The 144,179-nt window shown below is 41.7% G+C and overlaps 3 protein-coding genes across 4 annotated transcripts in view; 1 reads left to right on the plus strand and 2 right to left on the minus strand.

Moving 5' to 3' along the window:
* Window positions 1-5,864, minus strand: part of PDCL3 (phosducin like 3) — a 15,694-nt gene extending 9,830 nt beyond the window's left edge. Inside the window, exons 1-5 of the mRNA XM_047068428.1 lie at window positions 5,779-5,864; window positions 4,305-4,434; window positions 2,104-2,194; window positions 1,695-1,838; window positions 703-911 (exon numbers count right to left, since the gene is read on the minus strand). Of these exons, the coding sequence (XP_046924384.1) occupies window positions 703-911; window positions 1,695-1,838; window positions 2,104-2,194; window positions 4,305-4,434; window positions 5,779-5,784 (580 nt within the window). The 5' untranslated portion in view covers window positions 5,785-5,864. The remainder of the gene's footprint in view (window positions 1-702; window positions 912-1,694; window positions 1,839-2,103; window positions 2,195-4,304; window positions 4,435-5,778) is intronic.
* Window positions 5,865-40,111: 34,247 nt separating this feature from the next.
* On the minus strand, window positions 40,112-86,071 carry NMS (neuromedin S). The gene is made up of 9 exons (XM_047069375.1): window positions 85,942-86,071; window positions 67,659-67,763; window positions 51,193-51,539; window positions 49,302-49,357; window positions 48,934-48,972; window positions 45,692-45,715; window positions 42,879-42,918; window positions 42,276-42,317; window positions 40,112-40,262 (listed from the first exon to the last, which is right to left on the minus strand). Exons 3-9 carry the CDS (start codon window positions 51,524-51,526, stop codon window positions 40,183-40,185), a joined length of 615 nt encoding a protein of 204 aa, XP_046925331.1. The 5' UTR covers window positions 51,527-51,539; window positions 67,659-67,763; window positions 85,942-86,071; the 3' UTR covers window positions 40,112-40,182.
* Window positions 86,072-86,294: 223 nt separating this feature from the next.
* On the plus strand, window positions 86,295-116,329 carry CHST10 (carbohydrate sulfotransferase 10). Of its 2 annotated transcripts, XM_047068969.1 has the most exons (9): window positions 86,295-86,443; window positions 87,688-87,709; window positions 88,394-88,457; window positions 96,956-97,065; window positions 97,619-97,750; window positions 104,762-104,853; window positions 110,285-110,519; window positions 112,677-112,782; window positions 114,478-116,329. In XM_047068969.1, the coding sequence occupies exons 4-9, from the start codon at window positions 97,023-97,025 to the stop codon at window positions 115,013-115,015; spliced, it is 1,146 nt and encodes a 381-aa protein (XP_046924925.1). In that variant the 5' UTR covers window positions 86,295-86,443; window positions 87,688-87,709; window positions 88,394-88,457; window positions 96,956-97,022; the 3' UTR covers window positions 115,016-116,329. The 2 variants fall into 2 exon arrangements, with proteins under 2 accessions (XP_046924925.1, XP_046924924.1); XM_047068968.1 differs by lacking the exon at window positions 87,688-87,709.
* Window positions 116,330-144,179: the final 27,850 nt, after the last annotated feature.

The following is a 144,179-nucleotide window of genomic DNA, read 5'->3' on the forward strand; positions in this document are numbered from 1 at the left end:
CGCTACAGCCAGATGCTTAACCCAATTTGCCACCCAGGCACCCCTAATGTTTTTTTTTTAAAGCACAGGTGGACACATTATTTCAATGAGTGACTTAGGTGGAAACCCTTGGGCCTCAGGTTCTCTATTTCATGCTATGAGTATGTACATAGTTCAACACCTCGTGTAACAGGTAGAAAGGAATAAAAGACACGTCCTTCAGGAATAAAAGGATATATCCTTCCGGAGTTAAGAGGCAGAATTCAATAAACTTCTAATTTAACTTAAAAGCCACTAAGACATTCAACTGAGAAAATATTCTTAAACATTTTTATGCATGTCAGTACAAAAAAGTATAAATACCAGTAATATGTTCATGTGAATTAAACAAAAAATGAATGCTGAGATCTTTAGTTGTAACTTAAAACATACCCAACTACAGGGGCAAATAAAACCTATTAGACATAAGTATTAAGTATACATATTTTAAAGTCCATTGTGTCCTCTTTTAATAGAATTATTAGAGCCCAGTTGTAACTGCCCCCAGTGACTCATCTAATGAGAGATTAAATGTGCTTCTTTCCTTTTGACAACACACAGGGGCAAAGATGACTTTGACGTATCATCTAACACATGTCTGTTCAACAGAAACATCCCCTCATCATCTCTAACATGCACTGGTCATCGCTCACATGCCCTAGACCACCTCAAAGAAGCCCTTACCATCTATTGTCAGGTTCATGCCACCAAACACCAGAGGTCCAATAAATTGAGCCTTGATATCTCCTTCAAGGTAAACAAATATCGTAGGCAGATTCCTATCAGGATAATTAGGTATGCAGGTTGTTGAAATGGCTTTGATAAATTTGACATCAGGAAACTTCCTGGCAAGTCCACTGAAGTGCTGATTTATGAGGGCACAGAGGGGAATCCTGTAAAGTAGAAATGGGAAACAACAGTGAGTGAGAAAACCTATAAAACAGAAATTGAAGCAACTGTGATTCTGCATTTATATTGGGCAAAGCTCAACTACCCTTCTACCCTATGTAAACCCTAATAGCTTCACAAATGATTCTGCTACTCCAGTCAAGATGATTAAACATTTTTTAAAAAACCTTTCTGATAAGTTCAGGGAAAATAAAGAACTCAAAATCTAAAATGCAATTTAATTTGACTCAGTAGTAACTCAAAAAAACAGCTTCAATGTAAAAGATAAGTATTATGCCCACCTATATGAGAGAACATTCAAGATTCAGAAGGAGTGAAAAAGGTCAGAAAGTATTTCCTGCTTTTCAAAAAATTTCTACACAAGTACACAGTAGGAGAATGAAGCCTGAAGTGAGGCACAGCGGAGCACCACTGCGTCACTTGCCTGGAACAATTATTATAAAGGTCACCCCCGACATCTACGAGAATGATTCACTACATGCAATTTTGAAATGCCAGAGTTTCTCTAGAAGGATAAATAAGGAATTCTTTTTCAATAAAAACAATCTTCATTGCTATGATGTAATAAAAAGCATTCTTATTAGTCACAAATATTAATTTGAAAGTCTAAAGACAAAAATTAGGCATTAGGTTTGGGCAATCAGCAACAAAAACAAAATACTAGTTTAAAAAACAAACAAACAAAACCTCCAATGTGGATTAAGCCTGGGATATCCAAGGCATAAATTCAAATTAACATTTAAGGACAGTGCGTAAGGTCAGCTCACCCTTGTTTGTAAAGGTGCAAGATTACCCACAAGCCCTCACCGGCTTTAGTAACTTCTTGAACATAATCCTTTCCTGAGATCTCCAAAACTTCTCCAAATTTATTCTTTAGTTGAGTTGCTTTCCACTCAGCCAGTCTTTGCTGCCTGTACCGCAGAAGGAGGAGAAAGACATCTTACACATCCAGCCCACACGTCCCACACACCTTTCACACAGCAACCTTTATAAAGATCCATGTTTATTTATTTGCCACATGGCAGAAGTCCAAGACTAGTTCACTGAAATCTGCAAATTACTATTTAATTATATAATCCTTTCCAAATGTTATCTCGGTCAGAAAGTTAACTTTTCAAAAGACACACATTTTAGTGCCACACAAAAAAACAAACAGTCCCTCTGGGTGGCACTAACCTGTACATTTCAATAGCACGTTCATCTTCCTCATTAAACTCGTCTTCATTTTCTTCCAGCTCTTCCAAAGTCATATCTTCATATGTTTTCACTGAATGTAGTTAAGTTAGCAAAAACCAAAATATTTAAAAGATGAACAAACTTGCATTTTGTTTTTCCTCCTTTTCTTTTCTCCTAAAGATGTGCATGCAACACCAATAAAACTCACTCGGCAAAACCAAAATAAAAAATACTGAAGGTATTACACTAGTAAATAAGAACTTAAGTGTGTTTTAAAAAAGATAGGCCTATGTTGACATATGCAGCAGAACTGACTCTCCTACCTCCATGCAATTGTAGGGATATGAATGAGAAGTTTCCCAAGTTTATAAAACAAGAGAGTTGTATTTGCCTAAACTCACCTGGTCTGCTCTTCAAGCACACACACCCATGACCTGGAGTATTAACAATTCTGTCTCTGAGGACAGGGGGGATACCAGTGGGTGTCCTCCCTGGCACACCTTCCCTAGAGTTAAAGGGATTATTACAGGACTTCTGGTTCTTCTCTTGTGAGTGGTAGGTAGGCAGCTCTCTTTCCTTTTAACCAACTGCTACAAAATCTCTATTTCGTTTTTACTGCCATATTCTTGCTTCTTGACATCAAATCAGATTTTTATCCTCCAACCCCAACTCCAATACTAAACAAATTGCTCTTATCAAGATCAACAATGACCTCCACTTCCTGATGGATGAGCAGCATTAATCCAACCCCCCACGGCCTTCTCTTTGAAAGATGGTCCTCCTCTGGCTTGCAGGATGCCTTCCCTCGTCCTCCTTCTTTCTATGACCGCCCTTCCTTTGAACCTCTGCTGATTTGACTCCTTTTTTTATCTATACCCACTCCCTTGGTGACTGCAACTCATGACTTTATGCCTCCAGCCCACACTTCTCTGATTTGGAGAAAAACATGGCCAACAGCCTACCTATCATCCCTACTGGACTAATAAAAATCTCAATGTTACTGTGTTCCAAAGAGAGCTCCTGATCCTAGCTCCAAACTGCTACTCACCAAGCCTTCCTCATCTCAGTTGGTGGTCCCTCCATCCCTCAGGCTGCTCAAGCCCAACACCCTGCAGTCATCTTTCGCTTACTTTTCCTCACGCCCCTCACAGGATCCACCAGAAAAGCCTATTGGCCCTACCTTCAAATTATTTCCAGATCCAACCTCTTCTCACCACTTCCACCAACACCATGCAGGCTGGTCCAAGCCAATCGTACCTCCTGCCTGAATTAGTGCAGTAGTTTCTATACTAAACTGTCTACTTCCTGACTTTCTGCCCATCTTGCATGCTCAGTAAGGCAGCAGCAGGAGGGTGCTGTCAACATGTCAATCCTCTGTTCAAACCTCTAGTGATTCCCACCCCACTAGATATAAAAGCCAAGGCCTTTATTAAAAGATACAAGGTCCTCAATGGTTGGACCCCTAGTTGCCTCTCTGAACTTACTACTCTTTCCCAGTCATATTGGCTTCCCAGTTGATTCTCTAACATGCTCTTCACTTACTTAAGTAGCTTGATTCAACTCTTAGGTCTACTCAAAGTCACTCCTACTGAGGCTCTTTCTGACCCTATCTAGAATTACACTCACCCCTCCTCCCACCCTTTTGAGGCCTTTCCCTGCTTTATTTTCCTGTATTTACTTATGTATTGCTTATTGTCTATCTCTCCCAATAGAATGTAAGTGCCATGAGGACAGGGATTTTTGTCTGGCCTGCACACAACTAAAGCCCCAATGCTTAGAATTACACCTGGCAGATGATCATTTAATAAACATTCACTGGATAAACGCTTTCTAATGAATCCATCTCTAAATTAGCTCCAATGTATAAACAGAAGACAAAAGTACTAGCCCCTGTGATCAATGGGACAAAAAGTACAACTCAAGTATTTTCTTCAGGTTTATCATGTGCCCATCTGACACAGACAAGAAATTATGGAAATGAAGGAGGCCTCTGAAGTCCCATTTCTAAAGCCCAGGAAGTTGAAGGTTAGAGAAAGCCTGTGACTCGCCTGAAATCCCAGAGTTAGTGCCCATTCCAGCACTCCAATCTCTGGCTCCCAATTCCTGCTCAGAGCATCCTTCCACCAAACCACGTAGAGACCTAGAAAGTTGTTTCTTACCCCAGAGAGAGACAGAACAAAAATGAATGTAAGCAAGCTCACCAACTGACTGCTGAAGGACTCGCTGTTCCTCCTCTTCTGCCTCCTTTTCCAGGTCTTTCAAACTTTCCTTTGAGGGCAAGATGCCCTTTTTGCGTAAGATGTCATTCCACTCAGTGTCTGCATTGGGGTCCTAGTGCAAGTGGACCAAGGATACCATGAGTACAAAGTCCACCATGGAGAGTGTCATACTGGGGAAAGGGTCGAATGCGAAAGGTGGAGGAAAGAGGAATTCAAACCAAATTATACTGTGACCTATTTCTGAGAAAGTGCCACATGACCCACAGCCCCTGTTCTTTTTCCTGTCCTTCACTGCACCTTCACTCTGCACCCCCTTAAACATACACACCCAGGAATTAGTCTTGGGTAAATATCAGGATATGATGCACAGATCAGTATCAATGCTGTACCAAGGCTGAGATGATTTTTCAGTAATTTAATTACTGACTTGGAGTGATTCATTCAACAGATATTAAGTACCCACTATATGTAAATTATTGTAATACATAGTAGGGAAGGATGGTGTCACCTATTTTACAGTTGAGAGAAAGAGGCAGGCAATAAACAAATATACACATATATATATTACACATTGTGGCAAGTGCAATGATCAACAGGCTGCTGACCTAGAGGGTTGCAAGAGGTCTGCATTCCACAGGATAGGCAAGTAAGAAATTACTTTCCAGGCAGAGGGACCAACATGTGCAAACGGCCCAAGAGCAGAGATACGGAGTATCTCAAAGTTCTGAGTGACTGCAATACAATCAGGAGTAGAATCAGGAGAGCCTGATGTTAGGCGGCTTCATTTTCTTTCACTTTAAGTTTTAGGCCAATTTCATTAGAAAATTCCAGATACGGGGGGAAAGGAGGCCAATTTGACTCTATTTTAAGACTGAAGAGAGAGACCCCAGGGCTGAGCTCTGAAAGCCAGGGAATCTGAAAGGGAGCACACTTCAACCTAAACACCAACGTTAGGGAGAAAGAGGATGTAACTATCCACTCAACCAGCTCTAAGTGGTTTCAGGAACACAGGTTCCGCCACTGTTTCAAGTTACCGGACCTCCAGGTCGGCCCCTTCCCTTCTCCGAGCCTCAGCTTCCACATCCACACAAGGAGCCTATAACACCCCCACTCAGGTGCTACGGAAATTAACAAATAGGAAGTAACCCTGCCAGGTGGGATGCGACGAGTCCTTCACAGGCTTTGCAGGATCTGACCTCAAGAAGAGAGAGCCCCCTAAGGCTGAGATTTGGAGGGGTTACAACTGCGGGAGTGTGGAGGCCCAGCCCGCAGTTCCTCGAAGGGACCACGCCCGCCCTCTCGCACTGCGCCTGCGCCGGGCCTAGACTCGTGTGACCTCCCCGGCGTCGGTGGCGCCCAAGCGCTTCCCACAGTCCCAGCCCGGACGGTCCGCCGATGACACGCGGGGCAAACGAACTGCGGCAGTCGCCAGGACTCGGCCCCCCAGGTTCTTTACCTGCATCTTGTCTCAAATCGCTTAAGCCAGGCCCGCCACGGTGCGCCTGCCCCTCAGCTCTTTTCGGCGCACGCGCACAGCCACCGCCCAGCCTCTTCCCCCACCGCCGCCCTTCGTCCCGCCCCCTAGGAGTGAGCTGGGCGGAGCCAGGGTGTAAGCGAGGCCTCTGAGCCTGCGTACGCTCCTCAAGAAACCGGCGCAGAAGCTGTGCGCAGAAGCGAGGGAAGGTCTGCCTTCTGTCTGCCGGTGCCACTCGCTTCACGTGACCCGGAACCAGGTTTCGGTGCTACCTTATTAGGGCAGGTTTTCATCTTTGGAGAGTTGGGGGTGGATGGAGGAGGTTAATTCGAGGTATGCGCTATATATTGCCGCAGACCCAGTCATTATAAAAGAGGTCATGGCTTTTTCAGTCAGAAATAGAAATGTGTTCAGTGATCCGATGTTAGAATTAAAAATGATGCAGGGTCGTCCGGTATTCACTGGCTGTCATTTCAGCGCGGGACTATGCAATTAATTCATATGGCACGTATTTATCGAGAGCCTGCTATGTACCAGGAACTATTCTAGGCTCTGTGAACAGAGCAGTGATCACAAGAGACAAAAACAGAAAGGTGAAAGTCATTTCACCTGGTTAAGCGTGGTACAAATTTGCAAAAGTGCTTAACCCGGTATCAGCAGAATCTTATTGTAAAATGCAGGTGCTGGGCTCCAGAGCTCTGCCTACACAGCACTCACAATTTGAGTTAAGAAAGCAATAGCCCTTTTGGGACACCTGGACTAACTTGCTGCCTCTCGGCAACCAAACAGACACAAATAATGTGTATCCACATACCTGTGGACTAGGCGTATGACTCCCAACTTTGGCTGTTCATTAGAACCACCTGGGAGTCTTCAAACATTGCAGCTATTCGGGGGTCCATCCCCAGTCAAATTAAATTCCTGGAGAAGAAACCAGGAACTGGTATGTTCTTCAAGATACTCAGGTGTTGCTAATATGCAAAACCATTGCTATACAGAGATGTCCATTTTCTCCAAGTTCATGTGTAAAATTTAACACAATCTTAATTTTAAAAACCAATTATTTTCTGAGGCTAGACAGGTTGATTCTCAAAAGTTTTTATGATGAAATAAACAGCAAGAATGGTAGACTGAGGGGACAGCTAGCCCCTATCAGATATTAAAATAATGTGCTATTGGTGCATGAATAGGCAAGTAGGTCAATGGAGCAGCAAGTTCAGAATTTATCTACAAATAGAGCCAAGTACATACAAACGTTAGTGTATGCTTAAGATGGCATCTCAATCACTGGGGGAAGGGGTGGACTTTTTAATAAATGGTGTTAGGACAATCGGACAGCCACTTGAAAATAGATAAAATTGGATATGTACATTATGGTTTATATCAGATTAAAAATTGAAAACTAAAAGTACTAGAAGAAAATATTGACAATTTCTTTATAACCCAAAAATGGAAAAAGTCTTTGATGACTATTACTAAAAATCCAGAAAATCAAGTGAAAATGATATACTTGACAACTTAAAGAATTTTTGTTTGCATAAGAATAATGAACACAAGCATGCCGCCTTTGGTGTAAAATAAAAGGTTAAATAAGAATACATATATGTGTATATTCATATTTGCTTAATTTTGCAAAAATCACAGAGGAAATCAGAAATTAATGAAATGGCTAACTAGCAGTGAGGCAGGGTGCGGTGGAGATGAGGTGGTAGAGACAGAAAATTAGGAGTGAGAATCCTCTGATAAACTTTTATTTGGGAGCAGGTATGTTTTATGGGGCCTGAAACACTCAATCTTGGAGGTTCTCTTTAAGAATATGTCACTTAGGGGCACCTGGGTGGCTCAGTCGGTTAAGTCAGCTCAGGTCATGTTCTCGCGGTTCATGAGTTCAAGCCCACGTAAGGCTCTGTGCTGGCAGCTCAGAGCCTGGAGCCTGCTTCAGATTCTGTGTCTCCCTTGCTCTCTGCCCCTCCCCCGCTCATGCCTTGTCTCTCTCAAAAATAAATAAACATTAAAAAAAATTTTTTTAAACAATGTCACTTATATGTGGAATTTAAAAAATAAGCCAAAAAATTAATAGCAAAAGATATATGATCTTTCTTACCTTAAGGAGAATTTTTTTTCTTTTTTCTTTTCTTCTTTCTTTTTGTTGTATTTATGAGAAGATGGATGTTAGCTGAACCTATTATGGTAATCATTTCACAGCATATGTAAATCAAACCATTGTATGCCTTAAACTTATACAGTAATGTATGTCAATTATTTTTCAATAAAACTAGAAAAAAATAGGGAAAAAAAGAGTGTGAAGTGGTCCTAAGACCCCATTTGAGAGACTGCAAATTTTTGTTTAGGGATTAAATGAGATATCTCCTAGAATAATGCCTACACAGAATCGGCATTCAACAAATGTTTTTTAAAATGTCATTGACTATGATATGGCAGGAAGAGTAAGTTTATTATACTATCTTTCCTGTCCTCATAATTTGCTATGTAATACAATATAAACCTACAAAAAAGGAAGAAATAAAGTATAATTTCTGTGTTGAGTAGAGATTGGCCTGTATAAATATTATGATGACATTTTGACCAAATATAAATAGAAAGTTTAAAAAATACAAAATTATTAATATAAAAGTGGGCATGAAAGTAGACATTTAATTAGAATGGACAAGTAGTAACAAATTATGAATTTTATATTTTATCTATCTTTAATTTTTTGCAAATTACCAATTTTAAAAAGCTGACAACTACCACAAGCATCACAAAATCCAGAAAAATAACATAATATTTCTATTAATTAACACTCTGACATGTCTATATGATATCATAGACTAACTTCTGGCTTGTATGTATTGTTGAGGAGGGAGAAATTTCCTTCTTTATCCCACTTCTGAGCATTATTCTCCCTGGTTTAGGAATTAAACTGACACGAGACAAATTAACAGGAAAGAAATCCAAAGTTGTACTAAGTGTCCATGGAGGCCCAATACTGAAATTGAAGCCTAAGGAAATGACCAAGGCAGGCAGATTTTATACACTGTAGACCAAAAGACAATACATTTATAAGAAATTGACAGGATAAAGAAAATAGATGTTTGGGAGCTTTTAGTAAGAAATTCTAAATGGAATTCCGGCTAAGGTAGAAATTTAGAATAAAAAGTAACAAGGTTTATTTCCACAGCTTTATCAGTTTTAAAGTCTTCATCTCTAGTGATAAGGATGCCGTTTTACTTGTTAGCATAGGGAGGGTATTTTTCTTTCTTTCTTTCTTTCTTTCTTTCTTTCTTTCTTTCTTTCTTTCTTTCTTTTTTGATTTTGGAAAGAACAGTCTTTATTATCTCTGAATCTGATTGTCTCTGTTTGATTTAAAAAAAATTTTTTTTAATTTACATCCAAATTAGCATATAGTGCAACAATGATTTCAGGAGCAGATTCCTTAATGCCTCTTACCCATTTAGCCCATCCCCCCTCCGACACCCCCTCCAGTAACCTTCTGTTTGTTCTCCATATTTAAGAGTCTCTTATGTTTTGTCCCCCTCCCTGTTTTTATATTATTTTTGTTTTCCTTCCCTTATGTTCATTTGTTTTGTCTCTTAAAGTCCTCATATGAGTGAAGTCATATGATATTTGTCTTTCTCTAATTTCACTTAGCATAATACCCTCCAGTTCCATCCACATAGTTGCAAATGGCAAGATTTCATTCTTTTTGATTGTTGAGTAATACTCCATTGTATATATATACCATCTCTTCTTTGTCCATTCATCCCTCGATGGACATTTGGGCCCTTTCCATACTTTGGTTATTATTGATAGTGCTGCTATAAACATGGGGGTGCGTGTGTCCCTTCGAAACAGCACACCTGTATCCTTGGTTAATACCTAGTAGTGCAATTGCTGGATCATAGGGTAGTTCTATTTTTAGTTTTTTGAGGGACCTCCATACTGTTTTCCAGAGTGGCTGCACAAGCTTGCATTCCCAGGGAGGGTATTTTTCACATGAGAGATTTATTTCCTGCTTTCAGGGGGACAGAGGAGGTTTGAATGTCTTTATACTGGCTGTTTTCTAAGTAACTTTTACTTCAAATAATCAATATGCCAAAGGGGCATAATTTGGGGCAGGCTGCCCTTGGCCCCTACAATATTAAGTTCTGTTTCTTCAAGAACTACTTAAATACCTCATTCAAGGATAGACTCCATATGTAACATTCATATCATATTATGTTCTCTGGCCCTGCAACTTCACATCACATCACTGGGCGAGAGGCCAGTATTCACACAGGTCCTCTGTCTCCTGGATAGACAACCATAACTGTGGATGGAAATAACTGCAGGTATATAAATGTATACCAGTAAATATATCCCCAATTCAACTTTCCCTTAGCCAGATTCCAAAAATATGTGAGACTTCTCTAATAACATCTGACAAAGAGGTGTCACGGTGAATACAACTGGTACATAGTATACTAATACTGTATGTTGCCTTGGTAACTGAAATACTACAGGCAGAGTGAGGATTTTCTAAAATAGTGAACAACTTGGTAAAATTCCAATCAAAACAAAGTACAATATTCCCTCAGTTTAAAAAAGAATTGCTCTCCTAGTAAATTTGGTGTATTACTAGAAAACTTCAGCTAAAACTGGACAAAAGTGTATGCTTAAATTTAAGTAGGTTTCACAGCTACATGAAAGTCCTCTGCCTTGTAGAATATCTAGCTTTCCTGAATCCCATGGATGCCAGCAGTATTCCTCTCCCTATTTAGTCATTGAGGTAACCAAAAAATTCTCAGTAATTTCTGAGATGTCCTATAGGGTCTGTCCCTGCCCTCCTTGGAAATCATTGCCGTAACCCAACCTTGTCAAGCTGATCTATTCTAAATCAAGTTCACAAATCCTAAGGTGAACAAAGAGGACATTTCTTAAAACATAAGCAAAAGCTAAGAAGAATGTGTTTCCCAAAGCCCAGGATCCTTATCTCATTGGTATAATATTCCCCAAAATGAACAGCCCACTCTTTCCATAAGTCCCTTTCTACTACACACAAGGAGATAGTTTTGTGAAGTATCAACACCATACAACTACTTCCAACAAACAATGATCGTGGCTTGTATATTAGAGTTCACACATTGAAAAGGCCAGTTAATCTCTTTTTCCAGTCTTCTTAACTGCAAAATGAGGACAACAATCGCATGAGGCTCTTGTAAAGATTCATTGATTTAGTACTCAAAACAAGGCTGTTCCATGAAAAGGATGTGCAAAATGACCTCCAAAGGCCAAAGTATCCATAAGACTGAAGGAAAAGGCCAAGTCCAGTTTGATGAGAAATGGTTTTTAAGGAGACCAGTGAACAGAAGCATGTCTTGGGAGGCTATGGGACCAGTAGATCTCTACAGTGTCCCCTCTTGTAAAACCTGCTTTTATGTAGTCGTGCAAGAGTCATGGAAGATCGGCGGGGAGGGAATATTTGAGAATCATAGACATATCTCCAGAGCAGATCAAGGACTTATTTTCCCAGGGTGTACTTGATGGTGTGGTTAAACAAAAAGAGAGAATGGGGGGATGCTGTGCTCAAGAACGCTTCAGGTCATGGAGCAGTCATCATGGCAGATTTGTCCAAGATGGCATCAGTCAGGTTCACTTAAATGCCTAGCACGTGGTAGGTGCTCAGTGTTAAATGTTTTTATTATGCTTTATTACAAGGCTTTCATTACTATAAGTTTAGTACTTCTTAAACATGAAGTGGAACATCTCATGGAATGCTCTTGGCTTCACATTGTCTGACAGGATTGAAGAGCACCGCTTTACCTACTCATTGTAAAATGGACCCCCTCACCCACACCTCACCCTAAATTCAAGTAGGATCTAAGTTGGCCCACAGAGCTCTACTCCCTGAACACCAACTCTTATTTTTCCCTTTTGTTAAATAGCAAATATTCAGCCAAGTAAATTCGAAGATATAATTGGCTTTATTAAAACAACTCATGAATCAGTGGCATCCCATCTAGCAAGTAGAGGAGAACTCTGAGGTGTCTAAAATGGAAGGTCTTTCTAGAAGGATAGGACAAGAAGTTATTAGCAGAAGAAAAGAATAATTCCAGACAAAGTCACTTTCCCTCATGATAAGAGCAGAGGGTCTTATCATGCCGACTACCTTATTTTTGTTTGGGGGATGGAGAGGACCCATGTGGCAGATTCATTGGTGCCTATCAGAAAATTCCTGACTGGCCTATTAAAACTACATTTATGGGGGAGGTTGAAACTGCAACTGGATTATGTATTAAGCCCCAATTTGGGAGTTTGGACTAAGTGATGCCATTTTGGGCTTGTGGTTTCCTTTTTAATACTCTGATATCTGCTCACCAACCATTTGGGGCTCATTGACCTTTTCACTGTTTCTCAGGCCATTTAAGCTGCAAGGAGGGAAGTGAGGATTCATGTTTCATGACCCTCCATTCTGATCACTCTAGACTCCCTTCGCTTTTTTATCAAACTTGCACACCATACCCCAGGACTAGTTACATTCCATCCCTTGCCCACTTGGGGCCCAAACACCACCAATCTGACTCACTTTGCTTTACAGTTATAACCACACACTCCCAGTGGGCTTCCAGGACTTCATCTACTGGTCTATCCACTCTTCCCTTTATTAAAAAGGAAACCATAGGCTCAAAATGGCATCAGTTAGGTTCAGGCCCCAACTCAGCAAACCAAGACAGTACTGAACCTAACTACAGTTTCCACCTCCTGTGAATGTAACCTTTAGCCAGTCAATGTAGAATTTCCAGGTCAATACTAGGAAAATTTACTGATAGACCCCTTCTGCTCCCCTTTGAAGGACAAACCTTGCCTAAACAATGCATTCCTTGCTAATAAATTACTTTCTTTTTTTTTTTTATGCCCTCTCTCTGCCTTTAAAAATCTTCATTTTGTTTTGCTCAGAGGGGCTCCCCTCTACTTGCTAGATGGGATGCTGCTGATTCATGAGTTGCTTTAATAAAGCCAATTCGATCTTCAAATTCACTTAGTTGAATTTTGGTTTTAACACCCTATCCTAGAGAACTATTTCATACTTTCTCTTTTCTCAAAATCCAATTGCCTTGTTCCTCTCCTGATTCTCAGAAGATGATCTTGAATCTATTATACCTAAATAAGAAAAGCAATCAGAAAAGACTCTCCCATGCTCCTGCTGGGAGCTCTACCCATCCACATGCACTTGAACCCATTGACTCTACTGTCCTTCCTTCTGATTGTCCTGTCTGTGCTACTGAGAAAGGAGAGCATTGCCACAACCCTATGTGCAGCGGAGCCCCTAGCCATCTTTTATCCACAGTTGGACTTTGTTCCAGCAAGCAGACTCCTCCCACTCCCCTACCTACTGTGTGTTTTATCCTCTCTAGTGGCTCATTACATCAACACATAAACATGCTGAAATATTTCCAGTGTTAAAGACAAAAAACCCTCTTTGACCCCACATTACCCTCCAGCTACAGAGCTTTCCAGCAAAGCTCCTGGAAGACTGTGTTCATTGTGTCCACCCCCCACCCCCTTCTATTCAACTCACTTCTGTCAGGCATTTGTTCACCCATTAAATAGGCTTTTGTTGAGGTCACCCTTGACCCCCATGTTGGGAAATCCAATAGCTCATTCTCTATGGACTTCTTCCTCTGATCTCAGTAGACTTGACTCCGTTGCTCACTCTCTCCTTCATGAATCCCATTCTTTGCTTGGCTACTCCTACTCTCCTTGATTCTACTATCTGCTGCTCCCCTCGCTGGGTCCTCTTTTCTTCCTAAGCTCAAGGCTGGGATTTCACAAAGACTCTGTCCTCAGCTCTCTTCTCTATCTATAGAGATGGGGGATCTCAACTGATGCATGGTTATAAGTATAAATGCCATCTATATGCTGAAGTCTTCAGAAATGAACTCCCCCTTGGTCCTCCCCTGAACTCCAGGCTCATAGATCCATGGTGTACCTGGATGTCTGTTGGGTGTCTCAAATTTAACAAGTCAGCCCCAGAACTTGGGGTACCCCACCCCCAGTCTTCTCTGGTAGCATTAGGCTCAGCCCCGATGCCTGTTTCTCTTGTATCCCACATGTAATCCAGCCTTAAATTCTACCACCCCCTCTCCCTTCCTTCACCCCCTCACTCCTATGAAGCAACCTTCATGCTCTCCTGGACACTGCAATGTCCCAGTGGATCTTCCTCCTGCCTTCACTCTACTTCCCACTCCATGGTCAAGTCTCCTCAGAGAAGAAAGGGACCTGCCCAGTTATGAGGTCAGATCATATAATTTTGGCAACCTTCCTTTGGCTCCATATCATAATTAGAGTAAAGTCCAGAGTCTCTATATGCTCAGGCCCCTGGCCCTCCCTGAGTTCCCTGCCATTTTCCTCATCTTCATGCTCCAGCAACACTGGCCTCTTGCTGGTCTGTGTCCATACCAAGCATGATTCTGTCTGGACTTTTGCATTTGCTGTTTCCTCTTCCTGAAAAACCTGGCCCCAGATCTCTGTGGGGGTCACTTTTTCACTTCTTTCAGTTCTGTGCTCAGATATTAACCTACAGAAGACTTCTCTGTGACTCTTTCTACAATTGCATTCTCCCCACTCCCTGTCACTCCTAACCCTTTTTTTACTTGTCTTCATAGAACTTATTTGCCACAAGGTTTTAGAGCAATTGATTTAATGATTATCTGTGTCTCACATCTGTCTTTTTTTTACTATGTCTCTGAAGCCTAAAACAGTACTTGTCACATCACAGTCTGTTGGTAGATGGGGATTCAAAGTGATAGTGGCTTCCAAGCTGGGTTCTAACAACGAAATCCTTTCTCTTTCACATCAAGGCTGTATTTTGTGGTGATTAGGGGATGGGGTGAGGGTTCCAGTAAGCAGACTAGGGTTTGTGTGGTTTGAACTGCCTGCTGGTACCAAAGGAGAGAGCACTTACCCTTCCTTATCAGCTTACAAAGTTGAAAGGCAGAAGGGGGAGAGGATGTAGCTTAAGTTAGCATAACATGATTTTCTTCTCCAATCATACTGCTTGGGAAGACTCATGCCAGAAGGCACAGGAACCTACTTCTGGGATGCTGGCCTTCTTTCAGGTCGATCAGCAACTGATGAACAAAGTATAAAGGAAGATATATTATTGTCATGTGAAATAAAAACCAAAAAAGGTGTTTTCATTTTGGTGTGTTATTGCAGTCATTTGTGATTCAGCAATTGCTTATGCATACCTGGATGTGCAGTGTGATGGAAAGCAGGCAGAGCTGGAAGGCAAGAGACCTTTCCCACCTTCTGGATTCAAGCTGCTTCATAGTAAAAGTTACATGATAATTTAAGCACTCTGCAAATGTCAGAGGGCCATGCATGTCTGGGTCGTTGACCATTGTCTGGTATAACATGTGTGACCATTTTTCAATTTTATACAGAATTTGCTTTTAAAGCCTTTTCAATATATAGTAAATATGATATGATCTATTAGCGCAGAAACCATGTGAAATAGCAGGCATTTCATTTTATTGGGTTACTGGTCAATGTCTCACAGCTGAGGACAGAGGATGGGGAGTGGGGAAGAATATAACATCAAGGTCTTTGAAACTAAATCCAGGGCTTTTCTCACCGTGTGATTCTGTCACTAAAGTTCCCAGTGAAATTTTTACTGACTCGAATTCATACAGGAACAGGGTCAGGACTTGTCTGGGGTGTTTGTTTGTTTGTTTGTTTGTTTTTTGAGAATCTAGAATCCATCTCGTAATAATAAAGCTCCTTTGTTGTGTCAAATCATTCTCAAAGCCTCACAAGTGCTTAAGATTCCATCACCAAGGCTTGGGAATTGAGTGCAAAGTCTTTGTTATAACTTAAAATATCAAGATGAGTCATGGTAGGATAGAAGGAAGGAAGGTAGAGATTCAGAGATTGTTACTGTAAGTCACTCTCAAAATATAGTTCGGACCTTACCATATTGAACTCATCCCCAGTACTGATCGCTTGTTAACTCACTTCTCTAGACTCCCAAGGAGACTTCCTCACAGCAAGGATAAGCCATGCTAGATTCTGACTGCTCCCCTGGCAGTGATGGTTCCAGTGCAAGGATAAGCAGAGTAGGGCCTTTCTTGGTGCATAGAGATTGGTGCTGAAAGCCCAGACAAAGGCCAGAGGGAAATAAACTCCTCTTATTTTAATGAGCAATCAGTTGGGGCTAGACACCTCCCTTGGACCTTCTAAGATGTGGGTTACCTGCCTTTGCATTTTATTAACTAGTGAGCTATCTGCTGACACTATGGACAAACACGTTTACCCCTGTGCCACTCTGAACAGGGAACTGGAGAAGCCTGCATGGCCATCATGGGTCGCCAAGGAAACACAGTTTCTAGGAGCTTGGAGATGACCAGGCTCAAATCCCTGTGCTGGATGGAGTCAAGGAAGGCTGCATGTATGGTGAGGCATCTCTGGCACTTAAGAGGTGTTGAGGCTTCTGGGAGGTGTAGAGACCAGTGAGGATAGAAGTTGAGCCAGCTCTCGGGGAGCTGTTCGGAAAGGCTGCTCACCATAGACCTCTGAAGAGCTCTTGTGGATGCCAGGGAGTACTGGCAGGAAAAGCAGCAGAGGACACCAACTGCTGGCTGTTAGATAAAAAGATGCTTACCCGTCCCCCATTATTATTCCCAAACCCAAATGCCAGAGGAGTTAGGTGCCATTAAAGAGCAAGTGGTGGTATCCAGACCCAGGCCACCTTCTCCTCTTTCCCAAGGCACCTACTCATGCATGCACTTGGAAAAGAAAGAATGGTATTATAGGCCGCACTGTGTCCCCCCCCCCCAAATTCATATGTTGAAGTCATAAACCCCGGTACCTCAGAATGTAACTGGATGTGGGCACAGGGTCTTTCAAGAGGTAATTAAAGTTAAATAAGGTCATGAGAGGGAGCCCTAATACTGTATGACTGTAAGCCTTATAACAAGAGGAGATTAGGACACAGACACACAGAAGGAAGACCATGTGAAGACTCAAGGATAAGATGGCCATCTACAAGCCAATGAGAGCAGCACCACAAGAAACCAATCCTGCCAGCACCTTGAGCTTAGACTCCCAGCTTCCATGATCGTGGGAGAGCAAAGTTCTGTTGTTTAAGTCTTTCAGTCTGTACTTTGTTACAGCAGCCCCAGCAAACTCATACAGAGGGTGTGAGATCTAAATTAGAAGGGCAAGAGTTTAATCCAGGCTGGACTTAAATAACTTGGTATATTTAGGAAACGTATATCTGCCCAAGAGATAGGGAAGGGGAATTTGAAAGAGCACAGATAAAATCGGGTAACTGACATGTAGCAGTTTGAGTCTTTTCAACCCCCCATGCGTTTGGACTATTCACTCCCCACCCCACGTCTGCCATCCTCCTGTGAATTGAAGCAAACACTGCTTTCTTTAAGGCTGGAGGGGAAACTGGGTCTCTGTTCTCTGCTAGTTCCCTTGTGAGAGGGCCCCGATGTCCAACCTGGGCTGGTTTGGGTGTCGGAGGTGCAAGGCAAGAGGGCCAGCAGTACAATGTCTCGAGCTCTTGGGTGATCCCCTGCTTTTTCTCTTGTCTGCTTTGAGAGCTGACCCTGGCCACTAAGGCACTTGAGTCTTTGGACCAGCAGCCTCTAGGTAGGTAAGGAAGCAGCTGTCACCTGCCCTGTCATTAGCTTACATAGCTGCATAACAGACAGAAAGGGCTCTGCACCCTGAAATAAACTACCCACATTACCATGCAAGCACCAGTCCCCTAAACAGATTAAACATCGAATGTTATCTTGTAAGTTACCGGCTTCTTCCTTGACTTTCTTTATGCTGACGACTACAGATATGTGATGGCTTTTGCAGAGATGTTCATTTTTTTGGGGAAACCACAGTTTTATTAGTTTATTTTTTATTGAAGTACAGTTGACACACAGTATTACATTAGTTTCAGGTCACAATCTGGTGACTTGACAAATCTATTCACTAAGCTAGAGAAAACCACAGTTTTTGCAACATAAGCAGAACGTGGTGTGGTGTGTGCGTGCATGCGTGTGTGTGTGTGTGTGTGTGTGTGTGTGTGTGTGTGTGTGTGTATAAAACCTGCATACTGCTCTCTGGGCTTCCCAGATCTGTCATTAATTCTGGAAAATCCTAGTCTCTTTTTTTCTCTTTCATTCTGGGTAGTTTCTCTCACTGTGTCTTTCGATTTACTAATCTTTTATTCTGCAGCATTGATCTATTAATCTCATCCAGTGCAATTTTCTTCTTAGATATTATAGTTTTTTATCTCTAAAATTTGACTTCAGTCTTTTTATCCCTTCTGGGTCACTCCACTTCTCTGCATATGATGCTCAATCTCTCCCCTTTCCTCATGGTTTATCCTCATTTATTAGTCCTTTACAGTCCTTAGAGGAAGTGGCACTAAATTATACATCTTCAAATTGCCATGTTTGCCAAGAGCCCAGACCTTCTGATTTTGAATTAGGAGACAACTGATTGATTTGCTGATTTCTTGGCCAATGATAGAACGAAGAAGGGAGGTTGCTGACATTGCCACAAAAGTGACCCAGTGAGTAGAAGGGATTGTTTCCTCCTTCATGCAACTATGAATGATGCAGTCAAGACTGGCCTCCTGCTCCAAATCCTGCCACTTCTACAGTAAAATCACTTGGTCTTTAGTTGCATGGTGTCATTGCCACTTTTATAAAGTCATCACCCAGGTGGCCCAGTCTTGGAGAAGTGTCAAAATCCAAGAAGCACAGTCAATATATCTACAAGGAAATCCAAAATGACTTTGCCCTGTCTTGTATTTCTTAAAAAACAGACAGAAACTTGTTGACCACAGGGACACTTATGAAAAACCCACTTTCTAGCCCATTAATTGCTATACTTTTGTAGCTACACCCACAATTCTCTTTTCAAAGTAGTACGGAAAACACACCACCTGGTACCACTTTTAGACTTTTTGTCTTTTTTATACCCATTTCTTTCCAATTATGTACACCACCACCACCCCCCCCCAAAAAAAAAAACCAAGAGAATAAGTTGAGCAAGGCAGGATCCTCCTCAGGCTGGTTAACTCAGAACCCTCTTCATGGTAAGGGCTGGGTGGAAGACCAGGGAATCAGAATCAGAACACAATTACATTTTCCCAGCCACATAAATATTCACAGTGGCGTGGTCAACTTCCTCTAATTCTGGTCCTTTGGAAGTTTCCTTCAGTCCTTTCATGATGATCTTTCTCCTGGGGCCTTCATGTTTTCATATTTTGTGCCCCATCCCAAATAAAATCCCTTTTAGTAAGTTAAATGTGAAGGGTAAGGCTAATTATCTTCCAGAGGTATTTGCATTTTTAGGGGCAAACCTTTAATTCAAGGTCCTCTATGCCCCAGCAAGCCTAGGAATGGGGCTGAGATATTATCCATCTCTAGAAGAAATTAGGCCATGGAAATAACCATCCACCAAGAGGCATATGGAGAACTCTGGCTGAGGTGCCCCAGGGATACATAAACTGGAATTAGAAAATTGTGTTAAAGGAGCAATGGTTGAGTTCCTTCTTCTTCTTCTTCTCCAGAGAAATACAGCTCCTGAACTCAAAAAAGCATGACATAACTTGGAAAGGGCCGCTCAGCATTATGCTTGGAGAGACAGCTTCTGCAAGTTGCTAACTGGTCAAATTTATGCACCATTTATTTTCATTTTCCTCTCATCCTACAGCCCTAGTGAGGTCATTTGATTCTCTAAAATAAATGAGGGATGAAGATTCATTTTGTCTTAATGTACAGAGAACCTGGATAAAAAACCTCCTAGGAATTAATATAAGGCAACCTGTTTATTGTTGAAGACACCATAGGGAATTAGATGCAACTAAGGGTAAAATGAAAGTTCAGAACTCATATCTTCAAGACAGCAATGAGCGGGAGACATAGCTATTTCACAAGTCAATTTAAAAGTAATTACATACATTAGATGCTTAGGGATGGAATCCTAACTGAGGCATGAGCTGCTCCTTATTTAAGAATGAGTATCTGCCAAGTATTATTCTGTGTTTTACAAGTATCTTTAACCATCAAAGTTATTGTACAAAAACAGGTGATCTTATCCTTCCTTTATCTATGAAGAACCTGAGGCACAGAGAGGTCAAATGACACCCCTAGGTCATATTATGGCTAAGTAGATCTCTGTTCCAATCCATGTTTTCTGATGTTAAAACATGGGTTCATTTGTCCCACTTCATTAATCCCACGTAACGAAATAACTGTTTTGAAGAGATAGTTATACTCTCATATTCAATGCGGCATTATTCACAATAGCCAAAACATGGAAACAACCTAAGTGGCCATCAAAAAATGAATGGCTAAAGGAAATGTGGTATATATAATGGAACATTATTCAGCCATAAAATATCCTGCCATTTGCAGCAATATGGATGGGCCTTGAGGGCACTATGCTAAGTGAAATAAATCTGACAAGGAAAGACAAATACTGTATGATCTCACTTATATGTGGAATCTAAAGGCATAGAACTCATAGAAGCAGAGTAGAATGGTTGCCAGGGGCTTAGGGGTGGAGGAAGTAGGGAGATGTTGGTCAAAGGGTATAAACTTTCAGCTATACAATGATTAAGTTCCAGGGACCTAATGCACAGCATGGTGACTATAGTTGATAATACTGTATTGTGTATTTGAAAGTTGCTATGAGAATGTTGCTTTCACCTTCTCACTATAATGACAACAAAATAGCAATTATGCCAGGCGAAGGATGTTACCTAACCTTATTATGGTAAACATTTCAGATATATACAGGTATCAAATCATCACACTGAACATCTTAAACTTACACAGTGTTATATATTGAGTATATCTCAATAAAGTTAAGAAAACAGAAAACAAAATCTATGGGCTTTTGCCATTTTACCATCCCACCTTTTCTCTGGCACCTAAAGGTGGTATATTAATTTGATTCATGTTTTCATAATTTAGATGAAATATATATATATTTCATTAATTTGAATCAAATATATTAATTTGATTCATGTTTATCAGAAAGGACTTCTCATTTCCTGTACCACCATTTAAAATTGTAGATTGCAGGATTTGGGGCTACGATTGATTATCCATGTTTTATTTCTGTTTTTGCAGCACATAGACTCAGATCTATGCTGTGTCCAACAATTTCTCAGGATTATGATAAGAATTACAATTCTATTAGCATCACCCAAAAAGAATATGATTCTTAAGAAGAAACTTGACCTCTCAGGGGGAGAGTTGTTCTTTCTTAAGAATACTGGTGAAAACACAGGGCCAGTGCTTACCACTTAATATCTGAAAAGATGAAGTGTATTAACTCTGCTTCGACTACTGTGGCAGGAATATTTCATTGCACAGTATTTCCTGAATTTGTAGAAGCATTTTTCAGGCTTCTGGACTCACTTTAGTAATGGAGGCACCTTGATTCATCTCAAGCATATGGCCCTGAAAAATGACACTGTTTTCCTAACTGCTGAAATGAGACTTTCTCCTGAGTGTTAACCATGGAAGAGGTCTGAACTCGTTTCTGAGGCTTCATTAATCGGTAAGTGGAATAGGAAAAAAATCTATCACAAGACCTGAGATCTTGCACAACTGCAAGATTGTGATTATTTCTTGATAGTTAAGATCCAGAAAAGAGATATGCGCAACAGAAGATAATGCAATGCTGGGGGACCATCTCTCTACTTCCAGCCTTTCCTTAAAAGTGTGTAGATGTGTGGGAGCTGGTAAATGGTTTACTAACGCTGAATGATTCTATATATACTCTGTTTTATTTTTCACCTCTGCACTGGGCTCATTTTGACCCTTCTACCAGGAATCCCTTCCTCAGCTCCCACACCCCCTACACTCACCTTCCCCACCTTTGCTTGGCCAACTATTATCCAACTGGCCCACTCTTCCAGAAGCCTCCACCCATGTTGAGATGGTGCTTCCTTCTGTTTGAGTGCCCATCTTATCTGTGCACCATTGCAATATAGTATGTATCTGTTTCCCACACTGAAATGGGAACTAATTTGGGGCAAAGTCTGGGCTTCTGCTTGTTCTTTAAACACAAAGCATAGAGCTTAGCATGAAATAGGTGGTCAGTAAATATTATGAATAAATGACTAAATATATGAGTAAATCCATTACAAAGCTAAACACCAAAGGTCATTCAAAAATGTCAATCAAGAAAAAAACAACACAGTTTTATTTATGGATGGGAAACTGCCTGACCTGCAGGACACATGAGGCAGGGGCAATCTAAGGCTCTGAAGATGTGTCTTCTCAGGGACTGAGACCCAGGGAAACAGTTAGGGGCCAGTGCTCCAGCTGTTCTTCTAGGAAAAACTGAGACTAAGTGAGTGAACATGAAATCATCCAATGAGTTTCAACTGGGACAAGAATAACTTAATAGATTTAGAATAAGCTAAATGTTGAGTGTGCCCTTAAAGCTTTTCTGGTTTCCTTCCCCAGCAATTTGTTCACCTCATCTCACTGCTCGCCACAGGCAGACTGACCTGCTGTCTGCCTTCTGCTGCTCTACAACACGCACTCTGTCCCTTGGCACATCCTGGACCCCACCTCGTCTAGATGCATCGCACTCTGGGGACAAATGAGTCAGGGCACCAGGGATGATGGAGAGTTGTAGCTGGAGATTCATGTTGCCCGATGACCTTGATCCCAAGTGTGCAACTTCCCCCAAAAGGTCAATAGTTAACACCATGTCCATCACCCAGAAAGATATTAAAAATCAGAGATAATTGTCATCCTAGCTTTGTCATAAACCTTAATAACAGAAATGCCTAATGGGGCTCGGGGTACTCCCCTTCAGAGAAAAAACATGGAAATGAAGTGAATCCAGAAAAGGGGGGAAAAAAAAACAACTGACAATATAAGTATGCTGTCAAGCCACGTTTCTAAAACACATTCCAGAATGCACTGGTCCTTTGAGAGGTTGTATGAAAAATAATCCCTAATCAAATACATTTGGAACCCTGTGGATCATGTTCCTTTTTTGACTATTTATAATGTATTTCAGTTCGTTAAAGGTGTCAAGCTCTTTAATAAAAATTACTCTTGTTCTATGCAGTGTTTGCCAAACTGATTTAGCCATGGAATCTTGATTTCACATAAAAATCTAGTAGGACCCCAAAAATTACACTTTGAGAAATGATGCATCACCGAGACTAGTTTCTTCACACTGTAATAATGACTGCAAATAACACCTTGCAGTTAAAATCATGGACTTTGGGGCAAGTATATCTGGGTTCAGGTCAGTTTCTGCTGCTTAATAGCAGTGTGTCCTCAGGAATAAATACACAAATAAATGATAGTAGCTTTCATTAAAACTGTATGATGTTAAGGGGTACCTGGCTGGCTCAGTAGGTTAAGCAGCCAACTCTTGATTTCAGCTCAGGCCATGATCTCACAGTTGATGAATTCAAGCCCCACGTTGGGCTCTGCACTGACTGTGGAGCCTGCTTGGGATTCTCTGTCTCCCTTTCTCTTTGCTCCTCCTCTGCTCATGTTCTCTCCCTCTCTCTCCCTCTCTCTCCTCTCTCTCTGTCAAAAATAAATAAAACCTTAAAAAAAACCTCTAGGATGTATAGACAAATATTTACACATCAGTAAGCAAAGGAATAGGGAGAGTATAGGTGTGTTCATCAAATCCACATCAAATCCTGATCCTGAGTTTGGAGAGACTAGTTTTTAGGTAATTAACAAGCAAGCAATCAGGGATCTCTCAGTCACTCTCCACAATGGGCTTGTGCAATGGGGAATATAGAAATTTCACAAGATGTAGTCTCTATTCTTAGAGATTTACTGGGGGAGAAAAGAACAGTGAGTGATAAATGATGGCACAAAGAGGCTAATATGTTTCTCAGAGTAAAAACTTGCCATTTGGGTTTAAAGGAGGAGGAAATCAATGGACTAGAGCTGAATTTGCAGAGACAGGGAAGGTGTGGAAGTTCGAGAAAAGAGGCTGTCCCAGGGAGAAGTGTGAGTGGAACAGGTTTAAAGTGGGGATCAGCTCAGTGAGTGAGAATGAAGAGCAGAGGGGCAAGTGAGCAAGACTCAGGTGTGGGTTAAGACAGATGACAGAGAGCTTTGAAGGGGCAGGAAGAATTGAGATGTGAAGAACTGAAAAACAGGGAGCCATTGAAGGTTTTTGAGGAGGGGAGTGGTGTTATTGAAACAAGGCTTAGGGCAGATGGGGCTGACAACAGTGTGCAGAGTGGGCAAGAAGAAGAGAGATCAGGGGGTTTGGACTACAGACTAAAATAGAGCAAAACCACCGTTAACGAACTAATGAGAATGATAATCCTAAGAGATGGCCGGAGCACAAAATAACTTTTGAAGGATTTGGTTTTAAAGTTAAAATGTCAGATCCATAGTGTGTTGTTTCAGAAATCAGTCCCTTGGGTTCACACCTTCAACATCCCCATCTGAACACAGAATTGTAAATGCTAAGTGTGTGTTCAAGATGATTATTTTGACCTCCATCTTCCTAAGTTCTGTGTCTCTCTCTCAACTGGTTCAGAACTTACAAGGGAAATAACAGGTTGTATATGTTAACCCAATTCTCCCCAGACCTCATCAGGAAGCATCATGCCCTTGACCATTTTGAGGGCCTGGGTCTGAAGCATCACTGGAAGCCCAATGTGGTCCCCAATCTTGGGGGCCTTTGTCATGATGATGCCTCAAGGGCAGACAGGAGGGATGTCACATTGAAAGACTCTACAGACCTTCCATTTCATAGCTTCAAGCTATTAGCGGCAGTTACCTCAGTGCCTCAGCAGTAGATAGTACTATTATAATGTACTATAATGGCTATGCTGGGTACTAGGATCATGAAGGAAGGAAAGGAATTTGGTTAAGTGAAAATAACCAGCACCCATCACATTCTGCTCGAGAAAAACGGGTTGTGAAATAGGGTTTCCAGATAAAAATATAGGATACTCATTTAAATTGGAATTTCAGATAAATAATATATAAATGTTCGGAATGTCTCTCAAATATTTCATGTGACATACTTATACTAAAAAATATTCATCGAAATTAGAATTTAACTGGGTTTCCTGTATTTTATCTGGAAATCCTGGTTTGTGGTCAAAAGTCCTGGTTCTCAGAGCCAAACTTAGCACACACTGAGATGTATGGACTTGTACAACCAGGTAACTTCTTTAAGCCTGTTTTTGCAAGGACCATGTAGAAATAAAATCATCTTGTAGGTTTAAAGTTCTGTAAATGTACTTATTGTTGTCATGTTTTTGTTATTTGGCCCTTCTACTTTGCAAGCTTGGCAAGAAAGTCCATGCATTATTCAATTTTGACTCCTCAAAGCACCCCAGAAGGGCCTTGACCTATTGAAGGAAGTGTCACATATTTATCAAGACCGTAACAAAGTATTCTCACCTGAAGTTTATCACCTGGTGGAGTCTCACCCTAGATGCTCTAAAGAGTCAGTCAGTCTATCTGGCAAAGCGAGATGGGGTGCTGTATGTTCCCAGGTAGCAAGACATTGGAAGTCATGATTACATGAACCCAGGGAAAAGCTGGGGGTAAGACTAGAAACAGTTGGAGACGGAGCTGCAGGTTTCAGACAGGGAGATCATGCAGAGGTGTCTTTTACACCAGCACTTCTCACACTTACCTGGTCATCAGACTCACCTGGGGATCGTGTTAAAATGCAGACTATGAGGGGCGCCTGGGTGGCTCGGTCGGTTAAGCGTCCGACTTCGGCTCAGGGCATGATCTCGCGGTCCGTGAGTTCGAGCCCCGTGTCGGGCTCTGTGCTGACAGCTCAGAGCCTGGAGCCTGTTTCAGATTCTGTGTCTCCCTCTCTCTGACCATCCCCCGTTCATGCTCTGTCTCTCTCTGTCTCAAAAATAAATAAACGTTAAAAAAAAATTAAAAAAAAATGCAGACTATGATTGCAAAGCCAATCACCACTCCTTCGGAAATGGAGGGTCTAACACAAAGAGACTGTGGCAACCAGTATGGGCTATTCACGGCAGTTTCTCTCGTTAAATGGATGACGACATTATTCACAGGAGAGCCAAAGCCAGTGATTCTCAGGAATGACTGCACGTTGGGAGTTATCTTGAAGCTTTGAAAATCCACCTGTGCTCAGGTGATTTACTCAATCTCTGGGAGTGGGATCTGGGCACCCTTTTTTTTTTTTTTTTTGCATTTGTTTTTATTTTTAAAACTCTCCCTTTTCTAAGCTGTTTATGGCAATGTTATCCCTTCTGAGGCATTGATTTGGACATAAGGTATGATTCCATTCTGGCCCATGAGACACAAAGAGCTGGGTGGTTTGGGGTAGTATTTTGGTGTTGACAACACAGGGGAGGAAAGACTGTTCTTCAGCTCAACATTGTCCCATCTGCTTTTGAGGCCATCTTGTAAACCCAAAAGGTAAGTCTCAATACAGTGGATGCAAAAGCCCAAAGATCCTGTGTCCTTGAGATTAACCTTTAGGACCACTCTTTTGTGAGACAATAAATGTCCTTGTGTTGGGTTTTCTGTTACTTGATAGCCAAAAACGGTTATCTGTCAAGCACTGGACTGGACACTTTGTACACATCATATAATTTAATCTTCACACTAGTCCTTCAAGATAAGTACTATTATCTCCATTTCACAGCAAGGAAATGGAGACCCAGAGAGGACTGAGCTGTAAGCATATCTCAGAATTTAACTGGAATCATGGTCATGGAGAAGGCTTGGTGTTTTAGCAAGGATGCACCTTGGATATGTAGAGGAGCTGTTGGGTACGTGGAGCATTTTCCCTGCACCCCAAACTCTTCTCTCATCAGCCCGAGGAACCAGCACAAGCTGACCTGAAATCCTTTACCTGTGGCTTTGAACCCTGGGTGCACATTGACTCCCCTGGGATGTTTTTAAAAATCTCAGTTCCCAGGCTAGAATGTTTTTTCACTAATTCTATAAGTGCATCAATGACAATGATTTGTTTTAAAGAACCCGCTTTTTGTCTCATTAATTTTCTCTGTTTTTCTGTTTTCAATTCCATGATAACCTATTCTTATCTTTATAATTTTCTTTCTGCTTGATTTGAGCTTATTGTTCTCTTCTTTTGCTATTTTTCTGTTTTCTTGAAGTAGAAACTTAAATTATTGATTTGAGGCCTTTTCTCTCTTCTAATCTGAATGTTCAGTGCTATAAATTTTCCTTTTAGCTTTGCTTAATTGCATCTCAGAAATTTTGATATGTTTTCATTGTCATTCAGTTCTATTTACTTTTTTTAAATCTCTTTTGAGACTTCCTCTTTGACCCATGATAATTTTTTTTTTTAAGTAGGCTCCATGCCCAACATGGGGCCTGAGCTCACAACCCTGAGATTGAGAGTTGCATGCTCCACTATCCAAGCCCCACACATTGATGATTAAGAAGTGTTGAGGCTGGATGCTTGGTTCATGGACCTGTTTTGAAAGCATGAACAGAACTATGGTTTTATTAGTTTGATTGTTAACTTAGCTCCATGTTCTGTTTAGCTCCCTACTTAATTATGCTCTTTGCACCTCTTAACATCATGCTTGACCAATCATTACCCCTATTCCTTACTTACCCAGTGATTGTAGAAACCTAATGGGGACAGGATGGTAAAATTTGTCTTGACATATCTGATTGTACCAGGTCCTAAATAGTGTCCCATTTTTCAAAAGAATGCTTACCTCCAGACTGTTTCAAGCCTCCCCATCCCTGGTTTCAAGAAACCCCTTACCTTCCTCTTATGTGGATAAGCTATCTGTAGGCTCAACAGAGCAAGGCTGCTTTTGGGAATGATTCTCTGCCTTCTCATTGGACTGCTCTTCTGATAATAAACTTTCTTTGCTTCAAAACCAATATTTCAGACATTGGCTTACTATGCATCAGGTGCACAGACAAGTTTGAATTTTGTAATCACGTGCTGCTAATTTTTCAAATGTTTGAAGATTTTTAAGTGTCGTTTTATTATTTATTTTTAGTTTGATTCCACTATGGACAGAATATACTCTATATGGTTTCACACTTTTAAAATTTGTTAAGATTTGTTTTATGATTCAGGATATGGTCAATATTGGTGAATATTCTATGGGGACTTTAAAAAGGTGTTTCAGGTTCTGCTACTAAGGAGCTCACTCTTGACTGATTGCTCCACCTGGGTCCTCCTTATGGAGTAGGAGCTGTGCGTACTGATAGTGGGGAGTGGGTGCTGGAAGGTGGTCCCATGCCAGGCTGCTGCCACTCCCAAGTTTGTCCCCAGTATGGATCTTCTGCAACACAGACCCAAAGAAGATGAGATCTGAAATTTCCTGGTTGCCAGAATAGGTCTTCATCCCTGGGGAAGAAGGGAACTGCCATTCATCTGCTGAGCCCACCACAGCATCTCTTCTGCAACACAGAGCTGTATTAGAGAGGCGGGTTCTATTCTTCAGTGGCTTCCTAATGAAGGATCTTCTCTATGTAGTAGAAGTTGTGAGTAAGGAAACGAATGCCACCTAACTGCTCCCACTTACTTGTTATAGGTCTTCTACAGCATAGAGATATGGAAAATGGAATCTGCTCATGTTCGCTGTCTGACAAAACCAGCAGGAATACCTGTTCCACCCCCAGAGATCTGGGAGAGACGTGAACTGCCACTTGGTTGCCAAGTTCACTGAAACAGTTCTTCCAGAAGGCAGAGCTGTGGGAAGATGGCTACAATCCCTGGCTTGAATATCATGGATTTCTACTCTTCTTGTTACGTGTCCACACATTTTGCAGGATTAAGGTTTCTCAATTTGTTGTAAACCCCTCAATCAATCTCCAGAGATTTTGAACAATTGACTTTATTAATTTTGACCAGTTTAATAAGGGTCTTTGTTGGGGAATGGTTTCCCTGAACACCTCAAACCACCATTCTGGGGGTCCTCCCTGGGGTCCTTCGTCATGAAGCAGTAACTAGCTAATACAATTGCCACAAAGGAGGCATACCAAATTAAGACAAGCCATCAGTTAGATGGAGAGCAGGGAAGGCATTTCAAGCAGGAAGAACAGAAAGTGCAAACGTGTAGAAGGTGGCAGTACTAAGAGTTACAGAAGTGGCTCTCAAATGTGGTCCCTGCACCAGCACCATCAGTATCTCCTGGGAACTTGTTAACGATGTGAATTCTTGGAGCCTACTGAAGCAGAATCTCCACAGTCTGGTGTTCAGCAAGACCTACAGGTGTTTCTGCAGCACATTAAAGTCTGAGGACCACTAGAGTATAGGAATTATTTTTCATTAGCCACGATAGCTTGGCTCCTCATGTGTCCAAACTCTAAGTGGTTTTCCTTTTTTTTCTCTTTTTTTAAGAAGTGAGAGATAAGGAACTAATAAGCACTTTCTCTTAGTGAATGCTTTGGGCCTCATTAGAGATAAAGGTTCTCTGATACCAGTCACAAGAAGTTGGTCATGCTACAGCAAGCAGAGGCTGGCTCCACTTTTGCCAGGAAGAAGTCACTTCTGAGTTTTATTTGACTCCAATTGTTTTAATGAGGCATCCTGCAGTTGCCCTGCATATGGCCCCATTGAACTTGGCGGGGCCTCTGATCCCATGTGTGGTGGGTGGTCACGTTACCGTAGCAGAGGAAATGTAGACATATGACATTAGCATGATTTTTTTTTTCAACGTTTATTTATTTTTGGGACAGAGAGAGACAGAGCATGAACGGGGGAGGGGCAGAGAGAGAGGGAGACACAGAATCGGAAACAGGCTCCAGGCTCTGAGCCATCAGCCCAGAGCCTGACGCGGGGCTCGAACTCCCGGACCGCAAGATCGTGACCTGGCTGAAGTCGGACGCTTAACCGACTGTGCCACCCAGATGCCCCTTTTTTGTTTTTAAATTTTTTTTTTTTGACATTAGCATGATTTAAAAGAGAGTGTTTAAATGGGCAAAATCCAGTTATTTGAAAGAGTTAAAACTTATCCAGGCCTGAAAGAATGAAAGTAAGCTCAGATTGAAAGGGAGTAAAAGCAGCCCTGCTGTTCCCCAGGCTGGCAGAACAGACCCAGGTAAAGCAAGAGCAAAGTCACAGAAAATCACATTTCTTCCAAAGTCTAGCTTGTGGTTATAAAATGCCAGAACAACCCCTGCTTTGAATGGCCACTGCTTTCTTACCAGTGATTCCCCTAGATCTGCTTTACTACACCCATCTTTTACTAGGAATATCCACAGGCAGAATCATCCCTGCTCCCAATGGTATGCAACCCCCGATTCATTGTAGTTTCTCCTCATTCTGCCTCAGAAACTTCAACCAGCCCAGACATGACCCCCACTTCAGTTTTTTCCTATTTATTAAAAATTTTTTTTTAATATTTATTTTTGAGAGAGACAGAGACAGAATGCAAGCAGGGGATGGGCAGAGAGAGAGACACAGAATCTGAAACAGGCTGTGGGCTCTGAGTTGTCAGCACAGAGCCTGGTGGGGGCTCGAACTCACAGACCACGAGATCACGCCCTGAGCCAAAGTCAGATGCTCAATGGATTGAGCCACCCAGGTGCCCCTGTTTATTTTTTTCTTTGAAGTTAACTCATTTTCAGAGAGAGGGAGAGAGAAAGAAAGAGAATGGGGGAGGGGCAGACAGAGAGAGATACAGAAAGCAGGCTCCAGGCTCTGAGCTGTCAGCACAGAGCCAGAAGGGGGGGGGGCTCAAGCCTGCAAACCGTGGGATCGTGACCTGAGCTGAAGTCAGACACTTAACTGACTGAGCCACCCAGGTGCTTCGATCCCCACTTCCTTTAGACTCTCCTCAGATCATTCTGCTGGAGCCCTGACTTTACAAACTTCCTCCCTCCTACTGAGCAGCACTTCACAGCTGCTTTGATGTCACTAAGCTCACATCAATAAATCTGATTTTGTTGGACTACAGTCTCGTCCCTGGAGGTCCTTGTCTGATGAAGCTTTAATAGGAGGAAAATGGTCCCTTGGCCCTGTATTTGGGTGAAGGGGTAGTAGTGATTTTTGTTTGTTGTTTGTTTTTATTTGACTTCATTACCAGTTTTACATCCCAGAAAGGAAGCCAGAGGACTGAAATTTTCAATGATGACTTATCACATTTCAGATCAGACCCTATTTCTGCCTCCCCATATCATTAGGTATTTTCTTATAATAGCCCTACACAAAGATCTGAAATTATCAGTCATGAATCAAGTATGGCAATCTTTCATTTAATCAAATCACTAAAGTTATTAATAATACGAGCATTCTCCACCTAAGGAACTTGCACTGATAATTACAACAAACCAAAGCTAAGAGCTTTGTGACTTGATTAATGCAGTGTCTCTGAATTATAAATCTAGTATATTACTTCTGTATCTCAAATATGGGCTAGGCACTTATCTTTGACATGTTCATTCTTCCATTCATGCAAACATCTTTTGAGAACCTTCTGTAAGCTGAATACTGTCCTAGGTCTCAGATCTTAAAAGGAATTAAACAGAGCCTCTGCTCTTAGGAAGCTTGCTAAGCTAAGGTTGGGGAGAGAACCAGAGGGCAGCTGAAGTGAAAAGATGAAAAGTTCTGTGGATGAGGTCAAGAAATCCAAGTCCTGATGTCCACAGGGGCTGTGAGGCCAATCCAGATGACACAGGACATGAGATACAGATGGAGATCATGAACAAATTACTATATCCCTCAAGGGAAGAGAAAAGTACAGTCAGGATGTCTGTAGATGACAGAACTGAAGCGGGGATAGGATGGCTTAGCTGGAAGAAATGAGCTGCCCAGAAGTGCAGAGCTTTAGGGAAGGGTAGAGTACAATTGGTCTGGAATTCTTAAGGTGGTGGGAGGACCCCTCCCCTGAAGGCATTCTGGAATACCTGGTACTGGACACTGAGCATCTTCTCCCACCCCACCCCCTTCCCAGAAAGAGAAAGGAAATGGAGGTACAGATTTCAGGAAGAGACTGTGGATAAAGAAGGCTTTTCATCCTGGTGCAAAGGTTCAGAGAGCCCAGATAGAGGAGTGGCCCTGGAGGACAGGGAGGCAATGGGAGGATGGCTGGGAGATAATTCTGGGGCAGAGTGATGCTTATCTCTTCTTTTGTGGGGGCTGTAGCAGCCAGCAGCATATGCTGTGACCATGGGTGTGGGGAGTAAATGGGTCCATTGGGTTGGGCTGCTTTGAGGAATCCTGAGGCACTGGGCTGAGCAGTCATGAGCAGCTATCAGGGACTGGCCTGTGTGGGTGCTCATGCACCCCGTCTAAGGTCCTAAGGTTGATGCAAGCAGATGCCAGAGGTGGCTCTGAATCCCTGGGAGGGATCCCAACTGCATTAGATTGCAGTCCCTCCATTTGCATTGTCACAAGCCTTTCCCCTGTTTGGCAGCAAGCCATAGGGCCTGGAAGAAATTCAATTCAGTTATTAATTGAGCACCTACTATGTGCTGAGCATGTGTTAGAAACTGTATGTATAGCATATACCTAGACAGCTGGGGTCCATGCCCTCAGGCCCTCGTGCCCTTTTGGTGTTTTAATATCTGGGCAGGAAGACATATTAAATCAGAAATTATGAGTAAGGAGTGGTTCAGGGGTGAAGCACAGCTCCCTAGAGGAGAATGTCAAGGAAAATCTTCCATGTGTGGGCCAACAGAGTCCCTGTGGAGAACCTTCTCACTAAGTTAGACCAGAGAAGCACTATGCTCCTCGCACCCCTGCCACAGTAGAAGAGAGTGGAACAGTCCATTCCTAAACAAGTCACTCATGATCCAGAAGGATTTCATACAGTGTTTTTACTTCAGGTTCCAGTCACGCCTTCTCATCCTTTGAGAGAATATTCACAGGAATGTTCAGGAACAGAGTCTCCTTACTATTCAATTTACCTTCTCTCACCCAGTAACTCTTCAAAAGACACAGCCTTCACTTCACTTCTGGGGCAGCTCCTCCTAGCCAGCCCTTCTTGCAGCCACTGGGTCACCAACCCCTCCCTCGCTCTTTCCTCTTCTGGGTAGCCTGGTCCACAGAATCCTACCTCCTCTCAGCCTTCAATTTCAGTAGATGGCCATTAAGTTCATCAAAGTCCACTCAGATGAGGAGGACAAGGGGGCACATTGGGTCCCACTGGTAGAGCATCTACTAGCCCCTGACAGGCTCTTGCACTGTTGATATCCTCTTCCCCCTCACATTTCATAGCATTAGTACTTTGCTAAAAGAATCCCTTCCCTGAAAACTTCCGGACTCATTCTATGAAGCCAGCATTACTTTGATTCCCAAACCAGACAGACACCCCATAAAAAAGGAGAACTACAGGCCAATATCCCTGACGAACATGGATGAAAAAATTCTCAACAAGATACTAGCAAATCGAATTCAACAGCATATAAAAAGAATTATTCACCATGATCAAGTGGGATTCATTCCTGAGCTGCAGGGCTGGTTCAGTATTCACAAATCAATCAATGTGATACATCACATTAATAAAAGAAAGGATAAGAACCATACGATCCTGTCAATAGATACAGAAAAAGCATTTGACAAAATACAACATCCTTTCTTAATAAAAACCCTCAAGAAAGTCGGGATAGAAGGAAACATACTTAAACATCATAAAAGCCATATATGAAAAGCCCACAGCTAATATCATCCTCAATGAGGAAAAACTGAGAGATTTCCCCCTGAGATCAGGAACATGACAGGGATGTCCACTCTCACCACTTTTTTTTTTTTTAATTTTTAATGTTTATTTTTGAGAGAGAGAGAGAGCAGCACCAGAGCATGAGCGGGGGAGGGGCAGAGAGAGAGAGGGAGACACAGGATCTGAAGCAGGCTCCAGGCTCTGAGCTGTCAGGACACAGCCCAATGTAGGGCTCAAACCCACAAACCGTGAGAACACGACCTGAGCCAAAGTCGAATGCTTAACCAACTGAGCCACCTAGGTGCCCCTCACCACTGTGGTTTAACATACTGGAAGTCCTAGCATCAGCAATCAGACAACAAAATGAAATAAAAGGCATCAAAATAGGCAAAGAAGAAGTCAAACTTTAACTTCTCGCAGACGACATGATACTCTACATAGAAAATCCAAGAGATTCCACCAAAAGATTCCTAGAACTGATACATGAATCCAGCAAAGTCACAGGGTACAAAATCAATGTACAGAAATCAGTTGCATTTTTATACACCAATAATGAAGCAACAGAAAGAGGAATAAAGAAACGGATCCCATTTACAATTACAACAAGAACCATAAAATACCTAGGAATAAACCTAACCAAAGATATAAAAAGATCTGTATGCTGAAAACTATAGAAAGCTTATGAAGGAAATTGAAAAAGACACAAAGAAATGGAAAAACATTCCTTGCTCACGGATTGGAAGAATAAATATTGTTAAAATGTCAATACTACCCAAAGCAATCTACACATTCAATGCAATCCCAATCAAAATTGCACTGGCATTCTTCCTAAGCTAGAACAAACAATCCTAAAATTTTTATGGAACCACAAAAGACCCCGAATAGCCAAAGCAATCTTGGAAAAGAAAACCAAAGTGGGAGGCATCACAATCCCAGACTTTAGCCTCTACTACAAAGCTGTAATCATCAAGATAGTCTGGTATTGGCACAAAAACAGACACATAGACCAATGGAATAGAGAACCCAGAATTGGACCCACAAATGTAGGGCCAACTAATCTTTGACAAAGCAGGAAAGAGTATCCAATGGAAAAAAGACAGTCTCTTTAACAAATGGTGCTGGGAGAACTGGACAGCAACACGCAGAAGAATGAAACTAGATCATTTTCTTACACCATTCACAAAAATAAACTCAAAATGGATGAAAGACCTAAATGTGAGACAGGAAACCATCAAAATCCGAGACGAGAAAGCAGGAAAAAACCTCTCTGACCTCAGCTGCAGCAATTTCTTACTTGACACATCTCCAAAGGCAAGAGAATTAAAAGCCAAAATGAACTATTGGGACCTCATCAAGATAAAAAGCTTCTGCACTGCAAAGGAAACAATCAACAAAACTAAAAGGTAACGGACAGAATGGGAAAAGATATTTGCAAATGACATATTGGATAAAGGGCTAGTATCCAAAATCTATAAAGAATTTTCCAAATCCCACACCCGAAAAACAAATAATTCAGTGAAGAAATGGCAGAAGACATGAATAGACACTTTTCCAAAGAAGACATCCAGATGGCCAACAGACACATGAAAAGATGCTTAATGTTACTCATCATCAGGGAAATACAAATCAAAGCCATGCTGAGATAACATCCCACCCCAGTCAGAGTGGCTAAAATGAACAAATCAGGAAACTACAGATGATGGCAAGGATGTGGAGAAATGGGAACCCTCTTGCATTGCTGGTAGGAATGCAAACTGGTGCAGTCGCTCTGGAAAACAGTGTGGAGGTTCCTCAAAAAATTAAAAATAGATCTACCCTATGACCCAGCAATAGCACTGCTAAGAATTTACCCAAGGGATACAGGAGTGCTGATGCATGGGGGCACTTGTACCCCAATGTTTACAGCAGCACTTTCAACAATAGCCAAATTATGGAAAGAGCCTAAATGTCCATCAACTGATGAATGGATAAAGAAGAGGTGGTTTATATATACAATGGAATACTACTTGGCAGTGGGAAAGAATGAAATATGGCCTTCTGTACCAACACAGATGGAAGTGGAGAGTGTTATGCTAAGTGAAATAAGTCAGTCAGAGGAGGACAGATATCATATGTTTTCACTCATATGTGGATCTTGAGAAACTTAACATAAGCCCATAGGGGAAGGGAAGGGGGGAAAATAGTTACCAACAGAGAGGGAGGGAAGCAAACCACAAGAGACTCTTAAATACAGAGAACAAACTGAGGGTGGATGGGGGGTGAGGGAGAGGGGAAAATGGGTGATGGGCATTGAGGAGGGCAGTCATTGGAATGAGCACTGAGTGTTGTACGTAAGTCAATCTGACAATAAATTATATTAATAATAATAAAAAAAAAGAATCCCTTCCCTTCCTTGACATTGAATCCTGTGTTGCCCACTAGGCACCCTTCTCTTCTTCTAAATCTAAGGCAGCAGGGTTTAGTGGTACATGGCCACCCCAGGTACAGACTACATCCCCTGAGTGTGGCCTTGTTGCTGATTTCTCTCCAAGGGAGGGAAGCAATGTTTGCCATTTCCAAGCCCAGGCCTTAACACACAGTGTGTGCACCTCACCAAGCTGGAGCATAGACTGGTGGAAACTCAGCATTGACAGCGCAGGGTATAGTGGGGCAGCGATTTTCAGGGTCCTGTATCTCTGAACGGCTCAAGGAACAGAGCTGCTCCATTGATCTGGGTCATCCACATTGGAACTGTAAGCTAGAGAGAAAAACTTACTTGTTCTTCAAATCACAATATTGTTGGGTCTCTCACTCTAAGTAAAACAAGTCTCATTACCCAGAGGTCTCTTTGTTTTCTAGTTCAGTGGGAGTAGATCCTATCCCCTGATAAAAAGGTACATTTTACAGTGCTGTCCATCACTCAAGTGCCAATCAAGCATAAAATAACTCTCCCGCAAATGTTCCTCATGCTTCTTCCACTGTTTGAGGTCAGGATGAGTTTTCCCTGGGAAATGGTGACAAGTGGTAACTCTTCCCTTGGCCACCTCTCTTTCTGAGTGTGCAGCCACATAGTCTACTGCCCACTGCCGGGTGCTCCAGTGTCCCTATAGCTGCTATGCGGTGAAAGCCTCTTGTCCTGGGCTCTGCTTTATTACAGCAATTTCCTAAGTTCCATTTCACCAATGTCTGGAAGACAAAGACTGAGAGTATAAATAATGTAAGTCCTATTATCTTCTCCTTCAGGGTTTCTATTGATCGTGACTTAATCTCTTGAGGCAAATTGATGGTTTTAATATTAAACTGAAATGCTAGGAGTCAGCAAAGAGATCAGACAATCGAACAAAAAATAAAATTGTCCAGAGGTGGAACTTTTCCAACCCTCTGAAGGGGTTTGTTTGGGCCAGGCACATCTATTTCTTTCAGAGATTGAGACATATAGGAAAAATATCTTTATAAATACTAAGAAAGCCAAAGTGTCTAAACATGTTGAATTGGAAAAGAATTTGAGAGCCCGAGCAGAGGTGGGGGAGGTCCCTACTCAACCTCCCCTAATTTACCCAGAACCCTCTCTTGACCCCTAAATAAGAAGTGGTCCTGGCATTACTCGGCTGCAGCAAATTCTTGCTTCACTCTGTTCTTGTACTAGGTACATCATCTCTACCTAGCCAAGTCCAGGACTGAGGTGGCAGGCATTATAGCTTCGTAACTTCCTGTAGAACTCAACCCTCCACCCTCATCCCATCCCACTCCTGCACACAGCCAAGGGCTAATTCTGTGTCCCTGAGAGACAGCTGGCAATGGTGAGTTATCAGCTATAGATATTAGAGCCAGTTACACCTGGGTTTGAATTCTGACTCTGCCATTTACTGAAAGATCTTGGACAAGAATTTAATACCTATGAGTGTCAGTTTTCTCATGGCCTAGAGATAATACTTTTACTACAGTAGAAACTAACCAGCTGTTCACCAAATCTGCCTCTCCTTCTTCTAGGCTCTCACAAATAGTGAGAGGCAGAGGTGGAATTTGAACCCCTGGCAGTCTGGCTGCCAAGTCATACACACTGTCCATATATCTCAACTATGGGTGGTCATAGCACCTCAACATGGGCCATAGCTTCATCTCCAAGTTACTTGAATCTAGCCTCACCCCAGTTTCAACAAGTGTTATCTAGCCCAGCAGGAAGGTTGTGCATGTGTGCGGGGGCTGGGGTGGGAAAGCAGGAGGAAACCACCCTGCAACGCACCCTGCCCTCTGGTCAGACTAGGCTACTTGTAGTCAGTCTTTTGAACATGCCCTGAATCTTCCCACTTTCCCGCCTTTGTTATTCTGTCAGGGATGCTCTTTTCCATTGCCATCTATAGAAATCTTACAGATACTTCAAGAATCAATTCAAGGGGTGCCTGGGTAGTTCAGTCTGTTAAGCATCTGACTTCAGCTCAGGTCATGATTTCATGGTTCACGGGTTCAAGCTCTGCATCGGGCTCTGTGCCAACAGCTCAGAACCTGGAGCCTGCTTCAGATTCTGTGTCTCCCTCTCTCTCTGCCCCTCCCCTGCTCACATGCTGTCTCTCAAAAATAAATAAACATTAAAAAAAAAGAATCAATTCAAGAACCACCTCTCTCTTTGATCTTCCTGGACACAATCTCTGTGCTTCCACATAAATTCATTTGTAAATTATTATTTTTTTACACAATTAACACCCACTGTAAAAATTACCAATATAGTTGAAGCCCTGCTGTGGCTCCCTGGTTTGTGTCAATTTTCCTACCTCAGAATCACTGCTCTCCTAAATTTGGTATTTGTTCTCACAATAGTATTCAACTTATATCTTTCCATAAAAATCATCTTGCTTGTTTCACTCAACATCATGATTTTAAGACTCTTCTAACATCATGCAAATGTTCATTTATATGAATATTATATTTATTTCTTCTCTTCTCATGGACATCTTGGTTCTTTCCAACTCTTTTGCTCTAAGAAACTATGTGAACACTCTTGTACCTGTGTTCTCATGGATTTGCAAGAATTTCCTCTGGTAAATTGGTATCATGAAGGATGACTTGGCAGTTAAGACTTATAAGGCCATAATATGATTAAGATGTAAACCCAGAAAGGTAAAATAAACCTTTGGGGCTAGTATATTTCTTATAGGAATATCTGAAGGTCTCAGGAAGGCAGCTGTGAGACTGAAAAACTGGGCAGCAATCTTTGTCACCCTCTAGGACCAGGGGGCAAGAACTGGAGTGTAGGGTGTGCAATGGAGGAACCCATGAAAAACTCTCAACTATTTCATTAAGGCCCCCAAAGAACTATACTGTAAGAATAAGGGTAAGTAATAAAAAACCAAGATAAATAGCAATCGTGAAACATACATAAAGGGAAGCTAGATTATTTACTTATCAGAAAGACTCTAAAAATATCTATTCTTAATAGGTTAAAGGAGAAAAATGACAAGATTGAGAATCTCACCAGAGAGCTAGAAAATATGAAATTAGCAACTAGAAATTCTGGCACTGAAAAATATAATAACCCTAATTAAGAACTCAACAGGTGGCTTTTTAAAAGTTTTTTAAGGTTTTTTTTTTTTGAGATAGAATGCATGGGAGGGGCAGAGAGAGAGGGGGGGAAGGGAACCCCAAGCAGGCTCCACACAGTCATAGTGTGGAGCCCAATGTGGGGCTCAAACTCACTAACCATGAGATCTTGACCTGAGCTAAAATCAAGAGTCAGAAGCTTAGCTGACTGAGCCACCCTGGCACCCCTCAGCAGGTGGCTTTAATAACATAAGAGACACAGCTGAAAAGAGATTTAGTGAACTGGAAGACAGACTAAAAGATAATATCCATAATGAATATCAGAGAGACAAAACAATATGGGAGATATATAGATTGCAGTCAAAAGAACTAATATGGGGCCCCTGGGTGGCCATCAGTTAAGTATTTGACTCTCGATTTCGGGTCAGGTCATGATCTCATGGTTTGTGAGCTTGAGCCCTGCATTGGGCTCCATGTGCACTCTTTCTCTCTTTCAAAATACATAAACAATTAAAAAAAGAACTAATATAAATGTGATTGGAGAAAAAAGAGTGAGAAAGTATGTGTCACTATTATTTAAAGAGTAAGAGAAGATCTTCTGCATCACCTACTCCTTCAAATGATCTTGGGAGGCCTGGAAGTCACATCCTGTTTACAGAGGAGGTGCCTAAGAAGGTAAGGGGCCCAAGACTCATGGAATTGTTAGACATTAACTTAGTGCTATAACCTCAAGGCCCTGGTCAGCCATAGAGAAGCAGCTCTCATAAGGGCAAGTTGCTCTGGTACCATTTGTGTCATGAAAATCATCTTTGATTTCATCTTTGAAGTGTAATTAGAGCCAATGCTTACTGAACACTATGTACCACTATGCTAAGCCCCTTACTAAAACAGGTGGTCTCCCCAGTCATCACAAAAATTATGTGAAGGTACTATCATTACCAACTACACTTTACCATGGAGGAGAATGAGGCATAGAGAAGTGACCAGCCCATAGTCCTCCAGCTTAAAGGGGGAAGGGTCAGAATATGAAGCCAGACAGTCCTCTCAATTCTCAGTAATAACAAGATACCTGAGGCACGTGAAAACAATACCAAAACCAACACATTTAAAAAATATATATCCTGTTATTTTAAAAATACATCTTATCCCTCCCCCAAGACTTCCCAACAAGAAATGAAAATGTTATGCCTATGCTACTTTATTTTTTACACAACTGAATATTCTGGAGAATACAGAGCAAGAGAATTATCTTTAAGTATTGTTCACAGAAAGAAATTTGACATTTGTTCAAAATAATTGCTCGATTTCCTTATCTGATCCAGTTTCTCTTTGCCACTGAATTCTGCAAAAGAAGAGAAAAATGTACCACTTGCAACAAATCATTATCAGAATCAAGACGAGACCGGTGGGTATGTTATTATATAACATATTTTAAAATTATGCCTCATTGGACAAGTCATAAATGCCCCAAAACGGTACTTATTTATCTTTGCTGTATCTAATTAGGCCATTCGGTCTGTGTGAGTGCTATAGCCTCTGTGAACATCTTCCCCCACCTTCACCTGGAGAGCTCTGATTCCCAGCATCTGGACAGCTTTCTCAGGCACCTAGGCCTGCCCAGGCTTTAGCTGCTGCCAGCAGGTCAGGATCAGGCTCTAGGAAGGAAACTGTGACACCTCCGAAGGACAGCCACCTGATGCCCCTGGGACCACACAAGAGACAGAGGAGGCCCAGAGTTGCCCTCATACGTGGACTTCACTTCCACAGGCTTGGAGGCCAACGAATCTTCCCAGATTTAAACTGGGTCTCAGAACACTGCTGAATGGACAGAGTAGCCTTGCCTGGCTGTACTCAGAGATGTGCCCACTATAAGGTACCCCCCCTCCCCTGCCAAGCCTTCCAGGGTGGCTTTTCCCTCATCAGAAGAGTCAGGTGAGAAGTCCTGGGGATCAGCTGGGCCATGTGGGGTTCTCTCTCCCTCACAGCTACTGCTGGAGCCAACACACCTGCAAAGAGCTGGCAGGCAGCAAAGCCTGCATTGTGTGCTTGGGACAGCCTATCAGGCTGCAGTGGAGGTCTCTGCAGTGTGGAGAGCAGGGAAGGGAGGGGGTGGGGGGCCCTCAGAGCCTCCATGTGGCCCGCCTCTTCTTGAACTACCACCGCTCTGGTTGCCTCTCACTCCCCTTCAGTCAGACACAACATTTGCTAGGAGGAGAAGACTGCAATGGGGCTGACCTTGGACTATCCTACTGGGTGTTCGCTTCAGTATTTCTTCCTTTCCTTGGCTGGAAAAAAAAAAAATGGAGCAGCTTACAGATACTGAGACAAAACTGCCTAGAACCTGTTTCTGGGCTTCAGGTCCTCAACTGGGCCTTATGGCCTTGTTCTCCTAACTGGGATGTCAGCAGCCCCCTTGGGAGCTCACCTGGTAATCCCTAGCCCAGGGCTGGTAGTAGGTCACCTGTGGCAGTGCTCCAGGACCTTTGCTGATCCTATAGCCCACTGTCCCCGCCCCACCATTCCACCACCCCCAGCCTCTATTTATGTGGTGGGATGGTCTTCAAACCACTTATCACAGGACTTCTCACCCTAAAGACATCATAGAGACCCACTGTTTCTCAAAGCACTTTCTGGAGAATAACCACTAATAGGTCATGCAGGCAGCATGGAGGTGGAAGAACTTCCTTGATCAAACAAGTTGGGAACTACAGGTTGTTGCCTGAAGGACACGCCTGTGTACACCGTAAACCTTTGAGAGTGTTGGGTGCCATGTTTTCCAATCTTGTCTGATCTTTGCAGAGTTACCTCTTGGTGAACCTCTTAGTGACCCACAGAAGGCAGTTTGAGGGCCATGGGTCTAGTCTGATTCATAGTCTGATTTTTTTGATGCAAACAATTGAGGATCTAAGGGATGAAGCATAGCTAGCCAGTGGAGGATCACAAACACAGTTTCTGACTCTGTGACCTTTGCAAGAGGCTCAGAGATCCCAGGGCAGGAGGAGAGGATGGAGATTATACTACTTCCAGTGCATTTGGGGGCCACGTATCCTGACCTTCGTGCTCAGGGTCACAGACTCCAATTCTGGTTGCCCCCATGTCTGTCCATCAGCAGTACTCTCGCCTCCCACCCACGGTCCCAGAGCCCTGGTTTCTCAGCCTGGGTCCTTCTGGACTCTTTCCTCTATAAACATAAAGCATCTAGGAGGAGACTTTGAGAGTTACCCCTAAGTAAAGGATGAGATAGTCCCCATAATTATTCACCAGCTTGCTGGGCTATGCTTATTCTGCAGGAACTCATAATTGGGTGACAGGGGGGAACTGGGGTTAAAAACAGAGAAAAAGAAATGTGTTATACCCTGAAAAGGAAAAATGGTCGTCCTAAGGTGGCAGTGTGATCCTGCAACATAAAAACACAAACCATTATGTAACCACTTTGTGCCAAAGGTCTTCTGAAGATGTCTATGACAGCAGTTTTCAAAGTGTGGTCCCCAGACCAGAAGCATCAACAACACCTGAGAATTCTTTAGAAATGTCTATTCTCAGGTCCCTACTGAATTTTAACAAAGTCCCAAGGTATCTACGATTCATGGTCAACCTCGAGAAGCGCTGGTTTGTGCCGTCTGCAATACCTCTCCCCCAGTTTATACAACTGGTATGTGAGCCCCTGAGCCACATAAAGCAAATCCTCAGGAACAGATGGCTCTAGGTGACTCATCTGCAAGAATGGAGATGAAATATAAACAGCCAGAAGCATTGCCCCATGATTCCTATCTGCCTCAGGACAAGCTCAGGAAAACCTGAAATTAAATGCTCAGCCTCAGAGATGATTTTCAGGGGCATACTGTGAGACCAGTTCTTTCAGAAGAGATCTGAAGGGGCTATAAGACTGCCTAGCTCCAAGCACTTCCTGTCCTTCCCTTGTAGGTCTTTGGGAGTTTTGTTCTCCATGGGGGCTTACCTTCCTTCTTGGTGAAATCTCCTGCATCAGTCCTCGAATCCTGTGAAGGAGGGAGGCACAGGTTACTTTAACAGGAACCACATCTCCCAGGCTTGCCGTTGTTCTGCTGTGACCCTGCACCTCCCTGGCTCCATCCTCACTAATGTTTAGGTAGCCAGAAATCAGGTGCAAAAAAGCAGTTCAGGGGAAGGGCTTACCATGGGTAGCCAATTGTAACTTCCTGTTCAGGAAGGCAAGCATGTTTTCTTGAGGTAACATTTGTGTCCAGGACACAATGTTAAGTTGGCTTGCTCTTCCCAATAGCCTCAACTTGAAACTGACCCTCGGTTTGGGCAAATTTTCAAGGTTAAGCCATGGCAGCTTTGTCAGCTGTCTCTACTTGTGGGTCTGGCATAACAAGGATCAGGCTCAGTCTGGAAGGTTGCAGTCAGCAGTGGATCAGACAAGACAAACTGTTGCCTGTGCATAAGATGACCAACCAATTTTCCAGGACCTGAGCAGCTTCCTGGGGATCTTGGGATTTTCAAAGCTAATACCAGGAAGGTCCTGGGCAAACTGGGATGAGTTTCAGCATTCAAAAGAAATGTTCTCGGGGAACCTGGCTGGCTCAGTCTGGCCAGTATGCGACCCTTGATGTTGGATCTCTGAGTTTGAGCCCCACCTTGGGGGTAGAGATTGCTTAAAAAAAAATATTTTTAAAAAAGAAATTTTCTTCCTTTCTTTTCTTTTTTTTGCAGGGTGGGCTACCACGCAACAAAATCTTGATTAGCATTTTGAACAATTATAGCTATTACTGAAACTGGTAATTTCTAAATTATAAAAAACGATTTTTAAAGAAACAAAATTCTGAGATACGGATAAAAGGGCAGGTGGGGGCAACAACGGAAAGCAAGGGGATCACCAAGGCAAACTGTTCCCGTCAAGAGAAGAGGAAAGGTCAGGGAAAGTAAAAACAACATGGAAACTAAAAGGAAACATAGGGATGGCGAGAGCAGAAGAGAACTTTGTACTAGCCCCCCACCGACCCACCCCCAGGGGGCTCTGCAGCCACTGGGTCGGGTTCCAGGGTTGGGGACTGAGGCACAAGGTGGGCCAGCTCTCCTTCCCAAGGTGGAGGCTTAGATCCAAAGACAGCATGCAAGCGCGTGCCTCCCCACCCCCACTCCCCCAGCGACCACATGCATTTGCCATTGTTAAGTGAACTTTGGGTGGCCTAAAAGAGAAAAACACCTACGCGCTGCTGCTGAAATCTTTTCATCCTTCGGTTGGCGAGCTGCGCCGCTAGGCGCATTAACGGGCGCACCGGCGGAAACTGCAACAGAGGGCGCAGGGAGGGTGGGACACGGCCCTCTCCATTGCCCGCCTTACAGATAGTTTAATTTCCAGAATAAAGTCCATGTCAGAGCCTAATCTTAAATTTTATGTTTTCAATAAAGAACTGCTTGCCTTTATAGCAGTCCACAATTCCAACACATCACTTACAAATATTCCCTGAGGGTAAATCAGACTTGTATCTGCCTTAACGCCAAGCGTTCTGCCCTAGTATGGCGTGCAGTGTACCAAAGAAGCAACCCAGTGCCAATGTCTTTTCGCTCCAGGTGTGCGCTCCTAGTCTACGGAAGGAGGAGGAAGGGCAGCGTCCATAACCCTCTCCCTAATGCCTTTGATTTTCCTGCACTTCTTGTCTATGACCTTTCGGCACACACTCAGACATACATACCCGTGTCTTATATCTAGTTGTTGGGAATCCTCCCTGAACACTTTGGCTCAGAGTCAAGGTTCATTTGTCTCACAGAGTTTTCTTCTTCCGGTGTCCTTTCTCCCTTTGCAGTGCTCATGGCCCTTACTGAGAATATCCCCATCCTCACCTGATCCTCATTCCTAACCTATACTACAGCTGAGTCTTCGCCTCTTGGGGAAACAACACTTTGCTGTTTTGTTTGTTGTTGTTTTTTAAGGGTGTTCTTGAAGAATTGGAAAGCCTTGACTATATAAATAAGTGACTTTCTAATGGTAGAATTTCAGTTACTATGACAGAGCACCTGAATTAAGAATTTTATTCTATGACCTTCCTAATATTCCTCAAATCATACCCTGCAGAAATTCACTTACACAGCCTGCCTTTCAGGGTAACTCAAGTTTATAATAACAAAGTGAGAGGTAGTGCATGTTATTCCCATAGCACATACACATCGTGATGGTTATAGAAAGTGCAGCTCCATGGATCACTACTGGGGATATGGCACTTTACACTTCTCAAAGCATTTTTTTTTAATTAAAAAAATAAGGCAGTATGATAAATGCAAATAGAGGTTAAGTATTTATGGGGCCTTTTAAAAACATTTATTGTAAGTGCATAATAAAAAGTTATTCCTCACTTATTTTTCCTTTTTGGTAATATATTCTCTAACTTTTCTGATGTGTCAGCCTCACATCACTTCCAGCCCAGACAGGGAGAGAGATAATATGCCGGAAGCCCCAGGAAAAAGCTCTTTGAGAGCTATTATACAGACAGTGTCTGTAAGCCCCCTGCTTTTCTACTTATCTGCACATATTAGGTAGGGATAAAAGGCAAGCAGAGGAGAGTGACTTTTATAGAAAGAGGAGTATGGTAAAATACTGACCCCACTTTTAACTGCATGTGTTGGCTCCTGAGTTCTGGAGTAGTGAAATTAAAAAAAAAAAACTGAATAAGACAGGTTTTAGTCTTATTTTAGTAAGTTGATTTTAGTACGAGTTGATTTTAGTACAAGTGTCACTTGCTATCAATGTGAAAGTTACATGCCTGTGTTGCCAGGCTGGGCAGTACTCACCCTTTTGTATATGTCTTGATTATCCTAGAAAGAGAATTGTGAGGGTAAGTTACATGGCATTTTACGGGGGCAGGCAATTGACAAGGTTTTCAGTATAAGTTACACCAGGGACCTTATTGAATTTATCTGAATATTACAAAATAAATTGGCAATCTAAAAGGAAATCAATTAGACAAACTCAGTAAGACTAGAGTTGATGCAGGGCCTACAAAAAAGCAAGTTGTCAGCAATACATCATTATTTTAAAACTAAATCTTATTTCACCTTTCTTTGGGAGAAAAACATGGTCTGTAGTACACACAAGCAATCCCCTAATCATGTGCCAGATAACCATCGAAGAGTTGAAATAAAATTAATGATTGCAATTTTTAATTTGTTGCTGGGTGTACCCTGGAATTCAGCTTTTTTAGGGTTGGTTCAAATCAACCAAACTCTTCCTCACCCCCACCTCCCCAAATGCTTTCTACATGAACTTCCAATCTCTTGGCAGAAAGCCCAACTTTTCATTTCTAAGTCCTTGTTAGAGCACCACCTTGCCCTTGTTGGCGTGGATGACAGACAGGGATGGTTGCACAGGCAGCACACGCTACTCCAGGATACTGCTGTGAAGAAGACATCTTACAAAACAATAAATCAGGTTTCCATGCCCGCATTTTGTAAAATTGATTGAGGATTACTGTCAATGATATTGCAAATATGCTGCTCTGCATAATATTGATCATTCACATCTCAATCACACTGAAATCTTCTTGAATCAACTCAAACTTCAATCCAGACAGAAATGAAAGTTGTTACTAATACTTCTAACTTGTTGCTGTTGATAAAATTACATCTTTCTGCAAACTGTGGGGAGTTTCTACATGGGAAGCAGCTGATACTTATGTATTCTACACACACACACACACACACACACACACACACACATACACACACACCCATCATGTATGTGTGAGTGTATGTGTGTTTTCTGGACACTTATTGGGCAAACAATCGTTTTTTGTGCCATATTCATCAGCTTTATACTGTTATGTTTCAGGCCAAAAAATAACAAGGAACATGAAGATGCTTTTCCAGGTGCTAGAACTCCACTCTCAACATTTCATATGCACCTTCCTTGTTTTAATTTTGTCTTTTTACATAAAAAAAATTTCAAAATGTACTTACCTAATTTATGATTTTTTCCTTAACTAGAACTTGTTTTTTTCTTTTAATTTTTTTTAACGTTTATTTATTTTTGAGACAGAGAGAGACAGAGCATGAACAGGAGAGGGGCAGAGAGAGAGGGAGACACAGAATCGGAAGCCATCTGGGGTGAGCCATCACCCCAGAGCCCGACGCGGGGCTTGAACTCACAGACCGTGAGATCGTGACCTGAGCTGAAGTCGGACGTTTAACCAACTGAGCCACACAGGTGCCCCTAGAACTTAAGTTTCATGAGAGCAGGTAGTTTTGTTTATTTTGGCCACTACTGCACCTTTAGCACCTAACATATGGCATGCTTCCAATGAATGTATTTTTCTGAATGGATGAACAGTAGAGCTGTGTTCATAAGAATCTATTGCCACCCTCCCATCTAATCTTCTGATCCCACCAGAAACACAAAACAGGAAGACTTTCCACAGGTGTCATTATTTGCAGAACATAACTCTGCTTTCTGAATTGCTTAAAGATAGAAGTCCCCTAGAGACACACACCTGGCTTTTTTGGAGAGCAGGACTGGAAGTGGACTTAGAGCCCAGGTAGCTCATCCAGACATGGGATAGTTGAGGGAACCAGAGCCCCAGGAAAGGAAGTGACATGCCACAGGTCATATTTTAATGCAGGAGCAAGACCAGGAAGAGCCACAATCTCTCTATCCATAGATTTAAAAATATTGATAGTTCTGTTCACTGAACAAGCCCTTGCTCTTCTACAACTGGTGATGACGAACAGGATCAGCTTTGGGAAGATGGAGAAAGTGGAAGGAAATTCATTCCATGTGGCACCTTGCACTTGGGGAAACCTATAACCCAATTTAATACTGTAACTAGCACATGTGACTGCCACACTTCCACTTTTTCTGCTTATGTAGGGGACATCCTTGCAGCCTTCATTTGAGGGGTAGGGAAGCCCATTTGGTGTGAAGTGAACAGGCAGTGGCAAGGAGATGGAAAACTGAGTTTTCACCCTAAATTTTTGCTCTGGATATCAAGGCTATAAGATTAGTTTTGAAGATAAGAGAGGACAGTTGTCTTCAAACATATGCATAGGGATAAACTGAAAATAAGAAGAAATAGGCATGATATACTTATGAAGTGTAAGCGAGAAAGTGATGTTTGAATCTTGAAGGATGGCCATTAGTGGCATCAGAGATAATGGTAACAGCTGGCACTGAAGTGCTGTCATTTACTGTGTTACTGCTATAAACACTTCACAAATATTAAAGCCCTCAATCTTCACAATAACATGAGGTTTATTCCCATATTACAGATGGGAAAACTGAGACACAGAGAGATTAACAAATTTGCCAAAGTTAAGTAGATCTGGGTGTTAAACCCAGGTACTTTGGTTTTAGAGTCTGAGCTGCGAACACAGCCTGCAAAGGCATTTTGGCTAAGGAAAAGCCTGTGCAAACAAACATATAAAGGCCTGGTGCACTTGGGGAATAGTGAGCAGCTCAATGTGGCCAGGATATGGTATGCTGTGGCTTGGGGGAAGTGAGGAAGAAAAGATGTGCCTCAAGGTGAAAATATTCAGTGTATGCTAAGAGTCACGGACTCCACCCTAATACCACCCTCTTGTACTTTCCACTGAATCAAAAGTGGTTCTGTTGTGGTTCCTATCGCTGTTAGGTTCTTTACATGAGATCTATTTACTTTGTATCCACTGAAACATTACTGTTGTGGTTCCTATCACTGTTAGGTCATTTACATGAGATGATTGTTTTGAAGAACTATTATATCATAGTATATCAATTTGTAACATATACCATGATATGTCACAATATACATAATATAATTATATATGTATGTATTATAATAATTATAAGAATATACATGAACTACCAATATTTTATGGTATTTTATATATGACAGATTCACTTGTTATTTCCTAAAACTACATTCTTACACATGTATTTAGACATACACACAGATTTCTCCTGAAGGTACCAAAAAACTGTGCTTCTTACAGATATCAATTATGATATAAACATGTGAATTGTTATAACTTAAAGAATAATTATATGCATATAACTGTTTTACCTTAGTTTGCCAAGAAAGAGTTGCCCCATATGCCAGCCACTAAAGAAAAATATGAAAAATGCATCAAAGATAAGTCTAAATTCGAATCAAAGATAAGTCTAAATTCCTTAGTCAATAGAAATCTATTACAGCACATATAAAACTCTAAAACTGTCCCATTTATGAACCTTGCATTACCTTCTCGCACAGTGGCAGTGAATTTCAACACAACTCTCAGGATGCCTTAAATGAGGCTATGAAAATGGCAATATGAGTTCCTGCTGCAGCCAAGAATCTGATCTTAAAATAGTTTTAAGTGAACATTATCCACATGATATTTTCAAGGCCAAGATGAAATAAAAATCGCACATTACTGAATAGCAGCATACCTCAAGCTGCATGATATCCAAGTCATCTGGAGGATCAGCTAGAGGTCGAGGAAATCCTATTATGAGAAATCACAAAAATATTAATTAGAGAAAAAAGTTCATAGCATTAACTTTTAAATCTTTACGTTGAAAAACATACAGAGATTCTAGAAATACAATATTTTAAAAAGGATTTACAAAGAAAACACATTTCTACCTACAACAGTAAATGTGAGATTTGTACTAAAATTAATTAAACACAATTCCTTTTTTAATTTACCAGGAGTTACCAACATAAGAGTTAGTAACTCAAGAGGGAAAAACTTAATTTGTATTTTTATGGAATTTATGGTGATAGCATATTAGGAGATGGTGTCAAGAAAGTGTGTGCATCAGAGTCAGTCTAGGGACTTTTAAGAAGTACAGATACTTGTTCTTCTGCTTCACCAGACTTTTCAGGGGTAGGTCTGGGCAAGGGTGTTACCAGCACACAGCTGCACCCTATGCCAGTCAGCCTTTACCTGGCCTAAATGAAGTCTCCATCTCATTTGTACACGATGCAATACTTGGGGGAATAGCTAATACAGAAATTGGAGGAATCAGTTGGAGAGGTGAAATTAATGGGATAAATGTAAAACCCTGAACTTAGATTTTTTTAAAATGTGGGACAGGGAATTATTTGGTTCAAGAGTATATACATAATAACTCAGGCTAATGGTTACAAGTTACACGTGATCAGATTTCAGTTTAGTGTAAAGAAATTTTTGATGGTTGGAGCCATTCAAAAATGCAAAGTAATTTGAACCAATCCTATAAGGATTTATTAACAGGTTCTGTGTTAACAGTACAAATGATAAAGACCATAGGAACCTTATCCTCGGGAAACAAAAAAATTTAAATAGGAAAAAGGGGGAGGTGGATATAAATATATAGATAGATAAATAAAAGGTAATAACAAATTCCCCAAAGTGTAATATAAACAAGATTCTATTGGACCCAAGAAGAGGCAGTTACTGGCTCTCTTAGGCTGGTAGTGAGTTGGGTGTCACTGAAAGTAATCAAACAGGGAAATCATAGATCCCTGCTTGCCATGAAAGGTTAAATTAGATGACCTCCAAGGTTCCTTGCAATGTCTAGGTTTTGTGATTATACTGTAAGACACAGCAAAACAAACATACTGTTTGAAATATATTTTCTGTTTGAATATATTTTCAAAACTTTTCTACACCCCTAAATCAAAATTCTAATGGAAAAGTCTGAAATTTTGAAATAGTCCACATTTCCAATTGGAGCTGCCACCACATGCCTCCCTGTATCATTTGGTGAATTACCTTGAAATTAGTAATGCATTCCGACTACTGATCCCATATCCCACCCTTGGTTCCCTGTAAAGGTACTGGTTTCTCAGAAGCTGGTGAAGCAATAGCCTTGTCCAGTCAGATCCTCGGACAGCGCCCAAGCCCACTAAGACTTGGGGCCTCCGCAGCTCTGTCTGGGATCCTGCCTCCAGGGAGCCCACAGAAAGGCCATGAAAATATTCCTTTTTCCTGTTTGCATTCCTTTCCCGCCCCTCTCCAACTGTCCCTCAATCCCCAGTCCTCATGTCTGTAAACTCAATTTTACTGTATTCTCTCTTCAGAATTCCAGGAACACAGATGGCTAAGACATCGGGGTCTCCAACTCATATCCCTCACAGTTTTAGCAGCTCATCTTTGGGACAGCCCTAAGTCAGGAGCTGTTTAACGACAGTTCCACAAGGGAGTCATGTCCTTCGGTAAAAGGCTGCAGCATCTAGTTCTGTCCACCCTCTCTTAAAGGTTAGGGACAAATGGGAAGCCATTTCAGAACCACCCTGAAGGATCAAGGGTTAGAGCTCAGCCCAGCTGGGGGTCTGATGAAGGGATCTCCTTACCTGAGGAGGGAATCTGTAGCATGCAGAAGCAATAGATGGCCAAGATGGAAACGAATTGAGGAGGAAGTTGTTTCATTTTCAAAGCCAGGTTCCTCTTTGCTGGCCATAGATGTGTGCTGCCCAGATAGGAGTTGAGCATTTCCTGAAGTTCCAAAGGCAGAGGCAATACTCTGCCCTGCATCTGATAGGTCCCAGTGGAGAAGGTGCCTTTGTTTGCAACGCCCGGGAGCCCATTGGCTGAGAACCAATCAATTTTGCACAGGAGGACCCTGGCTTTCTCATAAATGTCACGCTGGGCCCTTATTTGTGGAATAATTCCTCCTGGGGTAGGCATTGTAGAGAATCATCTTTTTCAATCCATCAATAAAAATAAAAAGTGGAGAGTCATAATTGTTATTCTATACTGGTTTGAGAAACATTTCTGACTCTAGAAAGGCGTTTTCTCTTTTTTTAATCAAAGAACTGGATATAAATCTATACACTCTTGTGTGACGAAGTCTTATTTCCTAAGAAGCTGTTTATTTTCCACCATTAACAAAGGATGTTTTATAGTCTTTGGTGCATCTGAGAACAAAATTTGGAGTCCTGGATATAATATTACAAGAAACTCAAAAGTTCAAGTAGATATTTTAAAAAGCATAGTTAGAAATTAGACTCCTTAAGGTTTGTCCAGACTCCTTTCTACAAATAAGTTAAATATTTCAAATAAAACCAGCATATAAGAAAACATAAGTGTTTAATTACAATAATAATAACAACAATAATAACATGTCACCTACTGAGCTTCTATTTAGGATTTCACTTAGGTTATTTTATGTAGTTCTCACAGAAGATCCGTAAGGAGTGTATGATTACCCTAATTTTATGAATGGGAAAATTGAGGCTGAGAGAGAATAAGGAACTTGCCAAGGTTACCAAACCATAATGAATGCAGAGCAGGGATTTGGACTCAAGGATATCTGAATCCAGTCATGTCTGTAAAAGTGTGGGATTTTAGTCAATGTGTTCACTTTTTTCTAAAAAGACCTTCCTTGATAGGGAATATATTCAATCTGCAGATTGCTTTGCCTAGTATAGGCATCTTATAATAGGGTATTATGCTAAGTGATATAAGACGAAGACAAATACCATATGATTTCACTTACATGTGAAATCTTAAAAAATAAAACAAACAACCACCACAAAACCTAGAAACAGATAGACTTATAAATACAGAAAACAAACTGGTAGTTGCCAGAAAGGAAGAGGGTAAAAGAGTGGGAGAAATAGGGGAAGGGAATTAAGAGGTACAAACCTCCAGTTACAATATAAATAAGTCATAGGATGAAAAGTATAGCAGAAGGAATATAATGAATAATATTATACTAATGTCATATGGTGACAGACGGTACTGTGGGGAACACTGTGTAAGGTATAGAGTTGTCAAGTCACTACGTTGTACACCTGAAATTAATATAATATTGTGTGTTAACTATATTTCAATAATAAAAAAAATTTAACAGCCTCTTTGAGATTGGATATGGAATAGAAAGGAGAAAGAATGAAGTCTGCAGTCTTGCAAACAGCACAACCTGTATAAGGCATATATCACATAAATATCTTTTTTTCATTATGCATATCTTTAATTTTTGCCCTTTTAAGGATTAGGAGGCAACTAACAATTGTTGAATGTTTACAATGTATTTAAAACATGTTAATACTTTACCTAAGTCATCTTATATCATTTTTTTCAGTTAATGAAAGTTTTAAGAATAATTTTGTGTGGGAGTCACTCAGAATAAACACATAAACTGTTTAATTATGACTTAAAATGTGGTATTTTGCCAAAAAATTCTAATTCATAAGAGAGTGGGAATTATAAACTACTGTATAGCAATAATATTTTGCCTACTTCCTTAAGCCAGCAAGAAAATAGAGATTTCTATTTATTACAGTATTTACCACTTTAGTTCAAGGAGAATAAACTAAGGTCTTCAAACACCAGGAAGAGATGATATCTTTGTATTGAAATACACCCACTTCCCAACTGCAAGTCTTTACTGAACGAATGGGAAAAAAATGAATGATTGCTTTTTGAACATAAACCACTTATCTATATGATATTAAAACACAATTACTTATGGACATTTTAGACACAACACACACATACTAGCAAAGGTTTGTGGCAGTTCTACTATCAATCAATAAGTATTGTTTAAATATTTGGTCTATACCATGAACTAAGTGCTCTATGCACAAACATACATTTTTCAAATAAACCTATGTGATAACTCTGGTTTATATCAAATTAATTTTATTTTGTACATTTTTCACACATTATTTCTCAGATATTTAGAATAAAAAATAGAAATATTTTTTAACTCATTATTTTTAAAAAGATTTTATTTCTAAGTAATCTCTACACCCAACATGGGGCTGGAACTCAAAACCCTGAGATCAAGAGTCACATGCTTCACCAACTGAGCCAGCCAGGTGCCCCTAAAAACATTATTTTTAATGCTAATTCAGAAATTGGATTATGCTGATATCCCAGAAATGGAATATGTTGAAGCCCTGATCCCCAGTGTGGCTATATTTGGAGATCGGGCCTTTAAGGAGATAATTAAGGCCAAATGAAGCATAAAGATAGGGCTCTAATCTGATAGGACTGGTATCTTTATTTTTTATTCAAAAAAAAATTTTTTTTTAATCTTTTATTTTTGAGAGAGAGAGAGATACAGAGTGCGAGTAGGGGAGGGGGAGCCTCCAGGCTCTGAGCTGTCAGCACAGAGCCCAACGTGGGGCTCAAACTCACGAACTGCGAGATCATGACCCAAGCCAAAGTCGAATGTTTAACTGACTGAGCCACCCAGGTGCCCCAGGACTGGTGTCTTTATAAGAGGAGGGAGACACCAGAATCCTTTCTCTGAGAGCACACAAAGAAAGGGCTAGGAGAAGACACAGTGAGAAGGGACTGTCTGCAACCTGAGGAGTGAGGTCTCATCCGAAACATTTTGCTAGCACTTCATCCTGGACTTCCAGACTCCAGACTGTGAGAAAATAAATTTCTGGTGTTTAAGCTACCCAGACTGTAGTCTTCAGAATGGTAGCCTGAGCAGACTAATACAAACACATGGGGGAGTGGGAGGGTTAGTAAGTTCAGGAGCCCTCCAAAAGTAAAATAATGAAATGAAAAGTGTAATGAAAGTTAGAAACTCTCAGTTTCAAATGATACGATTATCTACCCAGAAAATCCAAAAGAATCAACTGGCAAATTAGTAGAATGAAAGAGTTTACCAAAATGGCCTAATTAACAAAACAAAACAAAACAAAACAAAACAAAACAAAACAAAACAAAACTATTTTCAGGAATAATTTTCTTGAACATAAACAAAAATAAATTTTAAAATGTATTAGGTGGGGCGCCAGAGTGGCTCAGTTGGTTAAGTGTCCAATTCTTGATCTCCACTCAGGTCATGATCTCGTGGTTTGTGAGTTCCAGCTCTGCATTGGGCTCCGTACTTACAGTGTGCAGACTGCTTGAGATTCTCCCTCTCTCTCTGCCCCTCCCACGTGCACTCACTCACACGTGCTCTCTGTCTCTCTAAATAAACTTAAAAAAATAAAAACACATTTAAAAATTTATTAGGAAATGTAAATAGCCTTAAAAACTATGGAATTCTGAGGACTAAGCCAAAGAATAAGTATGCAATATAATAAAAAAGAAAACTACAAAACCTTACTGAAGGACGTAAGGAAATATGTGAATAAAGAAAAGACATATCATGATCGTTGAGGACAAGAGTCAATGTTGTTAAAAGTTCAACTGATGGCAAATTAATCTATAAAGTTAGTGTAATCCTTATTAAAATTCCAAAACTCCTTTTTCATGGAATTTTAAAACTGACTCTCAAGTCATTTCCAGAGAGAAAATATTCAAACTATACTTTGCCAAAAAGATACTCTGCCAATGTCAAAATGTACTATAAAGCGGTAGTAATTGTTATATTGTTGTAGTCATTTTGTTATTGATCTGGTAACAGACAATAACATAGATAAATGGACTGGAACAGAGTCTTGAAGCAGATCATTTAAATACAGAGTAAAAGTGGTTATTTCAAATCAGTGCAAAATGACGAACTATGCTAAATGGTGTTTAGAACAACTGGCCATCCACGTGGCACCTGGTGGAGCATGTGATTCTTGATCTCAGGGTTGTAAGTTCGGGCTCTACATTGTATGCAGAGATTACTTAAAAATAAAATCTTTAAAAAAAACAATTAGCAATCTAGTTGGCAAAAAAAAAAATCCCTATTTCACACTATAAATTTAAATAAATTTCAGAGGATTAATGGATTAAGCCTAATATACCCATAAATACACAGGGGCGCTTATATAAAATTCTGTATTAGAAAGAAATAGAGTATATATTTGATTGGAACACTGTTCTTGAGCAAAATTTAGAATAGAGAAGCCATTAAGGAAAAGATTGATAAATTTTATTATATTTTAAAAATATCTATATGAAAAAGATAACTAATATTATCAAAGAAAAGACAGAGTGGGGTAACTATACAACAACTATACAGATATAATACAGAAAAAGAAAGGGGAGGGAGAGAAAGGAGGCAGGCAGGCACAACTTAAATGTCTAACATAGAGAAAATATTAAACTGTAGAATATCCATTATATGGAAATGTATGCAACTCTTAAAAAGAATAAGATGGATCTATCTGTATTGACAAGTCAAACTCTTTGTAACATAGTGAGTAAAGAAAAACAGTTATAGAACTACAATAGAACTATCTAGTATCAGTCTTCCTCAACCAATAACAGCCCAGTCTCCAAACTTAGTTGTTTAAAACAATTTATTTAGCTCAAAATTATGCAGGTCAGTAATTTGGGCTGCATTCAACTGGGCAATTCTTATGGTTTGGGCTGGGTCAACTAATCTCAGCTGGGCTCACTCAGACATTTGCATTCATCTGGTAAAGCAGACTGGGTGTCTGGGACCCCTTTCCATGTGGTCTCTCTATCTCCAGATGGCTAGCCCAGGTTTTTTTTCCCATACTGGTTTCAGAGTTCCAAGGCAGTGAGTGTAGAAGCTACAGTCTTCTAGTTTGGAACCGGCACAACATCACTGGATTCACGGGGTGGGAAAATAAACTCCACTTCTCAATGAAAGGGGCTGAAAAGTATACAGCCAATTTTTTAATCGACTAACCTACACTTACATACAAGTTTTCTCAAAATGGCTCCTGCAGTCCCATGAGTGCGTATGTAGGTAACACAAAGAGAATGGGTAGGATTCCACACAAACACACAAAGAGCAGTGATTCTAGACAAATGGGATTATGAGGGAATCATAAAAGCTGTTCCATTATCTGTACTTTTGAATGATCACATTGGCTATTTATGAATTACTTGTATAACTAAAACTAAATTTTAAAACTTTATTCAACTCCAAACACTATTATGAGTATGTGGGTTCACATTTAAACATCTGAACTTACATACATGAAAACGCAGCTTCTTTCTTTATCTTATTACATTTATTTTTCCGAAGTGTTTCTTTTGTTAGGCATTACTGAAAAGACTGTAACCAGTGGATTTGTCAGTGTCAAGTGAATTTAATGAAATATCATTTTTTTTAAATACATGAACTCACAAGTGGAGCTCCTACACCATTTGAAACAGAAGTGAATGCTGAAAATTACACTAAAAATTCCTCCTCCTTTCCACATTAAATTAGCTCCCACTTTGTAAATGGTTATTATGAAAAAACTCAGCAGGCTTTTAAGGAACTGAACTTTAATCTGTAGGATATAAAAAATGTAATTTCAAAATTGATTATAAGTCCCTGTGTTCAAAGCATAGCTTTCTGAGATCTTCAGTGGCAAAAAAGCTGAGATCTTCAGCCCCCAAAAAGCTGTTTGGTGGTAGAAAAGGCCAGCCTTTCCAATCTGCTAGCACTGTCCCCACTCACCTGAATACACTCTTTCTTTGCCTCCCACCTTCTATGCCTATATCCTGTGCTTTTCTCGTGGCCTTTACATCTGCTCTTATAGTGGGCTATTTAGTGGAGGCAGGGGATGGGAGAGCCATGTAATCTCAGGAGAACCAGGAAGTGCTAAGAGACAAGATCCCCAAAGTAAGAACCATGGCTTTACTCATTTTATATTTTCCTCTGCCAAGAGTAATATATCAGACAGTTGGGTGAGTTACTTGTCCATTGGCCTTCAGCTCCTTAAGTGCCTTTCCTTATTCCCCTCTGATCAGGGAGAGCTAGAAACCTGCAAAATAAACTTTCTTCCCAGCTAGCTTCCCCTTAGTTTCTATCATTGGTAGAAAAGGATGGGAGGAATTTGAAAGACAGAAGGGAGAGCCATTTTTTTTTCTGCTTTAGGTGATGCCTCCTGCAGATGCAACTCTCCTAGACTCCATGAGCACTCCACAAGCAGCAGCATTTATACATAACTTCATACTCCCCAGGTCCTGTGGTGTAATGAGAGTGTGTGCTCCTGGATTCCTGGAGAGAAGTAGAGGTGGTAATTGAAACAGTAGCTCTTGTGGAGACCCCATTAGTCTTAGTGGTCAAGGAACACAGGCTCTGTGAACATCATTTTTCCTTATGATTCTCCAACCCTAGGGGTAGATGGGAGCTTTCTTCAGTTGCTAATCTCTGGGTAATGTCACCATTTACCATTTTTCAATTTTTCAATTTTTCAATTCCAGACTCCTTTCAACTCCTTTACAGTTTTGTTGAGATATACCACATGTATTTATAATCTGATAAATTTTAACATAAGTATATACTGTGATATCATCATCACAATAAAAATAACAAATGTGATTTCTCATGCTACAAAAGTTTGTCATGTTCTTTTGTAATCTCTCCCTCTTCTTCCCTCACCACAGATCTGCTTCTTGTCATCATAGCTTGCATTTTCTAGAATTTTACATAAATGGAATCATACAATATTTTCTTCTTTAAAATCTGAGTTCTTTCACTCAGCACAATTAAAATGACCTATGTTACATATTTTAATCTTTTATTCCTTTTTTGTTGCTACATAGTATTCTATTGTTTATATGTATCACAGTTTGTTTTTCATTCACCTTTTGGCAGACATTTGTTTCTAGTGTTAAGCTATTACAAATAAAGATGCTATGATCATTTGTGTACAAGTTTTTGTATGGGTATCTTCTTTCATTTCTCTTGGGTAAATACTTAAGCTTGGAATGACTGGATTATATGGTAGTTGTATATCTCACTCTTTAAGAAACAGCAAAGTAATTTTCCATAGTTGTATTATTTTACATTCCTACCAGCAGTACATGGGAATTCCAGTTGCTCCACATTCTTATCAACACTTGATATGTAATGTCTTTTAAAAAAAATTTTTTTTAATATTTATTTTTGACAGAGAGAGAGAGAGAGAGAGAGAGAGAGAGAGCATGAGTGGGGGAGGGGCAGAGAGAGAGGGAGACACAGAATCTGAAGCAGGCTCCAGGCTCTGAGCTGTCAGCATGAAGCCCGACGCGGGGCTGGAACTCCCGGACACGAGATCATGACCTGAGCCGAAGTCGGATACTCAACCAATTGAGTCACCCAGGCGCCCCAATACATCATGTTTTTAGCTTTACCCACTCTACTCCTTCCAACACTTTTGTAACCAATTCCCTAAATTAAATTCCTCTGTTTAAGATACCTAGAGTTATTTCTTTTTCTTTTTTCCTAGTTGTATGCTGAGTCAATACAAAAATTAAGTAACTCAATACTCAATCTGTATTAGGCGAATGAATGAATAATTTATTGAAAGGAAAGCTCTCAGGGCTATGAAAGTATGAAAAATCAAGAATCCTGTCTAGGCAGGCAGAGACTATGATGAAATGAGAATATAAAGCCTCTATTGAAGTGTAGGCACAGGAGAGAAGCAAGAAAGAATCTCTAGGAAACACATAGGGGAAAGTTCAGAGATATTAGATAGGAAACATTTAAAAGAGTAAATTGCTAGTGTTTGGAAATAGAGACTATATAATGGGAGAGTATAGATGAGAATCAGTATCTTTCCTAATTACTAAATCAGTAATTTAGTAAATAGGAATGGCAATCAATGGAAAAGATAATGGCTTGCATCCAGTGGATTTCTTTTTTTTTTTAATTAAAAAAATTTTCTTTAATGTTTATTTATTTTTGGAGGAGAGAGAGACGGAACAAGAGGGTGGAGGGGCAGAGAGCAAGAGGGAGACACAGAATCTGAAATGGGCTCCAGGCTCTGAGCTGTCAGCACAGAACCCAATGTGGGACTCTTAACTCATGAGCCATAAGATCATGACCTGAGCCAAAATCGGATGCATCCACTGAGCCACTCAGGCGCCCCTCAGTGGGTTTCTACATAAGGGTAAATTTGAATAAGAAGGAGGGGTTTCATGAAGCCCAATTAGAATAAGAACTTAACTGAGACAAGAAAACATAAACAAGCAACTCACATGCCCCAGGTCAGCCTGTTTGAGATGAGAACAGCCTATGTCTTCTAGACAGGTTACTGGGGTGTGTGGGTGGGATAAGTCAATTTGCTGTGGAGTCTTTCTAGCCTGATGATTCAGAAGCTGGAGAAGGAGGAAAAGAGGAATGGGGATGACTCTTGCTTGGAATGTGAAGCTGTTACGGAACCAGGCTGGAACACTGGCAGAAAAACCAAGCAGCACTCGGAGATCTTGGTGGATTGGAGATTTATGTAACACCGGCGGGCTCAGAGGAGACTGTTTCTCCAAAGATCTGAGCCCCGAATGCGAGTGGGAAGGGTAATTTATAGTTATCAGCCTCCATATTTGTGGGGGGGGGTTCATGCATGCAGCAAACAAAGGAAGAACCCGGAGGAGGGGTCTCTAAGCTAGAGACCAGAGTTTATTTTAGCCCCATTAACCATCTTTGGTGTACTTTATCCACTTCTCCAGCAAAGCAACCTGAAACATTGCCTCCTCCTCTCAACAACACCATTTGCTAGTTGATTCTACTGCCCTGTCTGCCTTAAGGAGTTCCCCACATATTCACTTTGCATCATCTACTATTTTTAACCCTCAGAAGGATGGGGGCTCTGTGTTCCAGTCCTATTGCTCTGCCATGGCACTTGGAACAATGATAGTCTTTCACTCATTCATTCATTTCTTTATACATTTATTGAGCTCCAACTATCTGCCAGGCACCAGGGATAGGAAGATTAATAAGAAATAATCTCTGATCTCAAGGAGGTCATACTGTAACAGGAAAAGCAAACACATCAGTAATTCCTTATGAGGGCATGAGAGCAGTATGTCCTTTATGGGGAAAGCAGGGAAGATTCTACAGTGGAGGTGGCTTCAACAGGGGGTTTGAAGACCAATTGAGTTTGCCCAGCAGAGCAGGCAGAGGAGGGGGAGTAGCCATATGAAAGGTACATAGATGGGAAAACATCAGAGAAAAGTGAAGTTTGGTGCTTCCAGAGGCGGGGGCAGAAGCATGGCTGATAGCTGGAGTAGGAGGAGAGAGAGTTGTGGCATCTTTTGGGAGATTCTTATGACTATGACAAAGATGTTAAGAGAAACAGAATGAAGGGGTAAAATGGAAGCAGGTTGTCAGGTTGCAGACTTTTAGAGACAGTGGGAAATGAGTGGTATCATTTTTATAAGCTTACTCTTGCCATCTGCAGATGGAGTGCTTGCCACCAGCTGGGTACCTCTGATACTCTGATATTAGAACTTGGCCTTACTTCTGATAGAGAAGGGAAGTGAGAGGGAAAGAATCATAGTGGTTAGAGACATGGAATGCTATCCTAAAGAGCCAATATGCCATTTCAGGAGTAGGATGTATTGTGTATTAGGAAGTCATCAAAGGTATTGGGGCCTGCCCACAGCTGTAGCTACAGAGAGCGTATGTGAGAAGTGAGACCTAAAATGGAAATCTATCAGAAAACATCTGCACGTGAAAAACAGTGAGGGCTAGACCCAAGGTAGCGTCAGCAGGAAGGGAAAGTGGGGGTGGACTGAGACATTTTAACCAGAGAATTGGCAAGAACTGGGGATGACTATCGGGAGGCTGAAGGAAAGGAAGGAGCTGGAAAGGACTCCAAGGAGTCAGGCCTGTGATGCAGAGCAGAGAGTGGCCTTCTTCACAGAGACCGGGAATGGAGAGAAAACAGTGGGTTGATGTGTGGTATAAGCGCCCATGGAGGATGCAAATGGAGGTGTCCAGGATGTAGCTGGAGATGAGTGCCTCATGCTTAAGAAAGAGACTGAAGTCATGTGTGTAGACTTAATCATCAGGAGTATGTGTGCGGCAGCTGAAGTCACTAGAGAAATTGAAAATGCTTTGGGAGAATGAAGGGAGTGAAGGAGCATGAGACCCTGGTGAATATCAGTGCTCAAGGGCAGGGGAAGAACAGAAGCCAAGAAGCAATAGTCAGGGAAAATGCCCTGCAGGAGAGGAGTGGATTTAGCAGTTAGGGTCTCACTGGTGAGCAGTATCAGTAGGGTCTGGGGTGAGGGTGTGCAGAAGAGGCAGATACAGCCTTTCAGGAAGGATGGAAGGTGAAGGGCCAGGGAACCAGGGGAGCTTTAAAATAAATGAAGGGTGAGGGAGACGCAAACATGTAGATAGGCAGAAGAGAGGAAACGGGGGAGGCAGAGAAATGAATGGAAATTGAGGAGCCAAAGTCATGGAGTAATCAAAAGGGATATAATCATAAGCCAAGAAGAAGGATAAGTCCTCTATTCCTGAAACAGGAGGGAGGGAGGTAAAGACATACTCAGATCTGGAGGTGGTAGGAAGGAATCTGAGCAAGTCACATGATGGGGAACCTCTACCTTCTATGTAAAGAAGAGGCTGAGTTACCTAGTTGGAGGCTGGTGGGAAGAAGCAGGGAGTTAGAGAGGGCAATCAAGCCACTCCTCACACTCACGCTCCGTACCCAATTTCTTAAATTCTCTTCCTACTTTTTTCCTACTCTAAATTTTAAGATTTTTAAGGATGTTAATACAGAGGTGTGCATTATTTCTCACCGTGCTAAGTCAAGGAAATCAAAATCCTGAAATAACAGACCCTCTACTTAGAGGTGAGAGAAATCTCAGCTAGTTAAGAAAATATATCTTCTTCTAACTGAAACAAAACAAAATGAAAACACAAAGAAATATTCTTCTACATCTTTAACTATGCCTGTCAATGTTATTTCTAACTCAGGAGTAATAAAACATCTGAATTTCAGAGATTGTTGCTATAGCTTGTGGATATAACTATAACTTCCATGAAGGTGGTAATCCTCATTGGTCTTGTTTTAAAACGTGTTACTCTGGTAATATTCCCTACGAGATTTTTTTTTTTTCTGAAAAGCATACATATTGTGAGTCTTCTAAGTCAGAAGAGGGTTATGGACACTTCTCTCATCTCATTTGTGCAAAGGTAATATTAATAATAATAATAAAACTAAATTCTATGACTCTTTTATCTTGCTTAAACAGTTTGAAAAAATAATTCATGGAAATTAACAATAATAAATGCTTGAGAAGTTATGTGGTAAATGAAAAAAATGGCTAAGGGCAAAGTTAAGGTTAGCATGCTCAATGGGGATGCCCTTACACTGTAACTCCAGGCTGTTCTTCAGTTTTACACAGCCTGAGGGACAGGAGAGGAAGGTTCTGGAAGCTCAAGGTGCTGTGGGGGCTCTGGAACTGAAGCCAGAGGACTAGAAAGACCTCCTTCTAATCAGACCTTTGACTCTGAGGGTCCTTTCCCAGGCACTGACTGAGGAGAAGCAGCTCCTGGGGGAGCTCCATGCCCCTCTGGCTATCTTTGGAAGCCGTTAGCAAGGCTTTCTAGTGCACAAAACAGCACTGCTATCTTTGTTTGCAGAGACAAGCTACCTATCCATCTCAGTAGGATGTCCCTTTGTGTTACTTTCCCAATACTGACAACTGAGTCACAGGGACCCAGACATTGTCTCCGACCAGAGCCTTCCTAGGGCCAAGAATGTTCATATTTGTGTGAGATGCTGGATGGATATGGGGCAGTAATCTGGAAGAGAAGTTAAACACCTGTGGCAATAGAGATCCAATCATTCGCTTTGTGGAGATTACATGCTATCATGGTTTGTAACTTCTGAGGGACATGGATCCTTCCAAGTATGTGAGGAAATGTATGGACTTTTTTTCTTTCCTTCTTTTTTGTTAATAAAGTTTGTTTATTTATTTTGATAGAGAGCGCGCGAGCGCACACACACACATGAGGAGGGGCAGAGAGAGGACAGAGAGAATCCCCAAGCAGGCTCCACGCTATCAATACAGAGCTGGACATGTGGATCAATCTCATGACCCTGAAATCATAACCTGAGCCTAAATCAAGAGTTGGCTGCTTAACTGACTGAGCTACCCCGGTGCCCCTAGATTTTTATCTCTGAAAAATGTGATGAGGTTTTTGGGGTGATAGTGGGGTTTGTGAGGCCCAGAGCCAATGGCCAAGAAAGAATTGTTGAAGACGTCTTTGGTGTAAAAAGGTAGATTCTACTGAAGCACGGGGACAAGACCCTTGGGCAGGAAGAGCTTCCCTGGAACCATGAGGAGAGACTGGTTTTATACTATGGAGTTGTGGGGAGGTAAAGTCCAGGGGAAATCTTTAGCAAGATTTTCATAAACTAAAGACTCACAGGATACTGGAGGTCTAGCTATTGTCAAGCTAAGTTTGTTTTTTCCTCTAGCAAAGCATTAGCATTAAGACAGTAGGGAGTTCAGGGAGAAAGATTTCACTCTGTCAGCCTCAAGTATTTGTCAATGGGATGCAGGTGATAAAGAAATTTAATTCTATCTGTCATTTCCTTCTGTCTTTGTTTCCCACATCACTATGGAGGGGTGATGGAGACTTAGGTCCTATAGAACTGTGATCTCTATCAGTTAACCATTTGTTTTCCACTTTCCTTTGTTCTTGGGCAGCCAGGAGTACCTGAGGAGTATCACACATATCCCATCTGGGTGTGGGGGGTATGGAGGGTGTTTGTGGCCTGTCAGCTTGCCTTATGCTCCCTCATCAAATGCACAGGCATGTCTGGATGTGCAATTTGTCATACTATGTTGGGGGTTCAGGTGCATGGTTCCTTTCCATAGTCCTTTTTCATGAACCCCCAACACATACAACTACTCACCAGCAGTAGAGGATTTCCTCTGAATATAGTTCCTAAACCACATACTTCAGAAACACCTCGGATGTGCACATTTGTGGGTCCATTCCAGACTTTGTGAATCTGAATTGGGGGTGAATCTGCATTGTAAACAAACTTCCCAGGGGATTCTGCAGACATCTAAGTTTGAGAACCCTAAGTTCAGACCCTAGGTTGAAAATCTCAGTTCAGCAGACTTAAGCATTTTCTCTTATTTGCTCAACAGCTCACTCTCAGCCCTTTTGGGCTCTTTCTGCCTTCTGTCTCTAGCCAGCATGATCCTGGATTCTCCTCTCTACATCACCTTAGAGATACTCAGGACATGCAAAGGTTATTGGTGTATATTAATTCTGGAAAAACACTCACAAAGATAAATCTTATGCCCCAAATAAATAATAGAGGACTCCCAAGAAGCCACATGGAATGTCTTGGGTGATCCGTGCCACAGTGGGGACCCATCACAGCTGCTGGCGTCTATATGATCCGCGCACAGCCATCTGTAAAAATATCACTTGCATACTAGCCTAAGCAACCCTGGTGAATGGAAAGTTTTGAGAAGGCTTTGATGATTACAGTTTGTCACTTAGAGAAGCAGTGTGCAAACAACACCCGAGTATTGCTGGCTGCTCTGCTCAATGTGCATCCTGGCCTTTTCATTGACCACTATGAATAATTCTCACTATGCTCCATCTCCCTATTAGTCAGATGTCACAAGCTCATTTTTTCATCCCAGAGCCATATTTTAATACCATTTAGCAATGGTCTTCTTCAGGATTCTGTGTTGTTGTTGTTGTTGTTTTTATTTTTTTTTAATGTTTATTTATTTCTGAGACAGAGAGAGACAGAGCATGAGTGGGGGAGGGGCAGAGAGAGAGGGAGACACAGAAGGATTCTGTGTTTTTATTATCCATCATAATACCATAGGAGCATGCTTCCCCAAAGGCACTGAGACACACATATTGACCACTACCAAGGAAGCAATCAGTTCACAGGAAATTAAACTGGACTATAACCACACATTTATTCCTCCACTTCTCACATTAGTAATTTCCTTTGGAGAATTTGCTGACCAATTCACAGACTGACTTAGTTTCCTACTGTGAGAAGGCTACAGAATTATTGCAATTATAATCACCTGCTATGATATCTCACACCACCATATTTATCAGAAGGCACAAATCCAAGTCCTGAGCCCATGTCATACAATTAGGCATCAGTATAAAAAGGCTCTGGATTGTGTTATGAATCTTTAAAAACTAGAATGTGTCATCAAAAGGAAAATAATGATTTAGTTTTCTTTCACTTCAACTCTGAAGCATTTGAACTTTGGACATTTAGAATCCACAAACCAAAATCAAGATGGCCAACATTTGAAGTTGTCTGTTTTTTTTTTAAGCTTTTTTTAATGTTTATTTATTTTTGAGAGAGAGACAGAGACAGAACATGAGAGAGGAAGGGGCAGAGAGAAAGGGAGACACAGAATCCGAAGCAGGCTCCAGGCTCCAAGCTATTAGCACAGAGCCTAATGTAGGACTTGAACCCACAGACCTTGAAATCATGACCTAAGGCAAAGTCATACGGTTAACCAACTGCGCCATGCAGGTGCCCCTGAAATTGTCTGTTTTACATAAATGATTATATTAGCTATTGTATTCATAGACAGACATTGGTTTTTGCAGGTCTCTGGTGTGGGACATGTTACCAATCATGGGGAGAACTGGTCAATAAATGGAGTTGGGACAACTGTGTCACCTCACATCTCACAGCATGAAAAAATCAAGGAGGCCCAATTAGAAATGGAATAGAAAGTATGCATTGTACCAACACCTTTAAGAGATCACAGGGTCATCCTTAAGTGTTGATGTAACACTACACACCAAAACCCTCTTAAACTCCAAGATGATATAAAAGGCGGGTTGTCTTGATTCTGTAGCCTCTGGCACTTTTCTCTCCCAGGCTGCTAAGACCCCCAAGTATTTAGGGGCATTTCCACAGTGACAAAGAAATTTGGGAGAGCTGTTTCCTCGAAAGCATGCTTTTACCCTCCTATGATCCTTTGCCCTGGTTGTTGACTGGGTCACTATTAAACAACCAAGAAAGTAACCCAAGCTAAGTGAGGTCACCATTCTCAACAGACTTCTTACCTATACTAGCACTTGTGGTCTGACCTAGCTCAGCTTTCTATATGAAAAAAAAAAAAATAGATATGTACTTCCTCATATCATATAAAAATAAACTCCAGGTAGATTAAATATCTAAATGTGAAATTCAAAATTTTAAAACTGGAAGAGAGGCGCCTGGGTAGCTCAGTCGGTTAAACATCCGACTTTGGCTCAGGTCATGACCTCACGGTCTGTGAGTTCGAGCCTTGCATCTGGCTCTGTGCTGACAGCTCAGAGCATACAGCCTGCTTCAGATTGTCTCTCTCTCTCTCTGCTCCTCTACCACTCACGCTCTGTCTCTCTCTCTCAAAAATAAACGTTAAAAAGAATTTAAAACAACTGGAAAAAGGTATGTCATAATGTTTTATTGTTTGAGGGAAAGATGAGTTCTTTATAAAGATAGAAATCATTAAAGTACTGATATATTATTATAAAAATGTTAAACTCCTATATGATAAAATATGTTATAAATTAAGTTTAAAGACAAGCCACTGTCAGGGAGAACATATTTATAACAGAGCAAATGGGAATTTATATCCAAATACCAATTAACATATGTGCTATGAATTAATAATAGTTAATATACATGAATACACTTTATCCTAAAAATTACTCTACATTTATACAGTAATCCTTTATATGTATTTCTTTCTACAGATAAGGGAACTTAGATGCAAAGGATTTAAATAACTTGTTCAATTTTATACAGCTGGTAATGGCCTGGGCCAGGACTCAGCAAAGGATATAAATAAGCCATTCAGAGATGAAGTAACCTAACGATCAGTAGACTAGTATTAGAGAAATATAAGTTAAAACAATTAAATACTATTTCACACACATTGGATTGGCAAAAATGCTTATCTTGCACAGTTAGTGAGAAAATTAGATATTATGTATTAAAAGCCATTTGGCCAGGACATGACACATAGCAGCGACTCGACACATGACAATGGGTAGTATTTAGGCTCAGTGGGCAGTATTATTATAAAAGACAGTCTGCTTGCTATATATTTGCAGCTTGATGGAAGAGAGAATAGTGAGTTATTGTTTTAGTACATAATTAAGAGACATACTATCATTGTTTCCCATTGGGGAGAAAACCTCAAAGTATTCATTTGCTTGTTAGGAAGACTGACATACCTTATGGGTTACTGTTGGCTTATATATACGTTTTTCTATCAAATCTTCATATTTAATGTGTTTTGATAGTCGGCTTGACAGAAAGCAGCATTTCCAGAGGAAGGCCTATGTCACAGAACAATAAACATAAAACAACTTAAAATGATGATACAGAACTAATCCTAACATTCACCCAATAATTTTACAAATCTAGTCTTTCTCATCTTTACCCCATACATACAAAACAAAAAGTGGCTAGTGCTGTTTTTTTAATTATCTTGGAGAGGTTTGGGGAGCCATAGAGGATAGGCAACTTGTCCATGGTCCTCCCATGGGTTAGTAGCAAATAAAGGCCATGGTAGCTTGTACTGTATCAACTTAGTCAAGCTGTATGGCTAGAATTCCTTCTCCTGTGTGGCCACAAGACAGTCTTATGTGGGGCTTGAAAGGAAACAGAAGCCATGTTTATTTATACTCAGAAATATACTTCTACTCCATTTGGTTGTACCAGTTGACCCTTGAACAACACGGGTTAGGGACACCAACACCCCCACTCCCCACACAGTCAAAAATCCACATATAATTTTTTTAAGTTTATTTATTGAGAGAGAAAGAGAGAGAGAGAGAGTGAGCAAGTGGGGGAGGGGCAGAGAAAGAGGGAGAGAGAGAATCCCAAGCAGGCTCCGTGCTGTCAGCACAGAGCCTGATCTGGGGCTTGAACTCACAAATTATGAGATCACGACCTGAGCCAAAATCAAGAGCCAGACACTTAACTGACTGAGCCATCCAGCACTCCTATAATTTTTGACTCCCCCCAAACTTAACTACTAATAGCTTACTGTTGACCAGAAGCATTACAGATAATATAAACCGTCGATTAACATGCATTTTGCATGTTATGTGTTATTATATATACTGTATTCTTACAATTAAAGTAAGCTAGAGAAAAGAAAATGCTATTAAGAAAATCATAAGGGAGAGAGAATACATTTACAGTACTTTACTGTAAAATACCCAGGTATAAGTGGCCCCTCTGTTCAAGGGTCAACTGTGTATTTCTACCTGGTTTGTGGAGAGTCAGGTGTGGTTGCAGACCATGACTGATACCACAGATCTGCCTCCCACCTTGGTGTGAGACAGCAGCCAGACCCACAGCTCTTCTAGTTCCTGCTGGATTCCTCCTTGGACTTCTGGGCTTTCTACCTCCTACCAGGTACACATTAGCTTTGTGACAACAGGCACAAGTATCTTCTTCAAGTTATCATTGAAGTCAGAGCAGTGAAGTCGGTGAGAAACTGATGTGGCTTTTAGTTCATCCTTGCAGATTCCAGCTTGTCTCTGCTCTCTCTCATTTCATGCCCTTTCTTTCCTGACTGCCTTCCCTACTGACATCAGGCCCAGCTCTGGATGCGGAGATAACCTCCGTGTATAAGCTATTTAACTAGCTCCCACAATTTTGTAAGGCCAAATCCCTGTAATACATCCCATTCCTACTGGTAGGCTTCTCTGATTGAACTCAAGAAGGAAATACTCAGATTCTTCCATATTCAATAACCATAATCATGGTTAATATTCTGTTGAATACCTTCCTATCTATGCTGCAGATGAGGTGATTCAAAAACAATTAAACAGTTTTTTAAATGTCATCCAAGTCAGATAGCTGGAAATTCTCACAGCAAGGGTCCATATTCACTCATCTTTCAATTGCTCTAATGCAATTTATAAAGCAATAGCTTCTATTTTTCAGTATTACAAACAAAAAGCATAGACTTTTTTTTAAGAAGTTGTTTTAAACTGCAGATAAGCCAAAAAATATAATCACCTATAATCCCCACTCCAAGAGATAACAACCGTCAACATCTGGTATTTATCCCTTCTGGTATTTTATCAAAGCATACAGTATATAATATGCCATGTGCCCTTTAAAAAAATTGAATTACATCACATATAATATTTGTATCTTTAAAATATAGTAGGGGTGCCTGGGTGGCTCAGTTGATTAAGTGTCCGACTTCAGCTCACGTCATGATCTTGCATGAAATCTTTGTGAGTTCGAACCTCATGTTGGGCTCTGTGCTGACAGCTCAGAGCCTGGAGCCTGCTTTGGATTCTGTGTCTTCCTCTCTCTCCCCCTTCCCTGCTCATGCTCTGTCTCTCCCTCTCTCGAAAATAAATAAACATTAAAAAATCAAATTAAAATATAGTAGGAATGTTTTCTATAGAATGAAATATTCATTAGAAGCATCATTTTTGGCCTTATCATATTCCAATATAATAAACTTACATTACCTAATTGAGAATATTTAGGCTTTTTGTAGTTTTTATAGAACTCTAAGCAATATTATGATAGACATCCTTATAATTAAAGCTTCACAAATGTAAATAGTTATTTCCTTAGAGCAAATCCCTAGATATGGAAATGCTGAATCAAAGGACTGCAAAATGATGTCTTCTGAAGCAAATTTTCTGACTTCCAACAACCAAGACCATGTCCTGCTCCTTCCTAAAAATTTGGTACTGCAATTAACTAGGCCAGTTTTTATCCCACTGTGTGCCATGAATCAAGCAATATCTACATCAGGAGGTTAAATTACTCTTTATAGGACATTTCATATGTGATAAAATGACTCAGAATTAGAGAGGCAAAACAACCCAGCTCCACATTCCATTTGTCAATAATTCTATTCTGCCCTCTTTTCATATTATAAATTTTGAGTCTCCAGGGCTTGGCTTTTTTCTTAGTGCTAATGCAATTCTAGTGCTGAGCCTTGAGAATGTAGGCCCTTCTAGCAGTGGGTGAGAGACATCCCATCCCAAAAAGAAAAGAGGAAAGCATCTTTGTTATCTCCATGCCTCTGGGAAAACAGATTATTTGGCATAATAAAGCTATTCTTACAGATGTAACTGGACTGCAGAAACTTTTATTTTTTTTTAATTTTATTTATTTATTTTGAGAGAGAGTCAGTGTGAGTGGGGGAGGGGTGGGGGGGGGGAATCCCAAGCAGGCTCTTTGCTGCCAGCTGTGGAGCCCTATGTGGGGCTCAAACCCATGAACTGTGAGATGATGACCTGAGCTGAAACCAAGAGTCAGAAGCTTAACCAACTGAGCCACCCAGGTGCCCTGAAAGTAAACTTTTATATCAAAAGTACATAATTCTAATTGGTTGTCTTAATGTTTTGCCATGATTATAATAGCATTTCAATTTTCTGGAAAGTTTTAATATATTGAGTTTTATTAAGACAAAAGAGGTTCATTGTCATGTCCTTATTTGCCCACAGACATTATGAATAAGCAACACTTAATAGCTCATATATTACAAGAAGAATTCGAGATGCCATTTCATAGTTCTTATAGAAGCAGGGAAGAATCAAAATGTGCTTCCACAAGGCTGCTTTTAGGCAATAGGCTTGAGCAATGGAAAACCGAGGAAAGTAAAAGGACCCACAAACGACCACCAGGCTGAATGCAAACAGGCTTATTAAGTGATTCACTTCAGTATAGCCATAGGCCCCAGTTGACAAATGGGCTACTTACAACAGGGCATAGTTACCAAAAAAGGAAAATTCCATATGTTCCCATACTTCCCCACTCCCTCCCATAACTACATAACTATAGAAACCACCTCTCCCCCCCCCCCCCAACACTGCCTCCTGGCAGACTTTCCTTTGTTGTCCTGCCCACTACTCCCTTACAATGTATTCAATACATTGCTATCTCCTTTGTTCTGCCTTGGGCAAATTCTTTCACTGCCTGCATGGCCGCCTCCACCTGTTGGGGTCGCACCACAGTCTCCTGGTAAAAGCTATTTCATAAGATAATGCCAAAAGATGTTTTGTTAGATATATTTTAAATAAGAAATGATTTGGGAAATTGTGACTATTGTTCTGATAGTCACAAAATTATGCTGCCATACTCCTCAAGCTGAAAGAAATTAAATAGAACAAATCAAACAGAACCATTGAATTATTGACACCAGCAGGCCAGACCCAGATGGGGTCCTGCAGGAAGAGGGTCCTTGACTTTGTGAAGGATGGAAATCAAATGCAAACCAGCAGGAAGTGAAAGCAGAGTTTATTGAACATACAGAGAGAACAGATACAGATGAAGCATCCGGGAGACATGGAAAGGAGCACATATGTGTCTGATCTTTGTTCAGGGTCTGGGGGTTTTTATTGAGGATTGTGATCCAGTGAATTTGTCCTTTCAGGCATCCAAGAACAAGTTAGAACATAGTCAAGGGCCCAAGTGTTATTCCTTGGAGGCAGGGGGCCATGGTGCTGAGCCCTCTAGTATCTGTGGTCTGGAATATGCATATGACAGCTTCCTCTGATCATTCTCACCTGGCCCTTCCTTAGATGTTATCTATTCCAGAGAAATCATTAACTCCTGTCCCTTACAAGGAGGACATATGCTATTTGCATTACAAGGCATGTGTAAAGTGGGGGTGCAGGTCCTAGTAAGGAATAGAAGCAGGAAAAGGAGCAAAATGTAGGTTTTTATGGAGTCTTAAAACCTTGACAGGTAAGTATTCTGTCAAAATTTATAGAAAGTAGCCAAAGTTGTACTTAAAGGGATATTTACAGCTTTAAATGTAAATATTAGAAAAGCTGAAAATAAATGATTTAAGCTTCTATCTTTAAAAGAACAGCACCTCGGGTGCCTGGGTGGCTTAGTTGGTTAAGCATCCGACTCATGATTTCGGCTCAGGTCATGATCTCACAGTTCATGAGTTCAAGCCCTGAATCAGGCTCTGTGCTGATGGCATGGAGCCTGCCTCAGATTCTCTCTCTCCCTCTCTCTCTGCCCCTCCCGTTTGCTCTCTATCTCTCTCTCAAAATAAATAAAAATAAACTTTAAAAAAAAGAACAGAAAATAATAAAAAGGAAGAAAAAGGATAAAGGCAGAAATCAATAAAATAGAGAGCAGACATGCAACAGAAGAAATAAGATCAACAAATCAAAATTTTTTAAAAATAATAACAATAGGGGCGCCTGGGTGGCGCAGTCGGTTGAGCGTCCGACTTCAGCCAGGTCACGATCTCGCGGTCCGGGAGTTCGAGCCCCGCGTCGGGCTCTGGGCTGATGGCTCAGAGCCTGGAGCCTGTTTCCGATTCTGTGTCTCCCTCTCTCTCTGCCCCTCCCCCGTTCATGCTCTGTCTCTCTCTGTCCCAAAAATAAATAAACGTTGAAAAAAAAAATTAAAAAAAAATAATAACAATAAAGTATAAACATTAGCAAGATTGGGCAGGAAAAAAAGAAAGAAAACACAAATGACCAGTATGAAATGAAAAGGGAGATGTTAATGTAGATTCCACAAATATTAAAAAAAGATAAGATACTATGAATAACTTTATGCAAATAAATTTGAAAAGTCAGATGAAATGGAAAATTCCCCCCCAAAACACAACTAACCAAAAGATAACTAACCAACTTATATAAAAAAAATTAAAATTCTAAATAGCCTTATATCTGTTAAAAAATTGAATCTGTAATTAATCCATTTTAATGCTTCTAGTAATAGTGTTCCAGATCAGTGACTTTAAAACTGTTTTGACCAGGGGTGCCTAAATGGCTCAGTCAGTTAAGTGTCCAACTTCAGCTCAGGTCACGATCTCCAGTTTGTGAGTTTGAGCCCTGTGTTGGGCTCTGTGCTGGCTGCTCAGAGCCTGGAGCCTGCTTCAGATTCTGGGTCTCCCTCTCTCTCTGTCCCTCCCCTGCTTGCACTCTTTCTCTCTCTCTCAAAAATAAAATAAACATTTTTTTAAACCATTTTGACCAAAACAATAGGAAATAAATTTTATATTGTGACCCACTGGACATAGATGTATGAGTATAGGTGTGTATGAAATAAAAGTTTTATGGAACAATTCTTACTGTTGTTGAAAATTTCCTATGCCCTTCAAGGCCCTTCTACCAGGTCTAAGATCAAGTTGACTAGACACAGATTAATAGGAAAAAGTCAAATTTAATAGCACACACACAGGGAATCCACACAGACATGGAAATTCCAAAGACAATGAGGCAACGTGACACTTACATGAGCTAAGGAGACGGGTAGGACTCTGAGGATACAAAAGGGAGAAAGAACATTAGCAGGAAGGTATAAGGAGATGTTTGGAAAACACAGGTACCCTATTATGCAGACAAATTTCTTGGGTAAAGGAGAATCTCTATTAATAGCTCTCTTCCTTGTACTAGCAGACAGTTAATGGAGAGATAAAGAGCCTTTTCCTGAATCTGCTGGGTTTTGATTGTTTTAACTCAAAATAATGTCCATGCCAAAATGGCCTAATCTTAATACGAGGGAACCACTCTGTTACTTCATTTCTCTTCATTTTTCAAATGATGGTTGTGAAGCACTAAATTGATTCTTGTGACCCACTAAAAGGTTGCTGTGTGCAGTATGAAGAACGTTGCTTACATATAGTATTCATTATATAAACGTTTGCTATATATATTACTATTATTATTCATCTATGGATCTCCAGCACTTGCATAACACTTGGCATGTAGTAAGCATTTGATAAATGTCTGTAGAATTAATCTCGTTATCAATGGCCTTTAAGAGAGTGGTCTCAATAGAAAGTTGTGAGTAGTATCCCCTCTTAAAACATTCTTTTCTTTAACTTCTACTAGGAACTAGGGTATCACCTACATCCATGTCTGTCTCTTATAATCAATAGCAAAAGAAATTTGCCAGCCACCAGAATGAAGAGAAGGCTGTCACGTAGTTGTCATTGGCTACACATGTATAAATTCACTCATTCAGGCAAGGCATCTGTTCACTCCACTGTCATCTCAGTTAAGCAAATTACTTTGGTGGCCCCAAACGTGGCTGAATTTTAACTTGAATTTGGATTACCAACTTTCATAAACAAAGAAAAGGCATACCACCACGATGCAGTATTGAAACTGGGTCTTTGGTATACAAAGCAAGTCAATTCAAGGCAGAGGAAGTTATCAAACCTCTCAAATCACAGAATTTCCAAAGGTAGGTAAGGTTTTTGCAACCAGTGCATACATTGGAATAGTCTATTCCAGTGCATTGAACTACTGTCTGTCAAAAACCCCTGGCCAACATTGAAGAAGAGCTTTTGAACAACCAGTCACAAGTGATTCAATTAAGGCAAGGGAAAACAAAACAGATTTTGACCAAATGGAAAATACAAATAAAACACTAGTATTCTTCGGTGTGTTTCAAATCACTCAATCCTAAGACTTTTCAAGTAATCAAGATCAAGAGCATAGGTTAATAATGGCAGCCCATTTGCCAGAGACTCTTGAGACTCTGGAAACAAAGGGGGGTTAGGCCAAAACTTTGAAGGTGGTGCTGAAAAAGAAAGCGTATGTAATCAATCATACGGATGCATGATTACTATTTTCACTTTGTAAAAAGAGTTTTAGTACAATTAATGTAGCATTTCTCTGTCCTGTCCACAAAAGTAAATATAAATTAACATAGTGTAACTGGGGCACAGGGATACAACAGCATCTGGCTCCCAAACAGACCAGGTTCGGCCCACTCATTCCTGCTGACAAAATCCAAAGCCAGAGACATGAGTGGCAGTGAAACAAGAAAGGAATTTATTTCAGTAACACTAACAACGCTGGGAAGACATCAGACTAACATCTCAAAGACCATCTCCAAAGTGCTGAAAATATTTCTAGGTTTACATAAGGGAAATGTGGGACAAAGGTCGGTAGGTTCATGCAGCTTGGCAGTAAAGGTCAGGTCTAATATGTGGGGTCTTGCTGGCATCAGGGGGGTCTCTATTGCTCGAGGGAATAGTGTCAGTTCCCATCACAGGATGCTGTACCCACACAGTCTTTTGCCTGAGTTAAGAGATAAGCTGAAAAGAACTTAATCAATTAGAAGGTACAGACTGAAGTCAGAATGGAGGGGGTTGAAGTCCTCTCTCAATAGCATTTTTCAGTCAGTGGCACTTAAGCACTAAGGCTATCCAGTAATTCAGGGCCTTAATTAGACAAGTATTCCCAAACTTGGCTGCTCACTGGAATCATCTGAGGAGATTTTAAATATTAGGGTCCGGGCTTTACCTAGTGAATGAGAATCTCTAGGGGACAGAGCCACTGATGTGAATTATCTTTACACTGATCCCTGATGATCAGCCAGGTTTGAGAGTCAACAGTAGCTGGGAACCAAATAGTGCTCTCGTGGTTTGAAGAATCAATGCACCTCCCTAACTTATTACTAGCGGAAGATTTGGATGGTAAATAAAATAGAGCATATGCATGGTGAATTTCCAACCTTCCACCTGATGTGAGAGCTTTTCTGATAACGATCCTAAAACAATCTTTAGTATAAGACATCAGGAGTTTGTTAATTCTTGATACTTACAGTCAATTCATGCTTTTTATTAACACATCTTGTCTAACCAAGATACATTTTTCCCATGCTTTATGAACTCAATACCAGAAGTGCAGGCCAATTTTTCAAAGTGCCACTCTAGCACTATGTTGCATTCTGAGTAGCATTGTATGAAAAAAGATAATAGTAACTTTAATTGTCAGTTTCCTTATCATAAGAGATGTAAAAGTAGGTCCCATCTTGCCATGATTGGAAAGAAAATAATAATTGTGTTTTCAACCAACTGGATGGGTAATTACCTAACCGTATGTCACATAGACAAAAAAATTTGTCTTTTTTTTTCTCCTTATGTCTCCATATTATTTTCTTCTTAGATGAATGCTTCTGACATTTTTCCTTCCACACTTTGCTATTTTCATTACAGGACTTAAACCCAGATATAAATGTACATCCCCCACAACAACTCTTTACAGATTCAGACCTAGCTTCCATAGAATAATTGGCTATTAAAGCTGGAAGGGAACACAGCAGTTATTCAAAATAACATATTGGTTTCATGTTAGAAAACTGGGGCTCAGAAGTTGATTTACCAGACTCTACATGAAAGCCAGATTGGAAATCACATCTCCTATTAGCTGAGCATTTTTCCATCTACTATTCTGTTCAACAGATACATACAACGAGGTAAACTGCAATATAAGTGAGGGTATTTTTCTAAATCACTACACATTCACATTTTTAATTAACCTTTTTATTGAGATATAATTCACATACCCTAAAACTCATCCACTTAAAGTTCAATGGCTTTTAGTATGTTCACAGAGTTGTTGAGCAATCACCACAATCTAATTCTAGAATATTTTCATTGCCCCCAAAAAGAAACCCTGTATCTAATAGTCACTCCCAATTCCTGACCTTCACTCCAGCCCCAGGCAACCACTATTCCACTTTCTGTCACTACAGATTTGCCTATTTCAGACATTTCATTTAAATGGAGTCATACAACATGTTGTCCTTTGTATCTGGCTTCTTTCAATTTAACATGTTTTCAAGGTTCATCCATGTCATTCCTTCTTCTTTTTTTTTTTTCCCAAGTCATATTCCACTGTATGGATATACCACATTTTGTTAATTCATTCATCATTTGATGGAGATGTTTCTACTCTTAGGCTATTATAAATAGTGATGTGAACATTTATGTACAAGTTTATCTGTAGGCTTGTTTTCATTTCACTTGGGTACACACTCAGGAGTGAAATTGCTGGGTTATATGGGAACCCTATGTTTAACATTTGAGGAACCGCCAACTGGTTTCTGATGCAACAGCACCATTTTATATTCTTACCAGTAATGTATGAGTGTTGCATTTCTCCACAACTCATCAGCACTTGTTATTGTCTTTTCTGATTGTAGCCATTCCAGTTGGTGTTAAGTGGTATCTCCCTGTGATTTTGATTCTAAGTTCCCTACTGATTAGTGATGTTGAGCATCTTTTCATGCACTTATTGGTCATTTGCATATCTTCTTTGGAGAAATGTCTATTCAGATCCTTTGCGCATTTTTATTGAGTTTTTTTTTTTGTCTTTTTATTATGGAATTGTAGGAGTTCTGTACATATTCCAGACACTAGTCCCTTAACAGGTATATATGACTTGCAACAATTTTCTCCCATTATATGGACTGTCTTTTCATGTTCTTGATAGTGTTCTTTAAAGCACAACATTTTTAAAATTTTAATGAAAAAAATTCTTTTTTTGACCTTGTGCTCTTGGTGTCATATCTAAGAAACTATTGTCTAATTCAAGGTTACAAAGATTTATGCCTATTTTTCTGCTAGCTTTTTTTTTTTAAGTTTTAACTCTTGCAGTTATATCTATGGTCCATTTTGAGTGAAGTTTTGAATACGTTATGACAGAGGTGTTTAAATCCATTCTTCTTCATGTGGATATCCAGTCATCTGACACCATTTGTAGAAAATACAATTCTGTTTCCATTAACTGTCTTAGCAACCTTGTCATAAATCTATTGACTATAAATGTGAGGGTTTACTTCTGGACTCTCAATTCTACTCCATTGATCTATATGTCTATTCTAATGCCTGTACCACATTCTCTTGATTACTACAGCTTTGTAGTAAGTTTTAAGATTGGGAAATGTGATTCCTCTCACTTTGATCTTATTTTTCAAGATTGTTTTGGCTACTCTGAGTTTCTTGAATATCCATGCAAACTTGAGGGTCACATTGGCAATTTTTGCAAAGAAGTCGTCTGAAATTTTGATGAGGACTGCAATGAATCTGCAGGTCATTTGGAGAGTACTACCATCTTAACAATATTAAATTTCCTGATACATGAACATGGGATGTCTCTGCACTTATTTAGGTGTTCTTTAATTCCTTTCAAAAATGTTTATAGTTTTCAGAGTATAAGTATTATACCTCTTTTGTTAAATATATCCCCAAGAATTGTATTCCTTTAGATGCTATTATAAACAGAATTGTTTTCTTAATTTCATTTTTGGATTGTTCATTGCTAGTCTATAAAAATACAGATGATTTTTGTAGGTTGGTCTCATATATTGTAACTTTGTTCAATTCATTTATTAGTTCTAATAGTTTAGTGGAGTCCTTAGGATTTTCTGTATGCAAGATCATGTCATCTAAAACAGAAATAGTTTTATTTATCCCTTTCCAGTATGGATACTATTTTTTTTTTCTTGCCTAACTGTCCTACCTGGAACCTCCAGTAAAATGTTGAGTAGAAATAATAAAAGCAGACATCTTGTCTAGTTTCTGATCTTGGGGGAAAGCTTTCAGTCTTTCACTATTTTAAGTACGATGCTATCTGTGGGGTTTTGTAAATGCCACTTACCAAGTTAAGTAAGTTCCCTTCTATTCCAGTGTGTTGCATGCATTTCTCATAAAAGGGAGTTGCATTTTGTCAAATGCTTTTTCTGCTTCTATTTAGTCATGTGACTTGTCTTTATTCTATTGACATGGTATATTACATTAATTGATTTTCAGATGCTAAAGCAATCTTGTATTCTTGAGATATATCCCACTTGGGCATGGGGTATAATCCTTTATAGATGTTGCTGGATTCAATTTGTATGTTTTTGAGGATTTTTGTGTTTGTAGTCATAAGAATATTGGTCTGTAGTTTTCTTGTGATGCCTATTTCTAGTTTTGGTTTCAGGGTAATACTGGCCTCACAGAATGAGTTGAGGTGTATTCCATCCTCTTCTATTTTTTCGAAGAAGCTGTGAAGGATTGGTATTAATTCTTCTTTAAATGTAGAATTCAACAGTAAAATTACCTGGCTTAGACTTTTCCTTGTTGGAAGTTTTAAAACCATTAATTTAATCTCTTACTTGCTATTGGTCCATTCAGATTTTCTTCTTGAGTCAATTTTAGATAGGTTGTGTCTCTCTAGGAATTTGTCCATTATGTAAGGTTATATAATTGGTTGGCATACAAATGTTCAAGTATTCACTTATAATCCTTTTGATTTCTCCAACAGTTATAGTCTTGGTAGTAATGTCTCCCCTCTCATTCCTGATTTTAGTAATTTTATTCCTCTCTCTTTTTTTTCTTGGTCAGTCTAGAAAAAGGTGTATCAATTCGGTTGATCTTTTCAAAGAACGAATTTTTTGTTATTCTCTCCATTGTTTTTCAATTTTCTCTTTCATTTATTTCCACTTCAATATTTGTTATTTCCTTCCTTTTTCTTGATTTGGGTTTAGCTGGCTATTCTTTTGCTAGTTTCATAAAGTAAAAGGTTAGGTTAAATTTGAGATCTTTTTCTTTTGTAACATTCCCATTTATAGCTATACATTTCTGAGTTCTGCTTTCAGTATATTCCATAAGTTCAGGTATGCTGTGCTTTTGTTTCCATTCATTTGAAAGTATTTTCTAATGTCTTGTGATTTCTTCTTTGACCCATTGGTTATTGTGTTGTTCAATTTAATTTGTATATTTCTCAAATTTCCTCATGTTACTGACTTCTAAATTCCATTATCGTTAGAGAACTTTCTTTGCATAATTTCAACCCTTTTAAATGTATTGAGGCTTGTTTTACAGCTTAGCATATAGGATATATATCCTGAAGAATGTTCCATGTATCCTTGAGACAAATGTGTATTCTGCTGTTAGTGGGTGGAATGTTCCAGAGATGTCTATGAGGTCTGATGTTTATAAATGAGAAAAATGAGATACCTTTGGGATTGGTGGATTACTCAGTGTTGCATATCACTTGGTCACAGAAGTGTAACTATAAGGGTGAATCATGTAAAACTGACATTCTTGAACATCAAAAACTAATGATTATCAGCAATTTCTTATAGTTCAACTTCACAGAACCTAAGTCTCCTGACTTTCAGTCCAGTGTGCTTATCACTTAACTAGAATATTATATTAGGATAGGCTGTGCTTAATAAGGCACATACCATGAACTATTCTTGGCTTACCACAATGAATACTGATTTCATGTTTGTCTTATTCTATGCAGGTACTGTAATATTCCTCCAAATGGTGACTTAGCAATCACAGCTGCTTCTATTCTGTGTGTTGCCTTCTAGGACATGTGTCAGGGGAAGAAAACTTCAGGATCATATGGCATGTTCCCAATGGTGAGCCCTATGGGTGGCTTAGATTACTTTTGTGTATATTCATTGGCTTAGTCATATGGCTCAATCTTACTCTGTGTGGTCACCTTACTTCCAATACAATTTTCTATCCCTAGGCAATTACATTGAGAATATAGTCTAACCTGACAGTAGGATGTGTCTTCCCATCTCAACAGCTCAGCACCTCTTTGGTTTTTCTCATTTTAATAATATTTAAAATGTGTTTTCAACAATTCAAAATGTAGGTCTTAAAGAGGTCTCAGAATTAAAATATGAGGGGCACCTGGGTGGCTCAGTCGGTTAAGTGTCCAACTCTTTTGATTTCAGCTCAGGTCATGATCTAGCAGTTCCCGTGTCTGACTGTGCACTGACAGTGTGGAGCCTGCTTGGAATTTTCTCCCTCTGCTTCTTCTTCTTCTCTCTCTCTCTCTCTCTCTCTCTCAATAAATAAACTTAAAAAAAGAATTAAAATATGAAAAAAATCTTCTGGTGACTTTTTCCTAATGTGAAGCTCTATCATATTTTACCTAGTTTAGGAGAAGCTATTAACAAGAAAAAACAACCCCCCCCATAAAGACCATAATAAACTCATTAGAGGTTTTCTGAGGGCCACAGCATAAAAGACAGGCTATTTCCCTCCACCATCTGCTGGTAAACAAACAAACAAACAAACAAACAACTTTTGAATTACATGGCCCTCTATAAATTGGAAAGGGCCATCAACTTGGCGGGTCTGTATAATCCCTATCTCTACACATCTCCTAAGAGCCCTCTTAGTAACCGAACAATTTCACAGTTCTAGAACTCCTTAGAGATGCCTGGCTGTGGCCACTACAGCTCTCCTAAAGCCTTAACCTGGGAAAAATCTCATTTCAACTCTGTTTAAGTATCTCCTCATACACCCACCAAGGGAGTCAAGTGCAATTTTTCAGTAGGCTCGGGAAAAGGAACTTGGATGTGTGCTCTCTATATGCAATTTTCCATTGCCTTTAAATTCCAGGATGGCTGAGAAATAATTTCCAAACACATTCTTTTAAAGAAAACCCAAGGAGGTCTGTGAGTGGCTGACGTCAACTGTGAACACTGAGATGAGAACACAGGAAGGGGCTAGCCAGTATTGTGGGAACCGTCTCTGGCCAGGGCCCTGCCTTGGAAAAAGCAGGAGCCTCTCTGTGGTTTAGTGAGGAGCTCGGGAAGTCCAAAGAAGGAAAACAATTTCAATTTCTAGGATCTGACACTAACGAACCCCAAGTCCATTTTGTGCTTAACCCAAAATGAAGTATTGACAGAAATTTATGAAATCTTAGTACCACAGAATGGTCAGAGGAACTGGCAAATTTTTACTCTCATAGGAGAATGGCTTTTCATGTAACCCATAACCCCATAAGAGGCATCTAGGTTTCTCTAGATGCATCTATTTGTTTATTCCACTGGTTTGGTTCCAACAGGTGGCAATATTTTGGGCCAGTGGTTAACTTCTGTTATTCCCTAGTCTCACCTCTGGCCTTGACTTTAAAGATATACATTTTACGGTTGTGGAAGGTGAAAGAATCTGGTATATTTTTCTTTTATCATTAAGGACTTGAATTTCTTTTAAACAGCAGTTCTCAAACATTTTGATCTGAGGATTCATTTACACTCTTAAAAATGATCAAGGAACCCCAAAGAGCTTTTGTTAATCTGGATTATGACTATCCAAGTTTACGGTATTAGTAATAAAAACTGAGAAATTTAAAACATTTATTAATTCATTTGAAGATAATAATATTCCCATGTTATAGGGTACCATAAATAACAACCTTAAAGAAAAACAGCTATATTTTCCAAAACAAAAATTTAGCTTTTTTTTTTTGCAAATCTCTTTAATGTCTCAGTTAGAAGATAGTTGGATTCATATACACTGTCCTTTCTACATTCAATCTGCTGCAATGTTATTTTGGTGAAAGAATATAAAGAAAATCCTTCCTCATGCAGAAAAGTAGACAAGGAAGAAGTATTTTCATAATCTTTTCAGATTATTTTGCGTGTTTTTCTTTAACACTAAACCCAAACTCAGCTAGTGGTAGTTTCTTAAAGTTTAATGCAGTGTGGAATCTAAGACCCTATCAATGAACTTCTCATACTCTGTGACATTAAAATTCATCAGCCTGGATGTTCTCCAACATCAAAAATCAATTCTCTGATTCTCCAGACACTAACTGAATATCTTACAATTTAACTTTATTTTGACACTCCCTGGAGTTAGTGGCAAACTCCACAGGATTAAGGGCTCAGTCCTACAAGGACATTCCCACTTTATTTATTTATTTTTAAATGTTTATTTATTTTTGAATGAGAGCGAGAGAGACCACGTGCGAGTTGGGGAGGGGCAGACAGAGGGAGACAGAATCTGAAGCAGGCTCCATGCTCTGAGCTGTCAGCCCACAGCCTGATGCAGGGCTCAATCCTATGAACTGTGAGATCATGACCTGAGCCGGTCAGACCCTTAACCAACTGACTGCGTCACCCAGGCGCCCCAGGACATTCCCACTTTAGATGCCAGTCACAAATATTGGGTCTCCAAGTTACCTGTATCTCTTTCTGACTTGGCTACAAACCGGAGGTTCCCATGACCCCCACTCCCACCCTCAGTTTTGATTATACTATGATGGCTCACAAAACTCAGGGCAACAGTTTACTTATTAGTGATTTATTATAAAGGATACAACTCAGGAACAGCCAAATGGAAGAGATTCCTAGGTCAAGGCTGTCTGTGTGCACAGAGCTTCCATGCCATCTCCACATGGCCACCCTTCCAGCACCTCGATAGCTTACCCACATGGAAGCTCTCCAAACCCTATGATTTAAGTGTTTTTATGGAGGCTTCATCACATAGGCAGGATGATTAAGTCATTCTCCAGCCCCACACCTCCCCCCAGAGGTTGGGGGAGGTGGGGCTGAAAGTCCCAGGTTTCTAATCAAGGTTTGGTCTTTGTGGTGACCAATCCCCATCTGAAGCTAGCTAGAGTTGACTGATTAGAACAAAAAATACTATCACCCAGGAAATTCCAAAAGATTTAGGAGCTTTGTGTCAGGAGCCAGGAACAAAGGCTAAATATTAGAACAAAAGATGTTCCTGTCACCCCTATCTTTGTGGAAATTACAAAGTTTTAGGAGCTCTGTGTCAAGAAATCAGGGAAAAGGCCAAATATATAATATACAGATATTTCTTATTCAGCCACAATCTATCAATATTCAATATACCAAGAAAGAAAAAAGAGAGAAAGAAAGAAAGAAAGAAAGAAAGAAAGAAAGAAAGAAAGAAAAGGTTTTAGCATCACCACTGATTTCATCAGAAAAAAATCTTTAAATATTGGGATACTGTCAAACTCCTAGTGGCAGATACAGGTTTTCCAAAAGCTTGAATTTTCACTTGAAAGCCTGAATTTTATCACTGGCAATAGATAGCATCAGTTGTTTTCCTGAAGTGACAGGCTCATTTCATTCATTTTGGAGAAAATGTCTGCCAAATACCCAAGTCTGTGTAACCACAGTTTGTCTGTCAGTTCTTCTTTCAAGTAAAAATGGTGTTCCATGAAAAAAAAAGTATCACAAACCATCATGAAGAGCTTCGCCTGCAGACAAGCACCAATCTCATTTTATTCCACTGCCAAGGTTCATGCTAAGTGGCATCAATTTTACCCACCATTACTTTTGTGTCATCAGAAAAAATGTCTAAATAGTGAAGACAACTAATGTCTTAGCATTAATGGGAAAACAGTCTTAGGCATTACAGACCCAGGGGTCCAAGAATCACACTTTGAGAACCACTGCATTAGAAACTATCCTTCTGTTATAGAGACTAAATAATGCTTTCCTGAAGTTCATTTATAGAAACAAAAAGAACTAGAATTACTTGCAAATACCCTAAGAAAAATACTCAGTCATTTTTGTCACCAATGTGTAAATCCCTAGAAAGAACTGTATCTTTTAATATTTGAACAGCACACTGGGAATGCAATAAATAATAACAATGAAAGTAGTTTATGTTTATTGTAATATTTACCACTGGGAGAGAATTGTGCTATGTATTTTAAATGCATTATCTCCAATATTGTATAGTACCATATCCTCACTTTATAGATGAGGAACATGGGACACATATGGGAAAAGAACTTGACAGGGTCACAAGCTGTATGTGGTACAGTAAAGATCTGAACACACAAGGCCTAATTCCTAGAGCTTGGTTGGACCCATAAACCCTGGATTATGTTCTATGTCTCATCTAAACTCCAAATTTCTTATTGTGTATCTCCCACGTATGTATGTCCATTTAAGTCTTCAAGGAGAAAGCACATGTCTCATGTCAACCACAGTGCCTAAAGTAAGGGCTTAATAAATACTGGGATGAGTGACCAAAGGACCAAGTAAACCACCTTGCTATCTTTAAGCCACGATGGTTGGTAATCATGTAAAAAGTGAAATTCTGATGTGGTAGGGTCCCCTTCCTAAGGAGAGACAAAAAGAGAGAAAAGGGGAAAAAAAAACCAAAAAACTTCAAGGTAAGCTGGCTATGCACCTAAGTGACAATATCCCTCATGACCTTGTAAACTGAGATTACTTAATCAGACTGCTACCAAAGAAATACAAAGTGTATTCAAAAACTATGCCACTGGACGTTGGGGGGCTCAGTTCTTTGGGTACACACCCAACTGAGCGGTGCCAGCAGGAATAAAGTTGCTTCCTGGAAAGAAATGCCTCGTTGTCACCGCTCTGTGTGAGAATCCTGCTACACTGAAATGGTGAGCTCCATCCATATTCTATTTAACTCATTAGGAAGGGCACCCACCGGGTAGGCCAAAAGAGGCTGGCTCCTTAAAAGCTTGATAAATTTTATGTGTTCATGTGCGTGCCGGTGTGTGCACACATATCTCTATTACCCCATTTGCTAAAAAGATACACATATAGTTAAGACAGTTAACAAACAGGTAAGTTAGACCAAAACAAAACTAGTTTATCTTTTCCAGGGCAATAAAACCCCCAACAGCTTTGGGGTTGACTTCTAGACCAGGCTCTAAACCCTAAAGTCCTATCCATTTCTGCAGATTAGTAAGTCACAGTGCTCTAGGGCTGTACACTGTTCTGGCCTTTATCAGTTGCGTATTAATCAACTACACCTAGACAACAAAATTACATCCCCCAGACTATCAGCAGAGTGAGGTCCGCGAAGAACTAAAGGTCAAGCTTTTACAAAGTAGACTGATCAGAAAATGCTGGGAAGTACCCCAAACTCAAGCAGTTTTGTCTTTTTCCAAGTTTGGCCTTTCTTCGTTTTCCCAGGTTTGGGATTTTTTTCGTTCTCAAACATTATACCTGTTTTCTGGAGGTCGGCCGCACGTTTCTCTGTAATTTCCTGGGATGGAATTTCTTTCCGGGGGAGGACGGGAGGCGCAAGAGCTGGGCGCAGGATCCGGCGGCGGAGATGCGCAGGGGCTGACGGGGTCCCGGGGCCCCTCCGCCGCCCCGTGCCGTCCCGCGTCCCGGCCGGGGACGGAGGCGGGGGCGCGCACAGCGGGCTAGGCGGCGCGCGCGGGCGGGCGCCGCGTGGGGCGGCGGCGAACTCGCCCCCAGGAGAGGGCCTCGGGCTCCCGGCTTCCTCCTTCCGGCGCGCCGCCTCATCCCGGGCCGGGCGGGCCGCGGCACGGAGGCCGCCGGTGGCGGCGCCGAGGCCTCCGGGCGGGGTGGGCCTCCCGCGCTCCCGGGACGCTGGGACCCCCGCGCGCTTCGCCCCCAGGCCCGCGAGGCCCGGGCAGAGCTTCGCCGCCAGCGCCGCGGAAGGGCCCGAGGACCCCGGCGAGCTGCGGCTCCGCGGAGGGTGAGCTCGGGGACCGGCAGGGTGTGGGTGTCGTAGACCCCGGGGCCCCGACCCCCACCCCGTCCCGGGTGGACAGGAAAACGGGGTGAACCGGTCTTTCTTTGTGAGCACCATCCCAGTGTGTTTTGGTGACTTGAAGACCTCTCTAGTTGGTGGGATTAATGAGAGGAACCTTCATCACGGTAATTATGCAATAAGGCGGCGTCCTTGTTGCTGGATGGTGTGACCGGTGGAATGATTGATATTGGTGATCTATAATTTACTTCTTTCATCTTTGGCTGAGAATTTGCATTTGTGATTGGGTGGAAAGAGAAAGAAAATGTTTCACTTGAGTGCAAGGAGCATGCAAAGAGAGTGAGAGAGAGCAGGGAAGAAGGAACATGTGCACCGTAAGTGCACGATTAAGCACGGTTTTGGTGGGTGAGAGGGGAAAGGATGGTTGGAAACGCATCTTTCCTGCCAAATAGGCTCCAGAATGCTCTCAGCCCTGATTTTGACAATGAAGGACTGGTCAGAAGTTGGAGGTTGAGGTATAAATTTCTGCACTTCTGGCTAGGGAGATGAACCAGGTTTTCCAAAAGCTGTCGTTTTTGTTTTCCAAGTCTCTAAAGGCAGGAAAGGGCCGGTCAGTGAATGAATAGAAGGCAGTGCAGCCAGGTTCTGTCTGGTTAGCTAAGCGGGAGGACTGTCATAAAGAGTTTTTTTGTCTGAAGCACCCAGAGGCTGGGGCTTTGGGCCATAAAGAGTTGGGTATTGGTCAGTTTTAACTGCCAGAGTGAGAAATGTCTCAGACATTCTTAAAATTAGACAGCTCAATTTAGCTCGGGCTTGCTGATCTCCAGTACCTACTTATTCACTTTGAAATTTTCAGTGACTGGGTTAAAAAGAAAAGACACAAAGAGAAACTAACCTCCCCCCCACTCCCATTTTGAGCCCATCTTGGCTCAAAATTGGAATTTCCATCTTTGCTCTAGACCCTGAAAGAATAGAATCTCAAAGAAATACCTGAGAGGAAAATTCTTTCCTTACCCAAAGAGAAAACCAGAGTGCTTGCAAAACTGAACAAAGAAAGAAAAGAATCAGGAAATATCCCAGGCAATTTGCAGTTATATTCAGATCATTTTTCAAATGCTTGAGGTTGTACAATAAAAGGGTGGGAGAAAGCTAGAAATAGAAATGGGGGAGAGGTGAATTCAGGACCTTTGAGATTGCAGGAATGAAGAGTCTTTTTTCTTCTGATATAGGTCTGGAAGAATCTGGATGTGAGTACGTAAAGCTTCATCTTTCCATCTGCATAACGTGAAATTGCTTTTAATTTTAACATTGAACTCTTAAGAGTAAAAGGAAACACAGCTAGACTGTGCTACATGCATCCCAGGCAGTTGGGGCTGTATTATATGTTAAATGAGTTGTATGTTTATTTTGTCAGCCAACTCTATTAAATCTGTAATCTCTAATTCCACGCGTTTGGCTTGTTTCCAGTTACTCATTCATGATGTGTCATTTGGCTAGAAATTGCCAGGATGTTAAAGCCTGTAAAGAAATACAAAACCCAGAGAACATCTTGCATTGGAAGATTTCATCATCCCATCATCGTCTACAGGAATTCTTTACCCAAAGAATTCTTTATGACATTCTTTATGTCAAACATAAAATAGATATAACAGGATTTAATTATTTTTTGCAACAGAACTTATTTCATTTTTTGTATGAATTTACATGAGTTTTTTAAACAGGTACTTCTTTTGGTACACTTAGAATATTTATTCATTTGTCAAAAATTCCATATACAACCCACCTCTGTAAGAAACCTGTTGTGCAAACTGTACTTGAATAATCAAAGTGGTTGACTGTTTCCAAAATATAAACCAAGTTGTGTTACATAAGATCTTATCATTTTTAATGGTGCTTATTGTTTGTTTTTTTTTTAATTATCCTATACGGTGACAGGAGGAACCAAGAACCTCAGGCAGAGCAAATACTTCAAGGAAATGTGGACCCCAGGCTTCAGAAGGTGCGTGAAGGAGAATGTGATCTCACTAGTTATTTGAGATTCCTGTCATTTAGTATTCTTACTGCCTCTTTACTTGCTTGTATGGAAATTTTGGGAAATTTAAAAGCCCTAAGTAGGAGTATGTACACTTCTACTTAGAAATGTTTCCTGAAATATAATAATAGAAGCAACCTCTTCAGCCTGGGATTAAGTGAGTTTGGTACTGGCTGAGAGCAGTGCCTCAAGTGTAGATAGCCCCAGGCAGGCGTTTGCTGTTTGTTATTGTTATTCATGAGAATCTGTCTTAATCTCAGACACATTCTTCAGCTGGACAGAGTAAGGGGTATGTTTTCATCCTGGTAACTAAGGCTGATCAGTCGTTCTGAGACTGTAAATTTTAGTAATGATTAATGGCCCAGTAGACAAAGGAAATTTCTGAACTTAGATTGAGAGAAGCCCTATGAATTTAGAAGTCACAGCGACTGTCATGGCACTTTATATATATTATAAATTCATACACAATATTTTATCTTACTACCTTGTCATTTTTAGTGATTTTATTGATTAGGTAATGACATTTTAGGTCCAAATACAAAGATATGGAATAGTTGATTGTTGAATGTCCCCAGTTGCTCCAGCCCTCAGCTACCTAATCTCCCTTCTTCCTATCAATCCCCCAAAGGCTACCAGTTCCTTGTGCATTACCAGGCTTTTTTGTTGAAGTTTCCCTTAGTGCCTGGTTATGTTTTGAATTACTGTTTTAAAAACTCAACACCGGACTCGTGATCCTTTCCCTGGGGTATGTATGTGGTGGGGGTGGGGACTCGAGTTGCCAGCTCAGTAAAGGACCCTTGACAGGATGCTTTATCTGGGCCACTTCCTAGCCCTTTAGCTCACTCAGCATGAGGGACACTGTCTCCTTGCTGCTTTGGGGACACTGGGACACCGACCAAGCTGTTGGCTCAGGTGCTACATGATTTCCCTCACTCTATTCCATCTCTTCTCAACATTCCCCTTACCCTTCTCTCAATCGTGGCACTTAGCACTTGATGTGATTATATATATTAATAGCTCTATTTGTTTATGGCCTATCTGCCTCTGTAGAAGCACCATGAGAGCAGGGAGTATATGTTGTCATATTCCCGAGGCCTAGAACAGCTCCTGGCTCAAAGTGGGCACTTTGTCAATATTGCTGAATGAATAAATGAGATTTGGGAAAAAAGCTATTGTAAATAGAGTTAAATGGGTTTATTTACCACAGGACTTTTTCAGAACCTTCAATAAGCAAGCATGCATAGAAAAAGTAGAACAAGGCAGGTGGGAGTCAAGCTCTTCAGCACAAACCCAGAAAGGTTTTGTGTTTTTGGATGGCAGCTCAAACACAGGGAAAAGCCACTGGCAGGAATATTATTGGCAGCTGACCAAATGGATTTACAAGCATCTTTTTGCAAATGCAGGGGAGAGAGAATTTGCACCAGAAGATGGCAATAGAACCAAACCCATTGTTAGTCATTGCAAACATGTACAATGTGCACTTTTAGTTTAGAGAGAGGGGAAAAAAAAAAAGACTGGGATTTCTGGTAGGTTCAGCTGTGTTCTTGCTTAGCTCACCCTGCTTTCCACATAAGAGGAGAAACCACCTTATCCACTAGTTCTGACTTGTGGGTTTTCCGAGTCCAGCCCTCTGGCTAGGTTTCAGAACCTGATATCTTGAAGTGAAACTCTCATTTAATGACTGGAAATCAGAAAGCTCTGAAGATGGGTATGCTGACTCCTGGGGGCCCAGGGGCCCGTTCGGGGCAGCACACCATGACCACAGGGGGCCTGGGGCACGCTCAGGTTTGCCACCATTAGCTGCAAGAGGCAACTTGGGAGTTGTCTTGGCTCCTTGAACAAAGGAGAGTTAATTACAGAAAACGTCAGGCTTTTTAAAGGCCATTTGTCACCGGGCTGCAGGGAGAGCTGTGGCCCTTGGCAGAGCCATGGAGGAAAGACTGTTCATTTTAAGCCCCAGTCTCTGCACACAGAAATAGTGAGTCTTGAGGGTGTCATCGTTGGACAGGAGGTAAACCCCATGGAGAATTTGTATATTCAGGGGAAGCAGTGCAGGTAGTGGTGTGGGCTTGGAGGAGTTGGGCCTAAGGGAATTTGGAATCCCTTTCTTTTTTGTTTAAACAAATGGGGTGAATTACTGTAATTTTTCCAAGGTCAGACCAAATCCAAATTCTACAGAGGCTAGTTACCTCTAGGCAGGAGGGCTGGAAAAGAAGAACAAATGGGAACAGTGATAGAGGTCTATGATTCTAATTAAACCTTGTTAAGCTGTTTTTTCAGGGTACATGTAATTCAGAGCATCAATAGATGCTAGTTGACAGATAATCTTTTGCTACTAGTTTTCATTCTTACAATGGAAAGAAGTGGTGGGAGAATGGCTATTATGTCAGAATGCCTAGAATCTGCATTTTAAAAGGATCCCCAGGGATTCATGTGGGCATTAGAAGTTGAGGAGGGCTGGGGGCTTGGACCAGCAGTTCTCAGCCCTGGCTGCTCATTAGAATCCTGTGTGGAGCTTACAAAACAACCCCTGGATGCATCTCCAGAGATTTGTGTTGTTTGGGCTCCAGTGTTCTTGGGGCCCAAGACATTGCTATATTATTTAAAAGCTCCCCAGGTGATACTAAAGTACAGCCAGGGCTGGAACACTGCCCTAAACCTAAAGCCAAACACCATTACGTAGATACCTAGATTGAGAATGCATGTAGTCTCAAAGCAGAAGCATGCTATGGCTAACTGGAACCCCTAGTCTGTAGGATTTCTAAAAATCCAACCCGTCAGATACTGTGGATCTTACTAGTTGTGTGCTAGTTTTTAGAGACCTCAACTATGATGATGGTAAGCTAGTTTTTAGAGACCTTGACAACGACGACAATGATGATGGTGGTGGTGGTGGTGGTCTAGGACGGTAGGTCTAGGTGGTGATGTGAACCGCTTAGCTGGGTTAGAACACTCCTGCTCCACTTACGGAAATGATGTTGAGCCTGCGGAATGGCCAGGTAGATGGTGCTTTACATTTTTGACTCTGTGCCTGAGAAACAGCTTCAAAATTTAAATCAGATCATGACACTACTACCTTTCTTCTCATGGAGAGCTCTCTTCAGTGGCTTTGCATTGCTCGCAAGGTGAAACTAAATTCCATAACTGCTATTTTAAGATACAGTGTTGTGTGACCATATCTGCTTTTGCTCGTCTCTAACCGTGCTCTGGAAACTCCAGCCACAGGGGCTTCCTTTGGTTACTCAGGGGCCCCTGGCTTACTCCTGTGTACCCCCGGGCCACTATTCCTTGCTGGCCACCTGGTCTGGAACCTGTGCCTTTACCGCCTTACGAAACTGCTATCTCTCATCTCTGCCTAGGTTCTGTCCCGTTGTATTTTCCTCTCACAGCATCATGTCTTTCTATCTCATACCACTTAGGGGATAGACTCTTTGATGCATGTGGGTGTCTCCATTAGACTATAGGCTCCATAAGGACATAAACTGTGTATATGTGTTTGGTTTGGGACTCGTTGTATCCCTGGCATTTATTTTTTTGGATGGATGAATATACGTTTTCATGATGAATTTGGCAAATAAGTATTTTTTAGGTTATTGTGTCCTTAAAACTATATGCAGATATACATCTACTCCTGTTTGTGTGTTATATGTTGTAAACTGTAGAGATACCAGCCCTGAGGGGAAGGGTATTTTGAGAGGGACCAGGCTTTAGTCTTACTGGTTCTGGTTGGTGCACATAGCACATGACTTGGAGAACAAGTCCTGGTTTATCTAAATTTTTGCCATGACAGCTTTTTCTCTTAAGTCTATGTGTGATTTGTGAACTGCCTCACTGTAGATGATGAAAAAGGTAAGTGCTTAAAAATAGTGCATCTCTCCACCTCAGGCTTTCTCCCCACAGCAGGAGCCTCCCTAGAAAGCATTTGCATATAATGTAGTGTTTCCTTGCAGGCCCTGGGTGAACAAGCCTTCCCATCTTCTGCAGGAGGCCCTGCCTTTCTCTGTGCAGGGAAGACCACCCTCCCTAACCCCTGCTGCTGCTTCTGTCAGAGGAGTTGAGTCTTACAAAGTGTAACACCCCGATGGAGGAGTAGGTCTGGAGGAGTAGGTCTGGGGTACAGCGTGATTAGAGCCAGGCAGGGGCATAGGGGGCCTCCCGCCTTATTTGTAACACTTTCTTTCCTTTACAAACACTCAAGTAAGTACAGCAAAACTATTAGAGCCCAGAATCTGTTTTTGTTACTTTATTCTTTGTACTTTATGTTTTAAATATTAAATTATTTTTAAAAGCTAAACGAAAACTAGTGAAGACCGATATATTTACTAAATATTCAGACACATGTTGAATTTGTCACTTAACCACATTTTCTCCTGGCTGGAAAAGTGTTTACCATCCATTTCCAAGTGGTAAGGAAACTGCAGTTAGTAGAAGTCAGGTAGGAAAAATAAATAAAAACACCAGGGTGCATGTATGTGAGTGGCATTATTTGTATTTTGTCAGCTTTTATTATAAAATGGATACATGCTTGCTGCAAAAGTTTTTCTTTAATGTATAGATGTACAAAGCAAAAAATAACTGCTCTCATCCTCTCAAGATTGTATTGTATACATTACATGTATATATGTGTTTATATGGGTCTATAATCACATACTTTCATGTATGTAATTTTTTTACAGATAGGGTCACACATTCAGCTTTGCAACTTGCCCTTTCTGTTTACATATAAATTGACATTTTGAATCTATGTTATTGGCTTGCCCTTCAGCACAGAGTTTTATTTAAAATTAAAAAAAATTTTTGGACTTCAGGGACATTTATTAATCCCCCCTGGTCAGTATGTTTAAGTTGTATGTCTGTTCAAATGCATGTAATGCTGTGATTTATAAAATGTGATTTTATTTGCAAGTAATACTGAAGTCCTAGTAGCTTTTAATTGTTTTCTAGACTCAGGTAATAGATATTAAATATATAACTTCTCTCACGTGGATATTGGAGAAATATTTTGAGGTTGAAATTGGGGGCCTCAATCCTTTAAAGAGTTTGGAAACTCTCAGATAAAGGGTTGGGCAAGGTGCCTTCAAAAGTACCTTTCAGCTCTCCAGAGTTTTCCTGGTAAGTTTCTAGGTGGATGTAGTCATTCAACAAATAATGGTGGTTGACTTCCTGAGTGCCCGGCACTATTCTAGTCGTTGGTGTACTTAGGGGCGCTTACATTCCACTTTGGGGGCACATAGTGAATGACTGAAACGTTCAGGCTATAGTGGGTGCAGTGAGGGAAATTAAACAAGGCAGGATGATGGAGAGAGGCTTTTGGGGGGTTCCAACAGGGTGGGGGGTGAGGGAGAGCTGCCTTTTCCTCTGCTGTGCACTGGGAGGGGAGCAGGCCCTGCTTATTTCACATTTATAGAATCCCAGTGGCCAGTAGAGAGCGCTCCCTTTCACAGTGACTACCCTCAGGCTCTGTGGCCTCCAGGGAGGCCTGCAGCAGGGCAGAGGGTCATTGGCAGGCTTCAGCCTGGTCTGGGCAGCTCTACTCAAGACATTGGTGAGGGCCTGTGGTTTTATACACCTCAAGAGAACAGTTTTTGGCAGAGGCTATGGTTTATGCACTCTTATGCAGAGGCTATGGTTTATGCACCACTTATGCAGAGGTTATGGTTTATGGTTTAAACTCTCCATATCTGCAGCCCCCAATCAGAGTCCCCAAGTGTCTTGGGCTATCCCTGCCATTTCATCCTGACAGGGATGAGAAGGAGGTGGGGGCCTTAAAACTTCCCTTCTCCTGACCTGATGCAGCAGCCAGGCTTTGGGTTGGAGAGGGCACTCTATGTCTCATTCAGTAGGAGTCTAGTTGAAGTCACTTTTGGAGTTGAGCGGGTTTGAAGTAAAATTGCCATCTGGAAGAAGACATTGGCCGATGTAAGTTGTAGAGGAGGTCTGTTGGCACGCTCTGTCTCAGAGGGGTCTCACAACACACTGGCAGGAATACAGTGGTGGTTTTATCCTGACAGATAAGAAACTTGGGTAGACTCTGGGAGAAGAGAATAGACCTATCCCCTACCCCCACCAACCCCAGGCCTGGGTGAAAGAGTAAAGCACTCCTGGCTTGAAATTAAAATCCAGGATTTAGGAAGGCAGGCACGGCATCAGGATAATGCAGGTCTCACTATTCAGGTAGCCCAGATATAGAAATCTGAGCCACTTGGCTTCCTGGAGAGCAGGTGATATGACCCTTCATTTTCATGTAAGTCTGTTTATTCATTATCTCCCTACTTTTATATAGAGGTGAGCTCAGTGGGCCAACTCAAATTAGATCCCTTCAGGTTAGTTCCCATTAGAAAGACTGAATTCTTAAGCCATAAAAACCTCCCAAGTGCTGGCTTGATGGCTGGGGAGGGTGCTCAGGGGCCAAAAGTATAGCTCTGATCAGAGTAGGACACCACGAGTGGGCAGTGCCAGGAAGTTCCCCTGCTCTGCAGAGCAAGCGTGTGTATGAGGGAGGTGGCCCCGGTGGTTCCTCTCCTCTGTATTCACTTGTCCACAGCACTTCTCTTAGCAAAACATGGGTTGCAAGCCCCAGGCCACTCAGCCCCGGGACCTATTCCTCAGCCTCCAAGACTTCATGAAAACTGGTGTAAGGGAGCAAATGCCTCTCTGTTCTGGTTGCTTACCTCCTCTCTGGTACTTGTCTCCTTTCTTTTTACTCCCTTCCCAGCCCACACTGGCTCCTCTGCCTCTCTGCCATTCTGGAGTGCTCCCACTGTGACCCATGGGGATGGACCCCTCCGAGCGTCACTGTCTTGGAGGGACAAGATCAGTGGACTCAGGACTGCAGTGCCCTATGCTGCTGGGCACAGTCTGTGCCTCACTTGTTCCCGGAAGAGAAGGATTAGGAGCTCGAGTCCTCTGGGATGAGAGTCTCACCTTTCTTTTCCTGTCTCCTTGAGGCAGGCCATGTTGTTGCTTTCATTTCTGGCCACTAAGAAGGCTGTTTGCAGATCGAATTGGAAAGTCACAGAGGGTCAATTTATGTTTATAGAGGGACTGTTATGGGCCACTTAATCCTCATGACCACTCTGGAAGGAGGAGGACCCTGTCTCAGAGGTGGAAAGTCAAGGCTCAGGGAGGTTAAGTGACTTGCTGAGTCACAGAGCTGATGAGTGGTGGAGCCACCTAGGGCTCTCTGCTTTGTACCATGCTGCCTCAGAAGAGAAGGACTAAAGGAGAAAGGAAGATTCAACCAAGGCAGGCCAGCTGGCTTTAGGTGATTAGAGAGGGGTTGGCATGCCCCATGTTGGGTAGTGTAGCCAAATAAAACACAGGACTGCCAGTGAAATTCAAAACTCAGGCAACAAATAGCTTCTCGAAGTATAAGAACATCCCATATAATATTTGGGACATATTTCTACTAAAACATTATTCACAGTAGTGCCCCCTTATCTGCAGTTTCACCTTCCGTGGTTTCAGCTACCCACGGTCAACTGCACTCTGAAAGCAGATGATCCTCCTTCTGACAAATGTTCAGAAGGTCAGTTAGTTGCCTACCGTTATGTCACTGTGCCTACATCATTCACCTCACTTCTCCTCCTCCTAGGCATTTTATCATCTCACATCATCACAAGAAGGGTGAATACAGCACAGTAAGATACTTTGAGAGAGAGTCCACATTCACATACTTTTGTTCTACTGTATTGTTATAATTCTTCCACTTTATTATTAGGTATTGTTGTTAATCTCTTACTGTGCCTAATTTATAAATTAAAGCTTCCTATAGGTATGTATGTGTAGGAGGAACCGTAGACTATCAAGGGTTTAGTACTATCTGTGGTTTCAGGCACCCACTGGGGGACCTTGGAAAGTATCCCCCATGGATAAGGGGAGACTGCTGTATTCCTCATCTGAAATTCAGATATAACTGATTGTCCTCTATTTTTATTTATTTAATCCAGCAACCCTATTTGAAGACTTCAGGAAACACACTGACTGGGTCTAATGTGTGATGAGCACCTGAGGTTGACAGAGGGTAGCTCCTGAGCCACCCTGTAAAGACATGGGCTTCATGGCAGATGGTCAGTTCCCCATTGCAGGATGTATTCAAGTATAGGCTGGATAACCACTTGGTAGAGGGAATTCAGGTTTCAGATGCCTGGTTCCAGTGAAATTCTGGGAGGTAAGTGTTGAGACAAGCAGGAGAGTTGATTACCTGGGTCCTCAGTGAGCTCTGTCCCAGCTGGCATTCAGAGGCTCTCTGAAATCGTATGTCATCAGCACCTTGTTGAGAGGACCTGTTCTCCCTGATGGCCTCAGTCAGCTAGTGAAAACCAACCCAGCCCACCATGGTTTCTTTAAGTGGTTTGGTTTGGCCTGAAGAAGCACTGTGTTGAAGGTGAAATGAAACACCCTTTTTTTGTCTCTCTTGCCAAGAATTGACTGTGACTTCCCTGTTCTTTATGTGTTCCCTGCAGCAGAGTGTGACTTCTGTGACCTGCTAAGGATTGACATGCCCTGCATCACTCCTCAGGCAGTGATAGCATGAAAAACACCCACCCCCAAGGTTCTGCGCAGACTCTTGCAGGCAAGTGAATGGAGAGAGAGAGAAGCTCCAGTGTTCATTTTTACTGTTTTAGACATTCTGTAGGTGTGGCTATGTTTATCTTGTCAGCATGTCTGGATTTTACACAAGGCCTGCTTGTAAGTGCCTTACTATGGCTTCTGCCCTCTGCAGATTATCACAGCAAAGGTCTGGCCCTTGGCAGACCTCCTTCTGCCCACCTGCTTCCAGGCCTTGGCTGTCACTGGGCACCAGGAACATGTTCTGATGTTAGCTTGGGCCAGAAAGGAATCAAGAGGCAAATCTGCAAAAGCTTATCATGTATTCCAAAATCAAACAGAAATGGCTCGTTTCCATTAGAGTGTTTTACATTTTTTTGAATTATCAAATCGATAAGTTCATATTATTAAGAGTAAAATTAAGTTAAATACTAAGTCAAAATACCCTTGTATCAATAGAAAAAGATTTTCAAATATTTGTGTTGATGCTACTAACTAAAATCACCTGTTCTTTTTATTACCTTTTGTTTAATTGATTTATTTATAAGTGCCAGGTGCATTTCACTTTTGTTTTCCAGGAAGAATTACTGAATGGCTGACATTTGACAACATGCACCACCAGTGGCTTCTGTTGGCCGCATGCTTTTGGGTGATTTTCATGTTCATGGTTGCTAGCAAATTTATCACGTTGACCTTTAAAGACCCCGATGGTAGGTATGCTTCCTTGTGGGATAGATTTCAGCTAATCCACACAATGCTGTGGTACTGTTCCTGGGTACATGCACAGATGACCTTTGTCACAGAATCAAAAGAACTTTAATGCCAGAGGTGACCTTGGAGGTCACAGCATCCAATTCCTTCATGTTACAGAAGTGCAGGAGAGGAGGTGGAAATGGACGAAAGTCTCTTCCCCTGTATCTCCCCTGGGGCAGGTGGAGCATACTTTGTCTTTGGGCTTCCTTGGTGACCTCTTCCCAGCAATACCATTCTCCAGAGCATCTGGTAGGCTCCAGGCTTGGGACTTCCCCCTGCTTCGTGTCGTCATGAGATGCTACCATGACTGACCAGCATCTCTGTGTTCTAGTTGGTGCTGTGTGCTGGTAGCCATGCGTTTGAAAGTCACCTTCAGTGTACTAGAAGGAAGGTGATTTAAATGTGTGTTGGGTAGTCTTTTTTTTTTCTTTTAATCTTTATTTATTTTTGAGAGAGAGAGCTGGGGAGGGGAAGGGGTGGGGGGGGCACAGAGGATCCGAAGCAGGCTCTGTGCAGACAGCAAAGAGCCCTATGAGGGGCTTAACTCATAAACCGTAGGATCATGACCTGAGTTGAAGTTGGATGCTTTAACTGACTGAGCCACCCAGGTGCCCCTGTGCTGGGTAGCCTTTGAGGACTTTTTGATTCCCCTTACTTGACGTAGGTGTTCAGATGAAGACATTAAGTGCACCAAATCCAGCCTCAGAAGAGCATATTTTAGTTTATGCCCTTGACCTTTGCTTACCTGGTCATCAGTGGTTTTTTTTCTACAAATTGGACATACTCTGGCGGCTCCAAGATTGACCTGAGTACAGTGAGGCTCTCTCTGTGATCTGTGAGGTTGCTGGGTGTATGTAAGGAGGTGCACTGATGGTCATCTTGAACCCCAAGGTGACTCCTTCCATGGCAAAGTGAGGCAAGACAAACGGGAGATGTTGAAAAGACTCATGAGCAGATTCAGGGTGGCCTGACAACATCTGCCTAACGGGGAGGATGCTTGTGCACATGGGTGTATACGACATCTTCACTTTGCATATTCCTTTACACATCATCCTGCAGACAGCAGCCCTTAGGAAAGGGAGATAGGAAAGTATCCGTTCCAGCTGTTTTCCCCACTTACTCCTGGTGGCTGCATGAACTGTGCCATCTGTGTGGCCAGCAGCTTACAGGGCCCTGCTCCAGCCCACAGAGCTCCCAGCTATGCTGAGGGCTGCCCAGCGCCCCCTGCCCCCCCATTCTCACTCACTTGCTCTCTCTCACTTGCTCTCGCTCTCTCACTCTGTCTGTAGGGGAACAAGGCTGGAGGCAGATGTGCAGGCCTAAGAGGATGGCCCTGAAATTGACCCTAAGAGGTGGTTCTCAGCTCCAGTGTTTGCACTCGGTAACTCAGCTCCTTCATGCTTGGGCCTGACAGGCTGTCATTACAGGTGCCACCTGCACCTTCCAGGACCTCTCGTGAGAAACTGAGAGGTTTTTCACAGCCTCGGGAAGGCTGTGTTAACTGCAGATATCTGAGGCGGCCAAGAGCATCACAGTGCATTGTGGATAATCACAGATAATCATGGTCCATACCGGGGACCTCTGTCAGAACAGCAGGTGCTGAATCGTGGGGCGTCATTGGAATCTGAGACAATGATCTCAGCTTGACCATTTGGATGTTTCTCCAGCTGCTCCGGTATAGTTAAATGTACCTGTGATGGAGAGCCCTCCTTCAGCATCAGAGGAGTGGTTCTCATCCTGTGGCACATTAGAACCATCTGTGGGACTTTGTAAACCTTTCTCTGCTGGCCCAACCAGAGACCAAGTCAGTTAGAGTCTCTAAGAGTGTGACCCAGGGGAGAACTGCAAATGTAGAAAGAGAGGCAGATGCTGAGGATGTGAGATCACTATGAAAACGGGTCCACAACTACACATTTTACTCCTGATCCCCTTAAATGTCACCTAGTAAGTTAGAAGGCACTTTCAAAGGCAAGTCAGGAGGTTAAATTGTTTATGGTTTATTTTGTTTCAAAAAGTAGGAGTATAGGTAATATATTTTATGAGACACAAAAAATAAGTAAGTTGTGTGCCTCGAGTTGTAATATTCTCTGGTAGTATAGCCTCTGAAGGACATGTCATTCCTCAATGGTATCTGATAAGCGAGGTGTCATTCCACTAGGATGTGACAGGTTTCATGCTGAATGCTTTCAGAAAATTGTAGAAGCTCTAGAGGGTTTTGTGAAGTGGAGCAAATAGTCGAAGGGATAGAAGGTGAAACCTAGAGGGAAGGATGAAAGGCTTGAGGATTTTAAACCTGAAGGAAAAATCTGTTTGGTGCTGTTCACCAAGTATTTTTTGCACCCTTGGATGTTTGGTGTGGTTGCTGTGGTTAGTGAATGGGGGCGCAGGGGTGCTGACCGCTTTTGGTGGGGACCTTAGAGGCAGTGCACACTTGGCCCCACTGCCCCTCCCCCTCCCCCCGGGAAGCCTGGCGGACTGCCTGGGAGGACAGTGTCAGCCCCACAGTGTGCAGGGAACATAAAGTGAGAACCCTTTGTTTTCAGGCCCCAAACATAACTCAGCCTTTCTTGAGCACACAGAACCTTACCTGATTGTCCCTAAATGCCTGGGTGGGGTCACAAAGACAGATGTTCACCGGCTTTCTGAATGAAGGAAAGGAGCTCCCATGCTGGGTGTCTTCCAGTCTGGGTGATTGGGCAGGGATGGAGCACCCACGAGAAGTCGAATACACAGCCTCTTGGAGGCTGTCGGCGAGGGCATCTCCTGCCACTCTAGGGTTCCCTGAGTACAGACAGAGCATTTGTCTGGGGAGGCATTTAAACCCCCTGGTGGATCTTGCGGCTGTATAGGAAACTGAATGAGGTTTGTGAACGTGTGACCCAAAGGGATTTTCTCATGTGCTGGAATTTGTTTCACTCATGTTCACAGTGTTGTGGCTTTTGAACCAAAAGCACAATGTGAAGTATCATCACAAAGAAATAACTGACAACACAGTGCTCTCCTATATGATGAGGTTCTATTTTCTGTAAAGCAGATGGCACATCCTTGGTGTCAGCGTTCAGGGAGCCGATTGTAACTCTGGTGTTCGTGGGGCTGCTCCTTCTGGCTCTGACCTCTGGGAAATGGGGCTCTGTTCCAGAATCTGCCAGGGGATGAGTGTGTTTTCTTTTTACTCTCCTGTTCTTAATGATTTCCCTGCCACTTAAACTGATAGGAAGAGTGGATTTGTCTTGAAACACTGTTTAAAGTCTCACTTACCTTTTCAAAAAAATAGTGTTATGGTCTTTCTTCAGCTCAGCAAGGAAGCCATGGAAATATTTGTGGAAATGACTCATCCTTGGTTAAAAAATTTCAGCGTCATACTGATCTAGGTTCAGGTGTTCTAACTGGACCGTACCACAAGAAATAAATCCCGTTCAGTGACGGGAATTTGATGGCATGGTACAGTGAGACTTGAAACAAAAAACGACATCTTTGTGAATCTGGTGTGTGTGTGTAGACACTGATTTTTCTTCTCACTTCAATTTGACTTCCTCTTCCAATCTTTTGCCTCCGCTCAGCCCTTCCCCTTGGCTGTTAGTCGCTTAAGGGCAGGGTCCGTGACCTGAACATCTTTGCGTGCCTTCTGCCTGCGTGTGATGGACAGGTGATTGACGCTGGGTGGCTGATGCACAGTGTGGTCAGGGAGATGAGTGGATGTGATCACTTCTGGAAGAACAACGGGGTACATCACTTGGCATGTTTAAAGACATTTTATACAACATTGTAAATATAACGATGCCTGTAACAAAAGTGATCTGATGCTTTATGAGAACACTTGGCCTTACCTACAGGATCAGAATCCTTGATTCTGGAGCTAGAGGCTTGTTCCTAAAGGTCAGGGTGGAGAAGGAAACTGTCCCTTGATCTTAGTGGGGATAATAGCATCTGTGAAAACAAATGGTTGTTGACAGAGCAACAGAAATAAGACAAATCCAAATGTAAACCGTACTATCAGTTTTATTTGAAGCAAATATCAAGAAGTTTAAAATCATAAAAATGACAAAAATTGGTGGATGACTGACTGGTGTTTGTGGTATTGGAAGGCAAGATGTTCCACAGTTGCCAAAGCTCGTTCTGTATGCTTCCGAGTGTGTGGAACAGGTTGCTTCAGAGATTCATTGGCAAGTCAGCTGTTTAGAATTCAGGATGCATTGTCCCATCTGAAATGTTATTAAGGAAGCTTAGGATTCTGCAAAATCCATTCAACCTGTGGCAGAACTAAGCATTGCAGTGCTAGTCTTAGAAGACACTGTCAGAACACGAAGTGACCAGATAGGCATAGAATGTGAATTTTCTTGTCAGCGTGTCAGTGCCCAAAGATGACAGGTTGCAAAGGAGGAGGATGGATAGAGGCTGGTCTCTTGGAGTCCTTGGAGTGCATTCAGGAGCTTTGGGGGCTGAAGGCACATAGACAGGGCTCTTTGACCTTACTGCAGGTACAGACGAGCTCCTGCACACAGCTTTGGTTAGGATTGCGTTTTAAATCACATGTAGACAAGAAAAAAGATTTTAGTAGCATTCCTAAAGGTATGTGGCAAAGAGGTTTTTATTGGAGTCCGATAACTCAAAGGCGTGTAACAGATGGGGAGAAGGGATTATTATTTTTGTCAGGTACTTGTAAGATGTTTTTGCCCTCCCTGGGTGAGGAGGATGTCAGCCCATGGTGCATACCAGCAGCAGTGCTTGCCAGGGGCCTGGAGGAGGTGTAACAGCCAGACCAGTGCAGGTGGGGAGCTGTAGTCCAGTGTGCACATGTTGCTATTAATGACCCAAGAGGAGTAGGTTTTGATTATTTTTTAAAAGTGAAATAAATGTCCCTTTGTTGATGCTGTGTTATGCTGATTTTTGTACTTTTTTGGTATCTACTTTTTCTCTCTAATTACGTTTTTAGGCTTTGCAAAATTTTTTTTAATGTTTACTTAGAGAGAAAGAGCATGCTTGCATGAACAGGGGAGAGGCAGAGAGAGGAATAGATAGAATCCCAAGCAGGCCTCACACTCAGTGCAGAACCTGACTTGGAGGCTTGATCTCATGACCACGAGATCACGACCTGGGCTATTACCAAGAGTTGGACACTTAATTGACTGAGCCACCCAGTGCCCCTAGACTTTGCAAAACTTTGGAAGCAAATGTTTCTTTGATTGTAAAGATCTGAAAATTATCTTCAAATTCTACTCAAAGGTTTCCCCCAAATCAGTTTTTTTGTAAATTATTACTCTGGACTAGCATTTTGTAAGATTCGTCTGGTCTAATCTCACTTTCCATGAATTTTTAAACTAATGTGTAAATACTGACTTGACTGCTAACTTGGTTTTTTTCTAATTACCCTTTAATTTTGAGATCACTGTAGAGTCATATGCAGTTGTAAGAATGCAGAGTTCTGTGTACCCTTTACTCAGTTTACCCCAGTGGTAACATTCCAGAACTACAGTGCAGAGTTACAGTCACAATGTTGACAGTGATACAGTCAAGATGCAGAACATCGCCATCACCACAAGGATCCCTGGGTTGCCATTTTATAGCCACACCTCCCTCCCTCTCCCTGTCTCCCATCCCTGGCCCCCACCCCCCTTGAAAACCACTAATCTATTCTCCATAATTTAAGAATGTTATGTACAGTATGTGACCTTTTAGTTTTAGCTTTTTTTTATTCAACATAATTTTCTGGAGATTCATCCAACTTTAGTTGGGTGTATCAATACTTTGTTCCTTTTTATTGATGAGTTATATTCCATGGTATGGATGCACCACTGTTTGTTATCCATATACCTGTTGAAGGACATCTGGGTTTTTTTTCCATTTTGGGGCTTTACAAATGAAGTTTCTATAAACATTTGTATATAGGTTTTTGTGTGGATATAAATCTTCATTTCTCTGGGATAAAAGTCCACAAATGCGATTGCTAGGTCACATGGTAGTTAAATGCCTAGGTTTTTTGTTTTTCTTTCTCTCTCTCTCTCTCTCTCTTTTTTTTTTTTTTTTTTTTTTGTTTTTTTTGGTTTTAGGGGTAGGGAGGGGCAAAGGGAGAGAGAGAGTATTAAGCAGGCTCCATGCCCAGTGTGGAGTCTGACTTGGGGCTTGATCCCACAACCGTGAAATCGTGACCTGAGCCGAAATCAAGAGTTGGATGCTCAACCAACTGAGTCACCCAAGCACCGTGCTTAGTTTCTAAAGAAACTGCCAAACTGTTTTCTAGAGTTCCTATGCCATTTTACATTCCCACCAGCCATGTAAATTAGTCAGTGTCTCTACGGCCTCATTATCATTTGGAGTTTTCACTGTTTTTTATTTTAGCCATTTTGATAGGTCTGTAGTGGTATCTCATTGTGGTTTTCATTTGTATTTGCCTGCTGGCTAATGACCTTGAGTAGCTCTTCATGTGTTTATTTGCCATTTGTAGATCCTCTTCAGTAATATGCCAGTTCATGTCTTACCCATTTTCTAATTGGATTTTTTTTTTGTCTGCAGAGTTTTGAGAATTCTTTACATATTCCAGATACTAGTCCATCGTCAGATATTTGATCTGCAAATATCTGCCCCCAGTATGTAGCTTGTCTTTCCATCCCCTTCATAGGGGTTTTGCAGAGCAAAAGTTTTTTCGGTGAGAGTCAGTTTATCAGGTTTTCCAAAGATTTTCTCCTATGTTTTCTTCAAAGTTTTATTACATTTAATTGCTGATCCATTTTGCATTCATTCTCGAGTAAAGTGTGAGGTTCAGGGAAAGGTTCATTTTTTTGGTCTATAGATGTCCAGTTGCCGGAGCATCGTTTGTTGAAAGGCCTCTCCTCCACCGAACTGATTTTGTACCTGTGTCCAATGTCAGTTGGCATATTTGTGGGGGCCTCTTTGTGGGGCCTCTGTTCTGTCTCGCTGATGTGTGTGTCTGTTCCTCCATAAGAATATGCTTTAACCTCTTTGTCTCCTAGCATACAGTGCGAAACAGGAATTTCTGTTGCTGACAGCCGTGCCAGATGTGGGGAAGTTACCTGGAGAGAAGCACTTTCCTGAGGAACTGAAGGTGGGCACAGCAAGGCAGAGGGCAATGAGGAGCAGAGCTGCTTCTCTCCAGTTTCACTGTGGTGTCTTCTTTCCACCCGCTGTGGCCCCATTGGGTCCCCCTGTCGCATGGGAACCAGCCTCCCCTCTGTGCTCATGTCAGCTGGTTTCCTCTAACCATCACTTTCTGCTTCATAGTTGTGACTTCTGTTTCTTCTGCACCTTTCTGCTCATCTTTTTTAGCTTCTCTTTGGAGGTGGCATGGTCACATCTATTTTTATGTTCCTCACAGTGCTTTGTACATCATGGATCCTCTGTAAATGTTGATTGTGTTGAATTCCTGACCAGCTGGGAAGGAGCCTTGGCAGGGGAATGGAGGATGTTGGGCAAGATCAGGAGAAAACCAAGACAATGGGAAAAGGTCTCTGACCCAGAATCCTGGAACTTTAAAGTTAGGAGGGGGTATTGGACCAAGGAGCAGCTAATCTCCCCTCCAAGCACTATGGATAAGAGAACCGAGTTTAGGGAAAAGGCTAATCATCCCGAATCATCTGGGCATTAGTGGCAGAGCCCAAGGCTGCCGACTTCTACTCAGCACTCTTCTTGCTTGACATTCTGTCTCCCAAGTCTTTCTCCTCAAGCTCCTTTTACACAAAACTTCCTAATCGTTCCCCAGCCAAGATGAGGAGCATACTCTTGAGATCCCCTCTTACTTCCTAACACCCATTCCGTGGTTTGGTTTGCAGTTATGCCAAAAGAAATGAAATGGGTAGACCGAGCTAGAAGACATTTATCCGCCCAGAATTTAACCATAGAGAAGGATACAGTTCCTGTCCTTGATTTGCACAAGAAGGACAACAGATTAGAACCTGACAAAGTCTAGAAAGTGTGCACCTGGTTAGAGTGAAGTACTTCTGGAGTTTACAGGTTGTAGGACACTGATTGATTCGTCCAGTCTGCAGAACTCCCTGAAGCAGACCTGGAATGTTGCTTTTAGGTTGAGGCATTTCCAGGGCAAGGGAAGAGAGTGGATGGACCACAGAGACAGGAAACCAGAGAAACCTGAAGGAAATAGGAGACTGGCCTTAATAGAAGGGGGTAAGGAAATAAATGTTTAGTTACTGACATCAGTAATGACACAGAGGTGGGGTAAGAGTTTCACAAGAGAAATGCAGTGCTCTGAGACCAGGGTGCTGGTAGGATGCTGTGACTTGAAAAAAACAAAAGTGACCATCCTGGGGGGTGGCACTCTTAGGGGACAGAGGAACACACTTCCTGCAAAGGCTGTTGGCCTGCAGGACTAATTGTGGTTGGAAATACTGCACCAGAACATGCCTTGCAGTTCACAGAAGACTTTACTGAGTTTTAATCTTACCCGTCCTCAAAAACAGCCCTCTGAGCCGTAAGTATTTTTATTCTCATTTTGCATTTGGAAAGTGTGAGGCTCAAGGAACAGAGCCAGTGTATCAGGGACAGCAGGTAGTGGGCGGGGACTTACAGCTACATGTCCCCTGTCCCCTGCACTTTCTCGCATCAAGGGGTGTGAGGGAGTGGGGAACAGTGGTCAGACTCAGTGCTCTGAGACCAAGAGTTATTATGTTAAACTCAGCAATGTCTTCCCAAAAGAAAGGTGACTTCTAAAGGTGATCAGGTTGTATAGCTCACCTTTAAAAGTTTATTTTGCACAGTTGTCGAGTGAATATTTTGTACACCTGAAACTAATACAATGTTGTATGTTGGTTATAGTTCCAATTTTTAAAAACTGCAAAAGAACGTTTATTTTGTGCTAAATATAGCTGAATATTTGAATGGAAAATAATGTCAGTCATTAAAATTGGTTTAGTATAGTTGCAAAGGAAGAAAACAGAAAACCATGCCAGTCCATAAGCACCATTGAATGAGCAGTTTTCTTCCTTTATATTTAATGCTTAAGCTTGAAGAAAAGCAAATTTGAAAAGGAGGAAGATTTTCTGCAGTTTCTTGAGAACTTGTTTGGAGGTGCTGCCCTGCGATGCATTGGTATTGAGTGTCATCCGTGATCCAGGTTAGATCTGAGGTTTAAAGCAATTGGAATAGAGTGAGGAGAGGAGACAGAGACTGTGTCAATAAGTAAGCAAGAGTTGGGGTCAGGGAGGGAATGAGGTTAAATTAGACTCCATTTATGAAAGCACGAAGGCAAAGGCCAGGGTGGTGGGCTCGTGCCCGTGCTCCCTAGGGAGAAAGACAGGTCCCTGGGAAGGATCAGAGCTGGGTAAGTCTGCAGGTGCCCGCTCTCACTTCTAGAATGTCTTGACCTCAAGAAGTAGCCATTAGGAATTCCCAAGACACTCTTCCCTTCACCAGGGAAACTCAGGAAATTCAGTCAAACCTGTGAGAAGGGATGTCAGGGAGTTTGGTTATGGCAGATCCATGAGGGAAAGCAGAGAACTGGTGTGGTGGGGTGGAATCCTCTGTTACAGTCTTTCCAGTGTGTTCTCATGTGTTTTGGAAGGCTATATCTCTCTCCCCCATTTTACACCTGACTTAGTCCCAGGGGAGGACTCGTTGTTACAGCAGCCTCATAAATGATTGCTTTGGAAACCTAGTTCATTTTAACAGATAAAAGGCCATTTTGGTCCATTCAATAAAGTTAATTTAGGGGACCATCTGATTTGAATTCTTGGAAGAAGTTCTGTGTAACTTAAAAGGAATGAATAGACAACAAACAGCAACAGAAACATTTCAAAATGCTGAGGAAAAGAGCCACAGTGGAGGTGGCCAAAGGAGTGGGGTTGGCAGAAACAGACTCTTTATTCAGAACTGCCTTTCAGAATGCTTCTTGGGAAGTCAGGAGATCTCTGTGGGCAGACATTCTACCGTGATGTGAACAGGGAGGGGGTAATAAGTCACTGAGGACAGGGTGTCACTGAACTGCTGGCATATTCCCTCTGCCTGCTCTGTCTTCCTCATCTCCTACCCCCCAACACACACTCAGGGCGTGTACACCCTCATGTACATGGACAGTGCCATATATTCTTACTCAGCTGAGGCTTTCCCCGTGTCTCCACAGAACACTGAAACCAGCCAAACACAGAGTAAAGACTTGATAAATACTTGTCAAACAGTTGACTCTCCTGAGTGACGGAGCAGTAGAATTTTGAATCGAGTGTTAACAAAAGCCATTTTCTGTTATAGATATTCTGTTAGGTTCTAAAGCGGTCCCCAAAAGTGTATGTCATAATTTGGAACTTGAGCTTTTTCATCTTTTTTGTTTTTTTAAGTCCACTTGCTCTTAAGAAGGAAAGTCAAATGAACCCATTTTGCATCTGCTTTCCTTGCCAACCATACTGACTCATATCTGATTTATTGGGCAGTGGAAAGGCCCTGTGGCCAATTCAGGAAGTGTCTAGAAATAGTTGTTGTCATTCTGTAGAAAAGGGGAGGAAGGAAAGAAGAAAAGGGTTCATAGCTGGTAAGAAAGGGACAGGCCAGCCCTGGAAAGAAATTCAGGGGGATCTGGCAGAGTTGTGGCGTTTAGTTAGTGAAGATCATGCTGAAGAAAGACAAAAATGTGCTGTTTGCAGAGCTACCTTTGGATACATAAAGTAACCCAGATGTGGTAGAAACCCAACCACAGAGGACTTGGACCAGTTTTCTAGAACCTCTTAGAAGTCTTTATAGGTGCTTCCCCCACCAGGCAATAGTTTTAATTCATCTTTTTTATGAAGAAGTAAGTTATGTTCATTTTGTATTTTAAGGAAATAGCCAGCATTAAAAGGAAAAAGCATCAGCTACGGTCCATCACAATCCATGGCTCTCTTCAGTCACTACCAGAAGTTTTATTATATTTCCTTTTTAAAAAACATTCATTGAGGCATAACACCTGTATGGTGTAAAACTACATTTCCTGAATGACAAGCACATGGTTATGTGTCTTAACCTGCGTTGAAGGAGAGGGGGCGGGCTCTGCACCCTAGTGGTGTGAGTAGTGTGGGAAGTGTAGCCGCTGTGAGCAAATGATGGAGCACACGTCAGCACTAGTTTCTGCTCGAAGGAGTCCTCCCACCTGGTGGGAAGATCCATGTGAGCTGTGGGGCGAAGTCTGATCCCAAAACCCCTGCCCACCTCCTAACCTAGACCTCCTAACCTAAAATGACTTTCTCCCTCTGTTGTACATGGGCCTAATCCTTGCCCCCGTGTCCTGAGGAAAAAAAGACATTTTCTGAACAGGATTACAGATGGCTCCCTGCCTTCCAGGCAAATCAGCCGCGAGACCCTCGCTGACCTATCATGGCAAAATTTGTAACGTGCTGGAACATGACAGAAAAAATTTCCTACAGGCACCCAGGTATTAAAAATGGGTTGCCTGCAAAGTGTGGCAGTCAGGTGGGCCGCACGTGCACCTCCCTGCAGCCGTCAGTGCCAGCCTGAGGTGTCATAGGGACGGTTTTCACCCTCAAGTCGCACTCTGTGTGTGAAGGCTACAGAGGAACTGTCCTAGCTACACACAGACTGGGAATGATACTGTTTCTGAGAGGAGAAACTACTGAGAGACCTACTCCAGATAACTCGGAGGTGAGCAAAACAAACGCTTCTGAATCCAGACGGCATACGATAAAAAAAACAGCAGCCACAGCGTCCTGGTGCAGCTTGCACCCCAACCTCAGAGGCCCAGCCGGAGGCCGTGCCCGCAGCGGTTCCCGTGGTCATGGGCTGCCAGCGCGCCCACTTCCGCTTGCTCCCAGGCCCGCTTTCCCGGCAGCCGGGGGGATCTCTGGACCCATGCTCACGCGGATGTATTCACCGGGTGGGAGGACGTGCCCCGACACCTGCCCGCAGTGGCCACGCTTCGGGTACAGCTGACACCGCTACCGCGCAGAAGTCATCCCTTTTGTTTAAACCACGGTACAGGGAAGCTTAACCGCGTGCTTGTCACGGAGGAGGTGGAGTAATGGCTTTTGCATTTTTAAAACACACTGAATGAGTTAATTTAGTTAATAATTTAATCATGAATTTTAATTAAACTTTTACCAGTATACCAGAGGGTCTTCAAAACAGCCAGCACGTGTGTTGATGACTGGTCCTTAGGTACAGTTCACATACGTACACTCAGAATTGAGTGGAAGGAAGTGCTAGGGAGCAGGAAGGGGGCAGAAAATGGCCTTCACTAAGATCTCTGAATGCAAAGTACCCTGCGTGTCCAAGAAGCTATGGGCCACAATGCCTGCCATCAGCTAAGTGTCGGCGGCTCACCCACTGCTGCCTCCTAAGTCTGTCCAAGCTGAGGAGGAAGAAGCATCTTCATGTCTCTGCTGAGCTTTGGTCTGGCACATCCACGTAGCCTGAATCCCGTGAAAGTGAATGGTGTCTACAGAGCTCTGCTTTTCCTATGAGGTCAGGGGGCAGGGCCTCCCCAGTGGCTTCTATTTTCTATTAACAAGGCCCTTGTGCCTCTTTCGCCTCGTTACTTGCAGCCGACCGGGAAAGTGCTTTCAGATAGCCGGCTTGTTCAACCCCTGGTCTATATGGAGCGCCTGGAACTCATCAGAAATGTCTGCAGGGATGAAGCCCTGAAGAATCTCTCACACACTGCAGTATCCAAGTTTGTCCTGGACCGGATATTTGTCTGTGACAAGCACAAGATTCTTTTCTGCCAGACTCCTAAAGTGGGCAACACCCAGTGGAAGAAGGTGCTGATCGTGTTAAACGGTGCGTGCAGCGCCTGGTGGATGTGTGTGGTCAGTGGACAGCAGGGTTTGGCTGGGGAGGGGCACTGTGGCCTGGGCAGGGGAGACGGAGGAGGACTGCAGGAAGGAGCTAAGGGAAGGGACAGTTGTCCTGGAGGGGCTGGTAACCTTGTAGTCAGTTCTCTGTTGTTTTCCCTGTTGAAGTTGTACTTTAAAAGTTGGTGGTTTAAAAGTTTTAGATACTGAGGTTTTCAAAGGCCCCTGCCTACGGCCAGAATCTCCTCACTTTCCACAGCGGAATCCCTGTCTCAGGCAGGGACAACCTGCCTACCCCCAGGTTGACCCCTTTTCTTCTCTTCAGATACGTTGCCTTGCTTCTCAGCTGTTGCTAGTTCTGTCCTGGTAAGTCGAGGCTCCACACTCACTGCCCTCCCAGCTGTCCCTCTGTAGTGGGAGGGCCTGCACCCATGCCTGGGAGGGCTGCCCCCTTCACCCACAGATGAGGTGTTCTGTGCCGCTTGGGTAGAAAGCAAGCATCTCCATTTTACACTGAGCTTCCATAGTCAGAGGATTCAATTGACTTGCTTCAGGAAATCGGATCTTTATTTGGAAACAAATCAGATCATTGAAAAGTGACCTCATACATTACAGGTTTTGATTACTCACTACTCTCTTCAGATATCATGTTTGCTTAAACTCAAATTACCTTGAGTAGGTCCAAGATAAATATGGGCTCTGTTAAATTCAGCTTCAAAAGGAAATCATTCCAGGACCAGGAATCAGCCCTCAGAGCACTGTGGGAGGTGGCCCTGGGGTCTCTGTCCTCTAGCCCACATCTCCTGCTGTCCTCAGAGTTGTTGGTCATTTGGCCTTTTCATGGTTGTTTGGGGGAGAAAAGGGAGACACTTGCTTCATTTTATAGTGTTTGATTAATGTGCTTCTTGAGTCGACAGAATGTTTGATTTTTGACATCAAAGATTGAGGTTACAAATCAAATTTAAAACAATAATTACACAAACGTCTCACAAATCTGCCAGCACAGTGCAAAGCATCAGACTCTAAAGAAGTAAACACCAATTTACAAGGGCAGGATAAAAATGGGGGCAGGTTTGCCAGGCCATAAGATAGAGGATGGTTCCGGTGGCTGTCTTCAGTGGTCCCTGGAGACACCTGCATGGGGACAAGTACTTGGGCAGGTCCCGGCACACACCCTCAGAGCTTGGTTCTTTCATTGTCCCCTCAAGAGCAGATGTTCATCTTGCTCATTTTATGGTCATCCAAAGCACTTTGTGCAGAGTTCTGGACTGGCACTTACATATCTGGAGAAGGTATAAGTCAAACAGACAAGGCAGTGGCCACTGCCTAGATGGCCGGACAGATCCTTCCCTGCTGGACTCCAACACAAGAGGATTAACACAAATAAGGATGGAAGGTTTGCAGAGGCCTGGCTGGAACCTTCATGGATAATGACATTTTGTTTCCATTTGGCTAAATAGAGAAAAGAATGAAAAACCTACTCAGTCCACCAGGCTGAGGACCGAGTGTACCCAAGGTTCCTGCTCTGCCTTCTTAAACCCTCCTTGTCCTCCTTGTCCCTTGCTTCAGATATATCACACCGCTCCCACAACAGTGGCCAGGTTTTCCTAGCACCAGTCAGCTTTGCCACTTGCCAGTCTGGGACATGGTGAGGTTGCCTAGGAACCACTTTAGGCCTGGGGATGTGGGACTGGGAGAGCCAAGCCCATTGGGAGTAATGGGCTCCCCCCTGCCCCTGCCCCCGACAGGGCCTCAGGCACCAGTATGTTTCACAGTGCCACTCCTCTGGCTTTTCCCCCCAGTTTCAGAGTAGAATGAGTATTGCTTGTTTTAGGAATTCTGTATGCATACAGGGATCTTTTTTAAATGTCAGATTTAACCTAATTTAGGTGTGCTGCCAGAAGTAGGTATTGGCAGTGTCCCTCCCCTTATCCTCCCCACCCCCAACTCATCTATTGGCTTATGGATTACCAGAAGCTTTTCTTCACTCTCCTCTTGGCACAGCAGTTGGAATTCAAAGACGTAAACTGAGATTTAGGGGATGGACTTGTGGGGAACATGGGGCCCAAGTTAAGAAACCAAGCATCCTCCTTTACAGGTAGCACTGAGGTGGCCAACCTGTACTCCCTTGTTTCCTTACCAGGGGCCTTTCCTTCCATTGAGGAGATCCCTGAAAATGTGGTTCATGACCACGAGAAGAATGGCCTCCCTCGTCTCTCTTCCTTCAGTGATGCAGAAATTCAGAAGCGGTAGGAGAGGTTCCTAAGGGGAGGGGGATTTTTGTAAAATCCAAGGCCCAGTTCCCTCCTTACCATGTGTATCAAACTGCTCTGAGGATTACTGGGGGCTTTTGGTTTACTTGGGTGAGAGGCCACTGAGCATATGCTCAGGGTTCAGTGCATTTAAAGTCACAAACCTTTATGAGAATTTCACAATGTTTTCTCCCCTCTTACTTTCCTGCGGTCCATTAAAACAAAGGTTACACAATTTTCTTAGTAGAAATGAGTAGTTGTCTTTGTTCTGCTTCAGTCCTGTTAAATTTTATGGATTCCTTACTTTATAGAACCTTTATGTCACAGGAAAGGGATTTGCATTACAGGGGATTCCCACTTAGTTTTTCATTTTCTTCCAAAGGTATTACACCTGCTTCTGTCGTAGCTGCCCTAAGGAGAGGGGTGGGGGATGGACCTGACAGAGGCAGAGAGAGACAGACCTCACTGACCACAGCAAGGATGGAGACTGGGCATTTTAAAAATCACTTAGCTAGTAAATTGAAAATTTCTTTTTAGGGGCACCTGGGTGGCTCCGTCAGTTAAACGTCCAACTTCAGCTCAGGTCATGATCTCATGGTTCAGGAGTTCGAGCCTAGAGCCTACTTTGGATGCTGTGTCTCCCTCTCTCTCTCTTTCTCTCCCCCCCCCCCCCACTTGTGCTTGCTCTCTCTCTCAAAAGTAAATAAACATTAAAAAAATTTTTTTTTTTTTAATTTCTTTTCATTAGCCAAGAAATGACCCCATAAAACAAAGCTTAAAAGGAATCAGAATGCGTAAGCAGCAAATAAATGTCAGGGCACCAAATGAACTCTGACCTCCCTTACTTTTCAGCCACTTGATTTTCATTGCTTCTGGCATTGTTTGGTCTTCCCAGTTTGCACAAAACCTGTAGAATGCAGGTGTTAAATGCCAGATCAGAGAGCCTCCTGGGTAAGGGTGTCTTGCTATCCACCTAAGCACTGATCTCATGGGAGCTTTTGTGAGAAAAGAGTTCAAGTGTGCAGAGCACTGAGCGCAGTTTCCGGCATGGAGTAAGCACTGTAATTACATCAGTGGCCGATGTTGTCATTGTTCCATCAGCACCATTACAGGCCCATCATGCTGCCACCACTGCACCACCCCCGTCACTATTGGCAGCTCCCCTGGGCCGCCTTCCTGCCAGCTGGAGCCTGCAGCCGTGTTCCCCACTTCTCTTACCTGTCCCCTGCTCTGGCTGTCCTTCCCCTGGCAGTTGTGAATTGACTCTATACAGACAGACCCTAAAGTAACTTTCTCTGGCCTCCGCTATTCCTATCTCACTCAGGGTTCCTGGCCTTGTCAGTTCTCTGCCCAACAAGACTTTTAAATGTCCTTGAAGTTTTGGAATATTCAAATATCTATTCAGATAAATAGATGTCTTCACAGTGACCTTCTCAGGTGAGGAGTCCTGTGGCCTGGGACAGTTACGGTTTCTGAGCCCCCACTTCCTCACTGTAAGATGGGTCAGTAGCAAGATCTGCTTCCAAAGGTGGCTGAGTGGATTCAGAAATGCATGTCACTTGCTCCTCACAGGAGTGCGTTCTAGACATGGTGGCAGCGGCTGCAGCAGGGACCCTCCCCTTTCCCACCTCGCCCTGGTTACCATCAACAGCATTGGCCTAACTGCTTGTTTATCTTCATTTCCTTCCTTAGCTTGAAAACATACTTCAAGTTTTTTATCGTAAGAGATCCCTTCGAAAGGCTGATTTCTGCATTTAAGGATAAGTTTGTTCACAATCCCCGCTTTGAGCCTTGGTACAGGCATGAGATTGCCCCTGGCATCATTAGGAAATATAGGAGGAACCGGACAGAGACCAGGGGCATCCAGTTTGAAGATTTTGTACGTTACCTGGGTGATCCAAACCACAGATGGCTGGACCTTCAGTTTGGGGACCACATCATTCACTGGGTGACGTACGTTGAACTGTGTGCACCCTGTGAGATAAAGTACAGTGTGATCGGTCACCACGAGACCCTGGAGGATGATGCCCCATACATCTTAAAAGAAGCCGGCATAGACCACCTGGTATCTTACCCCACCATCCCTCCGGGCATTACCGTGTATAACAGAACCAAGGTGGAGCGCTACTTTCTGGGCATCAGCAAACGAGACATCCGGCGCCTGTATGCACGTTTTGAAGGGGACTTTAAGCTCTTTGGGTATCAGAAACCAGACTTTTTGCTAAACTAATGTGTAGAACTGTGAATTCACATCTTTGTTAGACCAGAGGCTAACCAGGTGGGAGATGTGGGCACAGAAATGACACGTCCTCCATTCCATTCCTACTGGAGACGTCGCAGTCCCCCATGGACCTGTGCATGCCTCGGCCGATGAAGCTGGACCCTGACCGTTATGACTTAGTTTGGACATAAGGTGCACTGAGGGCCCTGGCAGCTTCCCCCTCGGTCCTCTCCCCTGTCAATGCCATAAGGCCTTCGCTCTCCTCAGAAGGGGAAAGCCATTTATAGTCTGACAGTCTGGGAAGAAAAATTATAGGGTGTAGGAGTCATTTCCATTTCCTTCAGTTGTGGAAGAGGTAGATACACAGCTCCCTGAAGGATGGGGTCCCGCCTGTCACTGGAGGGTTGCAAGACTAGCACCCAGCACTTTTAGGAGAGAGGGAGAAGCTAATGGTCCGCAAAAGTCACATGGGGCTGATACAGGATCAAATCTGAGTAATAAAATTACACCTCTGGCTTTCATCCTAGTGCTGCTATAATCACAGGCAAACCATTTTTCCATGACTCTCTTGTTCCTGTGAAATTCAGAGGTGACCCAAAGGTACTTTTCAGCAGTTCATCTTTCCAAGATCTGTGCCTATGTACTTCTAGTCCATATTTCTGAACTGCCTGCCAAACACTTGTCTCAGCCCAAGAGATACAACTTTGGAAAGTGAGGGGACTATACATTCTTTCCATCTGAGAAAGGGAACATCTCTGGGGGCCTTATAGGGCACATAGCATGGGGGAAGGGAGAGCTGCTTAGGTTTTGGCACTCCAGCTGCTGTGGATTTGAGCATGTCCATCCTCTTTGTCCCATCCCGATGGACAACACCCATCTCTAGGGCCCCCCTCCGGGATCAGAGGCAAGTGTGGGAAACTTGCCAGCACTGCAGAATCAATGCAGTTTACACATTGCTGTTTCCTTTCATCTCTGCAAAATGCTCACCACTGGACCCATTTCTGATAATGCCATCATCCTGAACTGTAAGTTGGATACTCAAGTTCACCAGCAATAAAATCCTGGGCCAAGGCAGCCTCCAGTAACGCATCTTCCAGGCACGGAGGAGCAAGCCACAGCTACTATTTCAGATGTCAACTGACAATGAGGGCTCTTGAGATTCAGGATAGTTTCCCTGTGAAAAGTCCTAAGTGCCCGACTCTGCACAGTGCCCATGAACCCTGCTTTTCTTCCAGGCAGCCTCAACCTTCCCTCTCTCAAAATGGCTTCCTGAGTTTGTAAATGTGAAAGTAAAAGAAAATAAAAAATATGTGCCAAATCTAACATGTGCTGCAGTTCCAGGGGAGGTGCTCCATGGCCACACATGGTCCTTGAGACCTGGTGACAGTGATAGGCAGCTCAGGCCTGCTTAGATGGCTGCTAGGGACAGGACTGTGGAAGGGAAGCATGGCTAAAGTGTGACCATTGGCAACATTGATGACAGGCAGTGTGGTAGCCTTTCATCCTCAACTGAAACACAAAGGGTGTAACAGGAGTTATTTTTCTGTAAAGTTTTAGCAAAGTCTTGTTAAAGTCATTTGATACCTAATGAGCTGATTACCTCTTTTCTATTTGAAACGTTATAGTGTGAATAGTATGTGAATTTAAGGCCTTAAAGTTAGTCCTAATTTAAAAAGATAACGTTTTCTTTCTTAAAAGGCTGGACACCTGGGTGCCATCCCCCACTTCTGGCATTTAGATTTAGGTCATTTTTCTCTAGCATTTGGTTCATTTTCCTAACATATTTTGCCAAACAGGTGGAGACCATTACCACAGCATCTCCTGGGCATTTCACAGTATGTCCAAAACCTGCATTCCCACAACCATCCCTACCCTCCGGGGCTACTGACCCTGCAGGCCTCACTCTCCCGCCCCACTGAGGCCATCTGACTTCCTCTCACCTCCAGAGCCCACTGCCTCCCCTTCCAGGCCTAGAGCAGGTGCCCATGCCCCTGTCTCCTGAAGCAGTTTTTCCCTACACTGCTGCTCAGAGAGGGCTTTACAGAAGCATCCTGGGGCAAACCTGGTTGCGTCTTTCCCGGCAGCGCCCAGCTCTTGCTCGGGACCTCCTTCCTCAGAAATCCCAATCAGCCAGGTCCTCTTCCGCCAGTCACTACTGCCGCGGGCGGGGCGGGGTCAGTTGCCCATGTGGGGCAGGGCTGGGCAGGCCTGGATGCTTGTAGGGTGGGGCCATGGGCGGGGCCAGGCCGGAGGGGTGCCACCACCGCCCTGGGGGGGGGGGGGCAGAAGCCAGCCCCTGGGAAACGTCTAGGTGAGAACACAGCAGTAACATTAAGCCTGGAGTTAAACAAGAAGCCACTGTGCCTCCCAGAAGTGGTCTTAAAACAGGGAGGGCAATTCCTAAATTTAAAAATTTAATCATAGTAGGTTGACTTAATAGGCTTTTATCTTCAATTACTTTCTCTTAGTGGATTTCTCTCCTCACACTTTGTAGTTTTATTGGTCTTAGCCCTGAAAACCATTATAGTGATGTGTCTAGAGTCGAGATGAAATTTGATTTTCATGGTGGCTAACTGCACAGAAATCTGGCAGATTACCACATGCAACTCAGAGGTTCCTCAGAGGAAGAGCCTCAGACCAGGGAGGGGTCCCAGCAGGTTCCCGGGGATGTTGGTCTCCCATCCCCCACATTTGACACCTCACCCTAACCACACCCTGCTTCCCCCCTCTAAACCCCAGCAAGGCCTGTTCAGCCGGAATCTTCAGAAGCAGGACACAGCAGAAACCTGGATTAGAACAGGGGAATAACAAAGATGGCAGCCGCGTGAGAGGAAGCAAGCCTTGCCACCTATTGGATGAAGTTTAAGTTGTTCAAGGTATATTTTCCAAGCCCTGCACCAGGATTATGGGGTTCCAGAACTGAACCTGGTATAGTAGGCTCTCAAAAGAGCAGAGGTGTGGGAAGTTCTGGAACAGGGCTGCACAGGCCCCCCAGGTAAGTGGGGACAGTCTGGTGGAAGTGGCAGGTACATGGGGAGGATCAGGGAAGGTATAGAGAGCAGGAATTATATCTTTGTTTCCTTGCCCCCAAGACAATCTCCCTGTCAGAAGTTATCCTAAAGCCATTTTAAACAAGGCTTGGATGACAATATCACATCCATAATCTTTATTTTCCTCAAGGCTGAGTCCCTTTGTTTACCTGACAAATCTTAATGGTCCTTTGCTTCAGGTCTTTGACAGTCTTATTTCTTATTGTCTCGAATCTGTAAACACTCAATTTTTGTGACAGAACAGTCTCTGTTTTCTCTATGTCATCCATATCACAGGTGCCAGTTTTACTCATTACTGCACCACAGCATGACCCTAGTCTCAATCCTTCCAGTCTTTTTTTTTTTTTGCCACGCAGTCCCTAAACTATTCTCATGTATTTTAGGTTTATGTAACTGTAGCCTCAATATCAAGGTATCAATTTCTTTATTATATAGGATAACATTAGCTGTTATAACAAATACCAAGATTTCAGTGACGTAAGACAATAAAATGATTTTTCTTGCACACATAACAACCCAACAAGTCTGTTCCCTGTAGGCAGAGATTTTTCCATCTTATGGTTCCTTCATTTCCAGGGTCTTGTCCTCTGCTTCTAGGAGAAGGATAAAAAAACATGGAGGAGCACTGGGGACATTATTATGGACCAGTTGTGGAATTGGGACACGTCCCCCCCTACTTCATTGTTTTGGCACAGGGCAATTTCAGGGGAGCTAGGAAATGTTATTCCTGGCTTAATAGATATTTCCTAGTGACAGCTCCACAAATTTGTGGTGGATGTTGGCAAATTGGTATTAATAACCCCTATGTAACTATAGTGCTTTACCATTTATAAAGCATTTTAATGTAAATAATGACACAAAGTAGGCCTAAAAGGTTTGTTGTCTCCATGTCATACAGGGAGAAATGGCCTCAGAGAAGCTAACCTGTGCAAGATCATAAAACTAGACTTCTGGGCAGATCCAATGTGTAAAGAGCTTGGAAGTTATCACTCCTGTCCTTACAACAAAACAAACAAAACAAAAAAATTAGAAAAAAAAAAACCAAACCCTGAAAAGTAATGCCTTTTCTTGTACTCATCAGAGAATTGAGATTGCAAGACAAACTGTGTGCTGAAATCTGGAGACAAGGGTGAATACAGAGATTCCCAGCTAAGATCTGCTTACCTAGAGTGGAAGCTGCTGAAGCCATAAACTGGTGGGATCACTCAGATGGTAATTTTGACAAATATTGGGTGCTGAGTGTAGGCTGGCTTGAGAATAAGAAACTCCTGGAGGCTGCATGCACAGGGGTTTTTCTAGATTTTCAAGGGTTTTACCTCCAGGAACCCCACCAGTTTCTTATGGTGAAGAGTCAAGAAACATCTCCTGCTGGTTCTGGCAGGGGGAAGAGAAAGGTGATCATTTTGAGCTATGCCCAGACATTCTCCATAAGAAAGGACTACTTTGTAGGGGAAAGACTGTACCAGAGGCTTGTCCCACATGGGAGAGGAACATTTACCCAGTTCCTGCCCTCCACCCCCATGCCTTCCTATCTTTACTCCAGGGGCAACAAAAATAATAAAAATGCTAAGAATCCCCTGTGAAGGTCACACCCGAGAGACACAAGTCCAGTAAAAGACTGGGATTTAATAATTAAAATTATAGAATGCTTCAGGGCACCTGGGTGGCTCAGTCGGTTAAGTGTCTGACTTTGGCTCAGGTCATGATCTCACAGTTCATGGGTTTGAGCCCCGTGTCAGGCTCTGTGCTGACAGCTAAGAGCGTGGAGCCTGCTGCAGATTCTGTGTCTCCCTCTCTCTCTGCCCCTCCCCCGCTCGTACTCTGTCTCTCTCTCTCAAAAATGAATAAACATTAAAAATTAAATGATAGAATACTTCCCCACACACACTTTGCCACCACACCAACAGGTATTAAATATAATTGAGTTACAGTTGAAAGAGCAGAAAGAGCAAGGCACACACTCTGTTTGAGGAGGACTTCTTAGGGAAGCCCCAAAACAGTAGAGGACGCAGAAGCAAGGACATTAGAGGGAGCTGAAGCCTCTGGCCCCTACAGTTACAAAAAAACATTAAATGCAGTCCAACACCTAGCCAGATTAACATAAATCCTCACTCACACCAAAAGCTTTTACCTCAGGTCCAGTTACCTGATAACATTATGTCTGGAATTTTAACAAAAAATTGCAAGTCATGCTAAAAGACAAGAAAAAACCCCACAATCTGAAGAACATCAGAACCAGATTCAGATATGACACAAATGTTGGAATTATCAAACAAGGAATTTAAAATGACTGATTAATATGTTGAGTGCTCTATTAAAAAAGTAGACACCATGACAAGCAGATGGATAATGTAAGTGAAGAGATAGAGACTCTAAGAAAAATCCAAAGAAAATGCTGGAAATCCACAACAATGAAACCAACTAAGAATGCTTTTGGAGAGCTAATCAGTAGACTGGGCACTACATCTGAAGCAGTATGGTGCTATCTGAAGGTTAATTAAAAAAAAAAAAAGTGGATTTAGATTAGTTGTGCATGTATATGCAAATTCGAGGGCAACTGCTAAACAATATAAAATGTAATTGATAATCTAAATTTTTTTTTTTTCAACGTTTATTTATTTTTGGGACAGAGAGAGACAGAGCATGAACGGGGGAGGGGCAGAGAGAGAGGGAGACACAGAATCGGAAACAGGCTCCAGGCTCCGAGCCATCAGCCCAGAGCCTGACGCGGGGCTCGAACTCACGGACCGCGAGATCGTGACCTGGCTGAAGTCGGACGCTTAACCGACTGCGCCACCCAGGCGCCCCTGTAATTGATAATCTAAGAGAAGAGATAAAATGGAATCATATAAAATGTTCAAAACAAGAGAAAGCAAACAAAAGAAAAAGAACAAGTACAGTGAAAGGAAAGTTATAAACATGACATTAACCCAATTACATCAATAATAACTTTAAATGTGAATGGTCAAAATCCACGAATTAAAAGAGATTGGCAGAGTGGATAAAACTGTATGTGTTATACAACAACACACTTAAAATATAAAGATCGTACAAATAGTAGCAGAACCAAGAAAATCCTCACTTCTTAACTTCAATGCATTTCTCCTCTCTTCACAGTGCACACTATCAATTAATTACAGAGCCAAGTACAGTGTCTAGGAAAAACAGCTTTATCACACCTCTAACATGTCAAGTTGGATAAACTAGGCCATCATTCTCCTGCTAATCTTTGAGGGCTTGCAGTGATTGCCAACAAAATATTGGATTAAATAAAGCTAAATCCTGATCATCCTGTAAGGAAGCATTAGGTTATCTGTTATTGTAAAGAACTTTTTTTTTTTTTTAAGATTTTAGTATTCTCTACACCCAACATAGGGCTTGAATTTACAACCCCAAGATGGAGTCATCACATGTTCCCTTGACTGAGCCAGCCAGGCACTCCAGAAAGAATTTTTTAAATAGATACACCTCCTTACATTTTCTACTCTCCTTTACCCCACCTCCCCTGCCCCAACCAAGACCATGTGATGTGACCTTCAAGGGCAGGCAGGGACTTTTTTTTTTTTTTAAGAGAGAGAAAGTACAAACAGGGGAGAGGGGCAGACAGAAAGAGAGAGAAAGAGAGAGAATTTTGAACAGGCTCCACACTCAGTGCAGAGGCTGATGTGGGGCTCCATCCCACGACTCTGGGATCATGACCTGAGCTGAAGCCAAGAGTCAGTAGAGACTGAAGCCATCTCTACACCCCCATTGCAAAGACCCATGAACATCTTTTCTACTTCCCACCTGCCCTGACCCATAGCTTGAAGGCAGGGATGCTAAATGAAAGCACATACACATACAAACAAAGTTGCCAATTTCTAAATGTATGTCGAGTTCAAATCCTGCATTGGGTGAGCTCCAATGCCACCCCGGGTAAGCTTGAAACCCTCTTTGGGTAAACATGAGGCCCGCTTAGGGTGAGCCCCGCTTCTTTCCTTCTCTCTCTCTCCCTTTCTCTCTCTGCCCCTTGCTCATTTGCACCTTTTCTCTCTCTATCCCCCTGTGCCCCCCCCCCAAAATAACATGAGAGAATCTTGTCTGGAGCCAGGTAAGTTGGCTCTGCTCCACCTTAAGATCTAGAGGCCCATCTAAAGGCCCAGATAAGCTCCTTTATGGCCAGAAGCTTTAAGAAAGAGAGGTGGATAACACCTCCAAGATGAACCTGAGAGTGCTGAGTACAGGCAGAAGGAAGGAATTAGGGCCTCCTGTCCCAACATTGTTCCTGGTAATAACATCTGGCTGTATCACAGAGGTTACAATGGTGTTTTTTGGCTGGATGAGAATACTTATTAAAAAATCACTGTTGCTTCGAGGTCTTCACAAAAAACTGAAAATCCAGGTGGTAAGGAGAGAGTATTTCTTTTGCTTTCTTTCTATAATCCCTTATATGAGAAATACATTTGAAGCTTCTGGTTCACAAATCCTTTGGTTTGTATCAATACAAGAGCTACATTTTCTAAATTCATAATTATGAGCCATGTCCCTGCATGAATAAGTACATTTACTTATATCCCAATAACAGACTATAATGTTGACACTGGGATACAAAGTCAACATAAGCCTAGAATCCCCCTAATTTCTTGCTGTTCCAGCCAGGACTCCTGCAGCTCTGTGCTGACCCCCTGACTTCATGTTGCTCAGACCCTGACCTGGGCTCTGAACCCTGCATTTTTCAGAACGCCAAACCCAAAGATTTATTCTCAACCTCCATACCTGGGTTACAGATGGGAATAATGAAGTAGCATTAGCCACCTTTCCTGGGTCCCGGTCTTCTTCCACTCTAGACCTTGCTGCTTTCCATGGGGCTCTGTAGTACCTGCCATTCTCAACTTGCACCCCTCACCTCCATTTAGGCAGAATCCTAGCTGATGTACCCTAAACAATGGTGTTCTTTTGCCACCTAAATTTTGGCATGAATGACTTATGCTAGCATGCCAAAAATAAATTCCTAAGGTCAATAACTCAATAGCTATGAAGTTTAATTATCAGAATATTTTTTTTAAGGATACAGTCTTCATGAAGCTAGAGATGATGTTTTCTTTTTTAATTTGGGGTTTTTGTATTTCAGCATGAGTTATAATTTACAAGCCATCAACTTTGCCTATTTAAAAAAATTTTTTTTTAATGTTTATTTATTTTTGAGACAGAGAGAGACACAGCATGAGCAGGGAAGGGGCAGAGAGAGAGGGAGACACAGAATGTGAAGCAGGCTCTAGGCTCTGAGCTGTCAGCACAGAGCCCGATGCGGGGCTCGAACTCACGAACTGTGAGATCATGACCTGAGCCGAAGTCGGACGCTTAACTGACTGAGCCACTCAGGCACCCCAACTTTTCCTATTTTAAGTCCACAGTTTGATGATTTTTAATAAATGAAGGTAGTTATGCAACTATTACAATCTAGTTTTAGAACACATCCATCACCCAAAAAAATCCTGCATGCCTATTTGAGATCAATCACTCTGCCCACCTTCAGCCCCAAGCAACCACTGATCTTTGTCTCTATAGTTTTGCCCTTACCAGAAATTTTCCATAAATGGAATCATATGATACATAAACTCTTGAGTATGGCTTCTTTCCTTTAGCATAGCCTTTCAGTTTCATCCATATTGTCACATGTCTCAATATTTAGTCCCTTTTTACTGCTGAATGGTATCCCTTCCTATGGAAATACCACATTTTGTTTATTTACCATTTCATTGATATTTGGATTGTTTAAAGCATTTAGCTCTTATAAATGAGGATTTAAAATGTTAATATGAACATTTGCATACAAGACTTTGTGTAGATATGTTTTAATTTCTCTTGGGTATATTCCTAACCATGGAATTGCTGGCTGTAGATAGTTTCCATTGGTCAGTTGGTTGGGGGTTTTTTTTGTTTGTTTGTTTTTTGTTTTTTTGGTTTTTTTTTTTTTTTTTGGTAAAAAAAAAAAACCCCAAAAACAAAAGAAACCAATGTTATGACTTTAGGGAAGTATTTAAAGGGCAAAAATAATAATAATAATACCAATTCCTATGTTACATAGAGAATAAAACTAAAGAATTAGCCATAAGCATATTGCTCAGAGAAACTATGTGGAAACCAGAAGGATAATAATAAAAATAGCGGTGGTGTATCCTTTAGTCTCCAGTGAGTCGGTAGGTATTAGACAATTGTGACCAAAACCAGTGGACTTCTAGGCCAGGGACCACCCCATAGAAAGGCATGGTCACCTCTGCCTAAGCCAGGGAGTCTGGGAAACCCCAGGACCTCTAATCTCTATAACAGAAAGAAGTGACAGCCCATTTCCTTCTTCCCCAATATATATGCATGAAACTCCATGATTAATCAATTTCCTCATGTTTCACAATTTTCCCATTGATGGTATCTCTTACTGATTTTGAAAATAGCCAGATATAGGAACACATAAAGTTTTGGATAAATCGAAAGTGGTTCCTTTAGGAGGAAAATGTCAAGGACCTCTGATCTTCATGGTATTATATACACTTTCAAGTATAAGAAGATGAACAGGAAAATTGATGTGAGAATACCCATTTCACAGTTGGGAACATCAAAGAAGAGCTGCACAAATTAAGGGAGCTTTAGGGCCACCCCTTATTCACTGGTTGTCTTGTACTGGCAGTTTTTCTTCCAGCTTTGTTTCACCGTCTTCCTCCAGGGGGCACTGTTTCCTATTCTAATACCTGCTAAACCTAGGTTCTCTTCATGTAAGCAGGGAAGTTCACTAAGATACTCTAAGTAGCTACAGTGGTGACAGTACAAAACACTAATGTACAGAAATTAGGCTCAGGATATACATGGGTGGATTTCCTCTGCTAAAGAGCATGTAGAGAATAGGAGATCAAACCAAGTCTACAGAGGGATCACTGAAAATCTCTGAGCCATGGAAATAGAAATCCTGTCTTTTTCATTAAATGGTAAGCTCTAAAAACAAACAGTGGAAAGCTTCCCTTCTGGGGAGGTAATTCCTAGTACAAGATGCTAAAGCATGCAGAGATTTTGTTGTTGTTGTTGTTGTTGTTGGGATGGTGGTACTGGTTAGTTTTAAATCTGGAACCCCTTGTTGTGGTCTTCATATGATTTCACCATGGTTTTCCCCTGCTTGTCCCACTTATAGTTGGGGCAAATCAAGCTAACTCTATGTCTTATTCTGAAAGGAATGAGGACATACCGTGGGCCCAGAGCAGTCGTTCTGCTTGTGAAGGACTGTCTTCACCTGCAGCAAAGAAATTGACTGTCTGCAGTAGAGACCTCAGCCTGCCTCTGCCTGAACTCTCAAGGCTTTGGTGTGAGTTTCAGAAAAAGAAATCTTTCCCCATGCCTGTCAAGAATTGCACACTCATTAACATCTACAAAACCCAGGTAACTAAAACCAAACAACGGTTAGGCATGTGGCATTTGTGAGCCGTTTTTCTATTCAACAAGTGCTCAAACTTGCAGGTAAATTAATTATTCTACAGAAACGCTTTCCTGCTTAGCAAGAGCCCAGCAAACAGTAAAATTAAGACATGCAGTAAAAGCTTTCTCTGTATGTGGTTTTGTATGTATGTGCACGTGTGCCTATCTATACCCATCTATACATATATATCCATATCTATGTGTAATTTAGGTTCATTTCAGTAAGCCTACAGCTTCAATTCTTGGCAAACATATGAAATGTATACTTTACTTTCATGTGTTCACTGAGGTTTTCCTTCTTTAAAAGCTTTGTGCTCCATACATTGACTGGTGTTTTGCTTCCCCTGTTAGCATGTACACATTTTATTGACAACCTTCGACCTTTATCACCTAAGATCATTATCTTCTGTGCAGGGATGCCACAACATCCTGTTGATTTTGCCTTCCCAGTTTTAATGGAAGGTGGCTTTAAAAAATGTAGGTGGGAACCCTCATGTGCATACAGTCACCTGGGGAGTCCTTGGTGGTTACAGTCCTTTAATGCCCTGAGTAAAGAGCAGGGGGGTGTATAGTGAGGGAATCCAAGAAGTGGGTACAGGGCCCTTTCAGAAACAGCTGTGAATGAAGACAATGCAGAATAGGTATGATTGTGTTATGTCTTTAATTTCTTCCTAGCCTACTTGCTTGCTTTTTTTACCACATGATTGTGGAGAATGGAAACCAATTGCTAGGTGTATATGAAACAGTTAGATATTTAAGGATGACTTTGTGAAGAAGATTTACCGGGACATTGTGGAAAGGATTTGTGGAGAAAAATGTCTATTGTAATGCTGTGCATGCTGAGGCTCAGGGAGTTTCCAAAGAAGAAAAGACCACAGAGCTTTTGTCTGATCAATAGCCTCATTAACTCTCAGCCAATAACTCTATTAACACTAAGAGCTGGTTTCCACTTTTGGCAACAAGTTCCAAGCTTGAAGAATGACTAATGGTCATTTTCTACAGAAATCCACACCATCTCCTGCTCACTGTGCATCTGTGTCACAGATGGTTGGGATGTTTCCCATAGTTTATTTTTATACTCTATGAATCCAATAAAGTCTGTGCCTGATTTTAAAAAAACCCATCCACCAAGGGCCAGTATATCAGTGATGGGTCATGTTAACTATGTTGACCGCATCACCATCCTATAGGAATTCCTCATCCATCATTCAGCTTTAATACATAGAGAGTCCTACTCATTTAGGCATCAGCATGTTTTCTCAGTATAAATGTAGTGTAAGTACAGTGTAAGTAAGTATAGTTGCTCACAGAGCACTAAAGAGCTCACAGTTCTTACTGAGATTCCAACATTTATCTTGAACAAATGCATCCTGGATTGCTGAAAAACCTTTCCAAAGTTCTAAAGAAAAGTTGATTTTTAACAATTTTTGCCAGTTTTCTCATTGCTTTTATGGAGGAGATAATTTTGTAGGTCCTTACTCTGATATTTCCCCTCATATCACCCTCTAATTAGCTGTTTAGTGGCTATAGGATCTGTAGTGATAATCCCTATTTAATTTCTGATGATAATATGTGTCTTCCTTCTTTTTATTGGTATCATTCTTGCTAAAGCTTTACTAATGTTAATGGCTTTTTTCAAAGAAACATCTTTTTGTTTCACTGATTTTTCTCCTGTTTTCCTATTTTCAATTTCATCATCATCTGCTCTGATCTTTATTTTTGTCTTCCTTATACTTTTTTCTGGAGTTATTTTTCTTTTCTTTTTTTTGTCTTTCGTTTTGTTTTGAGATAAGACCTCAAATAATTTATGAGCCTTTACTCTTTTCTAATGTAACCGTTTAGTACTATGAGATTTCTTCTCAGAACTGCTTTCAATGCATCCCACATATTTTTGTATATTTTTAATTTATATTCAGTTCTGTGTACTTATTTTAAATTTTCTTTGAGGCTTTCTCTTTGACCTATGGATATTTAGAAGTGTATTATTACTTCTTCATGTTTATAAATTTTTTCTGTTGTTTTTCTGTTACTAATTTGTAGTTTGATTCCATTATGGTCAGAAAATATACTGTTTATGATTCAATTTATTTTAAATTTGTTGAAAAAATTTTTATGACCCAGATTATAGTCTATCTTTGTGAATGTTCGTGGGTTTTTGGTGGTGGGTGGGGATGTGTATTCCGCTGTTATTGGGTGGAGTACTCAATATATAACAATTAGATTCATTGGTTGATTGTGTTATTCAGATCTTCTATATCCCTGCTAATTTTTAGTCTGGTAGTTCTATCAGTTGCTGAAGGAGGGTGTTGAAGTTTCCAACTATAACTGTGGATTTGTCAGTTTCTTTTCTTTTTTCTTCTTTTTTTTTTTTTTGCACATTAAGTTTTTGTTTCATATATTTTAAGGCTCTTAGGATAATTATGTCTTTTGGTGACTTCTTTTATCATTATGTAATGCCTCTTTATGTTCTAGTAATTTTCTTTGCCCTAAATCTACTTTATCACATATTAATAAAGTCTGCTGACTAAAAAATTAAAATTCTGAATTAAAAATAAACAAATGTTAATCATTTTAACTTAATATCAAGAATGAAATAGGTGATATCACTATAAATATTTTTTAAATAACTTTATTACATTTTTAATTTTTAAGTGAATGTTTTCATGGTATATCTATTTGCATCCTTTTTCTGTTAACCTGCCTAATGTCATTGAAATTGAAGTGAATTTCTTTTAGACAGCATATAATTGGTCTTTTTTGCATACATTCTGCCAATTTCTGTCCTTTGCTGGTAGGTCTGCTATGACAAATTCCTTTAGTTTTCCTTCACGTGAGGTCTTTATTTCCCCTTTATTCCTCAGGAATAGTCTCACTGGATATCGAATTTGCAGTTGACTTTTTTTTTTTTTTCAGCACTTGAAAAATATGTGCCACTTTCTTCTGTTCTCCATGGTGGCAGATGAGACCCACTGTCATTTTAATTGATGTTCCCCTATAGGGACTGTATTTCAGTTAGACATATATTTTATTTTATTTTATTTTATTTTATTTTATTTTATTTTATTTTATTTTATTTTATTATTATATTTTTATTGGAGTTGTTTTTGTTTATGCTTGATAATATTTTTTTCAGTATATGAAATTTATTGTCAAAATGGTTTCCATACAACACCCAGTGCTCATCCCAAAAGGTGCCCTCCTCAATACCCATCACCCACCCTCCCCTCCCTCCCACCCCCCATCAACCCTCAGTTTGTTCTCAGTTTTTTAACAGTCTATTATGCTTTGGCTCTCTCCCACTCTAACGTCCTTTTTTTTTTTTTTTTTTTTTTTTCCTTCCCCTCCCCCATGGGTTTCTGTTAAGTTTCTCAGGATCCACATAAGAGTGAAACCATATGGTATCTGTCTTTCTCTGTATGGCTTATTTCACTTAGCATCACACTCTCCTGTTCCATCCACGTTGCTACAAAGGGCCATATTTTGTTCTTTCTCATTGCCCTGTAGTACTCCATTGTGTATATAAACCACAATTTCTTTATCCATTCATCAGTTGATGGGACATTTAGGCTCTTTCCATAATTTGGCTATTGTTGAGAGTGTTGCTATAAACATTGGGGTACAAGTGCCCCTATGCATCAGTACTCCTGTATCCCCTGGGTAAATTCCTAGCAGTGCTATTGCTGGGTCATAGGGTAGGTCTATTTTTAATTTTTTGAGGAACCTCCACACTGTTTTCCAGAGCAGCTGCACCAGTTTGCATTTCCACCAACAGTGCAAGAGGGTTCCCGTTTCTCCACATTCTCTCCAGCATTTATAGTCTCCTGATTTGTTCATTTTGGCGACTCTAGTGTGAGGTGATATCTGAGTGTGGTTTTGATTTGTATTTCCCTGATAAGGAGCGATGTTGAGCGTCTTTTCACGTGTGTGTTGGCCATCCGGATGTCTTCTTTAGAGAAGTGTCTATTCATGTTTTCTGCCCATTTCTTCACTGGGTTATTTGTTTTTCGGGTGTGGAGTTTGGTGAGCTCTTTATAGATTTTGGATACTAGCCCTTTGTCCGATATGTCATCTGCAAATATCTTTTCCCATTCCGTTGGTTGCCTTTTAGTTTTGTTGGTTGTTTCCTTTGCTGTGCAGAAGCTTTTTATCTTCATAAGGTCCCAGTAATTGACTTTTGCTTTTAATTCCCTTGCCTTTGGGGATGTGTCGAGTAAGAGATTGCTACGACTGAGGTCAGAGAGGTCTTTTCCTGCTTTCTCCTCTAGGGTTTTGATGGTTTCCTGTCTCACATTCAGGTCCTTTATCCATTTTGAGTTTGTTTTTGTGAATGGTGTGAGAAAGTGGTCTAGTTTCATTCTTCTGCATGTTGCTGTCCAGTTCTCCCAGCACCATTTGTTAAATAGACTGTCTTTTTTCCATTGGATGTTCTTTCCTGCTTTGTCAAAGATTAGTTGGCCATACGTTTGTGGGTCTAGTTCTGGGGTTTCTATTCTATTTCATTGGTCTATGTGTGTGTTTTTGTGCCAATACCATGCTGTCTTGATGATGACAGCTTTGTAGTAGAGGCTAACGTCTGGGATTGTGATGACTCCTGCTTTGGTCTTCTTCTTCAAAATTACTTTGGCTATTTGGGGCCTTTTGTGGTTCCATATGAATTTTAGGATTGCTTGTTCTAGTTTTGAGAAGAATGCTGGTGCAATTTTGATTGGGATTGCATTGAATGTGTAGATAGCTTTGGGTAGTATTGACATTTTGACAATATTTATTCTTCCAATCCATGAGCAGGGAATGTCTTTCCATTTCTTTATATCTTCTTCAATTACCTTCATAAGCTTTTTATAGTTTTCAGCCTACAGATCTTTTACATCTTTGGTTAGATTTATTCCTAGGTATTTTATGCTTCTTGGTGCAATTGTGAATGGGATCAGTTTCTTTATTTGTCTTTCTGTTGCTTCATTGTTAGTGTATAAGAATGCAACTGATTTCTGTACATTGATTTTGTATCCTGCAACTTTGCTGAATTCATGTATCAGTTCTAGCAGACTTTTGGTGGAGTCTATCGGATTTTCCATGTATAGTATCATGTCATCTGCAAAAAGTGAAAGCTTGACTTCATCTTTGCCAATTTTGATGCCTTTAATTTCCTTTTGTTGTCTGATTGCTGATGCTAGCACTTCCAACACTATGTTAAACAACAGCAGTGAGAGTGGGCATCCCTCTCATGTTCCTGATTTCAGGGAGAAAGCTCTCAGTTTTTCCCCATTGAGGATGATGTTAGCTGTGGGCTTTTCATAAATGGCTTTTATGATGTTTAAGTATGTTCCTTCTATCCCGACTTTCTCAAGGGTTTTTATTAAGAAAAGGTGCTGAATTTTGTCAAAGGCCTTTTCTGCATCGATTGACAGGATCCTAAGGTTCTTATCTTTTCTTTTATTAATGTGATGTATCACGTTGATTGATTTGTGAATGTTGAACCAGCCCTGCATCCCCGGAATGAATCCACTTGATCATGGTGAATAATTCTTTTCATATGCTGTTGAATTTGACTTGCTAGTATCTTATTGAGAATTTTTGCATCCATATTCATCAGGGATATTGGCCTGTAGTTCTCTTTTTTTACTGGGTCTCTGTCTGGTTTGGGAATCAAAGTAATACTGGCTTCATAGAATGAGTCTGGAAGTTTTCCTTCCCTTTCTATTTTTTGGAATAGCTTGAGAAGGATAGGTATTATCTCTGCTTTAAATGTCTGGTAGAACTCCCCTGGGAAGCCATCTGGTCCTGGACTCTTATTTGTTGGGAGATTTTTGATAACCGATTCAATTTCTTCGCTGGTTATGGGTCTGTTCAAGCTTTCTATTTCCTCCTGATTGAGTTTTGGAAGCGTGTGGGTGTTTAGGAATTTGTCCATTTCTTCCAGGTTGTCCAGTTTTTTGGCATATAATTTTTCATAGTATTCCCTGATAATTGTTTGTATCTCTGAGGGATTGGTTGTAGTAATTCCATTTTCATTCATGATTTTATCTATTTGGGTCATCTCCCTTTTCTTTTTCAGAAGCCTGGCTAGAGGTTTATCAATTTTGTTTATTTTTTCAAAAAACCAACTCTTGGTTTCGTTGATCTGCTCTACAGTGTTTTTAGATTCTATATTGTTTATTTCTGCTCTGATCTTTGTTATTTCTCTTCTTCTGCTGGGTTTGGGGTGTCTTTGCTGTTCTGCTTCTATTTCCTTTAGGTGTGCTGTTAGATTTTGTATTTGGGATTTTTCTTGTTTCTTGAGATAGGCCTGGATTGCAATGTATTTTCCTCTCAGGACTGCCTTCGCTGCATCCCAAAGCATTTGGATTGTTGTATTTTCATTTCCATTTGTTTCCATATATTTTTTAATTTCTTCTCTAATTGCCTGGTTGACCCATTCATTCTTTAGTAGGGTGTTCTTTGACCTCCATGCTTTTGGAGGTTTTCCAGACTTTTTCCTGTGGTTGATTTCAAGCTTCATAGCATTGTGGTCTGAAAGTATGCATGGTATGATTTCAATTCTTGTATACTTATGAAGGGCTGTTTTGTGACCCAGTATGTGATCTATCTTGGAGAATGTTCCATGTGCACTCGAGAAGAAATTATATTCTGTTGCTTTGGGATGCAGAGTTCTAAATATATCTGTCAAGTCCATCTGATCCAATGTATCATTCAGGGCCCTTGTTTCTTTATTGACCATGTGTCTAGATGATCTATCCATTTCTGTAAGTGGGGTGTTAAAGTCCCCTGCAATTACCACATTCTTATCAATAAGGTTGCTTATGTTTATGAGTAATTGTTTTATATATTTGGGGCTCCCGTATTCGGCGCATAGACATTTATAATTGTTAGCTCTTCCTGATGGATAGACCCTGTAATTATTGTATAATGCCCTTCTTCATCTCTTGTTACAGCCTTTGATTTAAAGTCTAGTTTGTCTGATATAAGTATGGCTACTCCACCTTTCTTTTGGCTTCCAGTATTGTGATAAATAGTTCTCCATCCCCTCACTCTCAATCTAAAGGTGTCCTCAGGTCTAAAATGAGTCTCTTGTAGACAGCAAATAGATGGGTCTTGTTTTTTTTATCCATTCTGATACCCTATGTCTTTTGGTTGGCGCATTTAGTCCATTTACATTCAGTGTTATTATAGAAAGATACGGATTTAGAGTCATTGTGATGTCTATATGTTTTATGCTTGTAGCGATGTCTCTGGTAATTTGTCTCACAGGATTCCCCTTAGGATCTCCTGTAGGGCTGGTTTAGTGGTGACGAATTCCTTCAGTTTTTGTTTGTTTGGAAGACCTTTATCTCTCCTTCTATTCTAAATGACAGACTTGCTGGATAAAGGATTCTCGGTTGCATATTTTTTCTGTTCATCACATTGAAGATCTCCGGCCATGCCTTTCTGGCCTGCCAAGTTTCAAAAGAGAAATCAGTCACGAGTCTTATAGGTCTCCCTTTATATGTTAGGGCATGTTTATCCGTTGCTGCTTTCAGAATTTTCACTTTATGATATGTCGTGCAGAAGATCGATTCAAGTTCCGTCTGAAGGGAGTTCTCTGTGCCTCTTGGATTTCAATGCCTTTTTCCTTCCCCAGTTCAGGGAAGTTCTCAGCTATTATTTCTTCAAGTATACCTTCAGCACTTTCCCTCTCTCTTCCTCATCTGGGATACCAATTATGCGTATATTATTTCTTTTTAGTGTATCATGTAGTTCTCTAATTTTCCCCTCATACTCCTGGATTTTTTTTTATCTCTCTTTTTCTCAGCTTCCTCTTTTTCCATAATTTTATCTTCTAGTTCACCTATTCTCTCCTCTGCCTCTTCCATCCGAGCCATGGACGTTTCCATTTTATTTTGCATCTCGTTTAAAGCGGTTTTCAGCTCCTCCTGACTGTTCCTTAGTCCCTTGATCTCTGTAGCAAGAGATTCTCTGCTGTCCTCTATACTGTTTTCAAGCCCAGCAATTAATTTTATGACTATTATTCTAAATTCACTTTCTGTTATATCATTTAAATCCTTTTTGATCAGTTCATTAGCTGTTGTTATTTCCTGGAGATTCTTTTGAGGGGAATTCTTCCGTTTGGTCATTTTGGATAGTCCCTGGAGTGGTGCGGACCTGCAGGGCACTTCTCCTGTGCTGTGGTGTATAACTGGAGTTGGTGGGTGGAGCCGCAGTCAGACCTGATGTCTGCCCCCAGCCCACCGCTGGGGCCACAGTCAGACTGGTGTGTGCCTTCTCTTCCCCTCTCCTAGGGGTGGGATTCACTGTGGGGTGGCGTGGCCCGTCTGGGCTACTTGCACACTGCCAGGCTTGTGATGCTGGGGATCTGGTGTATTAGCTGGGGTGGGTAGGCAAGGTGCACGGGGGTAGGAGGGGCAGGCTTAGCTCACTTCTCCTTAGGTGATCCACTTCAGGAGGGGCCCTGTGGCAGCCGGAGGGAGTCAGACCTGCTGCCAGAGGGGTGGCTCCGCAGAAGCACAGCGTTGGGTGTTTGCGGGGAGCGAGCAAGTTCCCTGGCAGGAACTGGTTCCCTTTGGGATTTTGGCTGGGGGATGGGCGGGGGAGATGGCGCTGGCGAGCGCCTTTGTTCCCCGCCAAACTGAGCTCTGTCGTCCGGGGGCTCCACAGCTCTCCCTCCCTTTGTCCTCCAGCCTTCCCGCTTTCCGAGCAGAGCTGTTAACTTATGACCTCCCAGATGCTAAGTCGCGCTTGCTGTCGGAACACACTCCGTCCGGCCCCTCCGCTTTTGCCAGCCAGACTCGGGGCTCTGCTTGGCCTGCGGGCCGCCCCTCCGCCCCGGCTCCCTCCCGCCAGTCCGTGGAGCGCGCACCGTCTCTCCACCCTTCCTACCCTCTTCCGTGGGGCTCTCGTCTGCGCTTGGCTCTGGAGACTCCGTTCTGCTAATGCTCTGGCGGTTTTCTGGGTTATTTAGGCAGGTGTAGGTGGAATCTAAGTGATCAGCAGGACGCGCGGTGAGCCCAGCGTCCTCCTATGCCGCCATCTTCTTAGTAATTCTCCTAGACATATATTTTAAACTACCCAAGATATTTTTTTAATGTTTATTTTTGAGAGAGAGAGGGAGAGAGCCAGCACAAGCAGGGGAGGGGCAAAGACAGGGAGACACAGAATCCAAAGCAGGCTCCAAGCTCCGAGTGTCAGCAAGAGCCCGACAGGGAGCTTGAACCCACGATCTGTGAGATCATGACCTGAGCTGAAGTCAGACGCTTAACTGACTGAGCCACCCAGGTGCCCCAAACCTACACAAGATATTTATTATTTCAGTTCTGTCATATTATTTTAGGCTCTATTTTTATTCATAGGTCTTTATATAGGATTAAATCACAATTCTTTTTTTGTTGCTGATAATGTTTAAATAAGGAGCATTTTCCTGTACTTTAGGGAAAGTCCAGTGTACAAGGTGGGATGGTTTGTTGCATCCACACAATTCCTGAAACAGAATGCTACGGGCACCAGTGACAGTCACAACAAAGTTTATTACAATGGGAGGCAAGGCCGACCGATCGGGACCAACACTCTTGATAAGAGTGCGGCCCCAAACAGCCGGGGTACAGAGTTTTTATAACCGATCACATCGTTTTATCATCACCTGGGAACAGAACAAAGAAACAGTTTCCAGATGAGTTAGAAACAGTTGCCTAATGAGGTGTTTACTTTAGACTTTCTGCCTCTAAGTTGCAACCAGTGGATCTCCTTGACCCTGCCTCTGATGCTCTTTGCTTTGAACTTTTGTTTCCTTAATTGGTGAAGCCTAATTTACAAGAGTATGAGGCGTAGTTTACCAGAGCAAAGCAAGGCTGTTATCTCTTAACCTTCAGTGTCAACACAAAGCTGTTATTTTTCAAGCTAAGCATTAGCCCTACACTACAATTTAACCCTTACAGGTTCAGGGTAGTTTTCCTAGCTTCGTTGCTCAAAGCCTTTTTCCTTTGTTGTTACCAGGAAGCAACAAAAAATGGCCTCTTGAGATCTGGCTTTTTTGCCTTTTTTCATATTTCAGTATCAGCACCCTAGTCTGACTCTGCCAATCTGACTTACTACTAGCAGTTGCTTCATTGCACTTCTGGAAGGGAGATTTTGTCAAAGGTATGGGGCACTCTCTGATCTTCCCACTGCCGCTCAGCAGATTCCCGTGGCCTTCTGCACTCACACCCAAACAGGAACCTGCAGAGATTACTTCCATTTTGCCAGTTGTTTTCAGAAGCACTTGCAGAGGTTTCTATGCAAGTGGGGTCCCTCCTTGTGCTCTTCCCTCCCCTCTGCAAGCTGCACATCTCTTGAGGGACCTGCGAAGGTCTTTTTGTTGGCAGATGCTTTGTCCTACTTATACATATTTTAGGTCTTGTGGGATATCTTGTCACTTAGTCTTATTAAAGATGTGATCCATGGGTTTTCTTTTGCTGGCCTGATTTTCCTGTCCATTTTAGGAGGGAATTTAAAGGAGAGAGAAAATTAGGATAACACCAGGATTTTGCTTCAATAAGAATTCCGCCCTCTTATTTATTTTTTTTCAAACTGTATTACTCTGACCTTAAGTCTTGAGTTGGAATTTTTGACTCTGAGATCCAAACCTTAATTCTAGCTCAGACATGGCATTTATGTTGGCCTTTCCAGAGCCTGAATGTGGCCTTTTCAGGTAGATAGACTTGATTTGACCCTCGTTCTGGATACTTCACTTGGTCATGGAATCCAGCAGTGACAGTGGCCATCCTGTCCCAACCCAGCTGTGCTCCCAGGTTCCCTCAGAGCCTCATGGAAGAGATTATTTTGTTTGTCCTCGTTGTTTTATAGATGAGGAAATTTAGGCTTAAATAAATTAGAAAAAATATCCAGATTCCCAGAGCTTTTTCATAGCAATATGAATGAACTTACTGGTTTATCTAATATGCACCAGTAATCTCTGGCAGAAATCAGTCCTGTACTACTTCCCACTGAGTCTTAACAGAACCATAGAATCTTTGTTAACACAATGTGCACGGCAGTCATTTCTAGTAACTCCTAGTTCCAGTCCAATGCTCTTTCTAAAACACACTGTATTCTTGTTCTTAGCCACAACAGCAAATACACTAACTTTTATCTAAGTACACTGTAATGCTGCCTTAATTTGTGTGTGTGTGTGTGTGTGTGTGTGTGTGTGTGGTTCACTATGATCCCTAGATCCTTTTCTTTTGTTATCTCAAATAGAAAGAAATTCCCAATTGTATTTTTTATAGATTCTCTCTCCTCCATTCCTCCCTCTTTTTTGTGTTTTTTTTTAATGTTTATTTATTTTTGAGAGAGAGAGAAAGACAGAGCACAAGCAGGGGAGGGACACAGAGAGAGAGGGAGACACAGAATCTGAAGCAGGCTGCAGGCTCTGAGCTGTCAGCACAGAGCCCAATGCAGAGCTCGAACTCACGAATGGTGAAATCATGACCTGAGCCAAAGTTGGACACTTAACCGACTGAGCCACCCAGGCACCCCACTTTTGTGTGCTTTTTGTTTGGAGAATTTCTCCCCCAACCCCCCCCCTTTTATTAAACAACAAAGTGAAAGATTTAGAAGAGGAAAACTAATGTAGAACTATAAATGTGCACAAAATTGCCTACCAACATCCATGAGTAGATTGCCATATTTTTTTTCCCAAGGCATTTCATAAAATCTTTTACAATATCTTCACGAGTTACACGGGTTTGAGTGTTTTTTCCACCCCACTTGTTTAGCCATACTATTTATGAAATTGCACATCTTTATGCTTCAGCACATCTTGTACTGACTATCCAGTGAGAAGAGACTTTTAATGTTTCATTAATGCCTCATTCATTTGTGGCCTGTACCTTCCTTGCTCTCACTGCTGTTGCATAATGTGCTGCATGGCTGAATATTTATTTGGCTCAGCCTTTAGGTATATAAAATCTGCTACCTAAGTCTTATTTTATAATCAAAACTTCTCTCAATGATTTTGTTCACCTCTTTTCTTCTAGTTTTTCTCCTTTCTACTTCACTTAAGACTAAAAATAATTAATACATATAAATTTTCTATCTACCTGATATACTTGATATTTTTTCTTCTCTTTTCTGATTTTCTGCTGAGACTTGCTATATATCAGGATACCCTGAATTCCATTTATATGATCAGGTTGGCTTAAAATATAATTGAAAGGAGTATTTCTAGGTCTGTTTGGGCTAAGACAAAGGAAGTTCTCCATATTAAGCAAAACTGTAGAAAAAATGTAAATAAATACCTGGAGAAGACTGAGGGAGTTTCATGTTTTTCAAAATTGCCTAGGAGAGATGAATCTCACTTTTGTGTTGCATCTTTCTGGCCAGTGCAAAGGCTGGAATGGGTTCCTAATCTTGGGCACATGAACCAGAACTCCACTCAAAGACCTGAAAATTACTCCTTTATTAAAGAGAATGTTTGACATTACAAGAGGGAGGAGTTTGCCCTGAAGCCTCCCATGCCCAGAAGTGCAGCCAACCTCAGGCCCTGCCAAGAGCAACATCATCTTGGGTTGAGGAATGGAGGGATGAATAAAACACTGCGTAATGACACAGGTGCCAGGCGAGGTAGGTGTTTTCCAGCCATCCTAGCTGATTCCCACAACACCCCCTTGACACTTGTATTATGAGCCTTTTATCAAAGATTGTCAACAAAGTTTAAGGTTTGAGACTATTAAGTTTTAAGGTGGAAACAAAATTCAAATCCAGGTCTTCTAATTCCTTATCTCAACCTCTTTCCATGATTCCTCTGTGGTGCCATCTTCTTGTCTGTTCTCCCTGGTACCAAACAGGGCAAACACTTAACAGAATAGTGTGTAAGTGTCATTTATTTCAATGTATTCATGTCCGAAAATGTTGGTTGTTTTGTTTTGTTTTTGGCTTTTTTGTATAAATCCTTGCTTCATTCTATGCTCTTGTTCATTTTGATTTTGTTTAAGTATGTTAGATGAATGTTGCTGTTTTGAAATTAGATTTATTCAGAGATAAGAGTTTATTAATATATTTCTTTTAAATTTTTTTAAGCTTTATTTATTTTTGAGACAGAGAGAGAGAGCATGAGTGGGGGAGGAACAGAGAGAGAGGGCGACACAGAATCCAAAGCAGACTCCAGGCTCTGAGCTGTCAGCACAGCCCAACGTGGGGCGCGAACCCATGAACTGCAAGATCATGAGCTGAAGTCGGACACTTAACCAACCGAGCCACCCAGGCGCCCCAAGCATTTATTCATATATTAATGTGTCTTTAGAGCTTACTTGGGCTCTTACTTGGGCGGGCTGCCCCACTCAAATTGTCACTTCCTCTATGCTGATAAGGCGAAATTTCCCAGTAAAGAGTCAGAATCCTCTGGTTCTCACCTTGAGAGCAATCCAATGCCTTCCCCTCCACACTGGTGGTAACACACTTCCCCTTTATTCCTCCAATGTAGTCATTGTCCATTTCACACCATGGGAGATGCTGTCCCTGTATGCTTGCTGGTGCCTCTGGCAACTCCCCACTGCTCTCTGAGGCTTATGGCTTAGTCTAGAATAGTGCTTCTCAAACTCAAGTCACTTGCAGCTCTGGCTAAAATGAGCATTATGATTCAATGTATCTGAGGCAGGACCTGAGATCTTTCATTTCTAAGTAGCTCCAGGTGATGCCAGTCCTGCTGGTTGGAAGACCACCTTCTGAGCAGCAAAGTTTGAGAAGCTGCGCCCTTCCCTATGGCATAGGCTATTCCCAATTATCCAGATTACCAAGTGGAAGCCAATTTACAGATAGTCAAAAATCATGGTGAAAACAAGGCCATAGTCAGCTCTTGATTATCCAGGAACAAATTAACTGTGACAGCTACAGCAGGAACCTGGATCAGAGGGGCTGATCTCCCTAGCAGGTGCCTTAATTAGGTTGACAATTAAGCAACAGTTAATTAGAATTTCTGACTGTAACAGTCCAGAAGAATGCCAACTGGCTGGGTGGGCAGCCCAGGAATGGCACTTCTTAATGGGGGAGGGACAACAGGGAGAAGACCTGAAGTCCAGCCAGTGCAGAATGTTCTGAGAGGGAGGGAGCTGGGACTGGCCATGAGCACTAAACAGGAAGGACAGAGCTTGCAGCAGTAGTGAATCCACAAAAGGAGACCCTAAAACAACACAGAGATGATAACATTCAATAGAATGATATCTGAAGGTTGGCTTCTGGGGGTTCCTATCATGACAAAATAGGGGCTGCTGCAATCTGGCCGTGTGGTACTCACACACCACTCTGCTCAGACTCTATATGCATCTGAGGACTCTTATCAAGCCTACTGACCCCGTCATATTCATGATGTATAATCTGACTGGATTCTCCTAATTAGGAGCATTACTATGGATGCCTTAAATCATTCCAAACATAATGTAATCTTAATCATTCTGATAATGATCTGACCTTTCATACTTTAGAAGCACTTTCATGTATACTAGCTTGTTTGATCCTGAAAACAACTTGGGATTGGGCAGAGCACCAGTCATTGGCTCATTTATAGATAAGGGAATTGAAGCCCCAAATCACAGAGTAACAGTTATAACCAAAACCTGAATCCATGTTTCTTTATTCCCAGGCTAGTCAGCTTTCCATCATGTTGCCCGGGTTGTCAATTGCTCTTAACATCCATGGCAGTACACCAGAATAGTTTTAAATTAGTCTTACTGAATGAAGATACTGAGGAAAACTTAAAATATCAGTCCCACCCCCCATTTTCTTCTGGAATGCCTGGGGGAAGAAATACTGTTGGTTTTAGTAGTTTTCTTCCATGAATTTACTTCATCTGTTCATCAGATTAAGCTTAAATTTATATAAACTTAGATCCTAAGATAGCAGAGAGACTGTTTTTGTTTCAGTAGTAAAGATTGTATATGTGGGATAGTCTATTCTCTATTATTCCATGCATGCAAAAATTATATATATTTACCCCAATGACACTCTAACTATGCACTCCAGCTTTTTGTCTGGATACACAGTTTGGATCATGGAGCAAGGTGGGGATCCCAGAGAACAGAATTCTCATCGAGTTTAGGATACAGAGATAGGAATACAGGCAACTGGAAGCTATGGGGGCAGGGTACAAGAGAAAAGAAAAAACAGAATGAAAGAGACAATGAGCCACAGAAATTTGCATGGGTGTCTCCTTGAGTCTTTCCTAAATAATAAGATATGCGTGTACAGGATGGAACTCTGTGACGTAAGACAAACAAAGGTCAGACAGTAAATGAGCTGAATGGATCCCAGAATTTACAGTCCTAGAAATTAGGTAAGTTCATTAGCCAGAGTGAGGAGTCCTCCTGAATCATTCAAGGCATTCAATAGAAACTTCAAAACGAGCCACATCTTAGAAGTGGGGTTATCCTATACCTAAAATAAAGGCAACTCCAGATGAATCATAACAAAAGTTAAAAGAAACATCAAAAGAAGCTGATAATAACTTAACCTGCTTCCAGAAAAATGCTCTACACATTTAAGATCAAACAAAAATCCAGATACTTATCAGAATAAAATTTATAATTTATAGCATCCAATTAAGAATTACCAGACATGCCAGAAAACAGAAAAATGTGACCCATGACTAGGAGAAAAACTAGACAATAGAAATGATGGAGTTGACAGAAAAGTACATTAAAACAGTTATTATAATTCCTTTTAAGCTGATTAAAGGAAAATATCAATATAGGGAGGATAGAAGTGGAAAACATATAAAAGAAGCAAATGGAATTTCTAGAGATTAAAAACAATCTGTGAAGAGCGCCTGGGTGGCTCAGTCGGTTAAGCGTCCGACTTCGGCTCAGGTCATGATCTCATGGTCCGTGAGTTCGAGCCTCGCATCGGGCTCTGTGCTGACAGCTCAGAGCCTGGGGCCTGTTTCGGATTCTGTGTCTCCCTCTCTCTCTGACCCTCCCCTGTTCATGCTCTGTCTCGCTCTGTCTCAAAAATAAATAAACTTAAAAAAAAAACAATCTGTGAGATTATTGAGGGTGAGAGACTGGGAAGGTTGCAGAGTAGGAGGACCCTAAACCCACCTCATCTCATAGATACAACTAGATAACATTCACATCAGCATAAATAACCCAGAAAATGATCTGAAAGGCTGACAGAACAAACTCCACAACTAAAGGTAGAGAAGAGGCCATATCAAAGAAGGTAGGAAGGGTGAAGACACAGTTGGGAATGAAATGGACCATGGCTGTCCATAGTTGGGAGGGAGCAAGTGGCACAGAAAAGGGCAAGAAAAACAGATTATCACACCAGGGAGCCTGCATGGGGAAAAGGAATCTGCATAACATTTGGCTTTGAAAATGAGAGGGTCCAAATCTCATGAGTTCTTACAACCAGCTGGACTTAAAGCCTGGAATTTTAAAAATTGGAGGGCTTGGCTCTGGGAGAACCTGGAAAGCATTAAGAAACTGAGACCCCACACTTAAAGAGACAGCATGACAAACAGCCAGCAGAGATACAGTAGGGAAGCAGCATTTTGAAAAACACAATGGACAGATGGGAGGGAGAGTTATTTACTCATCTCAGAGCATGGCCCAGAGAGGCAGGGATCACAGGGAGACCCCTCCAGGAGCAAAGGAGCTGGCAAGTGCCATTTCCCTCCCCTGTCCCCAATATAAACACACTACTACCTGCAGGAAACAGTGTGGCACCAATACTTGCTACCTAACTTGCTTACACCAAGTCCCAACCCCCACCACGTTTTAGCAGATTCACCCTTCCCAGTCATGCTTGCCTCAGTCCTGGTGCTGCAGGACACCCACCCCCACCCCCACCTCCCAGAAGACTAGCATAAACCTCACCATACCCTGTATCCTCACCTGTACATTTTGCATGGCCTTGGTTCCAGGAGTGGTGGTAGCAGGTCTTATTTTGCAAGCAGGCCAGTGCACACCTTGTTAAAATGTACCCCATTTGGCCAGGAACCAAACACTGACCACAACAGGCAAAGAGAGCCTCTGAGGACAACTGGACTGAAGGGAAAAGAGGCTAGGACTGAAAAGAAGGGCATAGAAACACACATAGGAGTCACTCCCTGAAGTGCCAGGTCCTAGGAAAGAGGAGACACTGCACTCCAGGGCACTACAGGACATCTTCTTCATAAAGCTGTTACTTTCAAGAGCAAGAGACATAGCTGACTTTCCTAACACACAGAAAAAGACACAGAGTTAGACAAAATGGGGAGACAGAGGAATATCTCCCAAATTAAAGCACAGGACCAAACCATAACAAGAGACCAAAGTGAAAAGGATATAAGTAATGTGCCTGATAGAGATTTTAAAGTAATGATCATAAAGATACTCACTGGACTTGAGAAAAGAGTGGAGGACATCAGTGACCCCTTTACAAAGAGATAAAAAAGACCAATCACAGATGAATAACATAATAAATGAAATTAAAATACACTTGATGGAATAAATACCAGGCTAGATAAAGCAGAGAAAGGAATTAATGGCCTGGAAGAGAGAGTAATGGAAAGTAATCAAGCTGAGCAAATGAGAGGGGAAAAAATCATGCAAACTGAGAATAGTCTTAGGAACTCACAACTCCATCAAATGGAATAACATTCAAAAAGGGAGAAGAAAATTTATTTGAAGAAATAATAGCTGAAAACTTCCCTAATCTGGAGGAAGAAACAGATATCCAGATCCTAGAGGCACAGAGATCCCTGCCCCCAAATTCAACAAAAGTAGGTCCACAACAAGACACATATTAATTAAAAGTAGTGATAAAGACAAATTCTTAAAGGTAATAAGAGAAAAGACAATTACATACATGGGAAACCCAAAAGGCTATCAACAGATTTTTCAGCAGAAACTTTGAAAGCCAGAAGGGACAGGCACGATATATTCAAAGTTCTGAGAGGGAAAACTCTACAGCCAAGAATACTCTATCCAGCAATGCTATCATTCAGAAGAGAAGGAGAGGTAAAGAGTTTCCCAGACAAACAGAAACTAAAGGAGTTTATGACCACTAAACCAGCCCTATAAGAAATACTAAAGGGGACTTATGAGTGGAATAAAAAGACCACAAGTGAGAGTTTAAAAAGCAAAAAATACAAAAGCAGTAAAAATAAATATTCTTGTAAAAATCAGTCAAGGGACTCATAAAGGATGTTTATTAGCTATGGCATCATATGCCTGAAACATGGGGTGAAGGGAGAGGAGTAAAGAATAGGTTAAAACTTAAGCGACCATCATCTTAATATAGACTGCTATATGCACAAGATGTTATATACAAACTTAATGGAAACCACAAATCAAAAACCAATAATAGATATGCAAAGAATAAAGAGAAAGGAATCTGAGTATATCACTAAAGAAAGCCAAGGTGCCTGGGTGTCTCAGTTGGTTGAGCATCTCTTGTTCATGAGATTGAGCCCCATGTGGGGCTATGCACTGACAGCAGGGAGCCTACTTCAGATTCTCTCTCTCTCTTTCTCTCTCTCTGTCCCTCCCCCACTTATGCATTCATGCACTCTTTCAAAATGAATAAACTTAAAAAAAAGAAAGTCTATAAACCATGAAAGAAAGAGAAGATCAGAAAAAAAAAACCTATAAAACAACCACAAAACAAGTAACAAAATGGCAACAAATACATATTAATAATTACTTTGAATGTAAATGGACTAAATGCTCCAATCAAAAGACATA

The sequence above is a fragment of the Lynx rufus genome, unplaced genomic scaffold, assembly GCF_022079265.1.
Source record: "Lynx rufus isolate CCGP_SWC_20201006 ecotype Redwood Valley unplaced genomic scaffold, mLynRuf1.p SCAF_8, whole genome shotgun sequence".
NCBI lineage: Eukaryota > Metazoa > Chordata > Mammalia > Carnivora > Felidae > Lynx > Lynx rufus.

What these genes read in the sequence shown, in the direction of transcription:
- NMS (XM_047069375.1), bottom strand. Translation starts at nt 51,526, where the DNA reads ATGCCTACCCCAGGAGGAATTATTCCACAAATAAGGGCCCAGCGTGAC. An exon ending in GCTACAGATTCCCTCCTCAG is followed by an intron (nt 49,358 to 51,192) that starts GTAAGGAGATCC and finishes TTCTCATAATAG; the next exon opens with GATTTCCTCGACCTCTAGCT. An exon ending in TGGATATCATGCAGCTTGAG is followed by an intron (nt 48,973 to 49,301) that starts GTATGCTGCTAT and finishes ATTTTTCTTTAG; the next exon opens with TGGCTGGCATATGGGGCAAC.
- CHST10 (XM_047068969.1), top strand. Translation starts at nt 97,023, where the DNA reads ATGAAAAACACCCACCCCCAAGGTTCTGCGCAGACTCTTGCAG. An exon ending in GGTGCTGATCGTGTTAAACG is followed by an intron (nt 110,520 to 112,676) that starts GTGCGTGCAGCG and finishes TTTCCTTACCAG; the next exon opens with GGGCCTTTCCTTCCATTGAG. An exon ending in GATGCAGAAATTCAGAAGCG is followed by an intron (nt 112,783 to 114,477) that starts GTAGGAGAGGTT and finishes TTCCTTCCTTAG; the next exon opens with CTTGAAAACATACTTCAAGT.